The sequence below is a fragment of the Strix uralensis genome, chromosome 24 (genome assembly GCF_047716275.1).
Source record: "Strix uralensis isolate ZFMK-TIS-50842 chromosome 24, bStrUra1, whole genome shotgun sequence".
NCBI classification, from domain to species: domain Eukaryota; kingdom Metazoa; phylum Chordata; class Aves; order Strigiformes; family Strigidae; genus Strix; species Strix uralensis.
In genome coordinates, this window is record NC_133995.1 from 5,921,892 (window position 1) to 6,060,716 (window position 138,825).

Consider the following 138,825-nt stretch of genomic DNA (forward strand, 5'->3'; position numbering starts at 1 on the left):
CCCCTCTCACCTCCAGTGCTCCCCATGGGGCTCCCGGGTTTTTTTTTCCAGAGTCCACCTTAAAACCCCGTCTCGGCGGTGGCTGTGCCTCCCTTGGCTTAGCCTGGCTTCGGGAGAGGAGCCCGGCCCAGGCTAAAATTGTGCTATTGACTCACCCGCTGGCAGCGGGCTGCGAGGCCGACACACCACTTCAAGGCAGTTAAAAGAGCATTTGGGGTCTCACCACCACGGAGGAAGGACCACGCTGGTTTAACCCTGAGAGGGCAGAGCCCTGCTGCCCTGGGGGTGAAGCCCTCTCCTTGGGTGTGCTTTGGGCAAAGGGGGATAAATAAGGGAGCAGCATGGATGTAATGAGAGGCACCAAAATGGGTTGGTTTAACCCATTTATTGGTATAAATATGTTGGTTTAACCCATTTATTGATATAAATGGGGGGAGTTAGGACAGGACAAAACAAGGATGTTCACCACCCAAACACGGGGTTTTCCACCTTGGAGCACAGTCTGAATGTCAGCACCTACATTACTTAGGACTAGAACTGCAGTGACTTTATCAGCCCTTATCACTCTGCCAGTGCAAGGGGAAGGGCGAACCCTCTGGCTCCGGTGCCGGGGCTGTTGTGACTGTAAACATCTGGGAAGGGATGAGGAAACATCCCTACGGCAGTGCCGTGAGGATGGCCAGCACGGAAACCTGCTGTGGCTCTTGGATACTGCCCCGGGTTGAGGCACAGAGCCTGGGTACCCCCTTCCCGGGACGGCCGGACTGTCCCGGCATCACTGCTGGCACCGGCTGGCCATGCCCCAGGCTGTGATGGGACAAATCCCCCCAGCACGGCCCCATGTCCTCTGCGTTTTTTTTTTTTTCCAGGGTGATGTTAAACAAAAAAAAAGGTGAGAATTTCAGCAGATAAAAATGCAAAGCGGCAGCCGTTCGCAGCAGTAAACACCTTGGAAAGTCGCTCTCAATTTTTCTCCCCACCACCACCTCCCTGCCTCCCTTCCTCTCCCTCTCCTTCCCTCTCTCTCTCTCTTAAGGTAGCAGCGTGGGAGCTTTGCCAAAACATTGCGGTCCCGTGGGGAAGCTTTCCTCTCAGTGAAAGAGCCCTTGCGCCTGCCAGCCCAATTAAAACAACGTGAAAGGAAAGCAGCATCTGGAATTGCGCTGCCTCTCACAGCCAAGTCACAATTGTTTAGTCTGAAAGTCGTTTCAGGGAGAGCGGGGCTGGCTGGCTGTGCAGTGGCCCCCACATCTGGATTTGCGGCTAGACAGCCTCTTTGGCTGCAGTCCTGTGTGCATGTGCATTTTTAACTTTAGGATATGCTGACAAGTTAAGAAGTCAGAAAGTCAGTCACAGTAACAGCCTCCGCGGCCCCTTCCTCCCTCCGCCCCTTTCTAACACACACACGCAGTTGACTAAATACAATTTTCTGACATCCTTTCATCTGGAGAGAGTTTCTTCCCTTTCCAGCCTGCAGCTCGGGTCCCCGATGAGTTATTTGAGCTGAGCCAACACATGTGAACAAAAAGTCTTCTCTTCGGTTTATGCTCGAGGGCCCGTCTGTGCTACCCACATTTCGCCGGCAGCGGGGCTCTGTCGCGCTCTCGCCGTGGCTGCCCCGCGCGGGGACCTCTGCGGCCACCTCACCGCTACCCTCGTAGCCAGCTGTGAACCGCGGGCGGTGGCGTGAGAGGGGCCGGGATGTGTTTGGGGTTGAGCTGCCCATCGGGGCGTGCAGCCCAACGGGGAGGGCAAGGGCATGCAAAAAAATGAGCTACCGATCCCAAGCGGCACTGCGGGAGCGCTTCCAAGTCAGCCTCGCCATGTTTTGGCCAAAGTTTTGCCTGCATTTATTTTTTAACTCCGAAGCCCTGGCTGTGGCTGAGATGTCGGGGTGTTGGCCATTCATTCAGCAGACAGGATCCCCCAAATAAAGGGATTGGGAGGGCAAATCTGAGCTTTTATAGACACAGCTCAGGAAAGGCCGTTGACCACACTGCCATCACTACGTTGCATTTGTTCACACAGCGCCCAGAAACACCCTGAGCCCCACCAGTGTGGTTTTGCCATCCCAGGAGCGAGGGCAAACAGCAAACAGAGCAGGGCTGGCCCAGGAGCCGGTGCCTGGGTGGCACCGAGGCAGCCGCTGTGCCAGCACGGTCCAGCCGCCACGGTGAACCCTGCTTGCCAAAACGCTGCCGGGCGAACCCATCGGGGTGGGTGCACGTCCCATGGGTGCATGTCCCATCCTCCTGCAGGACTGATTCAGCAGTGAGAGGCTTCAGAAGCCCTTTTTATCATGAACGACTTCCCTCCAAGCTACCAGAGACATCAGCACAACTGCGGCAGCAGCATCTTGCCTGGCTCCTGCTCCTGTCCCTCCCGTTGCCCAGCTGTGCTCTGCGGTGTTCATCTGCACGCTGCATAAAACGGTGATAAAATAAGGGAAATTTTCCATTTGAAGGGAGGTGGTTGTGACGGGCTGGGGGCCCCCGCTGCCACCTGGACCCATTCTCAGACCCACGCCGGCCACACCAAGGCTGCTCCATGTTACGGCCACGAGTTTTCAAAAGTGGCTACTGATTTGGGGGGAGAGCGCAGTCGGGGTTTGGTGCAGAGATCCTGAGCACCCCAGGCTCATGGATTCCCATGGAGAAACACCTACCCGCCCCATTAAAGCAAATGCCCTAAGTCCAAGGTCTGAAAAGCCTGAGAGAAGCGCTCCAAGGTTCCCACTCTGGGAAAGCAGCCTCTTGCCTTTTTCCCTTGGTTTCCACCTAGATCTAAGCTTATCCTGCCCCTCACCCCTGTGTCAGGCCACGCTGCTTGGCCTTTGCTCAGCCCACGTTAGCCAGCACCCAAAACCAGGATTGGGGGGATCCCCTGGGGTGAGTCGCTGTACTCTGGAGCTTTTCCAGCTGCCCCTCCACACGCTCTCCCCCGTGTCCCCGGTGCTGCCCGCACCTCTGCCTGGGTATGTGCAGGAGTGTCGCTACCAAACTGGTTTAGCAGCTCTGCAGGGCGAGTTATGTTGTTTCGAAAGGCTCCCAAATACATGTTGTTCGCAAAGCTCTCCTGTATAAATAAATACCAGCATTTCTCTCCTGACCTTTGCTCTTTTGCCGGGTTTCTTCTAAATGCAGAGCATACGAAACCGCCTTTTATCCCCACAGAAGCCTGAATCACCCTGTCTCCATGTCTCTGTGTGCACGCAGGTGCAGAGAGACATCTGGGAACCGTCTTCTTCATCCTCCTCCCTCCCCACAGCCTCGGATCTTGGGCTCACGGGAGACCCAGAAGCATCTGAGCGTCTCCTGCCTTGAGCCGAGGGGCCGGAGAAGGGATGGAAAAGCAGTACCATCAATGCCAGCATTCACAAATCCCATGTGAGGCCTCCAGCTTTTTCCGAAACAGGCTGAAAACCCATGCCACGATGCTGTAATGGCTGTCCCTGATAAATTGGTTGGGGTTTTCTTTATTTCCCTTCTGCTTTCCAGGCCTGCTGGAGTAGCAAGGTCGTATCTCCAAGCGTGGCTGGGTGGCCAGAGCTTTTGCAATTGTATCAGGAGTCTCATGGCAGCCAGTGTTTACTCTGAAACCTGTCGTGTGGCGTTGTTCGCTCCGGCTTGCTAAAACACTGGGAGATCCAAGGAGCTAGAGAGCCACAGAGGAGAAAAAACATTCATATAGCAATAAAAGAAAATAAAACCTTTAGGAACCTAGACCTGATTGAAACCTTCTCCCTGCAGGGCCTGCATCAGAGGGTGCTGATTTTTGGCAGTGCAAGAGCAGACCCTTGTCCTCTGGCTGTGTGGCAGAGACCCCAAGGCTATTGGATGACGGAGCATCGCCTGTGCTGGCTCCGAGCTCTCACCCACCCTGAGGTCGTTCTTGCCGTTGGGAAGCAGTGCCTGCTATCGATAACTCCCTGATTGATGGCTGGGTAAACTCGCCTTGTTTACCAACGTGGGTGTCATACTGACAACAAACAGGTCTCTACCTGAGTGTGTCATAAGCAAGGGAGGACGGTAAATAAGAAATGACACGTAATGCTGCAAAGCCCGGGGCTGCTGGAAACGAGGGAGCAGATTCCTCCTCTGCATGGCACGTTGCAGCAGAAGGAAATCGAAGGCTCGGTCATCTCCTTGCAAAACACTGGAGAAAACGATGTAAACTACTCGAAAACAGGGAGAAAGAATATTTTACCCTGTCGCTAGATTGCAGGGTCTTTGGGGCAGGGACCATTTTTATTCAGAGTTTGCCCAGCACACAGGGACATTGTGCCAGGCAGGTCTGCTTGGGCACGATGTACCCAGCCAGACAGCACTGCCCTGGGGCAGAGCCACCTTGTGCAACCCCCCCTTGGAGCAGCCGCCGTGCCGTAGCTGCTGGCACATGGACGGTGATCTGGGACACCCAAGCTGGCTGGTCGAGGTCCCCCCTGTGCCTGGGGCTGTGGTACGAGCGGTAATTACAGCCGTGCCAGAATCTTCTAATTACACCACTGTGGGTGCCAGCAAACCCACGGCTTTGGCGAAAGGAGCCTGGCCTTCAGCAGAAAGCCCCTCAAAGTCTGTAGAAAAAGCCTCACTGAAGCAGCTATCCTGGATGTACAGGGGTACAAGTGAGGCCAAAAACTGCCCCTTCTCCTGCCGGCTGCCCCGGCTGTGGTGCCAGGAGCCAGTGTGCAGGCTGCCAGGTCTGCTTCCCCCCTTCCCCAGGTGTCTCCGAGCATGTCCCGCTGCATTCAGCTTCGCGCTGAACACCCCCAGCCCCTCCCACTGGCAGGACCCCGGGAGACAGCCCTGTGCCCCCACATGCTGCTCTTCTCCTGCACGGCGCGGGCTGTTGTGCTGCTTGCAGGAGGGGACAGGAGGACCAGGGACATGAAACCATCCCTGGGGTGATGCCAGGTCTCAGGAGGCCTCAGCTCTGCCCATTGCAGACCAGCTTGGCAAACCCTCCCAACTTGTGTTGGGATTTGGTCTGGATTTGGCTGAAACCTGGAGCACTCACTGCAAAGCCATGGGCGCGATGCAAAAGGCCCCAGTTAAAATCAAGGTGTGATTTCGCAGTACGATGGGCAAATGCTCTTCCCACTAAATGGTTCAGCTCCTCCACAAGCACTTTCAATCTGTCTTCTCCCATTTCTTCTTCTCATGTTGGAGTCAGAAGTAGCAGATCAGCCTTACTCGAAGCAGGACCATCTAGTATTTAAACCCAGGTCCAGTTCCTCCCATTTACTTTCCCAAGTGTCCTTGAGCACATCATTTCCCTCTGCCTCAGGTTCCCCACCTGTGAAATGGTGCTGAAAACACACCAAGACAATATAAAGTGCCTCAGGCTGTACAGACATCCTCGCTGCTCTGGCAGTTACTCTGATGTCTCTCATTTTTTGCCAGTGGTAACCTGCTCTGTGAACCGATCGGCATGACGGCGGCGTGCCCCGTGGAGGTGCTGAGCTGTCTGTCACAGGCACTGCTGAGACCTGCGAGAAATATATAATCTCAGGGAGCCTCACACCGATTGCTGGGATGAAAAATTTCATGGGAATAATGTACGCCATGGGATAGCAGCGTGGGATGCTGGAGCCACAGACCGGAGATGCTGTGCGTGACACTTAACAAGGACGAAACTTTTCATTCACTCCTCCCTGCCTGGTCCCCTCCACCCGTCACACACACACACACACACACACACGGAGTTTCTGGGTTTATTTTATATTTTCCCTTGTAAAGATTTGTGTCCGTGCTGCTCTCGTATCAAAGCCAGCAGTGGCCCCTAGGATAAACATGCGGTCAGAAGACAGAAAACTCCAGGCTAAAACACTATTCGTTTCACCCATAGCAGCATAAACTGAGAGGCTTTTAAGAAGGGCGAATGGTTTTCAGTAAATCTCTCATATCAGCAGAAACCTTTGAAAGAGTTTGTTTAAAGGCTGTGGAGATAAACAGCCCGGCCAAGTGTTTGTTTAAGATGTATGTACTCTGTGTCGACTGGTAGGCTGGTATTTATATCAAGGGGGGGAAAGGAGGGCTAGGATCTTTTTGACCCTTTACTAGCTACGGCTGCATGAGCTGGGGTGTTTTGAGAGCTGGAGGGGCTGAGGCTGGGCTGGGTGTCACGCAGCCCCCTGGGCTGCAGCTGGGGACAAAGCCAGGCGGGTGGGCGAGGGTGTGCGAGGGCTTTGGGTGAGTGTCAGCATTTCTCTGCTGTGCAGAGGTCCTGGCTGAGATCGCCGTGCCAGGCACTGGGTAGATAAATGTCTGCTGAGGGATTCCCCGCCTTGGACAGCCTGCAAGCTAAATAAGCCCCACGGAGGGAAGGGGGGGAAGGAAGGATGCACAACCCTGGGAAGCAGACAGGCAAAGCTCGGCCCAGATTGCCCTTGGCCTTGCGGCAGCCTGGGGCTGACACGGGAGCTCAAAGTCATCGCCTGAGCCCCGTGCGGTGCCTTCAGCTGCAGCTGGAAATGGCCTTTCGGCAGCTTAGCAAAAGGCGAGTTGAATAAAGGTGTGTTGTATTCCAAGTGGCATTGGCTGTAGGGCGATAGAGCCAGAGGCGGTGAGCAGCCCGCTGGCACGTCCCCACCACCATGACCCCAGAGACGGGACCATCCCTCGAGAACTGAGGGGACGGAGGGCTCTTGCACCACCCCAGAGGAGCAGCAGCACCAGGCTGGGGAGGTGCCTTCCCCCCTTCTTGCTCTCGGTCGTGGCTGGCCCCGTGTAGGGCCGAGAGCCAGCTTTGCCCGCGGTCCGTCCCAGCCACATCCGCACCCGAGCACAGGAGCTCAGCACCTGCGGGGTCTCGCGCCGGGGCCCCTCCTGCACACCAGCGCGGGAGAGGTTTAGGGGGGTCAGTCTGCCCTCGCCTGCCCGGCTGCGAGAGCACTCAGCAAAGAGGGGAGCAGAGACTTTCCTGGCGACAAGCCGGTTCTGTCACCTTCCGTTTCAGACCTGCCCCTGTAAATCATCTGGACAGCTTTTTCCCCCCTAAACTAAACAAAATGTGGATGCTTAGCAGCCTGTCTCTGGGAAGGAGGTGCAGTCAGACGGGACTTGCTCTAGATTTACCCTTGTGTAACAAGAAGCAGAATTTGGCCTGTTTCCTGGACTGGGAGGGTATGCAATATCCATCAGCTGAGCTGGGCACATGAATAACGCTTATAGCATCTTCCCTCATCCTGAGGGATCCCAATAGCACATACAAATCTTCCAGGTGCACTCAATGCTCCTTCTTGCCACTTCTAGGACAGATCCTGGGGTCAGGATCAGAGTGTCCTACACATCTGCTGGACGTGGGAAGCAAAGGGAAAATGCTGCAAACAGCTGACTCTGTCAGGTGGAAATTAAATGCTGAGAGCTAAGAGCTCAGCTGGTTTAAATCTTAACACTGGTGCGGGTGGAGTAGCACCAATTTACACTGGCTGATTTGGCCCAGAGTGTTTTGAAATCCAGCCAATGCTCGCAGCTTCCACCACAGGCAGCCCAGGGGCACCTGGATAAAAGGGGCTCAGTCTTAATGCTGTGTTTCCCCAGAAGGATGGAGTCTCTCTCCCTGCTGTGGTATTTACACCCTCCAGGGCAGAGTGTTGGCACTGTGGTTCATACCTTCTCATGTGATGGATGAGGTTCATGTGTGTATCGCAGGAGCGTTTGATCTCAAAGGTGAGTCTTGACTTGGGTAGCAAGTTCGATTGTATGTATGTGATGTTTTATAGCCAGAAAAGTACAGAGGCTGCTCTCCTAACCTGCTGTGTTCGGAGTATTCAAACTGTTGGAGCCCCCAGCTCTTGCAGGCATCGTATAGATTCATGATCAGTGCAAATCCCACGATTTAAAAAGAAAATCTATCCACAGATAGGAAAGAAATTTTTTTAATTAGCACAAACTACAGTTTGGAAGAAAAAACCCCAACCCTTCTGCTGACCAAGGGTTTTGTTTACAGAAAATCGGATGATCCTGTTTTGAGCTTTTAAATCTGTTGTCATATTTCTAAGTGTTAGAGGCACTAAATGTTCTCCAAACAAATTGTTCAAAGCTATCCCCCATTTCTGAACTGCATGAATGAGATGTTCTCAGCCTGCTCCTGTTTCCTTATTTCTACTCTGAAAAGATTGCTAAAGCTGACCTGCTTTTGAAGTGTTTCAATTTGGCCAAAACCAGCAATTTTTGTTGCGTTTACCCTCATTACTCACTCAACTGCCTGTTCAGATCACCTGGCTATTGAAGCACCTCAAAGTTTTTTTTATGGAAATTCTCATTTTAGTCTTACTGCAAACATTAACATTCAAGACAAGTTTGGGGTGAGCGCCCAGCACTGCTCTGCCAGAGTTTGGAGCCTGCACTTCCCCGCAAATCAGGACAGTGCTGCATCGACACCTCTCTCAAATCTCTTCTTTTAAGTCCTGTTATGAAAAAGATTGTGACCTCCCTTGGTCACATATTGCAGAAACTTGGAACAAAGTTTTCCCTATCGTAAAACTGCAAGTGAAGCCCCTTTCAGCTCCTCCCGTGCTGGGAATATGGAGAGTGGTTGATCCCTGTCCTCATCGCAGCAGCTTTCTATACTGTGAGGCTGTTATCTGCCCTCCTTAGCCTTCTCCGGCCTAGACTAAACAGACGCAGCTCCTCCAGTCCCTCCTCATGGGTCATGTTTTCCAAACCTCTTATCACTGCTTCTGTGCTTGTCTTTGAACTCCCTCCAGTTTGCCGATCTCCCTCCTGACAGGGTGCTGGGTGCCCAGCCGAGCCCCTCAGCACCCCCCAGCACCCCGCTGCAGGCTCTCTCGCTCTGTCTGCATCAGGCAATTGGTTGCTTCGTACTGAGCTCGCGATCAAATCTAAATCTCTTCTTTGCACCACTGGCTCGCCAGCCTTTTGCAAAAAAAGTTATAGTTCAGCTTTTTGCTTCTTGCTCCCTGTCCCTTTGGCCTGACTGTAACTCATTAGGTCATTCACTCGTTTTATCAAGATGGTTTTGAGCACCAGCCCTGTCCCCCCAGATGGCAGCCCCTCTCCAGGGTGCTCTCACAGGCATTGCTCATGTGCTGTCTGCGTGCAGCCTAACTTACCACCAAAAACATTAACCAGGCCTGGGCTGGGGATAATCCCTGCTGCCCCAGCCCTAAAAAAAGTCCTTTCAGTTCGATAGCAAGCTGCTGATAGCTCCTAGTGTGGTTTCCCACCCAGCTGTGCCTCTGCAGGATGATGATTTCATCTTGAGACCATGTTACCTTTATTTGCTTCTGAGAATATCGGGGAGGCTGCACTAAACCCTTCCTGCAGGCAGCCTGTGCCGCGTCTGCCACCCTCCGCACTTCAGCCGGGCCAGCTGCCTCGGCGCAGAGAGAAATTGCCTTGCTGCAGTATTTGAGACAAGCCCATCTCCTCACCATTATCCTTTAGCTCCTTACAAATTGATTGCTTAATAATCTATTTGTGTATTTTTCTGAGTATCAATTTATTCTGACTAATCCCCCCCCTTTAATCATAGATGTTATGATTGTCTTTCCAGTCCTCTGGGAATTCACCGTCTGAGTTCCTGTAGATGCAAAACCAATGGATCAGAGAGGGCTTTATCCCTCCTTATGTATGAGTGGGAACCTCAGAGGTTTCTCCAAGCCTGTCCCCACTTGGAGTGCTGACAGCATCTGATGGCGAGTTTGTGACCCTCCCAGCCGTGGGGCTCTGCAGGAAGAGCCACCAGGTCTGATAGCGGGGCAGCGGCAGCTGGGGGGGGGGCACGGGGCTTGTCATGACATTGGTGCGATGACACTGCTCCTGCAGAAGGACGATGTGCCAGCCTTGCTTGCAGCAGACCCCTTTGCAAAGCCGTCTCACTTCTCTTTGCCATGTCCATCGCCTCGCTGCATAGCAGAAAGCAAATCCTGAGAAACCACTTTCTTTGCTCAGTGGGAATTTGGAGCTTCTCGATTCTTTTTTCCAGCCCATAAAACGCCCATTCCCCTCCCTGGCTTGGTTCTCCTCCACCCCCTTCTAATTTCTGTGCAAAGGAAAGCCCTCTGCGAGATACTGATTTAAAACCCAGAAGCCAATACTTTTCTTTTCAAACCTCAGCATTTCATCTTTCCTCTAAGAAGGAAGGAAGCCCCTTTTGTTGAGTACACAGCCTGTAATTTCCCTGTCAGATCCTAGCAGCAGGTCAGTGTTGTGACTGACTGAGTGAGGATCGCTCCCTTAAGGGTAATTACACTAAATTTCCTTTTGAAGGACAGCTTTCTCTGGATATGATACAAGGAACCTGCTTTTTTCCATTCACTTAAATTCATGAATTCAGCGGCTGTCACCAAGCGTGCAGCAGTCACGGACTTACACCCCTTCCAGCTCCAAGGCGAAGCCTGAGGAGGTGGCAATGGGGACACGTGACAGAGTCCCCACCACATCACCGGTGTAGGAGCTGAACTGGGATGGACCACGCTGGGGACAGAAGCCCATCAGTGGATCCAGAGGATGGGAGAGGGCTGTGGACAGGTCTGGGATTTCTCAGCCCACCTCCACGCATCATCGTGCTCTTCTTCCCTTCCTTCCACCTGGGTGGCATCGCAAGGCTTCAGCCATTACTTTCTGGCATCTCGATTGCTCCTGTGGGCTCACCCACCATGTGTCCAGGAGTCACTCATCAACAACAAACAGTTAAAAGGAAGAAAATAGGCTGGAAATATCAATGCACTTTGGTAACAATAAACCCTGCTTTTAATTTATGCTAATATGTAGGGTTGTGGTGACAGTAAGAACAAAATTACAGAGTGGCTTTCTAGCTGGTAATTATCCCTCCATTTTCGTTGCTCGGGAAGATGGACACACAATTATGCTCTCTTGCTGTATATTAATACGGATTCTTGACATCTTCAGCAGACCTGGAGCTGTCATCGGGCTTTTTGTCTACTTTAATTGAAAATTAATGGTTACTGTGTTACCACGGAAACCGTGGCAATGGACGCCAATAGCGCTCACATATCAAACAGGCACTGGTGGCATTGTCTGTCCGTGTTGACCTTGAAAGTTAAAAGAAAAACTTAAATAAAAAAAAGAGAGGGGTAGGAAAGAAGGAAAAAAAAATCCTTGAAAACAGAGGGTTGGATACTGTGAATCAAGGGGAGGGGAGAAGGGGAGATAGGGACGTGAAGGAAAAACTTGGTGCCTTTTGTATCTTGACGGGAGAAAAAGAGGGAGCTTCAAAATGAGAGAGTCAGCGTGGCAAAGCAGAGAAGGATGTTTGAGAATATAAACCATCCAGATGTCTCGTGAGCAGCTCCGGGGCTGCGTGGGGCTCTGTATCCTTGAGTCACTGCACGAGCAAGGGGTGTGCACAGGGCTGTTGGTGTAAACCACGGAAAAAAAAATGTGAAGGAGCCCCAAGGAAGAGAGGGAGGAGGGTGGGCAGCACCGGCGAGAAAGCTAATGGTCTATGTGGAGATAAGAGGAGGAAAACAGAAGAGATAGGCAAGAAAGAGGGAGAGGAATAGGCTGAAGGGAAGAGAGTGCAGATTTGCTTTGACTGGAAATATTGCCTGGACGGTGGCTGGTTGCAGAGCCTGTGGATTAAAGCAGCCCCCACGGGTGCTCTGGAGAGTGTTTGGAGCCTGCTGCCAGCTGGGCGGTGTGGAGGGACCCTGCAGCCCCCCCTCCCCCAAAGATAAGAGCAGGAGGAGTGGGTAGGGGTGTGGGGGCACCCTGCTCCAGGGTCTGGGATCGCTCAGCTATGGGGAGGGCTGGGGGAGGTGGGGGGCTGAGACCAGCCCTGAGCCAGGCCAGGGACCCTCAGCCTGCTCCATCCGAGTCAGAAGCAGGTGGGACATTTTCTTCTTGGACACGCAGTTTTAGGTAGATTTTGCTTGCCCTAACATCACACTTCCACTGTCTCCTCTCTTCCCCAACTGGCCCAGGAGAAATGCAGCAGTGCTGGCCCTTTGGGGGCTGCTCCATGCCCTTTGGCAGGGCTGCAAGTCGGGGAGGAGGACCCCAGAGCAGCCTTTGGGAAGGTGGCCCTCCAGCCCTGCTCGCCAGGGTGCAAAGGCACAGCAGCCCCTTTCTGGGCAAACCTTAGGGGAAGCAGAGCAAAGTTGTGACATGGGGTGACAAGTAGCTGGGTCTGCTTCTTGGGGACATGGTGGAAAGCGAGCAGGGGACAGCCAGCAGCTGTGGGGAGCAGGGTGCTCCCTGCCTACACTGGGTCTTAGTTTCCTGCACCAAAACGAGCTGCACAATTGGCCTGGTGTTTCCTCCTCCTTGAGGTTCCCATGACCTGTGGTCCTGCTTGTAGCACAGGCTGGAGCATGGGGAGAGGCAGCCCCTTCGCTTTCCCATGTGCAATAAAATGCCACCTTAGAGCAAAGGGATTTGCAGCTGGTAAGGAAGTTGTCACCACCCTGGTGTGCCTGCTGCCCCATCCCGGCCGAGATGCACTTGGAGAATGGAAGTGGGGACAGTTCGCTTGGGAAGTGAAATTTCAGAAACCCCTGTGAAAAGGCAGATATTCCCCAGGCACCCCTGGCTTCTTGGTGCTGCTTAACGCATCCTCCTAAGGGACAGAGTTTGGTTGGCCCAGACTCTCCCTGCTGCCACTGGTCCATCTGCACCAGGGACAGCAGAACAAGCCCCTGCATCCTCACTCCCCTCACAAAAATCTCCGTATGCAGCACCGAGGTGAACCCTGGCCTATTCAGGAAGGCGATCGGGGGCCTTTTAAAGCCAGAAGCCCGTCCTCCTCCCAAGCAAACAACAAGACAAACACAGCGGAGGCGCGCCTGAAAGCCAGAGTCTTTTTTCATTTTCCCCGCATCCCTGATCCCAACCTTAATCCCCGCTCTGAATCCTGTCAGCCTGGCTGTTCTAGCACTGACATTGCTGCAGGCATCTTCTCCGCTGCCTTCCCTCAGATCTGCCTCCTCCTGGGACATCTAAAGAGGACTCCGAGATTTCTGTGTTACTGGATGATTCACTCTGTGCCCTCCAGCAAAGCGCCGGGCGTCCCCGGGGGAGGATGCAGGCAGAGGGGGGACAGGGGTTGTGATGCTCTGCTGGCGGATGCTCAGCCACGGCAGCCAGGGCTCGGGGCCGGTGTGTGGTGGCTGTGGGCTCCAACAGTCTCGTGGGGCTCAGCCAAAAGCAAAGGATGTGCAGGGAAGGGGTGCTGCTGCCTCTTGCTAGTACCAGCGCTCAGTGGAAGAGATGAAACCATCACCCCCAGACAGCATACACTGATTCTACTGTTAGGTTATTACAATAATGATGCGCTGGAGTATTTTGCCCAACCCGCCATCGATCGGAGGCTGTAAACGCTCAGTGATAGACACATCACTGGGCCAGGGGCTGCCCCGTGAGAGCAGCTCTCGAGGAGCCTGTTTGCCTTTCCCCTCGCCCACCCACGTGGCCGGCCTTGGCGTGAGCAAGCCCACAGCCTGGCTGGGGTGGGGGTGAACTCCAGGAGAGTGAAGGGGTTTCTCTGGGGTGGGTCTCCCAGCCCTGCAGTCAGAGGGGCAGGTGCCGTGAGCTCTCCCCTATTTGTTTGATGCTGGGAGCAGATGCTCTTGGTGATGGTACAGGGGCCTGGGCAAAACCTGTCTTGCTTTGACCCTCCAAGATGGGGGAAGGAAAGGACAAAAGTCTGTAGGCTGAAATCTTGGCTACATCCATTCACAGCAACAGCACAGGGCCCGGATTGCTGCAGGGTTTGGGGATTTCTGCCTCTGTACCTCCAGACATCAGGTGGCACCAAATCCTGGATCCAAACACCTCCTCTGCCTCTGGGTGGGTGGAAAACCAAGATTGTTCCATGACTGCGAGTCGCAGGTTTCCTCAATAAAAACCAGCCAAGCCGAACTGCAAACTCCCCAGCGGGCATTCCCCTTGGCTTTGGGAGGGATGACGATTTCCCCCACCCACCCTCAGGCTCTGCGGTCCCTTCCCTGCTCCCCATCGGCTCCTGGCAGGGGAGCGGTGGGGTAGGACCGAGACTGGCAGCCCCTGGTGATCCTGGTGTTGCAAGTCCCCCAAGATACCCCAAACTCAACCCCGTTGTGCGTTGCAGTAAGGAAAGGAGCGGTGTCTTGAGGACCTTCAAGCTGGAAAAAAGACAGAGCTCAATTATAGGGCCAGGGGTAGGGTCTGCCCCACCACTGATGCCTACGGGGAGGGTCTGTCCCCCCACTAAACCCCCCTGGGCCAGCTGGGACACCCCCAGACAGTGGCACCCTCCCTCTGTACTTTAATCGCCATTGCTGCCCGCAGCTGAGCGGGTGTCAGTGCGGCGGCATAAAGCTTTTACTGTGTTTTATGTGGGCACTTGCAATACAGGCTGTGGGTGGTTTTTTTTTTATTCTGTATGTGGGGACTTTAATAGTACATGTTTGGATTTTATTAGCCTGCGTACGTGGGTTTTATGACAGGAAAGGTGGGCATTTTAATGAACTGCTCAAGACACAGGAACAAGAATGAAAAGTCATTTTCAATGGCCCTTTAATAAATAACAAAGAAGCCATCCATTTAAATGTTGTAAGCAATAAAAAATATGTATATATTGTTGAACGTACATAGTTCCTGTGAAGTTAAAATCCATTATTAACCTAAAAAGCTCACTGTGCCCACTACCCAGACAGGAATATTTTTGCTTTTGGGGTTGCCAGTGCATGACGCGGGAGGCTCCGAGGTCCCCTGCACACCTGGGGTAGAACAGACTGGTGGGAGGGTCGGTCCCTCGCGGCTGCGCGGAGGCGGTGGAGGGGCTGCCTTTGCCAGCTGCGCCCTTTGGAGCAGCCCAGCAGCGTGGTGTGGCTGGAGAGGTTCATCTTTGAGCACCCCGTATGGCAAGTCCCGGGATGTTAAGAGGAAAGAACCGTCTATCCGGGACCGTAAAGGCCTTTTCTCCCCTGGGAAATTCCCCTTGCCGCTCCACTCCAGCCTTGCCCTCTGCTTTTCCCTTCTCCTCTTCCCTCCCTTCTCCCCGCAGGCAGGCGGTGGGCGAGGGCAGAGCACCCCGGCCGGTTTGGGCACACGGGGCAGCGCCCGGCTGCCGCGGTGCCCCGGGGATGCTCTGCGAGGTGCCCGGCTGGTGCCAAGGTGGTTGCATCGCTGAGCGAGCCCCGTGCCAAATTCAAGCGCTGTCTTTTGGCTTAAGTTCTCCTGTTTTTTGGACGCCCGCAGATGAAGGTAAAGTGGGCTACAAATCCGGCCGAATCCTGCAGTAACCCGACGCAGGGTTGGGGGGGAGGGCTGGATTCCTGCAAGAGCCTGAAAATATCTTTCTTTTTTGAAATGTTTGTATAGCATGACTTGGCCGATTTACCTCATAATATCTCACGTTGGCCTAAAGCCGAGGGCATTAGTGAAACTGTGAGCCAGATAAATGATTCTAGCGCGTTTTCTTCTCTGTATCTGCTGTTACAATAAAAAAGGGCCTTTTCCATCCAACTGCCTCCCGTTAACCCAGGCGGTGCCGGGCCGGGTGGCAGAAGCGTGGACAGCAGGGAGGTGGAGCGGGGTGTGGAGGCAAACGCAGCCGGTGGGAGCAAGGGCCGGGTGTTTGCACAGCCAGGAGCAGAAAAAAGCCATGGAGAGCCTTTACACTTCCTGGCATGGCTGCAGAGGTGGGGGCTGGAAGCCTGGAGATGTGAGATCTCTGGGTAGAAACATTACCTGGAGGGACCTGGGTTGATATTTCCATGCAGTTGCAGTAGATTCAGTTCCCAGCTGATGAGCATCTTCTCCGGAGGGTGCAGACCCCCTCCAGATGCCATCTAGGTGGTCTCAAGAGTGGCATCTGCACCGGTGTTCAACACGAGGCAAAAGGATTTGGGGCTCATCACCTCTGGCTGATGTGACCCACAGCAGGAGGTGACACTGGTAAAGAGGTGGCATGTCCCAAATCGGTCAGGAAAGTCACCTGGGGCTGCAGGAGCTGGTGGGGGAAGCATCCACATCTCCTTTGCAGATCACAAACCCCCTCTGTGCTGAGACGTGTAATAAGGAACACTGAAACCACCGATGCTGTGCAGCAAAGGTTCGGTTTACAGAGGCAAAGGGGCTTTAATATGAAATAACCCCAATTAACCTGCAACAAATTCCCAGTCCTTATTTTTTGATGCTTGCAGGGAGAGAGGAGCAGGACCTGGAGGCCTGAGGAGCAGGTTTGGGCTGCTTGTGGAAGGCTGTAAAAATTTCTGGGGCGGAAAGGGGGTCTGGGGAACCAGTGGGGTCTGTCTTCCCCCAGTCTCCAGCACCTGCCCAGCAATGAAGTGTGACCTGAGGCAAGAAGATACTGATTTTACCCAGTTAAATTGCTTTAAAAAAGGACAACTCCATCAGCGCTAAAGATGTGCAGACACTCAGTGTATGGTTCAGACTTGGAGCTGGGGTATTTTTGCTGGGACGTGGTGGCTCCAGTCTGGCTTTTCAGCATTTGAGTGAATTTGAGCACATTTTTGACAACAGTCTCGCTGGTGGGACCTCACCTCTGAGACCTGGAGGATGCTGGTGAAACCAGTGAAATGCCAGTCTCACCCCAAATCAGTCACTGCTGTGAATCACTAGAATAGATGTAGGAACCAGCGAAGCAAAGTGTTGTGCAAATGCCTGTGCAATGCGTGTGTGTGTGTTTAGGGCTGGGGGAGCAGAGGATGATCTTTTCCCTTTCAGGCATGCTGGGATTATTTCACACAAAACCTCTGGAGAAAGGGTTTTCATACGTTTTAAAAAGTGATCAGCCACATGAGGAGGTGTGTTTGCTAAATTTAATTGCGGTAATTCAAACACGGCGAAGGCTTTGGGGTGCTGGTTGTAGAGATTAGGTATCGTAGCTAAACATCGTGTACACGCCGTGATTACACACTAAGTAACAGGACCTGGACCCCGGCGAAGCAGGCGGAGCGATGGGTCAGTGGGTCTCGTTTCAGGAGGGCTGTGCGAGGGAGATACGATACTCGGTGTTATTTCAGGACAAAGGGGCACATTCAGCCCCGGCGCAGCTTCCCCCAAAGCCCACGGCAGCGCATCGGGCCGGGGTGCTGGTAATCAGTGCCACTCCGGCTCTTACACCCATCCAACCACTGCGGCATCTATGCTCGGGGACCTGATTTGGCCTCTGGGAATTGTGCCACAATTAATTGCCAGCTTCCTCGGCGATCGGATCAGGCTCTGGAAGGAGCCCAGCTGCCGGGTCGGGATGAGCCGAGCTCCTCGGCACACCCCGTTTGGACAGGGCTAGGTGTGCACCTCCCCGAACGTTGGTGACCTCATGCCGCAGACATGGATGAGGTCACTCGGATAATTGCTCTCCCAAAATGATGTATCTTGCGGGAAGAGGATGTTATGAAGCTGGAGAACTTGCTAGGGCAAAAAAATACATTGCACGCCCCTGGCTGAGAGCGCTCCGAGGGGAAACTCATCAGCTGAGCGTGCCAAGACCTCCGAACAATAGAGTGCAGGCTCCGGGGGCATGGCAGGAGAAGAGACACCGGCAGCCGAGATGCGGCGCTGGGGGAAGCCGGGGGGGTAATTGCAGGAGGAAGATGTGCGGTACCTGGCGGGAAGGGAGAGGGGCCTTGCAGGGACCTGCCCTCCCCAGGGCTCACGCGGCGGGCGGGCAGAGTGGGGTTCGCACGCCGAGCCCTCCCCGACGCCAGGCGAGGGCTTTTCCACAGGGATCTACTCCTTCTCCCCTGGATAAAACCGCTCCTGCCGCTCCGGGACAGATCAGCGCAGATCGGGGGTGCTGGGCTCTGCCGCTGCAGGTTCGCTGCCTGGCTGCAACCTCCGCAGCACCGTGCCTCAGTTTCCCTGCTTGCAAAACAGCAGGAGCGATGCTCTATTACCCTGGCAAACTCTCAGAGAGCCTCGCTTGCAAAAATGTCAGTTATCACTCATCCAACCCTCCCTTTGCTTGCCAGGGAAACCTCTGATATGTTTTATCCTCGGGTATAAAGTTGCTGCAGCCTGAGAGAGATGTGGGCTCAGCTCTTCTCGCAGACCTCACCCAGGGTGCTGTTCCTTCACCAGTCTGTTTTCAGCTGTTTCTTCTCCCCGCAGCCCCGTGACAGGTATTTGAAAAGAAGCTGAGAATAGTCCTATCAAACCTTTGCAGTTATTGGGACAAGCCAGACTTTAAGGAGATTGAATATGAGCGAGTTTCTCAGGCAAACAAACAGAAATACTTTTGTCACTGCACCAGAAAAAAAAAAAAAAAAAAGAAAGAAAAGTTGGGGAAAAAAATAGCCGCTCTATGGAAAAAATCAACTCTTTCCTGAATAAAGCAGAAAAAAATGCTGCCGTATTGAGCTGTGACATATGGTTACACAAATAGAAACCACAGAGGGGAAAATCATGTTTTCTCTTTCATTATTTATCACTCTCTAACTGTCTCCAGCTGGGTGAGTAAACAGCCTCATTGGGCTGTAATGAGAACAGCCTGCTGCCACTGTGCTCCGGGCTGCCGGAGCCCGATGGTGCGCGGCGCGTGTGCAAGGCGGTGTGCGAGCGTGCGAGCCGGCGTGCGACACGCCAGCCGCTGCCTCGCGAAGGACACCGGCCCCCCGCTCACCCCCGCTGCCCCTCGTGGCCTCGCCGCCAGCACCGGGTGCCGGTGGGATGAGGACACGTGGCCCCGGCACCCGCAGCATCCTCCCCTCGGCAAGCGCTAACTAGGTGCAGGCTTGGAGTTAAATTAAGCGGGCTGCTCCCGGTTATTGTTCGGGGGAATTATGTGCCCAATTTCCCCCCTGAGCCGCGTTGCAAATTGACTCCTAAGTGTCCCGTGAAATGGCTGCATAATTTGTACATTTGAGAAGCTGCGGCGGCAGGAACGTGTCTGAGAGCTGGGTGCTTTGCTTTGCTTCCTTCGCCACCTCACTCGCCCTTTAGCTGGTTTTATTGCCAGCTTTCACCCACCCCGCGGCTCTCACGGGGTTTAATCGCAGGGTCCGTGGGCTCTGCCGCTCTTGGAATGCATCTGCCCTCCTGTCCCATCTTGAACAGCTCCAGAAAGTGAAGTTTTGCAGCTCTCACCTCTCCCGGGACCAGACCCAAGGCCACGGTCCCTTCTCACACCCACAGCCCTGGTTTGTCCCCAGGAGCACCAGCGAGGAGCCTCTGCGGGTGCACGGCAGCTGGGCCCCGTCTCCTGAATCCCACTGCATTTCCCATTTGCTTTACCGGGGGAGAGATCAATCCTTAAGATTCAGATCCCTCCGATTAGGGCAGACTTTGGATTAGGCTCTGAATTAGGTCAGGGTACAGGATGTTTCAGCCTCCCAGTTGCTTTTGTCTTTCCCTCCTGCATCTTTCCTGGGGCACGGCTGAACTTGAGCCGCCCTGGCCAACACACAGCTCGTGCCCATGAACCAAAGGGCGAGTTACACACACGCCGTGGGTGCAGCCACCACAGCCCAGCTTCGAGCAGCCCCTGTTCTCCCCCTGGTCCTTGCACCCAGCGCAGGACCCTCGGGAAGGTGCAGCCGTCAAGGGCAGCGCATCCATCTGAGCCTTTCGGGGGAAGAAAGGTCTTAGCTAAGAGCCAGAAAGTCCTTGAGCATCAACAGCACTGACGAGTGATTTCCCATGAAGATTAACCCATTTCTCAAGTCAGGAACGGCAGCCATCCCCTCTGTGCCCAGTGGTGCTTTGAGCCGAGCCGAGTCCTTCCAACAAATGAAAAACTATTAGTAAACGGAAGCATTTTTAATGAAAACTGACCCAATTTGAATGCCACTTCTCCTCCCACCTCAGGAATAGTCTGTGCCAGAGTTTGAGTGAAATTAGGTCATTGTTGAACAAAGGTCATGAAAGAACATGAAAAGCTTTTCAATGGGAAACCCCAGTTTTTATGACCTTTTTGTGGAAAACCCCTCCCAAATAAAGTTATAAATAGGGTGACAAAAAAGTGGATGGGGCAGATCATCCCTGTATTTACCTGTTATGCCCAGCTGGGTAGTGTTAAAAAATCCAGCTTGAACCAACGGCAGATTTCACCCCTTCTGAGCTTGCAATGAGTTTTGGGAAGAAAAAGAAAAGAACTTGGTGAGATCTTGACTTTTTTTCCTACTAAACCTTCAAACCTGGCTATTGCTGCCCTCCTGCAGGGTGGGGGTTTGGGTGTATGTCCCGAGAGCCCTGGGAGCTCAGGGCTGTGGGCAGGGAGGGCTCGGCTGCGCCTCTGATTCAGCCCAGCGCAGGAGCGTGTATTCCCATCCCATTGACTTAGCACTTAAACACCCGCCTTGCTGAATCAAAGCCCTCTTACAGTAAATACTCACTCAGCTTTCACAATCGCCATCTGATGATCTAATCCCTGCCCATTTCCCTGGGAAGGGAATGCAGAAGCAGCTCCTTTCTGCAGAAGGCCAGCGCGGAGGAGTGGCAGATTGGAAATCATTGGGAAACATTTACAAATAAGTAAATAAAAGTGAAAGTTTGCGGTTAGGCTCGCCCAGGAAAGTTTTCCGAAGTGCAGAGGATAGTTGAGGGGGGCTCCTGTAGGATTAGGGCCCCCCAATGCCTGCTCAAGCACACATGCATCCCATCACCAGGTGTGTGGGGATGGAGCAGCAGCCTGAGAAACTTCTGTCTTTGGTTTTGGGAATGAGCTGGGGGACGAGGAGGCCTGATCCAGAGCTGAAACCCATTGTTTGACTGGATCTTTAAAGGCTCCTGCGCCTGTGTGCGTACGCACACATATATATGTTGCTGCAAGCGCAAATCTCGGTGTGTATTTTCCCCTCACTCTTTAACAAAAGTTTAGTCTCGATTGCATCTGGTTTGGGCGGTTGCTCAAGGTGCTGGTGGTGACTTCCCCGGCTGGTCTTGCAGGACCAGCTCACTCCTGCCCACCCCTGGGCCCGCCGGTGCTGAATTCAAAGCCGTGCTGCCATCCCATCCCCACCCGTGGCACCTCTGCAGGGGCTGGGGAGCCGGCCCGAGGGCACAGCGAGCCCAGGCATGGACTGCACGAGGACTCGTGGCACGTGTCCCTCTTGTCCCCAAGCTCATGAGAGCCAGGATCCTGGGCTGGTGTTGGACCCAGGGATGCTGCAGCAGCGTTAAACCGGAGTGAGGCGGTGGAGGAGCCCTCGGTGGGGGAAGCGGCACAAGAAGCTGAACTCCAGCCCCAAACAAAGCGCTTTTGTGCTCCTGCTGGGGCATGAGTGGGGATGGCTTCCTGCCGCCCCGCTTTTGGGGGCTGCTTCCCGCTTCTTCTGTGTCCTGTCCTTCTGCTGGAGCATTAATCAGGCCAGATCCTGACCTCCAGACCCTTCCTCCAAACCCACGTTTCCATCTGAGTGCATCTTAACCCCAGCACCGGCTGCTTCACCACCTCTCCCTCTCCTCCTCCTCCTGGCCGCTCCGTTAGCATCCTTCCCATGTAAATTTTAATGAATTGTCATCAGACTAAAGTAATCACCAGTCAGCAAAACTTAATTTTACAAAAAGACAAAAAGAGGCTTCGCTCTAATTGATGGAAAATTGGTCGCTTCTTGTCAGGTTATTGTTCATTTCCTGCCCGCTAATGACTCTTCTCCCGCCAGCCGTGCCCGGCCCAGGAGCCCGGCGAGCATCACGGCCGCCCTGCGGAGCTGTTATGGAACCTCAGCTAAAGAGGAATATTTTCACCAACAAACTTTCAAAGGGCAATGCAATGGAAACTTCAAAAAGAAGCGAGGAAGATGAGCCATTGTCCTGCCCGGCAGCCCCGGCGGAAGCGGCAGGGAGCGATGGGGAGCACTCGGCTGTTTTCATCAGGGCACACAAGCAAGCAAACACTGTCGATAAGAGAGAGCCGATTACATTTTTGGATGCCTTTCTGTTTTAATCACCCAAGAAGAGAGCCAGGTAAACGGGGCTGCAGCCCTGGTGCAAATCTGGCAGAGCTTTGCTGAGTTTGTGGACTCAGACATCAGAACTGGCTTTTAATGAACAAGACGCTGTCCCTTTGTCACAATATACTTGGGATGGGAAAAAAAAAGACGGCTAGTTTTCTTTCCCTTCAAATATTGGCAGCCCAAAGGAAAACAGACCTGCCTCACACCATCCCAACCACTGTTATTTACGGATCATATTGCAGTAGTGCCCAGGGACCCTGGTCTGGTCCCATCTTGTTCGGTATCGTCTAAACACACCCATGGAGTACGTGGAGTCACGTCCCTGGTGCGAGGCAGCCCCCGGCCTCCCCGTGCTGCTCCATGGGCTTGGTCTACACAGGCTATTACGGTAATTTGATAAGCCAGTTCTTCGTGATATGAATCTTCGCCTTCGTTAAAGGGAGGAAAAAAAAAAAAAAAACACACACATTGCATTTTGATGGCTCACAGGGACAGTTCATTAAGCAATCAACTCTTTTAATGAAATATTTCTTTGTTAAAATATTCATTGATCTGCCGCGGTTTTGCATGGAGAAAGGGAAGGACCGTGTCCCAAATGCTTTTCTGTTGAGTCTTCCCAAGCACGCGCCTAAAACAGGGGGTTGTGCCCCGGCCTTGCAAACACGGTAATTCACACATCAGCCCTCGGCAGGCGCCTTTCGGGGAGCCCGGCCGAGAGCCTGGGCTGAAACAAGGATTTAGGGTGTTCTGGGGGCTATTTCTTCCCCCTCTTCATCACATTATTATGCTTAATGATGGCTGAGGTTTTACACATCATGTTTGGGTCTTATTTGGAGTAAGCAAATGGGGGGATGTTGTGGTCGGCTCTGGGCAGAGCGGATTGTGTCACAGTGGCTGGGTGCCACGTCGTGGCAGAGACGGGGGGAAAGTTGGGCCAAGAATGAGCGGAAATGGGCAACGGCTGAGCAGGCAGAGCTGGCGGCGGTGGGAAGAGGGGGGTGCCAAAGGGAGGGACTGGTTCTCCTGACCGGGTGTGAGGGGACAGGGGAACCCCTTTGCACCCATGGGGCAACGCAGCAAAGGCCTTTTTACACTCCACAGGGATTCAGCCAGATGCTCCTTTCCCAGTGTAAGAGCAAGGAGGAGGGAGCTCAGACAGCCAGGATGGAGAGCACTGGCAGACGAAGAAAGAGAGGAGGGAAAAAAATATATCAAAGAGTGAGAAATGAACAACTGCAGACAAAGCGCCAAATCTGGCCTCCCCCCTCCTTTCTCAAACCTTACACCATGAGTAATCCCCGCCGCTCCGCACTGTGAGCACTCAGACAAGTAGTCACAACGTGCGGGTAAGCATCTCCCCGAAGGAAACAATGCAGACAAACACGGTGAGTGGTGAATGCAGACGTCCTGCTCTGGATGAGTAACGTTATTTGAAAAGCAGATAAATGAAAAAAAAAGAGAAGAGGGGAAAGGAAAAATAACAAAACCAAACCACAGCACATGCCAGTGGGGAGAGAGAAGCCAGGTGTCCTGTGTCCCTGTGTCTCGGTGTGCTGGTGGCACGGCACGGCACGGCACGGCACGGCACGGCACGGCACGCAGGCTCTGAGCGGGGGTACAGCTCCATCAGGGGTGCCACGGCGCCCTGCAGCAGCACCATCTGCAGCCCCTCTGCTCGCAGGCTCCTTCTTCTCCTGCGCTGAGGCTTTGCAGGCACGGAGGAAAACTGGTCGCTGTCTGGAGACCCCCCACGCCACATCCTTTTCTCCGTGTGTGGGAGCAGCACACCCAGGCGCTGGTGTTTTCACCTCTCCGCTGTCTCTCCTTTAAGCGTCAGCTTCAGCTCACTAAAGCCCAGCTGAGCCTGGCCTGTCTGACCCTCCTCTGTCTGTGCAATAGGGGAAACTGAGGCACGGCACAGCTGCAAGCCAGAGGGGTGCAAAGCCCCCGTCTGGGCTCTGAGGCTGTGCCTGGGTTGCTGCACCCCCCCTCCAACATTTCCCCTCTGTGCACAGCTCCGAAGCGGGGCTGCCAGCCCCCACGGGGTCAGGATCCCCCCTCCCCGGGAGGCTTCTCGCCTGGGCAAACACCGTGGGGCTTTCTGGCCAAGGGCAACGGGGTCATGCTGGCCGGGGCAGGGGGGAGCGATGCCGGACCCCGGGCAGACAGCAGCCTGTCGCTTTAAAAGGGAGCCAGGAGCCTCTCATCACTTACAGTAACTCGGTGCATCATTTCTTTGCCTTACGCAAGAGGCGAGCGGGGTCCAAGATCCCAGCGTCGGCCACGGCCCCGCCAGCACGTCCGGGCAAAGCCAGATTCCCCCGGGCGCTCGTCGGCCTGTGAGCGTGGGCTGAGCGGGGCGGGCAGCCACGGCGGCATCCTCCGTGGGGGCTCTGGGGGGCTCCTTGGGACCCCCGGCTTGGTCAGCCCTGTGCTGGCTGCGGATGCAGCACCCGAGCTGTGGCCTTGTCCTGGGGACGACTGATCCTGACCCCTTCTCCTCTTGCCCTCCTCTTGTCGCTGCCTCCTGCGGTGATGCCCGGAGGGGGGTGCAGCTGGGTGCAAACACCACCAAAATGAACCCCAGGGTGGTTCAGCCCCAGACTCCGGGGGAGGTGAGGGAAAGGGTGGAGGGCTGAGCTCCGGGCGCTGCTGGGCGCCACAACTTCACAGGGTGCTACAAGAGCTGCACAAAAAGGCTGGTGTATTTTAGATGGAAAATCAGCTTTTCTGCTCATCTGTTGAAATTTCCACCTTGGGAGGGTTGGGAATTTGGAGCTTAGCTGTGTCAACACACAGCTCCCTCCCCAAAACATGATCTGGAAGGGAAAAATGAACTTTCTTCCCTTGTTCTCCCTATTTTCTCATTCCCAATTTTCTTCTTTCTCTCCTTTCCATATGTTTTTTTCTTTATTTTGCCTTGAAAGAAGGAGGGAGAGAATCCAAGACAAGGCAAGAAGCAGAGGAGTCCAGGGGACTTGTTCACATCGTCAAATACAGATTTTTCAAACGAGCATCTTTAGAAAAGTCAGGATTTTTTTTTTGAAGTTACTCTTCCCATAGAAGAAAAAATAGAAAACAAACCCATGTTTGTTCTCCACCACCCATTTGCCAGAAACGGCCAATCCATAACCTGTGACAAACAGGCTTTGGAGACAGCTCGGAGAGGACTTTCCTGGAAGGACGAGGATGCTGCCCGCTTTGGAGCTGCCTTGCCCTGAGTGGGATTTAGGACAAACCCAAACTGACCTTTTCCATGGAAGATTTCAGCTTTCTGTCAACCTTATGGCAAACTGAGAATGCTTCCATTCCAGACAAGCACAGGATCGAAAACCTTTGGTTGAAAATTTTCACTTTTTAAAGATTTTCAATATTGTATTTAGAAGAGAAGACACTTTCTGGAGGAGAAAAAACCCCACTTTGCCAGGAAAAACAATTTCCCACAGATAAGTTTGGGGATCAATCACAGAGGCATAAGAGAGCGAGGATGAGCATCATGCTTGGAAGAGCTGGAATGTGTAATTTTCCCAGGAGGACACTACGTTTGGGACCCACCACTTACCCCGCACTAACTCCTGGTCCTCCAGCCGCGTGTCTCAGTGCTTTACAACCAGACATGATGCAAAATGTTTAATCCAAGATCTATAAATGCTGCTGCCTCTGTTACACCCTTTTGGAGGTGATACATGCCCAAAGCTTTGCCTGTTGCAGTTTTTCGCTTCCATTTTTCCCTCTCTCTCTCTCTCTTTTGGCAGTCTAGCACCGTAGCACGAGCACCCGTGGTCTCTCTTGCTCTCGCCCTCCTGGGAATCTCCCGGCCACCCCTGCAGCGTCCCTGATGATGATCCCATCAGCTTCCAGCTCTGGCAGGAGCGAGATGGTCCCTCAGAGACCAAACCCCACTGAGCAAGGTGCCGTACAAAACCCTGGCTGAAGCCTAGTCGGGCCATGTTTCCTCACCCAGATTCCTGCTCACCACTATTTTTTTTCCTGACTGACACACATGAACAAAGAGGGATCTTTGGGCCGTGCTCAATTCACAAGCTCCCCTTGGTGGATGGCTGCCCATGTCTTTTTGTGCAAATCCTTCCCGCTCAGATGCTATTTGATGTCTTCAAAGGGGCTATTCTTAAGTTGAGAAAAGAGGGCAAGGGCAGGTTTGACGAGGCTCGTCACTCAAAGCTGTTTTTCACTCAGAAAAGTGCCAGTTTGGGATTTAAAAAATATATTCTGTTTTTCATAGGCTGATACTTGGGTGTATAACACATTGAAGTCAGAACCCTGGGTATTAGAGTAGAAATTTGGGGAGGCGAATGGAAAAACAGTTTTTATGTATCTGGGAGGGAAATAAAACTCCTTGAACCCACAAAAATGCCTGAAGAGAATCATCCCGGCCGAGCCAGGGACAGGCAGTGACTTGCGGTGCCTTCGTTTGGCTACTGTGGGTCAAGGCCACCCCTGAGAATGATGGTGGGGCTGGGGAGGGCAGCAAATCTCTGCGGGGCTGCCCCTCTGCGTGTGGGGAGCAAACTCATCACACCGGTCTCAGAGCTACCGACGCTTCATGGGTCTGCAGTGTGCCAGGAGGGATCTGGTCTGAGCTGGGGGGGAATCGAAGCCGCTCCGCTTCCCATGTGGTATCCAGCCCTGAAAGGGGTTGGGGTGTCCCGTACCTCCGAATCCTGAGCACAGAAGGGGCTCTGAACGTTCAGCATCGTGCTGAGCACCGGGTCGGACCCTTGCTGGAAATCCCCTGCCTGCGATGGAGAAAATACCATCAAGGCCAGGGAGCACAGAGAGGGCTGGCTAGAGTCTTTTTTCATCTGATTTTTCATCACAAGGAAGAGGGGAAAGCTGTCCCTCTCCGAAGGAAAGCGCGGTGGCAGGAAGCGGAGCCCTCCCCTGCCCGCAGCGCCGGGCACCACGCTTCTGAGAAATGGGTCCTGGGGGGCCTCTTCCAAGAAAATTGGGCTCCTGATTCTGCAGAAGTGGGTGTGCAGCAAACGCTCATCCGATGGGAGCCCCAGAGCCGCCTGAAAACAAGCTGAGCCCTCTGGAAAATCCCAGGCCTCCATAAGGGTTGGGTTAAGACTTGGGTTTAAGGCTAGGCGCAGCCTAGGAGCCAGTCCGGCCCTCGCAGCTGGCCCTGCCCTCACCCTCAGCGTGTTCGTCCCCTTGAGAGATTCTGGGGGGGGCAAAGCTGGTGGGTCTGCTGGGATCTGTGCTGGGGTCACCAGAGCTTGTCCTGGGGGAAGCAGCTTTTCCATGGCACAGAAATTCCCAGATACAGGCTTTTCATTCAAGAACAAGATTATTTTTTTAAAAACAGTTTTCCTGTAAAAAAACTAAATTATAGGGGAAAAAAATCCAGGTGGGCTGAAATACTTTTCATTCCAATTTCACATTTTAAAACTATTTTATCTGTCCATAAAACGGAAATTTCAAAAAAGCTACTTTTGAAGTAAAAAAAGGAGACTGTGGAGTGGCCTACTGAACCACACTGGCTTCAACGCGCCTCGAAAAACTTTATTTCACTCCTTCCACGTGAGATTCCATCCATCTGTCCCCAACCCGCCCAGGTGGGAGCATCAGCTCCCAAACGGCAACGCCGAGATGGTTTTAGCGGCCGGGCCGGAGCGCCCAGCGGCCAGCAGCATCTCCCCGACCCGCTCAGAGGCGGCCCCAGTGCTCGGGTGATGCTTTGGGTCCAGAATCCTTGTGGAGGTTTGGAGTCCAGTATCCGGGTGATGGTTTGGGTCCCTCTCCCCCCCCTCCAGGGGTGCTGGGGACCCTCTGCCTGCTGGCAGGATGGGATGTCGGGGTGTGACAGAGCCAGGCTGGGGGCTGCTGGGGTCACCAGCTCCGCGCCTTGCTGTTCCCATCTGTGAAATGGGGTCAGTGACTCTGCCCCGTGCGCGGTGCAGGTGGAGGCATGTCCCCGCCCCCAGCCGCCCTCTCCCCCCTGCCTCAGTTTCCCTCCCGCGAACCCCCACCCCGCTCCAGGGCATGGTAGAAACCAATTAGCGCAGACATTAATGAGCAAAACGCAGGGTGAAGCGTGGGGCTGCGAGGGGGAATAAACTGGAGTGGGGGTGCAGGGGGTGGCAACCAAAAAAAAAAAAAAAAAATAGGGCGGGGAGGGGGTGTGCACCCCTCTCCCCACCGCCGGGGGGGGGAGGAAGAAGAATGGGGGGGACGGGCGGGGAAAGCGGCTGCACCTGTTTTAGAGGAACTATGGTAGGGCGGCCGGTGCCCGCCCCGCGCCGCCGCGCCCGCGCTGCCGCCGCCGCCGCCGCGCCGAGCCGGACCTGAGCGGGCGCGCAACGGCCCCGGCCCGGCCCCGGGGCTGCCCACGGCCCGGCGCCGCCCCGCACCCGCCGCAGGGCGCCGGTGCCCCCCCCCCCCCCCCCCCCCCCCCCCGCCGCCATGTCCCGCCGCTCCTAACCCCGCAAGTCTCCACCACCGCGGCCGCCCCGTCGGAAGTTTGTTTTTTTGGGGTTTTTTTGGTTTTTTTTGTTGTTTGTTTTTTTTTTTTTTCGGGGGGGTGGAGGGGGGGGGGACCAAGGCGGCGCGGCCGCATGCCCGCCGCGGAGCTCGGCGTGACCAGGTGGGTGAGAGCGGAGCGGGAGGGTCCGGGTGGGGCCCCACGGGGGGTGCGCGCTGCCCCCGCCGTACCGGGAGGGATTTCGGGGCGCCCCCCCCCCACTCCACCCCGGGGGGGGGTGCTGGCCGTGTCGCGTGTGTCTGTGTGTCCGTCCCCCCCCCCCCCCCTTCTCCACCCCGGAGCGTGGCGGGTCCGTCCCCCCGCGCTCGGAAGTTTGTTGCGGCGCCCGGACAAAGGGAACGGGGCCGGGGGTGGGGGGGGGGCGTGGGGTCCCCCCCCCGGGGGGTTGGGGCTCGCTGCGCACCGAGGAAGGGGGGGGTCGCGGTGCATGCGGGGTCCTCGGTGCGCCCGGGGCAGCCCCGGCGGCGGGCGCGGGGGTCTCCGCCGCCCCCTTCACCCCCCGAGGCGTTTCGGCGGCCGGCGGAGGGGAGGGGGGGGGGCAGCCCCCCTCGGGGAGGGGTGTTTGGGGCGGGGGGGGGGTTAGTCGGGCACCGGGAAACTTGCGCTGCCGCCGGGAGAACCGCGCTGCCGGTGCCGGCTCCAGACTTGCCTCTGCTCCGGCGCCTGGGGGTCCCGCAGCCCCGGGAGGGGGGTGTGGGGGGGGCTCAGCTCCGGGGGGGGGGGCACGGCAGCCCCTGCCCTGCCAGCCGCCCCTGAGCTCCCTTTGTTGGTGCTTCCCATTTTTCCCCCCATCTTCCTTTTCTCTCCGGCAGTTTTGTTCTAATTCCGGCTGCTTGGGGGGGCTTGGGTGGGTTTTTTTCCCTTTTCCACCCCCCCACTGCATTTTAACTCGGCCCCAGCCCCGCTGCTCCGTGCCGAGGAGCGGCCCAGCGGGTGCGATTCCCTCCTTCGAGATAAATAATAAGTCAACCCCAAGTTTTGAAATTCCTGGGAGAAGCAGCCGCCACCGTCCCCGTCAACCTGCAGCCAGACCGGCCGTCGCTCCGGCAGCGCCCTGGGAAATCCTCCGCGGTGTCTTAAAAAAAAAAAAAAAAAAAAAAATAATAATAACCCAAACTGCAAGGTGAGGGGAGAGGAGGAACAAATGCACGGCTTCGGATGGAGCAGGAGAATATTCCCGAGAAATTCCTGCAGGTTTGGATTCCGGACGGGGGGTTACGGCAGCCGGCTGCCCCGCGTTTCGCCCCTGCCCGCGTTTCACCCGGTTGCGAAGTTTTGAGAGGTTTTGGTGTGTCTTTGTTTGAAAGGGGAGAGCGAGCTTGGGGTGGGTTTTTTCAGGGGTTTGGGGGGGTCTTTATAACCTCGCCACGATGCCCGCTGCCTGCGGGAGGTCTCGGCGGGCTGGCTGGGACCCTGCCGGCAGCGGCTACTAATAATATCAGCAATAATAACGTGTTTGGAAAGAGTTTTTATTATGGAGCTGTCGTCTTCTGGGAGTTCAGAAATTCCCGGGCAAATATCGATTAACGAAGCTGGCGGCGGGTCGCTGGGAGCCCCGGATCAGCCTCTTTCATCCCGTTCCCACCCCGGTGTCCGCCTTCGTTGCGAGATGCTCTCCCGGCCCCGGCGCTGGCAAAGTTCAGATATTTCTATTCTTCCCTGATCCATCTCCCTCGTCTGTGTGATAAACAAACGCGCCTCTGTCTCTTCTCCCCTCTCCCCCTCTCTCCCGCTAAAAAAGAAAAGCACTTCAGAAAGTGCTGCGTTAGCAGCAGATTGCTCTGAATATTTCTTTTGGTGGTAGGAAATCTGTTTTGAGTTGGCAGGCGCGTTTCGAAGGTGTGTATAAGAGAGAACAAGTGGAGTGTAATTGGTTTTTCTTTTTCCATTTGGGAGTGATTCTGCTTTTTTTTTTTTTCCTTTCCTCTTTTAAAAAAAAAAATAAGCGAAGGGCTGTCTGTCTCACTCTCTCCCCTCCTGTGCACTTTTTAATACAAATGAAAAATGTGCGTAGGGGAGAGCGGGAATAATTCGCAGGCATCTGCAAACTCCACTTTGCTCGGAGTAGTGGTCGGGAAGCGCCCGCTTTGAAAACTTGCGCTGGGATTTTTTTTTTTTTTTTTTTTTGCTCTTCTTAATATAGTCCTAGAGGAATTTGTGTCCAGATTCCTCCCCGGGATTGCTCGTCGGCTTCAGGCAGCTCTTCCATCCCCATCGATCTTGCTGGGAGACCGCGATACCCAGAGATTTGCCTTTTACCACGCTCAGAACCAACTTAGCATCGGATTAAGACCTCACTTTTCCGCAAGCATTGTAAAGCTGTGGGGCATACAATAAAAATGTTATTAGTTTCTGTATTAAAAGGTTGGGTTGTTTTTAACCCGAACCAGAAGTAGGATTTACTTTTACAAATTTCTTCTTGTGTGTTAAAAATTTACACGAGAAATGTGTTACGCTGGAGAACAGGCATTTGATGTTAAATCAACCCAACATGTGTCTTGCCCAGGCGGTGTGACCCTGGTCCTTGTGTGTTTGCGTGGACGTGTTCCCTTTCATGCCTCCCCGTATTCTGAGTTAAATGAAGCAAAGTCTCAGGCTCTTGTGAAATCTAACTCTTAATTTATAATTTTCATTTCCACCCCACCTTAAAGTCCATCCAAAAAATCCAACAACCCCCCAGGGGTGGGTGGATGGAGAAGATAATCAGATTTGGAAAAATTACCCCATCGTTCCCCCCTTTTTTCTATTTTTTTTTGTTCTCCCCCCCCCCCCCCCCCTTCAGGTCGCTGAAATCAAACTGAGGAGGGGGGATACGTGGGGGAGAAGGGACAAAATTTCCTGTGCCGAGCCAGGGAGCTTTTGTGAGGGCTGCGAAGCCCTCGCTGGCTCCGGCTCCTGCCTTTCTTCTGCCCTTTGTGGGGGCGAGGCGGGGAAGAGCCTTCCCGAGCCCTCCCGCTCCCTCTGCTTCAAATAATGGTGAAGAGCCCCTGTTTTGAGATGCTACCTGTTTGGTTTTTTTAATTTTAATTTATTAGTTCTTGTGGTTTTTTCCCCCCCCACCATCCCAAGCTCCTTTTGCGGGGGTGTTCGGTGTGGGCATGGGGATGCCGCCGCTCCGAGCCCGGGTCGAGCATCGTTCCTGTGATAAAAACCAAATCGCTGCGAGAAACTGGCCCCGTCACGCAGCGCGAAGTTGGACTCGGTGGGGGGGGAAAAGTGCGGGAGAACGGGATCAGCGTGGAAAATCCCCCCCCCCACTTTTAGCTGTGCACCCCGGGGATGCGTCGCCCAGCGGGATCCGGGGGAGCGTCGGGTGCCCCCCACTCGCTGCTTTGGGGAAGGAGGAGGCGAGGGGAGGGCTGGGACTTTGCGTGCTGGGGGGGGGGGGGCAGAAGGCTGAGCAAACAGAGCGAAATGAAATAAAATGGATTAAAGTTGCTGCTGGGGGGAGACAGGGAGGGGGCTGATACTCAGACCTGAGAAAAAATAATATAAAAAATATCTGTAAGCGCCACGTCCAGCCCTGGTCACCTTCCTGAGAGACGGGTGACCACAGGTTTTACGTCCCCCTTTGGGAAGGGAAGAGCAGGGCGCGTTTTAAAAAAAAATAATCTGTGCAATGTATAAAATCAAGTGACACTAAAATATCTAGTCCGGGCCCTCGCCCTTTCTCTCCTCATAACCCGGCAGGAATGCGAGTGCACTCAGTTGTGAAGTTGCTGCCCGGAGAGCCCGGGAGCTTTTCTTTTCTGCTGCTGGAGAGGGGGATGCTTTGAGTCTGCTGATGTTTGTGTCTCGCTGTGGGGCTGGGGGAAAGGGGGGCAGCAAGGCTCTGGCTTTCAGGTTTTTCTCTCCTTTTATTTTATTTTTTTTTTTCTCCCCCCCTCTTACTCTTTTCTTGATGGTCCGGCGGGGAGGGTGGAAGGGGGGAGCGAGGCCGGAGGAGGAGAGGTGCAGTGCTGGGTTTGCCTTTGTAGCAGCAAGGTGGGGGGCGAGCTGTGCCCCCAGCCGGGGACGGGGCTCATTCTTCCATCCGGAGAAAGGCGGGAGAGCCCAGAGGTCCCCGGCTTTTCTTTTGCTCGTTTAAAAGTAAATACACATTTATGGCTCTTTGCGTCGCGTTTCCCACTGCAGAGTGGGGTTTGGTAGCCTGAAGTATTTAGGGAAATTCTCTTATTTGTGGAAAGGAGAGCTGGGGTGGTTTTCCCCCTTCATCCCCCGTGGTGGGATGGTGGTTTTGAAGCGCGGGAGAGCCCCCGGGTTGTGGCTGGCAGGTGGTTTGTGGAGGTTCGTGGGGATGCTCCCCGCTGCTCGCACCCCAGCGTCTCCCCGGGTGCATCGGGGGGGTCCCACCTCCTCCTCGGGGGCCATTCTGGGTTTATCTGCTGCTCTGCACCGGGGCTCCCGAAATGACCCTGCCGCCACCTCGGTGTCACCTGCCACTTCTGGAAGTGGAAACTTGAAATTTCCTGTCCCGTCTTTCTTTGATTTCCAGCTCCTCCGGCGGGGCCGCGGGGGTTATGTGGGGCAGGGGGGTGGCTCGGTCCTACCCCGGGAGGGATGCGCCGTGGGCATCTTCCCCACGGAGGGATGAGCACTGTGTCAGCGTAGTTAGAGGGAAGGAAAAAGAGGGGAAATAAAACTGCAAATGCACTTGGAGCTTGGAAACCCATGTGTTTGCCTCGGAAGATGTAAAAATCCTCCGTGTGTCGCTTCTGGAGAGCCCCGCTGCACCTGAGAGAAATGCAGGGGTAGCTACTCACTTGAAAATAAAACCAGGGGCCGTGACATCAGTTTGGCAGCGAGTTGCCCTTTCGGGCTGGCCCTGCTCGTCCCTCCGAGCAGCCGCAGGGGCTTCGGCCGGTAAAGCGTCGCTCCTCTGCCAGCTGATGGGAGAGCGGCATGGGGAAGGGCTCGCACCCATTTTATCATCTTGCAAAACCTTCCCCCTCCCCCTGCTCGCTGTGCTGCACCTTTTAAAGTCAAATAGAACTTGTAGATCAAGATGGGGCTGGGCGCAGCTTGAAAAACTTCCTAATTTTTTTTTTTTTCCCCCGCCGCAAGTGTTTGTTGTATAAAATACAGCGGAGACGCTGCTTGAGGGGTTTTTTTCTAACTTTTCCTGATTTAAACCCCTTTTGGCAATCGCATAGGCAAGTCTCTGATAAAACATGTTGCTGGTAATCAGACTGCCCGTGACAAAAACGTGTTTGCAAGTGGAACGGCGTCAGGGAAAGGGAAGAATTGAGAGGCAGAAGCAGCAGAGGAGGAGAGCTGCTCCCTTCAGAGGTCGGCAATGTGATGCTGCGGAGGAAAATACAACCCATCCATCCGCCACGTTTTATTTTATAAAGATCTTGCTGGAGGAGAGATTAGATCTGGGGATGGAGCTGGAGGGAAGTCATTAAGGGATTACGATGCCTTGCGCTGGCAGCACGGATGTGGGCACGGGGCTGGCTGTGACGGTACCTGGATACCCGGGCAAGCGAGCCCTGCGTGTGCGAAGCGCTTGCACAGGGAGTCGGGATCCTCTCTTTTGGTTTTTTTTTAAGGGGGGAAAAAAAAAAAAAAGCCTGTGTTTGCAATGTGCTCTGCCGAGCTCGGGTAAGGCGAGCTGGTGTCGGTGTTCGCCGGCCCCAGGCGACACTTGCCGCCTGGCTCTGGTGCCCTGGCAAGTTGGCGAAAAGTCTTTTGCGGCGTGTTCCGGCGGAAACCCTCGTCCTGCGCCGCCGTCGCCGGGTCCGGATTAGCAGCCAAAACGTGCTTATTTTTTAGCAAAAATAGGGAGCGGAGGGTGGTTGTGGGAGGAAATTTCTCCAACTCTGCTGGGGGCTCCTGGGCGCGTTTATCGGAGGCGAAAGGTGCGTTAGTAAAACTTCTTTTTGGAAGATTACTTTCAAAACCATGGAAAGGTGCAAAAAAAAAAAAAAATTTATTTTGAAAGTACTAGAGGAGGAAAAAAATCCCGTTGGGGGCCCTGATTTGGAGGTGATTTGGAAGCTGTTTATTCTGCCTCATTGGCAAACCTCCACGTGACCGGCTTCGGTGGGGAGCTGGCACCACCCAGCCGGGAAACCGCGACCGGGGCTGGGGAGCGCTGGGCTGGGCCGAGGGGCTGGCGGGGAGCTACAGACCCCCAGGGAGGAGGAGGAAGAGGAGGAAGACCCCCCCCGTGTGATGGGTACGTGCTCCGTGTGTGCTGTGCGGGCTGTTTGGCAGCTCCCGAGGCTCGGGGAGATGCTGTCCCCAGGGTTGTTTTTGCTCAGGCACCGATGCTCCCGTTTAAACAAACAAGAGCTGCGGCCAGGATCGGCCGGGATGAGCCGCTCGCCCGGAGCGGGCGGTGTTGAAACAACTTATTTCAACACACCTTTGCCAGGTCGCTGGCGGAGCTGGGTTTATCTAGTGGGGTTTAACTGCACCGAGGCTAATAAAGACATAAAACACCAACGGTGCCGTCCGGGGCAGCGAGCGCTTCCCCTGTGCTTGGGCAGGGCCAGCCGAGCATCGCACTGCGGAGTCACCTCGGGGGCCGGGAGCTGTCGAAGCCCTGACCCCGAATGCTCTGGCCGTTCACTTGCTTCCTCCGAGTCTTGGTTTATTCCACAAACGGTAGATTTTAGGTGAGTGATTTTCTTTTTGCCTGCTTATTGTGAATCTCTGAGCTGGGGACTGTCCTTTATTTGTTTGCCTGTAGCGAGATGTGGACGGGGACCAGCTAGGAGAAGCTGTCGTGGGCTTGGTAAGAGCTGTCTTCAGGCTTAGGAAAGAGGGACAGCGGAGGAAGGCTCGAGGTAGGTTGCTTAATGCAAAATGTAAGGCCAGAACTTGTGCTTGTGAGCGAAGGGTGTGCCAGGATCCCATCTGCCCAGGAGCATCTCCTTCTCCTGGTGGCCCCTCGGCGTTCGTTCTCTGCTTGCCAGTTGTCCGCTGCTGCCCGTTAGCAGGAATATGTTTGCCCGGTGACTTTGTGCCGGTGCTTCTCGGTGCAGGGGGTGGCTCGCTCGTGTGCTGGAGCTTGTGCTGGGCTCACGGCTCGGTTGGGTGCCACCCATCACGTGCCAGGATCATGGCACGTCGGTTGGGTCGGCCACTGCGGGATGGGGTTTCCGGCACGGGTGATCCCGCTTTGGCCACACGGTCCTGGGTGCTGCTGGGACGATGCTCCCTGGCTGCAGGACTGTCCCCAAACCCCACTGGGACATGAGGCTTCAAGGGTGCCTCAGCTCCCGGCTTGTCTGATGGCTTCACCCCCAGCTCCCGGGGGAAGGAAGCGCCTGGCTGGGGTGGCAAAGGATGGCAGGAGACGTCTCGCTGCCTCCTAAGGTGGGGGAAGATGCTCCACTGTAGCGTTGGCAAAGGGCCTTGGGACTCTTTGGGGCTCAGGGTGGTCACGAGGTTGTTGGAGGAGCCATCCCTGGGCTGAGGGGACAACTTATGGCAAGAAATACCTGGCAGAGATGATTGAGCATCGGGAGTTTTCGTCTGAACTGGCCTGGGGTTTGGGCAGGGCTAGTGGGCAGAGACCTTGCGTTTGGGAGGGAAAAAGCCTCTCCCACGGCCTGGGGCTTCCCGTATGGTGTCCTGTCCCCTCTGGGTGCCACTTGCCAGGCTGTGTCCTGGCAGCCACCTTGCCACGGAGCCCTGTGCAAGGGCTGCGCTGGCTTTTGGGCGGCTCTGGCTGTTCCCAAGCACAGTGTGGAAGCAGCGCAGGACCCTGGTGCCTTGAACAAAACCAAAACGCCCTTTAACAACCTGTGATTTTTGTTCTTGGACATCTCCCCCTTCTCCCACAGGAGCTCCATGCACCCGGCAAGGGGCCAGCGCAGCTGAGCATCCCGTGGCCCCACATCACTGTCCTGGCTCCCAGCTGGGAGGGACAGGAGGAGGTGGTGAGATGCTTTGTGTCACTGAGAGGGTTTCCCGGCAGGTGGCTGTCACCCAGTGAGCTGGGTCCTTCCTCCAGAGTCCAAAGTCCCTCAGCCAATCCCTCCTGGATGCAGCCAGACCTGACGGCAGGAGGGATCTGGAATACAAATACGGCATCATTGGGCGTATTAAAAAACGGAAGGAGAGAAAATAAAGGTGGGGTGAGGGAGAAAGTGTCCCATGACTTTTGTGGCAGGAAATGTGGATTTTTAAAATGCGCTGTGCCAGGTGTAGCTTCAAAAAAAACTTACTTTGCTGAGATGGATTTGAGTAGGGGCAAAGCCACAGCTTTTGTAAAGTGCCATCTCCTGCTTTGCCCTTCTCTGAGGTTGTTTCCAAAGTATTTACACTTTCTGCTTTTACTCCCCAACCTGCTTTCCCCACAGTGAAGTTGCTTCCCGACCGGAGCGGTGCCACTTTTACTCTGCATTTCTGCAGCGGGGTCCTGGCGGGATGTGGTTTGTTTTATGGGTAGGGGAGAGTCTCCCCCTCCCCATCTCCTGCTCGTGTTGCAGTGCCTGGTGCTTGCCTTCAGCTCAGCCGGGAGCGGGGTTTGGGGAGCCAGGCTGCGACCGCTCTGCCTGGCACAGATGTTCACCGTTAATAAATTAAAACCTCAAAATCAACATGATTTCTCATTTGGAAAACAAAAGGGGCATTTGTCCCCTGCTGTGGGGGTAAATCTGGGGCTGGAGGGAGGAGGAGCAGGATGAGGATGCGCTCCCGTTGCTCCCAGTTTGTCTCAGTCTCGTGCCTTGCTCCTGCGCTCCCAGCAGGTCCCGGTCCCATCCGTCCGACCCCCCCGGCACTGGGGGTGCTGGGTTTGTAGGGTGCTGCTTGCAGGGGTGTCGGGGTTTGAGAGCGGAACTGTGGCTCCTGTGTGCAGGTGTGAGGTGAGAAGCAGGTGAAGGCGAGGACGGGGCAGGCTGGGGTGTGTGGGGCCAGATCCTGCTCCCGTGCAAACCCGACTGGGGTCAGAACTATCCTGGATCCTGCGTTTCCCCCGTGGATGGGGGTGAACCCACCGAGAGCATGTTGAGCAAAGTGCTCTGGGAAAGGCTCAGAAGCTGCCTGCATCGGGGGGTGCTGGCCCTTTGGGCGTGGGGTCCCCTCTGCCCTCAGAGCTGGGCTTGGTCACCTCCTGGGAGGGGGTCAGGGTCAGGCGCTCCCTTCTCGAGCACCTGCAAAGCTCCGGCAGGTCCCGTGTTGCATCAGCGGGGGGTTCAGGACGTGGTTTTGCTGATGGAGTCCTGAGGGGTTGCTCAGGAGGGTTGAGGGGCACGCAGGGAGGGAGGGAAAAGGTCCCTGATGTGCCCCGGGTGGGTTTCCTCACTTTCTGGCCTCGCTGAGAAGCGTTTCTGGCTGGGGCAGGGACGTGGGGGCTGCTGAGCGTGGGGCATCGCTGGTGTGTACGGGGTGGGTGAGTGAGTGCCAGTACCCAGGTGCCCCTCAGGGGCTTGTCCAGCCTGCAGAGGCATCTGTGCAGTCTCAGGGAAAATCTCCCCAAACTTGGGGTTTGTTGTGTACGTTGGGGAGGGGAGATGCCCAGTCAATGCGCTCCCAAGAGAAATAGGTAAAGGAAAATGTCCTAAAATCCACCCTGGTGAGAGGTGGGGGTGTGAGCATGCCAGAGAAGCCCTGGTGAGGAATTTCTGGCCGAGCTCCGCTCTCGTGGTGCGACACGAGGTTCGTTTCATCCCTCTTTCGCCGTAGTGACAGGCGGAAGATTTGTGCTGAAATTTGGGTTTGAGTTTCCTCGGCTCCTCTGCTCGCCCTGGCAGAGGCACCTGGTGCTGCGGGGACCAGCCCAGCTCCTCTCAGCGGGTCTCTGCCTGCCCTGAAAGATGCTCGGGGCTCTCCGAATGCAGCAGGCAGGTCGGGGTCATTCCCTGCTCAGCCTGGCTCTATTCAGGTTACTCATGCTTCCCCTTTTAAACCAGGTTTTTATTTATACCTTGCATAGCAGAGTGTGCTTTTAGGGCCTGTTTCAGAATCCCTTGAAGTCTTTCCCGTGATGCTGGCGGGCTCAAGCCCTGAACAAATGTCCTTTTCCCTGGAAGTGGAGCTGTGGCTCTGAATCTGGGTCAAACTTTGGGGCTGTCGGAGCAGCCCCATCCGCAGATCAAACGCCTTGTTCCTGCACCACGCAGGTATCACACCGGTGCTGACACCGGCATCGCCGGCCAGAGCCATTTCCCCCTGGGTTATAGAGCTGGTGGTTTTAAAATACACCGTGTTGAAAAGGCCAGTCCGTTTAGAAACGCAGTGAGAGGAAGTTTAACAGGCGAGGGGGCTCGTTTGGGGATTGATGCTGGCTTTGGGGAAGGTCGGTGCCATCTGGACACTTGTGTCCCCGCTGTACTGGAGCAGTGGATGCTGCAGTGGGGAGCGTCGGTGCTGCTGGATTTCCAGCTGTAGATTTGGGCTGCTGCGGGAGGAGACAACGGCCAGTGCCCGTCTGTCTGGGAGAGGGACAGACCCCTGTCCCCTGCCCTCAGAGGGGATGTGCATCTCCCTTCATTGCGGACATCTCTGCTGGTCCTCGCTGTTGCAAATACATCATCCTGGGGCTGGGAGAGAGCAGCCCCAATGGTTTTAGCCAGAGGTTTAAAATAATAATAAGTGTTTTAAAATTCCTGGAAGTGAGCAGGAGCTGTGGTCTGCATTGGGGCTGGCCGGGGGCACAGGGCCGGGGCTGCCGGTGCAGGCAGGTACGGAACTCATGGACAGGGCAGGGAGGTGGATCATGTTCCTCGGGGAGCTGGTGACCCAGACTACGTCTGCTTCGTGTCTGGCCTGATGCTGTATCCTGATGGTGTTACCATGAGGTGATGATTTTTGGTCTGGGGAGGAAGGAGGGGGAATGTCCCCAGGGTTGGTGCCCTGCCTGGGGTGGCCGGTGATGGACCCTGTCTCACCTCTGGCTTCCCACCCCAGGGGGATGCGCTTTGGGGGGGTGTGGGAGAGGGTTGTCTGTGGCCCTGTCTCAGCGGGAGATGCGGAAAGATGATGTGACCTGATTGCGGAGGAGCGGTGCCGGCCGGGAGCCCGGAGCCGTGGTGTGGCTGTGGTGGGGCTCTCACCAAAGCTTCCCGTGTGGGCACCAGCCCGAGGTGGGCACCCTCGCCCGCTCCCCCGAGCAGGAGCCTGTGTGTATCCCGGGATGGGGGTTTCTGGGTTCCCCACTAAAGCGAGCAGCTTGCGATGCCTGAGCTGCTGCTGGGGTGCCTTGCTGCGGTTCTCGTTAGCCGGTGGTGAGTCCTCCCTGGCCAGGGGGCCACGTCGGGAGCTGGCTGGGCACTGGGTACCTCAAACCTGTTTCTGCCCCAGCACCCATGGGTGCTCGCAGGGCCCCTGGGCCTTGGCAGCCCAGAGCCGCGGGCCTGAGCGGTGTGCGGGGTGTTAGAGCTTGCGATTGGTGAATCATAAACTAATATTTTAAAGAATGAGGATTATTTTGAAGAGGGGTGGAGGGAGGGCAAAACACACAATTTCTCAAGTGTGCTGTGTAGTGAGGGTGTATCTAACACCACGTTAATGGTAATAATCCCCTGGATTTGCACGGTGCTGTCTGGCCCACTCCAGCGGGAAGGCTCCTGTGGCTTCCTTGGCCACTGCAGCACAGCCACTTCTGGCCTGGAGTATCAGTAGCCACCTGCGTGCTGCTCTTGGGTGTCACTGCACCCCAAAACCAGGCTTGTTTGGGGGCCTCACTGTTCTCAGGAGGAAGCATCGCCCACTGCATGGGATGAGCAGGGATTCGGGAGGTGCAGATCACCTCAATTCACTTTGTCCTTCCATAGCTCTGTCCCAACCCATAAAGCCCGAATTCGGGAAGAGGCTGCGCCCCGATGTGCCGTCTGGTAAGGGCTGAGCTCTGGGGATGCACGGGGGCTCGGGAGCCGGGATGGATCCCTATGACCTGGGAATGCTGTGGGTGACACCAAAGCGATGCTGTGGGACCAGATCGCCTTTCCTGTGTTGCTGGCCTGGCAGCGATCCGGAGGGATGCTGAAACGGCGGAGGTGTGCTGCCATCCCGCCGGGAACGGAGGGGAGAAGCTCTCGCTGCATCCGCAGCTGCGGGTGCGCCGGGAGAAGCGTCGCCCACCCGGACTCCCCGGCGGAGGGTGCGGGAGGGGGATGCTCTCCCCGGGAAGAGGACGTGGCGGCTGGATGTGGCTCATCCCAGTCACACGGGGAAGGAGCACGGGGGACTCTCCTGGCTTCGGCACAGGGTCAGCGTGGGGAAACACTTCCCCCGGTTGGAGGGATGCTCCGTGCCTCTCCGCTGAGCCTTGTCCTCCTCCCAAGCGCCTGAAATATTAAATACACCTTCCTGATCCCCTCCGTGGGCGGTGTGGCCATTCCTGGTGCCAGACCCCGCGACAGCGCAGCCTCTTTGAACACGCCGCTTCCCAGCTCTTAAGAAAGCGCTGGAGAAATTGCTCGTGTTATTCCAGTCACCGCTCTAAGGGGAGATGTTGGGGCCGTCGGGTGCCGTGTTTGTCTTCGGGCTGCGGTTTGCTCCGCGCGGGTGCTGAGGCTGCCGTGGGGGTGCTGGGTGCCTGGGCGGCCCAGGAGATGTTGAGTCCGTGCGAGATGGAGCCGAGCTGTGCCAAAATAAAATCAGGAAGGTTGTTTGAAAGTGCCGAGACCGGCTCTGACAGTGGCTGCGAGACAGAGCCGGCCTTGGGTCACGCTTGCCTCTTGATTTGGATGCAAAAAAATGGACTTCAGACCAGGAGTTTGAAAATGCCCAAGGATAGTTCTCCCCCCCACCGCCTTTTTTCTTCTCCCTCCTCGTGAGCAGCATAATTTCTGGATGGAAACCAGGCCTCTTCCCGCATAGAAATGGGATTTGCAGTGGAAAGCATCAATGTGCAGCAGGGAGCGCATTAAATAGAGCGTTTTCTGGATGAATTTTTGCACAAACATGACGGAGTCTGGGAAAACTTGCGGCATCTGAGTTCTTCCCTCCTGTTCAATAGGCATCGTGACTTTTTTTTCCTCCCCTCTGGATTATTTAAAGGCCGGAAGAGACTTTTAGCAACCTCCAGTCTGACTTCACGTAAACTCAGCTGGAAAATTTCACTCGGGGTCTGACAGGAGCTTGTGTCCCAGTGCCGGGTCCCTCACGCCGATGGCCCCGCCATCGCTCTTCATCCTGGTCCGGTTTGTCCCTCACCTGCTCCAGGTCATTTTTTTCCTCCCCAGCTCTGCCGTTGCCTTTTGCAGCCTCCCCTGAAGGGACGGGGTGGGGGGAGCTCCTGCAGCTTGATTTTCATTTTTATTTAAGAGCTTCCCCCATACACAGAGCCTTGCTGGGAGCCTTCCTCCACCCCAGCGCTGCCTTTGCCATTCCTGTGGGCAGTGGGCACCTTTCTCCCGGCCGAGTCGGGACGCTTCCCCGCAGCCCTCCTCTTCCTCAGCTCACACGGGCGATGCCCTTCGTGGCTCTGCAGTGAGGAAGAGCCCTCCTCTTCCTCAGGTGCCCAAGGCTCTGGTAGGCAGGTGCCTCGAGGGGGACACCCGCGAGCATGGGACTGTGTTCGGGCTGTCTGCATGCCAAAGGGATGGAGGTGATATTGCATGCGCGGGGCGTGTTGCGTGTGCAAGGCATGTGCAGGGCGTGTTGCGTGTCCCGGGTGGGTATCAGGGCTCTGCCATGGGTGGGATGCTGCAGTGGAAAGGCTGGGCGAGACGCACGCCATGGGTGCGTATCCCTGCTGCCTGCGCTGCTGATGGGGTAAAAAAGAATTGCGTGAGCGCGGGCTTAAACCCGAGTCAGGATTTACAGGGAGATGCCAGAGGAGCGTTTGCGAAATGCTGGTGCGATGCCGGCCGCGTGCCGGGGGCTGCGGGTGCGACGGGCAGCGGCGTGTGAGCGCACAGGTGAGCACACGCGTGTGAGTGCACACTCGTGCACCAGCCCACGTGCAGCCGCTGCCTTGGGGCTCGGGCCCTGCTTTGGCTGCAGGTGCACCCAAAGGCACAGTAGCGGCGGGAGATGGTTTTAATTATTTTCCTAGAATTTTTGGGGGGGGGGGGGGGTGCTGAAAATGCCCCAGGTCTTAAAAACTCCGTCCCATGTGGAAGTGCAGAGCGGCTCTTGACAGCGAGTTGTGTGTGTTGGGAAATGACACATTCTTCCTCCTGGTTTGTTGGTTTTTTTTTTTCCCCTGTGAGTTTGGAGGTTTTTTTTTTTTTTGTTCCCTATGAATTTTTTTCCCCACCCTATTCATTATCATTTTTGTTAATTAGATTGTGATGGGGAATGGTCTCTATTCAAAAGAAAAACCTCTGAGATATGTTTTTACAAGTGCGTGTGCGTTTTGGGGCGGGGGGGAGAGCAAAGATGCTTGAAAGAAATAAATTTTAAAATAATTTCTTCATAAAGCTCTTTAAAAAGAGAAACCCAGGTCCCCTTCCCCCACCACGGCCACCTCCCCTCGGCCCCCCCTAATTAAACGATTTGAATTTTCACGTTAACCGCTTGGTGCTTCCTCGGCGCCTCAGATGATTAGAAAGGGATATTCATTTATGCCTTTTAAACGCCGCCCCGATTAAAATCAGAGAGATTTTTTCCTTCATCAAAATCTAACATCCTTGAAAAATTAATTTGATGCCTCTTGTTATCAATTAATTGAATCTCGTTGGGAGAGAGGCTTGTACGGCGGGTGGTTGGAGCTGGCCCTTCTGTTCTTAGTTGCTTTCCCCCCTCTCTTCTCCCTTCTGCTGCTGCTTCCAAACACTGTGACATTATAAAACTCTGCCTTTTTTTTATATTATTTTTACTCATCTCATAAAATAAAATAAATGAATAAAACTTGGTCTCTCTTCCCACCCTCCTCCCCATTCCCTCGAGTTCCTCTCGTATGAAAGACCCTTTTTTTTTTTTTCTTCCTTTCTCTCATCCCTCTTTCCTATAACTTCCGAGGCAGGGGGAGAGAAAGAAAGTTGGGGCTGTAGCAATTTCTTGGCGTAGCAAAGCGGCCAGGGTCCGTCTTTCTTCCTTTCTTTAATGGGGGATATTGGATATTTCATTTGAATCTCCCTCTTTTCAATTAAAAAGTGCACAGCTCCTTCTCTTAAAGCCGCTCTATTCTCCTCCTCTGTCTCGGCAGCCGGAGAAGCGATTTTCCTTTCTTTAATATTTCAACTCTTCCCCCGAGACGGGCTGCCTGCGTTTTTTTTTTAATAGACTTTTTCTCCCTCTATTAAACTTTTCCAATCTTCCTCCCTTTATTTTTTTTCCTTCCCACCTCTTTAAACAAAACAAAAAAAAAAAAAAGAGAGAGAGGAAAAGTTATAAAACTTAAAGAACTGGGTCATTCAGGAAGTTATTGAAATAACTTAAAAATTAGGTGTTTGCTTCATTTTTACTCTCCTTGGAGCAAATCTACCTGGTTACTTTTAGATCCAGACTCCTCGCTGGTGCCTCTGTTATTTATGTCCCATCGTGAATTTGGGGCTGGAGGTTTTGGAGGAGTTTGGCCATAACTCAAGTGAGCGCCGAGTGTGTCCCCGTTTGGGGCTGAGGAGGTGGTTTTGCTGTGTCCGAAGAACGGATCTGTGCCAGACACTCCTCGATGCCCACGGGGTGCTGGGATGGGGGATGTGGGTGGGGGTGTTTTCTCCGTGGGCTCCCCATGGCTGGTTGGGTGCCCTGGGTGAGGGGTGATTTGGTGCCATCTGTCCCGTGCCCTCCCAGCGAGGGGGTTTTGTGCCAAGCTGGGTTTGGGGTCCTGGAGGTGAGAGACGCAGTTGCCTGTTTCCAGCCCTGCCTGTCCTCACTTGGGTGCCTCTTCTGCTCCCATGTGGGTTGCTGAGGATTTTGGGGGTGCTGTGTGGGGGGCGGGAGAAGGGGGAGACCCTGCCCCCGTGGGTGCGAGGGGCTGTGGGTCTGTGTCTGCGCTTCAGGGTGTTTTTTCCTTTGAATTCCCATTTGGAACACATCGAGCAGAAGGAAAGCAGGTTTTTTGGGGGGATGTGAAATTGGGGTCTGCTTTAACCTCCCTCCCTACTGCCAGGGCCGGATCCTGGCACTGTGGCGGCAGGTGTAGCTCCACGGGGGCTTCCCGGAGCTCGGGCTTTGCCCCCCAGCCTTGCTCACTGCAGCGTGCATCGCTCGGGGCGCGGATACGGGACCTGCACCCCGACTCGCCGGGACGCTCCGGCACGGCAGCGGTGAACCGTGGCTGGGTCAGACCACCAGCACCCACCCGGCTGGCACCCACCGAGGGTGCTGCCCCACTTGGGGTCCCCCTGGGCCCACACATGCGGCTCCTGAGCAGCGAGGCAGGAGCCCCCGTGCACCACGTCACTATTTAATTAGACGTCCCTGATTAACAAAACTTGGCGTTCGGCTTCCTCCTGCCCTCATCTTTCCTGGCTCCGAATCAATGGCTTTGATATGCTAATTAGGGAGTAATTTAATTTCAAAAGGCCGCAATTAACAAGGGTGTTGTGGACATGCTGTAGTTAAGCGGCGTAATCTAATTTGCATTAGTAACAAGCAGGGACTAATTAGAAGCTTAATTAGACACTTAGACGGCTCTTGTGTTTACTTTCTTAATGAGATGGAGTGGGGCTCTTTTTTTTTAATCTTTTCAAGAGCGCAGCGAGGGAAGCGCAGGATGGAGCAGCAGCCCTGGCACCCGGCACGTGCCCGGCACTGGCCCAGCCCGCGTCCCGCCAGCCCCACGTCCATGCCGGAGGGGATTTTATTTGCCTTGAAGCTTGGCAGGGAACGGGAGACGTGCCAAACCAGCCATCGGTGTCTCCGGGGATGCCCCGTGTCCCTGTGCGGGATGGCTCGCTGGGGTGGGCGCCGGGCGGAGGATCTCCCGTGGGGTTGACTTTGGTCGGGGCGTCCTCGCCGCTGCGTGGGTGCGAGCTCCGGAGAGCAGAGGATGCTCCGAGGGAGACGTGTGTTGGAGAGGCAGGTGGGCTCGCCAGCACCCGAGCAGGAGTAGTGCACGGCACGGTCCTGGGGCTTCCTCCGTTGGTGGTGCTCACGCTTCCACATGTGCTCCTGGCTCTTCGAGTGAGATGATCCCACCTTTTTTTGGGGAGAAAAACCTCGCTGTGGTCGTTGTGGCTTGATTTCTGTGGAGCAGCAAATGCTGTCCGCTGCCTGACGGTCGCCGGTGCCCGCGGGGATGGCCGGGGTGGTGATGACATCGTGCCGGGCAGGTGAGGAGAGCTGCAGGGCGGGAAGGTCTGCCCGCCAGCAAGGGCGAGTGCCCGGAGGTTGGTTCTTCCCAAAGAAGTTGCTGGAAGCGAGATGAAAGTGGGAGATGAAAGTGCCCAGAGGTGAGATCCCATTAAAGTGGTGCCCAGGCTTAGCCAGTCCTTGGTTCCTTAAATCTCTTCTAATTTACAGTAATGCTCTAGATTCGTTTCAGCTCCCCCAGACTTTTATTTTAATCCCCTTTCCACATTTCCATGTGTTTATGTGTTAATTAAAGGGTAAAAAGCCACTCTCCGAGCAATCTGGGCTGCTGCTTCTCTTCAAGCCAAAGCCTTTTAAGATTAGCGAGCCGCTTCCTAAAGCCTCGGAGTGCCGGATCCAGACGGGCAGGTTGCTCGACTTTCCGTAGCTCAGAGCAGATCCGGTGCCTGGGATGGAGTCCTCGTCTCCTCTCAGACGAGCAGAGGAGCATCCCGCAGGACTTCTGACGGCTTTGGGGGGGAATTTGCTCAGTCCGTGCTCCTCCATCATCTGCCGGTACCCGCCGAAGAGGCTGCCAGCACGCCTGGCTCCTGCTGTCGGAGGCAGAGCTGTGGGGCAGCCCCCTGCTCCCCTCTGGGACCTGGAGAGGCCGGAGCTGGGAGGAAGGGTCTGCAAAACAGCTTTGGGGCCGGGATGTGGTGGGAAAGGTGGAAAAAGCCTCCGGAGCATCACGGTATTGGGCCACTTGTACATGTCACCTGTCACTTGTCACATGTCACAAGTGTCACATGTCACTTGTACGTGTCACCTCTGCTGTCCCTTGCAAAATGCGGTTCGGCGCCGGGGACTTGCTCTGCTCACGGAGACGTGGCGGGGAGCGTTTTCCCACTGGTGTTCCCCACTGTTCATCCCTCCCGGGTGGTGGTTTTGAGCTGGGGACGCTTTTTGGGTTTGAATCTGGGGAAAGCGAGGCTGGCAGCGTGGCGATGGGGATGGGCGCTCGGGGACAGGGACCCGCTGGCAGCGGGGAGGAGGTGCCCGTGATGCCGGGTCCATGTGCGGCCCTGGTCCTGCCGGCAGCCCACGAAGGGCGGCCCAAAGTTACAGAGCCCCTGAGGATCGTGGTATTGAGGATATTTAAAAATAGAAGAAGCGGCTAAAATAGGTGTTCAGGCTTCTTAGGAGCTCGTGGTCTTGGCTGTACCTGTTTCTGCAGGTCCCGAGGGCTGAGAAGTGCTATTTAATTTTCACGTCCGTGGAGCTGAATTAGGTGGAGAAGCAACGTCGCTTCGGGTGGGTCTGGATGCCCCAAAATTTGTTAGGAGCTTCTGGGGAGAAATCGCTCTGTAAACGCTTCGCCTGCTATGCCTTTTCCTAAAGACACCACGTCCTTTGGTGCAAATCTTTGCTTTGAGTCTGCCGGCTTGCTCGCTTCCACGTTCATCCTCCCCTTTCTGCTGAGATTTAGAAAGGCTCCGTGGCGATGCCGGGCTCCGTGTCACGGCACACACGTGGTGCTCCCGTGGGACCCCGGGGAGCGTGGCACACGCGTGTCGGGCACACGTGCGCACGATGGGAGCCGTGTCCAACAGCCTGGGCAGCTGATCTGCACCCTCCCTCGCAGGGAAGCTCTGGGCATCCATCAGTCTGTTAATTGTGCTAATTAGAGAGTGTGGAGGTGTTAATTGGAAAACCCTGGTATCGTGCCTGTTTGGAGGGGGGGGATGTCAATAAAAATGAATTGATGACTTGGCATGGCGCGTGCACTTTACAGGTTAGCGGCGAGTCAGGGGATGTCAAGGAAATGTTACTGCTCAGATGAAGCAATTGTTAATTAAAAAGCAACGGTAATTAATATACTCTCATTGCCATATGGTACTGCTAAAGGCAGGGGGATTCTTTACTCCATATGTAGTTCTCTGTTTCCTTTTCTTTGTCCTGCGCAAGGTGTGCGTTTAAGTAAAAGGGAAAAAAAAAAGGCTGAGTGCTTATTCGGTGAAGTGATTTTGAGTCTGAAATGGTAATTAGCAATCCATTTGCGCAGCTTCTGTTGCTCGTTGCCATTAGAGGGGTCTCCTCCCCTCCCCTTTTAAGTGAAACCATCCTTTTCTACTTTATCTGGGTGTTGTATCTTCTGCCATGACTGTCTGGACAGGGTCCCTGCCTTTATGCCTGGGGGAAGGGCTGATCCCGATTAGGCCTTTTGGATGCCAGTTTATGGAGAATCCCGAAAATATTGGATGTGTTTGAACTAAAAAAATAGATGAAGAGCGGGAGCTGGGATGCTGCAGAGCCGTCCGTCCATGTGCGGGAATGCACGTGTGCTTCAGCACTCGCAGCCGGTTGTGCAGCTGGGTTTTGCTCGTCCTAACTCAGCTTCAGTCGTCCCGGATCAGTCCTGGCTGGAAAAGCACTCGTTCCTAATTTAAATCGACTTTATAACATTGCAGACACTGGCTTCATTTTTTTTTTCTTTAAGGTTTTGTGAAACTTTTATATGAATGGAAATATTTTCATTATTATTATTACTTTCTTTTATTACTTCCCTTGCAGTGTTGGGAACCCAGACACACCAGCATCCCAGTAGGGTTTGCGAACGGGAAGTTGAGTTTTACTAGACTTGGAGAGAGAACCCAACTGGCCTGGTGTCCCGGGCTGCGGGAATCACCCAGCTGGACCCCAGCGCCGGTTCATCTGCTCCAGCATCCCGCCTCTGGCAGGGCCCAGGGATGACAGAGCAAGCCCATGGTTACAGCTTCTCCACCAGAAGAGATTTCCTCCTAATTCCCAATAGTTAAGCTTCAATTTATGCCCCGAAGCCAGGAAAGTTTCATATCCTTTCCAAAAACTTTTTTTTTTTTCCTTTTTTAATACTTCCTGTTGTAACTCTGGATATTCTTGTTCTCCGTATAAAAGTCAAATCCCTTTTTGAATCCTGCCGAGTTTCTGGCCGTGGTGATGCCTTGTGACTGCCGGACATGGGCAGAGCCCGGCTTTCCCCGTGGGGCCGCTTGCCTGGTCGAATTGCGGAGCAGGCGGCGGATTTCACAAGGAAAATGAGAAAAGAAACAGCAATAATTTAATATTTCTTCAGGCTCTCATTTGCCGTTAGCAGGGGGGAAGGAGCAAATGTAGTTTTCGAGGGCAAAAGGCGTTTTCTCTCTTCCAGCTTTTTTGCTCCTAACGCAACGTTCGCAGGTGAGCATCCCATCCGTTCCTGATCCTTGCTCGGGACGCTGCTCTGACCGTGCCACACTCTCACCCCGGCTCCTGTGCTTCAAATAAAACCAAAGCCCAGTAATCCCGTTAACCTTGAACTCTCCCGCAGCCCCTGGCGTGTCACCCTGCGCGGGTTTGGTAGCACCAGGACGGCGGGAGGGAGCCGGCAGCTCCACATGGGAATTAATGTCAGTCATATACCCTGCGGAAATGACTTTTGAAATGCATATAATCTCAAACATGCAAATGAGAAGCTTGCTTCACCCTGTTTAATATGAATGATCAGCTTCTGAATAGCTATTATTACACGCCACATTTCAGCAATTATGTTGTTCGCGGTTTGTCTTTCTGTCTTTTGGGGTGGGAGGGGGGGAAGACGGGGGAGAAAAGAGAAGAAAAAGGGAGAAACAGTATTTCTTCTCCCTGTCCCTCTTTCTTTATTCCCCTCCTGTTTCAAACTCACCAGCGAGTGGTGGTGGGTGAATGCTGATCCCGCTCCAGCACCCACCGGTGGGGAAGGAGCTGGATTGAATGAGATAAAACTGTCTCCTCTGCTTTTCCACAGAGCAAAGTGCGTGTTGGGGTGGAGGGCGAGACCCTCAGATTTGGTGGGGCTTCCCGTGCCCCCGATTGCTCTGTGTGTGTGTGTCAGGGCTGGGTGCAGCCCTGGGAGCTCGGTGGTTGCTGGCTGGAGCGGCGGCATTTGATGCTGGATGCGGTGGTTGTGTTTCCTCCAGTGCCTGCTCAGATCCCGGAGTTTCTCCCAAAAGAGGGGACCCTCAGGTTCACAGCCAACATGCTGCCCACTAATCAAACCCAACTGAGCAAAGACTCTTCGTCTTATCGCTTTGAAACCAAGCCTTATAACTCCTTGGGAGTCCCTCCCTGAGCCCATCTGCCTTAATTTAAATAGTATTTAAGATCAGGGAGGTAAGGGTTGCACTTAGCACCCAGCTCTCATGCAGCCAGCTGCATGTTGGGGTGCAAGGAGCTTTCCCAGCTTGCGGCTCTCCCGGTGCCCGGTGGTTTCCCCCAGCTCAGGGTGGTGGCTCAGGAGCTTGCCTTGGCCCAGCGGAGCTCCAGGTGGCCATGGGATCCGTGGGCACCCTTGCCAACGCCAGCCCTGCAGCCGGGGCTCGGGGAGCTCCAGACAGTTCTGCCCTCATGCCCCGGGTGTAACGGGGCAACGGGCAGGGAGAATTCACAGGGGTAAAACCCATCCACGGAGGCAAAGGGTTGCGCCGTTGCCTTGCGAGAGGGAAGCCTGTGATGGCGTGAAATGAAGTGCAAGAGCTGCAAAACGCGGCTGCCAGGGGCTCGTGTGGGGCTGAAAACGCGGCGCGTTGTAGCCCCTGCGCTGTGTTGAAGGGCGAAGCTCCTGGCTTGGTCCTTCGAGGGCATCCGAGGGGTTCGGCAGGAGGAGGAGGGGGTGCATGGAAGCGTCAGGGAGAAAGAGAGGATTTTCTGACTGATGTTTTCTGGAGTGCCGCCGCGCTCTCGTTTTGCCATGTCACAGCTCCGCGGTACCTTTGGGCTTCCTCGACCTGGCAGCAAGCTTTCTGCCGGGTGGCTTTTCCTGCTGGGAAGTGCTGGTTTGCTGGGAGCCGAAGCGCTTTGTGGAAACATGTCAACTTTGTTGAGATTTTCATGGTGAAATATATGGCGCAGGCTCCACACTGGTGCAGCCTCACCGAAACTTCAGCTTTGCTGTCTCCGGCGTCTCGCAGTGAAATATTTTGGGGTTCTGTGAAAAATGCCTGGATTTTGGGGTTTTATGTCTTGAATCAGGTGGGAGAAAGCTGAAAATACGACGTTTTCCGAAGGGACGTGGGCTGTGCTTGCTTTGCCCTGGTGCTGTATAGGGCTGGCAGTGTGTTCACGGTAGCTCACGCTGCTGCACATTTATTTTTTTGGAGTAAATTGAACGCAGCTAAAACTGTCTGGAGTTTGACATCCCATCCCTACATCTCCCTGCTGGACCTCATGGGGATCAGAGACGGGGCAGGCCGAGGATGGGGCATGGGACAGGCAGCGGTGGGGGTGCCAGCCAGGGATTTCAGACTCTCAGCCTCTGCTCTCCTCTTCCTCCTTAGGTCCTGCTAGCAAGTCATGATGGTTGAATCTGCCTCGGAGACGATACGGTCCACTCCCTCCAGCCAAAACGGGGTCAGCAGCCTCAGCAACCAGCCCGATGGCGGCGGGGGCGGCGCAGGCGGCGGCGGAGGGGGTGGAGGGCGCGAAGGAGCCACGAGCGGGGAGACCAACGGCGAGATGAGCCCCGTGGAGCTCCTGCACTTCCAGCAGCAGCAGGTAGGAGGGACACCCCGTTTCCTTCTCTTACACAAGGCAACATGGAACTGGGTCATTTGAGGATTTGGTTTGGGGGAAACACCCAATTTTAACCTTCCTCTCGTCCTCCGGGCTGGCCCAGGAGATGGGTTGCGGCAGACTTGGTCATCCCTCTTGAAGCTGGGGTGCAAGTGCTGCCCCAAAAAGCAGGTGCCTGTCCTTTGGGGTGCACATCCCTCTGGAGATGGAGCCCATCCATCCATGCAGCTCGTGCGTGGTGCCTGCTGCCCCAAAGTTGGCTGTTTTTGGGGGGAGGTCCTGCCTGTGCTTGTGGGGTCTGCCCGCTCAGTCCCCCATCAGTGCAGGGAAGGTGGTGCAGGAGAAGGAGAGGGCTGTGAGGGCAGAGTAAAGACCTGTTGGCTGTAAAACGAGGAGCAGGTTTTCTCTGAGTCTGTATTTGGTTATCCAAGTGCGTGACCGTCAGTGCTCCCTCATTCTCTGGGGCTCCTGGTGTCTTCAGCTGAAGAATTAACCTCACACGCGTGGCCAAAACCACGTGTGACCGTGAGGTGCATGCAGCAGCTCTGTCCTTGAGCTCACGTCTGTGCCCCTCGGGGAACCCGTGCCCAGGAGCTGCGTGGCACACGTCTCCCCTTGCACCATGCACACCCGGGCGGCCGTGGGGAGGGGGGATGTGTGTGCGTGCCTGCAGGTTACCTTTCAAAACAAACTTTGGCAAAAACATAAATTTTCCTCCTCGGATACTAAATAAGGCAATGATCCCTGCCTCGTATGGAGATCGCCTCCCTGAGCCATAAATTCCAGCGTGAAAGCTGTAAAAAATTGCTGTGTCTGATACTTTAGTAGTGAGTGCTGTAAATCCATTACCTGAATAACAGCCGTTTCTCACGCAGTTAAGCCCCTGTTCCCCTGATCTGAAGGGTAATCATGCGTGTAATGCTGCTGCGAGTCACCCCTGCCAAAGGAGCCGCGGCTCGCTCCCCTCCCCACACCGAGGGCGGCCCCGAATTTCACTGAGCAGCAGCCGGAGCCGGGGGTGAATAGGAGATGCTTGTTCCTGCATGGTCAAAACGGTGCAAGTCAGAGGGTGGGCAAGCGTGGTTGTGAAACGGGGTTATCTCCTCCGGAAAATAAGGAATAAAGGGGCTTTTTGCAACGCAGAGTGCTGCTGCTGTTGGCTCATCCCTGTGGATGCTGCTCCCTGAGCTCACCCGGTAACTCCTGCCCTGCCCAAAGCACAGTTTAATTTCACCCTTTTGCATCTTTTTCTTTCGGATTCCTGGTGTAATTACCCTGGGAAACTCGCCGGCACGTGGAATTATTAAGGCAGAGGGTTTGGTAAACTTCCAAAAACAAATGACATCTGCAATGACAGCACCTTGGGGGGAAGAAAAGGAACCATCCCAAGGACTATCAATCTTCATGCTTCAGGGAACAGGCTGAGCACCAGCTGGGGTCAGGAATAAATGTCCCCATATAGAGAGTTTTGCACAATTAGGTGCTTTATGAAGGCTTTACACCATCCTCGGGAGCATCCAGCATTCGCCCCTTGTTGCAGGCAGGCTCTCAGACCACTGGGCTGTTCCCGTCTGACAGCTCCTCCGTCCCGGCTCCACTGCAGCTCCTGAAATGTCGGCACTCAATCCTTATTCTTAATTAGCTCTGTGAAATTCCCAAGAAACGTTAGGAAGCCTGGAGGGGTGGAAATCCACCCCTCAACCACCCAACTTGGGCTCCAAGGGCCACTGGTGGCTTAAAACTCCGTGTCCTTAGGGGTTTGCTTGGTTGATGCAGCTCCCCAGGGGCACGTGCTCTGACCTTGTTTTTCTCTGGTTTTGCACCTTTTGGTGAAAGGTTTTGACTTCCTTCCGTGCCTGCAGTCTCTCTGCTTTCACCCTTTTGAAAGGGTGAACCCAGACAGCCCTGGGGCTTGTTTGCAGGGACTTCTTGAGTTAAAACTCCTCTCTGAGGATGCTGCCCGGAGGGGAGTGCCCTGGGTGAGAGCTTGAGGGGAGGTGTGTGTATTGTAGGGTGCTCAGGGATCCCCCCGAGGCTCTTTTGTGGCCTCTGAGGAATCCCCAGAGCAAGAGGATGCTGGTGTCCAGCTGCACCAGCCTGGCTTTGCCCAGACAGGGGTTGCCAGCTACAGCGCTGGCTCTGCTTCACCGCAGAGCACGGCTTTCTGTCGCCATCCTCAGCTGCGCCTGGTCGGTCTGTCCACCCTGACCTACACGACTTCAGAGCATCCCGTGGTCCGGAGAGTCTGGCGGGAGAGCGGGAGCCCGGTGGGATGGGGTGGGGAAAGGACATCCCCCTCCCCGGTGGGGCTGGAGCATCCTCCTCCCTTCCCTCCCTCCCTTCCCTCCCTCTCCCCCCAGCCCAGGGGATGGCGTTTGGGTTAAATCCCTGGATTTCAATGGTGGGATTCGGTTGAAAAGCTTGAATAGCGCGCGCCCGCATTGTGCCGGGGTTGGCGGAGGGGAGAGGTCGGCCGGGGGCATGGGAGGGCTGCCCGCCGGCCGGGGTCTCCCACCGCCGTTGCTGTGGGAACGTGGCGAGACCTCCAGCGCGCTGACATCCTCTAACCGGGCTCCAAAGGGCCCCGCTGCCTTTGCGCATTAATGAGTTTTTAACGTGGGGGCCGGCCCCTCGCCCCCCGCCACGCTGGGGCCTCCCCCCCCCCCCCGTAATCCTCGGTGGAGGAAGGCTGGGCAGGAAACGGGGGCAGCGGGGTGATGGGGGTGTCACATCCCTGCGATGGGAGAAGGATGGGGTATGCTCCAGCTTGGGTATTGGGGTGCAGGGCTGCGTGCCGAACGGGTGCTGCTCCCCGATGATTTGGGTCTCTCCAGAGTTCCCTTGAATTCCTGCAAAAAATCCCAGGTCTCCAATTCTTATCTCCAATTCTTATCTTTAAACAGGGTTTAAAGCCGTGGGGGTGCGGAGGGGCTGGGTTTTGGGGGTCGTTACAGCTGTGGGGTGCAGGGGGTGGCGGGGTGAAAGCTCAGAGGTGCTCAGAGTAGGGATGTGCTGGGGGAAAGTCCCCGAGCCCGGCAGCCACACGGTAGCTCTTTCCAACTTACAATCCCATGGAAAAGGAGCCATCTGGAAAATCCAGCTGCTATAGTGTTGTTCGGGTTTTTTTATTATGCAAAAGAAAAAATATTGCCGTTTATGGCAGACACATGTCAAAGAAATGTTAAGTTATTAAACAAAAATAAGACTTTTTTTTTAAAAAAAGAAGCAAATCGGACTTTTTTGGTAGTTAAAGAAGGGTGGGGATGGGGGAGAGAGGCACTTCTCTGCCACAGGAAAGATACCGTTCCATAAAACATGTGATCACATCTCAAATATATTGTGTAATCCGCTATTATTAGGGTATTTAAGATAAAAATGAGACCAGAGCACTTAAGTGAAACTCATCTCTCTATTAGGTTCCTTGATTTATATTTCATATTTTACTGAGTACAAATGCAGGAGGGGTTTTCTCCTTTTTTTTTTTTTCTTTTTTTTTTTTTTTTTTTCCATGGGGTGGGATTGTCAGGAGCTTGTTCCTTGTGTTCTTCATTAGTGGAAATGGGTTTAACCCCTCGCCTGCGAGGATTGAAGAGTCAAGAGTGGAGGAATAAAGTCCAGAAGCATTAGTGTGTGCAGCAAAGGGGTGAACAGCTGGGGCCGAGAGAGGCACAGAGCCGGTTGTAAAAAGGACTTTTTCTTTTTTTTTTTTTTTTTTTTTTTTCCCCCTGTGAAGAATTGTGTCATTTTTGTTAATTTTGATCTCTTTGAGCCATTTGGTTCTGGTTAAGCAAGACCAGGGCTGGGCTGGGTGGAAGTGCTTCTCAATATGGCATCATTTACCGTTAATATCCATCTAAAAATATCCGTGTGTGTGTTGTTTTAATAGCTCTAATTCTGGAATGTGACGATGTCATTTTTATGAGGTTAGTGTAAAAAATCTTTTTTTTTTTTTTAAACATATTTTCATCCCTTCCCAACCTCTTTCTACCCTCCAAAAGGAACGGAGGGAAAAGGGAAGATACACATTCTCTTTGTAGACCCTCTTTCTGCCCCCTTCCTTGCAAAACTCTTGGTTTAGTATCATTTTTAGGGTGGCTTTTCATTCGTTGGAGGTTAAAACCCCATGCAAAGCTTTGATCCCGTCCAGGTGGAAAATCCCTCGGCTATTTTTGGGCAGCGGTTCCCATGGCGGGCCGGGTGAACCCGCTCCCCCCTGCGCGGCAGGCAGCCGCCACGCTGCTTTTGGCTCCAGCAGCTGGAGCGTCCGGGCACCGCTGGGCGTAATTAAAAAGTACACCCTCGTAAAATGAAATACCTGGTAGAATAAGGTAGTTTTAAAATACCCCGGGCAAGATTTTTCCATTGCCCTTTTTGATTTTTTGGGAGGCTGGGGCTTGTGCTTTTAGAAGGACCCACACTCCATCCTTGCCAAACTTTTTTGAACCTCTTGACCTATTTCTTCCCAATTCGACCCGGCAGTGGGAGGCCTCGCAGAGACACAGCTCGGGCAGGTTTTGAGGAGGAAAAGGCAGTTGCCAGACATGGGTGAGGGCTTAACGTAGGGGCTGAAGTGGGATGGGAGCCGCTGTCGCCTCTCCCCAGGCTCCTCCATCGCTGGGGCCTGACGGGACCCGGTGTTCCCCGTGGGAGAAAGGGAAGTTTGTGGCGTTTGCCGTGGGGCAGGCAGCCAAAAGCCGGCCCTCCCGCCGTCCTGGAACACCGCCACCACGTACAGGAGTGGAGCTGTGGAACCCCACAGGCCTTTGGGGAGAAGAATTAGTGATAATCCCCAGGTACGGTGGGCGGAAGCCAGGATAACGGGCTGCTTCCCCGCTGGAGGATGAGAAGTCAGGGCGGGGGAGGATCCAGCCTCGGTTTATCCAGCAAACTGGAGGGATTTGGTGTCTCCAGGGAGAGATGAGTATCCCCACAGGCTGGGTACCCCAGGAGCCCCCTTCCATGGCAGGGAAACCTCTGCTGCCACGGGAGCAGCTCGGAGCTGGTCCTGGCAGCGTGTGCTGCCTGGACAGAGCCTTCGCCACGCCTGGGATTAATCCCAGCAGGGTTTATTTATTGACCCCGGCCCAGCACACGCCTTCCAGCATCTCTCCCTGCAAAAACCTGCTGTGTTATGTGTCCCCACGCAGCCTCGGGTAGTTGTGGGCCACCCCCAGCTAAATCTGGGTCACCATCCTCTTCCTCAGCTCTGAAGCATGTTGCTGCCGCTGCTCTTGGGGAGGGCAAAGCCAAACAGCATCAGCTCTTGACGTAAGTGTCTGAGACATTACAAACTTTTTTATGGGATAATTTGCTGATCAAAGGGAGCCATCCAGGAGCATGATGAATTTGACACAACCCATTCGTTCCTAATTATGAATAACGTGCTAATGACTCTTGAATAATGCCATGCAGCAGGATACAATTTTTTTTTTTAAAAAAATCATTTTTTCTGCAGTTCGCAGAGCCAGGAGGTAAAAGCCCACTCCCGTGGGGGGAGACTTTCTCCCTTCCGCTTTCGCATCTCCTCAGCCCTAAGGAGAGGTGGTGGGTGACGCCTCCCTCGTTCATCCCTGCGGAAAAGCTTTATCCCCCCAGCGCTGGGCTGGTCCTCCTGCCCTCTGGGGTGGGGGTGACAAACGCACAGGGCTCTGTGTCCAGAAATTCAGTTCTGGGAGCTCCACCTGCCTTGTGCAGCCGTGCAACAGGTTTGCAGGCCCGGGTGCTGCCAGCCAAGTCGTCCTTCGTTTGCAGGCTGAGCTGAACTTAGGCTTAAGTGGAAATCACTGCTGGGTGGTGGGGAGAAAGGGAGGGGGCAGCTCCGGGGCGCTGGCAGAGAGGCCCCTGTGAGCAATTGTAAGGCCATGTCATTTTTTTTTTTCCTGTAAATCTTGTAATTTCGTGCTTCAGAGCACAACAAAGTGAGAGAGCCAGCAGGGAGTGAATTAAATTCCCCCCTGAGAGGCAGCACGGGGTGGGCGGCCAGCGGTGGGGCTGGGCCAGCCGGGCGCTGGGGATTCAGTGGCACCCACAGGCCAGCCAGGGTTTGGGTTTAGAAAGAGAGATTCTGGGAGAGGTCCTGCCTAGCGCTTTGCCTGGGTGCTGGCATTATGTCTCTTCTGTTTTTCCCCTCTTGGCTGTATTTTCCGTACCTGCTGCGGTGATTTTTGCTGGGCTGGGGCAGGGACCTGCCTCGCTGGATCACGTCTGTGAGATGGTCCTTACAAACACCGGAGGAATTTCACGTGGTGCAGCTGGCCAAACCAAATCCCTGCAAACCTCTGTCAAACACGTGGAAAATTAGATAAGGCTCAGGCAGCCTGTGTGCACACACGGGATGCAGCCAATGGTCCAGCACCCATCCTCGGGTGGGTGCTGTGGACCTGCCGGCTCTGCTGCACGCGAGTGCTGAGCAGCCGTCGATTGGATTCCTCCACCCTTGGCTTTTAACTGGAATTACTGTTTTCATTTCAAAAAGTAATTAAAATATCAGACCTTGAGCTGTCATAACTGTCACATGGTTTTTGTGTTCACATTACCGATGCACATCTATTACTGTTAATAACAGGGAAATAACATGCACACAGAGAAGCGTGCCTTGCGCTGGGGCTGCGTCGGCTCTGGGGCTTGGACCACAGGTTCATACCATCAGCGATTCCCAGCAGCAAGTTGCCACGTTTGTCCTCAAGGATTTTATTTTTCAATCGTTTGGATAAAGCGAGTTTGCAAGCTGGGGGTCACGCAATTTTTGAGCATCCCCAGCAGCTGGGATGCTCGGGGAGAGGCAGTGGGACAGGGCAGCTCTGGGCACGCCGGGCTCCAGCCGCTCCTGGGTGCAGCCCCAGCGATTCAACATAGGAGCATGATGTTAGGATCCCGTCTGCTTTTGAAATTCCTGGGCTTTTGACTTTCTTGGGGCTGTTTTCACGCACGTGGTGACAAACACAGCCGGGCAAGGCAGAGGGTGCCCTGCGCTGCATCTGGGGCACAGCTGTTGGGTTTGCATCCCTTGCTAGGAAATGATAATGGGTTTTTTAATAAAAAAAGTAAGGCTGCGTCTGCTAAACCATCTGCTCACAGGCTCCAGATTCTGCAGCAACTTTACAATTACCTCTTATTTTGCAAGTGCACTTCTAATACCTGTCCACATGCGAGGAGTGGGTCAGATTTATCCACAAAAAAAAAAAAAAAAGTGACGCGGCTCGGACATCCTTTGCTTTAGATCTGTTACATACACCCTTCCCGAGCAACCCCCTGTGCATGCAGTGGCACCGTTTGATTAAACGCAGGTGATGAGCCTCTGTGGGTGCTCTGTCGAGCAACTCTTTAAGGGTGCTGTGGGTGCTCCTTGGTTCGCAGAGGTTAAATAAATAGCGAGTGGGCTGGAGTGGTGCGTTAAGGCGCACCCACACCATGGGCGATGCCGCTCCGGTTTGCAAGCAGATTTGGCAGGGAGAGATGGAGAGGCGGCGTGCGGGCTGGGGGCTTTCTTCTTTATAGCTGGAAATGCGGAGAATTAACAAGCGGCCCTTTCTTGGGGCGTGCGGCCGCCTCCTGGAAGCCGGGGCGGTGATTTACGGCCGGGGTGATGACAGCCGGGGGAACCCGCGTGCCGCTGGCGGCACCGCCGAGCCGGGCCCTGACCCCGCGCCGGGCCCTAATGCAAACCTGTCCTGCAGGCAGGGCTACAATGACTTGGTTGTTCAGAAATGTACCCAAAAAAAAAAAAAAAAAAAAGAAAAAAATTCTTTAAAAGCAAAAATAAGGAGTGTACGAGGAAGCAGGTCTGGGAGCAGCAGCCGGGTACCGCAGGGTTGTTTTCCTTAGAGCTTTCTTCCCTCTCCTGGCTCTCTGCTCCTGAATGAAGCTCCTTTTCTCCCCTTGCGTGCACACCAGTGCTCGCCCTCGGCCACGCTCGCCTGTGACCAGCCAGCTCTTCTGCTGGCTCGCACTTGCTCCTCTCTCCTCCTTGTCTCTTTGCAGGATTTTCCTTAATTTCACCTGCTTGCTTTGGCTGCCGGCACTGCTGTGCACAGCTCACTCACGGCTGCTTGTGCCTGCGTGTGTTTCCACAAGTGTTTTTTATCAATTTACGTTGGTTTCTCCCTCTTTTGCCTGTTATGTGACATCCCAGCGAGACTCCTTCATCCCTGCAAACCCTGCAAAAAAAAAGTTAAGGGAACCCATAACTCTTTCTAGGCAAACACCCATAAAAACAAGCAGGTTTCATCTTGGTGGCTTGTGCAAGTTGCTAAACTCCTCCTGCATCACCATAAACTCTGTGCGGACGTGTCCATGGATTATTAATTCAGGGTGTCATCCTGCACTTGGCCTGACCCGAATCTGGGCGGTGACTGGGACTTTTTGGTGCTCTGGCGTGACAATCAGATGTAAAATTAAATATACACAGTAGCTTTAGACACAACGGATGTCAGCTGCAGCAGAAACGTAGCAGTGGCTCTGTGCAAGGGTGGAATAAATCAGCCGGGAGCCGGCCCCTCTGCTGGACCTTCGGTCGGGTGCTGGTTGTGCCCGGCTGGGGGGACGCCTGTGCCGGGACTGGGGGAGGCTGGGGGTGACCCCTGTGAAAACTTGCCAGAGGCACAAAGGTGCTGGAGCTGGTGACTTGCTGAAGGTGGGGTGGGGGTTTGTGGAGGAGGATAGGATTGCCCCCAGGTCCCCGTGGTCTTCCAGGTGTTAGGGAGAGCAGTGGTCTGTAACGGGGTGGGGTACTGGTCATACTGGTGTGGTTGGAGGGAGTGTCGGGGAGCGCTGCCCTCACCCCGTGAATCAAGCCCGCAGAGAACCAGTCCGGCCAGCCCCGCATCTGGGTGCTGCTCTGGGGAGCTGGAGGGGCAGCGGTGCCCTGAGGAGGGAGGAGGAGGAAGAGGGCAGCCTTCCTCCTGCCCACCCTGCTGTGTCTCTTTTGCAGGCTCTCCAGGTGGCACGCCAGTTCCTGCTGCAGCAGGCCACGGGGCTGAGCTCCCCCAGCAGCAATGAGGGCAAGCAGCCGGCGGTGCAGGTGAGCCCCGAGGATGTGTGTGTCCCCCCTGTCACCCCCTTTTTGGCAAGGGCTCGGCTGCAAACTGATGCTGTGGGAAAGTGCACGTGCAAACACACGTCACCTCCATCTCCGGGATGGCGAAAGCACACCAGGAGCCCATAAAGAGTTAAATCCCCTGTAAACCTCCAGAAATTTCTTGGGGTTTTTTGGGGTGTGGGGGGGTGTGGTCCCCATTGTGTGCTGGTGTGGTGGGAAAGGGAAGGGCTGGCTCCAGGTGGGGTAAGGGCCAGGGAGGGAAGGTCACCGTGTGCCACCGTACCTTGGGAAGGCATTTTGGGTAGGGAGCTGCTGTTTCCCAGGGTCGGGGCACCTCAGGATTGATGCCGGGTGCTGTGAGCGGGGTGCAGGGGCTGGATAAGGGACAGTCCTTTGGGGCTGGAGCCGGAGCAGGTCCTCCAGCATGGGACAACTGCTGGGACAGGATAAAGGCCCATCTGGGATGGGGGGTTTTGTGGCACGGGCAGGAAAACAGGGCTTTGGGTGGGCACAGCACCCTGCTCCTGTAGGGGAGGGGGGAACCTCCCCTTTGCTCCTCTGCTCTGCCAAAGGGAAGGGGCAGAAAATGGGAAGGAAAGGTGCAGAAAATAAGAAGGAAAGGGGCAGAAGAGGGCTGTGAACCTGGGGAGAGACGGAAGCAGAAAGAAGCAAAGCCCAAGCGATGGAAAGTGACAATTTAAATAGCTGTGCGGAGGGGCTCTCCCTTCAGGCTAATTAAATTTATCGGAGAACAGCAGGTTACCTTATTAGAGCCACGTGGGTTTAATTAACAAAGGAAAGTAATTAGCACAAGCGCTCTCAGAGCTGGAGGTCCTGCCTATGCCAGGCTGAGCCGGCGTGGCAGCATGAGGGTGGCGAGAGCTGGGACTGGGACGGGCAATCGGCGGCTCCTCTCCCGGCTTGGCGAGCCGCGTGGCCGGGGCACGGCTGAGCCTCGGCCGGCAGCAAGTGCCATCCCGGTGCTGCCGGTACCGGGGTGGGCCGGGGGGGAGCCCAGAGCCCCCCTGGGCTGCAGCAGCCGGGTACGAGCAGTGGGAATTAGTCAGGGCTTCTGCGGCACAAACAGGCGGCTTTTTCCAGTGGTGCTCGCAGGAAGGAAATGCAGTCACTGCATGGAAAATGTCTGCGAAGGACAAAGGCAGCGAGGGTGAAGTCAGATTCCGGTAACCGGCGCCTCGTTCCCCTCCATGGGTGTGTGTCCCTGCCTGTGCTTCTCCTGCCTGCACTTCTCCTGCCTGCACTTCTTCTCCTGCCTGCACGTCTCCTGCCTACCCCTTACTGCTTCCCTGGCTGCGATGCACGCGCGCTTCGCTCGCTCGCCGCTCGCTTAACATCCCGTTCCCCCCTTCTCTGCTTTCTCTCGCCTCCCCTCCCTGCCCATCTGGCCGGCGGCTTTGCCGGAGTGAACTGGATCTGCCTTCCTCTCCCCTCCTCCCTTTCTGTGTTGCAAAAGGACTTGTGAAAGTTGTAGACGTGAGTCAGAAATAGCTCATAACTCAGCAGCGACCGGCCTCTTCCTCCCCCCTGGCCCCGCCGGCCGGCCGGCAGCTGGAGCGGGATCTGACCGAGGGGAGATAGAGGATTAAGCAGACTCCTTTGAAAGGAAGTTTATCTAACGGCAGAGTGGTGTGGATGAGACTGGCCAGGCCGGCTGGAGGAGGAGGAGGAGGAGGAGAAAGGCTGGGTCCCAGTGCAGCAGCCGCTGGCTGGGGAGGGAGGGGGGAGTGCAGCAGGACTGGGGGGTTCATGGCAGTGCTTTGGAACTGGGGTGCCCTCGCTGTGCCAGCCTGGACCCCCACCAGCTTTGCCTGTGGATGTGCAGCTGCACCGCAGCCCCCCCACGGCTGGGGGCTGGATTTCCACATCCCTCAGCACCGAAAACATGGGGTGCTGCCTTTCCAAACACGCTCCCCCCGCCCTCTCATTTTGGGGGGGAGAAGCCGTTTCAGTGGCCTCCTCTCGGCTCCCTGCCAGCCAGCTCCTGACCCCCAGTCCCAGATGAAGGAGCAGGAGGGTCCCAGCATTGGCAGAGAGAGCAGGACCCCCAGCACCCAACACCCAGGAGCGCTGCAAATTCCCCGGCCTTGCCAACACCACCCACTCGCGTGTGCAGCGAGCAGCTCCCTGCCACCTTGCAGATGGGGATGGGACGTTTGTGGGCCACCAAGCCAGCAGGAATATTAACAACAGTGGGCGACGGCACGCTCTTAAAAACAAACAAGGAGCTGCTGGGCTTGGTAGGGATCTTGTGGGGTTGGTTTTTGTTTTTTTGGAGTATGAACCCTCTCCCCCCAGATGCCTGGAGGTGCGTGTGGAGAGCCTCACAGCTGACACTCAAATTACAGCTGCATCTAAAAAAAACCACCAAAAAACCCCACCCTGAAGCATTTCAGAATGATTTTATTTCTTTGCATCTTTAAAACTATTAGAAACTTGCTGAAAAAGTGTTGCATTTGAGGCCTTTTGCCGCAGATGGTCTGCAGGGTGCTTCTCTCCGCGAGGCTGGTCGGGAGCAGTGGATCCCCCCCAGGATCCTGCCAGCGCGGGGACATGCTGCTGGTGTCTGCCACGGTACGAGGTGCTGGAGCGTGTTTGGAAAGGCAACGCCCCGTGTTTTCAGTGCTGGGGCATTTCTGGCTTGGAGGCGCAGCTGAATCGTGGGGTGGCCTCTTTGGGGTCCCTTCCCCAGCTCGGCCCCCAGAGCCGGAGGTTTCCCAGCCTCTGGCGGGAGCAACTTGCTGAGGTTAAAAAGTCTCTGAAATGGGAGAGGGGCTGAAGGGCGCTGAGGGAAGGGGAGAGGAGTTTGGAGCAAACTGCGGGAAATTGCTTTTCTTTTGTCTGCTGCGGCGGGGAGGGCAGCGGAGCAGAAAAGTGTATTTTGTTGATTTGAAACTTGAGTGAAATGGGTAATGAAGACAGATCAATACCAGCCCTTCTGCGTTCCCTCTCCAGGAAAAAACACAGCAGCCTGTCCGTCTCGGCTCGCGCGGTGCTAGATTTTTCCATTTGAACTTGCAGCACTGCTGTCCGTCCCCCGTCCCCTCCTGCTGCTCCCCCTCCTCCTCCCAGAGCCCCCAACTCTGCCAGCCCATAGCCACCGCCACCGTCCCCGCGACGGCAGCAACGGCGTTTCGGATTAACGGGGGAGCAAAGGATTCGCCTCAGCGTGAAAAAGTCACTTCAATCCCTGCAGATTTCATCGGCGTGATGAGCCGTGCCAGCACCCCGTGCCTGTGGAGGAGACGTGCCCCCCTGGGGGGCCTGCCCAGGCGATGCTGGGGGGCAGCGGCTCACCTCTACCACGAGCATCCCCCCAGCCAGCTCCCTTTCAACTTTTAGCGACTGGCAGCCCAATTACGCACGATTAGTGCCTCCCCAGCGGGGTGCCCTGCGCTAACGAGGAGGCACCTTGGGTTGAACACGCAGGGGATTGATTCCTCCTTTTCTCTGCGTGCAGCTGAACATCAGAGGCTGGTTGTCCTCCACGCAGCTACGCTGGTGCCCCCTCGCCTGCTCGCCGCGTGCTGCTGCCCTCCTCCCGACACCACCACCCAGGGCAATTAATCCTTTGGTGTTAAGGCTGTTCAAATTATTAATAAAATAACCCCACAGCCTCAAAACCCAGCCTGGCACATGGAGCGGGAGCTCCTTTGCAGAGCTGGGTTTGGTTTCTCCTCTGACCCTGGGTAGGTTTTGGTCTGTTGTCTCCGTCGCGTGTTGGTAAGGTCCAGACGTGGGGTGGGGTGAGTGGGGAGTAGAGCCTGGGCAGTGTTTGGGTGGCCCTGGGCCACCCATCAAGGCACATGTAACCCTGGCTGGGGCTACACTGGTGTCAGTGGCATCGCTGCCTGGCCCCGGGCGTTGGAAGCTCTTGCAGACGCTCTGAGCCAGCTGAATCTCAGAGCTCGCTGGGGGATGCTGAGCACAGGAAGGGACACGTGGATGTGCCTGTGTGCTTTGGCTGGACTCAAAGTGAAAGGTTTGCTCTGCTCCAGCTGTGGCAGCGAGAAGCGGGTGCTTGGTAGGGGGATTTGCTCATCCCCTGCCCCTAAAAACAGCAGACCTGAAGCTGCTCTTGGTGGTGGCTGTTTCCCCACTTCTGTTCTCAGCTCCTGGCCTCCCTCGCCAACCTCGGTTTGTTTCTGTTGGTTTTGGATTTGAAAAAGGTGTTTAAAAAAAAAAAAAAAAAGAAAAACAGCACAAACATGTTTGCTGTTGTTTCTAATCAGGAGTTAAAACCCGAGATTAGATCAGAGACAAGGATGCACAGCGCCTCGGGCTCTGTGGGAAGCATCGAACACCCCAGGAGCTGGCGGGCACCCACCACAGGGAGAGGTTTGCTCATCCCAGAGCCCCCCCGAGTCAGTGGGGATGGGGAGGGACGAGGTGTGGGCTGCGCCTGCCCTCACGCAGGAGCCTGGCCGTGTGGTTTTAGGTGGGGACATGGAGATCCTCCTTCCCGTAGCGGCCGTGGCGTGCTGCCCCCAGCTCCCCGGGGACACGGCGGCTCCTGCGGCAACCTCCCAGCGTGGGTGACGGCACGGCTGGGAGGTGAAGGTCGGTGCAGGGATGCTTTGAGGCTGAGCAAACCACAGGCTTGCTCACACGCCCTGGGCTGATGGGGGATGTCCCGGCTCCCACGCTGTGCCAAGCCAGCTGTCTCGGGGGTCAGGAGGGCGGCCGTCCCTCTGATGGCAGCCCGGCAGCCCTGAGAGCCAAGAGGGGGCCGTCAGGCCGTGGCTTTCCCCGCTCTGCCTCGTGGCTGGGAGTTGCAATGTGCTTCCCGTAAAAAAAAAAAAAAAAAAAAACCTAAGAAAAATTTAAATAAAAGCATCGCTCCCCCATCCTGCTGCGTTACGCCTGGCCAAATCCTGTTTCGCTCAGCCGGCTTTGGCAGGGTTGCTCCACGCTTACGCTGAGCGCCGAGTTTCCCCTGTAATACCCGTCTCGTTTTCCACCCGCTGCCTGATGATCCGCATCCGCCCCATCCTCTGGCACGGAGGGATTACAACCGGGACCGCCTGGAAAATCACCCCCTCGAGATCCCGCTCGCCGGTCGGAGCCGCAGCGCCGGGGCTTTCTGGGAGGCAGCCGGAGCTGTTAGTAAGCAGTTTTGCGGAGTGGCAGCCGGCCAAGGAGTGAGTCAAACCCTTCCTGACTCGGTGTCTGGCAGATGCCAGCTCGTGACGCGTCGGCCAGGGACCAGCCGCTGCTGCGGGGCCGGCTGCCGGGACCTGCTTCGCCAGGGGTTTGCTGCCTGCGCTGCGGGGACGGTCCCTGGTGGCGCTGGCACCTGGGGAGGGACTTTGCTGCGGGGTGGACGGGATGGAGAGGAGGCAGCAAACCCCTCGTAGCCTCCCTGGGCTGCTTCGCTCTCGCCTGGGGTGTTGACCGCTGTGACCGCCTGGATCTGAGCTTTTGAGGTGACTGTTGCCCCCCTGTTATCGGGGGATGCCCCGTTACCAGGGCAGCGCTGCAGCCTCCCCAGCACCGGTGCGGGATGAATGGCCACGGCGGGAGAAAAACTTGCTCTAAATGGGCATTTCTCCTTTTCCTAAAGAAAGTTCCTGCCCTCCCTGGAAACCTTAGCTGAGAGCGGGATGTTTTCCATGCTGGGGGGAAATTCTCTGTGCGACTTTGGCGTCCGTCAAGGCTCGGGGAGGTGGCAAAGCCCAGATACCCCTCGCAAGGGCCGGCACCGGTTCGCCCTGTTCACACCTCATCCCCTCGCAAAGCCGCCGCCATTTCCCCATGTCAGCTCCGCATCCGAGCACGGAAGAAAAAGCCATTTAATGCAGACAAAGGTTGTATGAAAATATAATTCTGCTTTTGTTAGCAGCCATCAAACTCTAAAAAGCGTCGCTTTTGTTTTCTTGTAACATTGTGAAAACCTCGTGTCGGATCGAGAGCTGGGGCCCTCTCGACTAATCGCCTCTCCTTTGTGTTTTTAGATTATAGGGGCAATTAGTGTTGTCAAAACCTCTGGCAATTCTCTTTGCTCTTGACAGGGTGTCAGTCCGCTGGGCGAGAAATGGAAGGTGTTATAACTCTCCGGTAATTAGGATGCCTCCGATTTGAAAATGCCAGCAAACGTGTACGAGAGGCCGCACGGCGGCAGTGGGGGCGGGGAGGCCGCCCGGATGGGGGATGCGGATGAGCAATTAATTAGGGGCTCTCATTCCGAGCACGTTGCCAGCTGATGAATTGGCAAAGGGAAATTAGCAGGATGCTTAGCTCCCAGCAAGCGGGCGCGCACCCCGCTCGCTCTCGTCTTGCCATCTTCGTGAGCTTCCCTCCTTCCCAGATGTTCGCCGAGGGCTTTGCACAGCTGGTTGCGAGCACCTGAGCGCTGAAACAGCAGCTCTTCACCGGTGCTGGGGCTGCGGGGGGGGGCTTGGGGTTCTCCGGGCTCTCTGGGCAGGCGTCGGCGGGTCCCGGAGCCCTCGCGGGGCTTTGCAGCTCTTTGCTGGGGATGCTCCCGCAGCCTCCCGGGCCCTCCATGGCCAGCCAAGCCGGTGCAGTCGAAGGCGCCCCAGCAGCAGCCCTTGGGTGTGAACACGCAGCAATTAATCAATAACTCTGACACGAAGGCAGCCGAGGGGGGATCGCCAGCGATAAATGAAACTCAGGCCGCTTGCGACGCCTCCCTCGAGCAAAATGCCTGAGTAAACAGATAAGCCGTTGCAATCTCCCTTGAAGGTCAGCGTGCTCCAGCCCGGCCGGACGCCCACCACGGATGGGAGGGACTGTGTGGGGCCACCCCCGGGGTCCTGTCACCGCTCTGTGTCCCACTGGGGGTGGCTGGAGGGGGGGAGACAGCCCTCAGGGTGGGCAGCAGATCCAGACTGGGGAGTCTGGGCATCGCTGGGGGTCCTGGGCAGGAGGGGCTGGAGGGTTCCATGCTCTCATTTGGACTTTGCTGGGTGCTCTGAAGCCGGTTGCTTTGTTTCTCTATCCCTTGGTCTCTGAGGTCTCGAGACCCTGGAGTGCGGGGATGAGAAGTCAACTGCTCTGGATCAAAATATGGTCCTTGGCTTGCACCAGGAGCCTGGCCTGGGCTTTGCCACGTCCCACACACCAAGGAGTTGCGTCGTCCTTGGGGTCCCCTCGAAGAGCCTGAGGGTGCCAGGCAGGGGCCAGCAGGAGGCTGCTGGTGGCCCACTGGCTCTCCTGCCCCCCAACCAGCAGCAGTAGGATAAGGGAACATCTGGGAAGGGTTATTTAATTACAGCAGAGGCATAACCCTGCCCAGAGCCTGGGGAAGGGTTTTGGGCTGGTGGGATGGGCGGAAGGCTGGGACAGGGCAGCACTTGATGGCCGTGCTTGGGAAGGCGGCACTGCTCCAGCTGGGCAGGACCAGGGCTGGGATCCATCACTGACACCTTCCCCGGCTCTCCGGCGCTGTGCCGTGGGGGTGTGGACCCGTGTTATGATAACCAAAGGCAGGGGTTGGCAGGTTTTCTCAGCCCTCCCTCCACTTGGCATGGTAATTACGTGAGTTACTGGTGTCAACTGGAGGTAAAGCTTTGATGTGTCTATGGAAAACCTGGTAACCTCTTCCTCCGTGATCTGCTTTGCAAAGTTATTTGGGTGATCAGTATCTTCCCGGCTTCCCTTGGTGTTTCCCTCCTCCCTGCATCCTCCGGGACCCCGAGGGAAGGAGGGGTGCTCGGCACCTTTCCCGTGCTCGCAGGAGGGGAGGGAGCTGTGGTTTGGAGCTGACTGCCCATGTGCCGCTGGCTCCTCTCGATGCCTAATTCCCCCAGCTAAGCAGCATTTAAAGAAGACCCCACGGGCAGAGATCATCCTGCTCGCAGGGTTGGGGAGCTCGTGCTTTTAGAAAGCTTCACCCCAGTGCCAGCAGCATTGGAGGGCACCTCCCTGCCATCGCCGTGTCCCCAGTGGTGGCCTCAGCATGCCAGGACAGACCAGTGGGCAAGGGCTTCCCCCAAAGGTGACAAAGAGATGGAGGGCACGGGGGATACCCCGGGAAAGCCTGGGGGTGGGAGGCACTTGGAGGCTGTCGGTATTTGTAGAAGGGTTCTCCAGGGTTGGAACTGGGAGTGGTGACGTGTCCCTCCTCTCCACAGGTCCCCGTGTCCGTGGCCATGATGTCCCCGCAGATGATCACGCCGCAGCAGATGCAGCAGATCCTCTCGCCGCCCCAGCTCCAGGCCCTCCTGCAGCAGCAGCAGGCGATAATGCTGCAACAGGTAACGCTGGATCCGGCCGAGCTCGATCCTTTCCCACTGGAGCATGTTGTGGGCAGGCAGATGTGTCCTTTCCTCCCTGAGCTCCTGGCTTCCCCCGACATTTATTTCCTTGGGGATTCCCAGCATGTCCACACTGAGAGATGAAAAGAGCTGCGGGTGCTAACAGTGCCGGCAAAGCCAGATGCTGCTGCCCTGAGTCAGGGTCTCAAAGCCCAGAAGGCTCCTGCCTAAGGGCTGGTTTGGGGCTGCCCAGCTTTTGGGGAGAGCTGGGGTCAGGGGTGGATGCTCTTGGCTCGGCGGCTCGCGGCCGCTGCCTGGGCTTTGGGGCAGGTGCCTGGGTCTGGCTCCAGACCTGAGCGCATGGGTTTGTTTCTCACGGCCCTGCTCAGCTTTTCCGGAGCACTCTGTCAAATGTAAAACGAACAGGGAGGGAAGAAAAAGGAGGAGAAGAAAAAAAACAAACCTCAACTCCGAAACAAAACAGGTCTGCTTGGGTAAACACCTCCCGCCGGCGGGAGGGAGAGAAGGAGAAATCCCACAAGCATCCTCCACACCCTTCCTCCTGCCCCCAGTACCTGTTTACTCCAAACAGGCTGATAAGGATTCAAGGTTGGCCCCAGGGAAAGAACAAAGGGTAAACACTACCCTGGGTGGGTCCTTCTCCAAGCCTCTTTGGAGCCGGATAAAGAAACACGTTTGACTGCAAATTAAACAACCCAGGCCGGAATAGCTCGCATTCTCCACCAGAAGAAAACCAAACATCACACCTCTCACCCCTGACCCAATGTTCCCGCAGCCCCGCTCGACCATGTTGCAGAGACCTGGCTTTGATTGGCTTTCGGGTAAACACCCAGGCTTTCCAAACCTGTTCGCCGACAGAAAAAGCAAAGTTGCTGCTGTCAGCGCTGTCAGCCCCGAGCTGATAAAGGCTTCCCGGCATCCAAAGGGGCATTCCTGAGCCGCCGCCGTCGCCCCTGCACAGGGGTATGGGCCGGGTGGGAGGGGGCTGCTGGGTCTCGCTGACCTCCCCGTGCCTCTGCCCCCCCTTGCGTGCAGCAAATCCATCACCAACAGTTTATTTAGGGGCTGGAGCGAGAGCTGGCGTCAACGCCGGCAGGTCTCGGCGCTGCCTTCTGCAGACTGGGACCCTCTCTGGTGGCTCGTCGCGGGCCTGGGGTGTTTTTCTCTGTTTTACTGACCCAGCAGACCCCTCTGTTTTGGCTGGGGTGCTGTGAGGGGCCAGGTTGCCTGCGCTTTCCCGTGGTGCCCGTGAAGGGGGACGCCAATCTGAGCCCCCGGTGATCGTGGTGTTGCACCGGCCAGACCAGGGGCCGTGGCTGCTCCTGGCCCTTTCCCAGCTGGGAGCCCCCCGGCTCTCACAACACTTGTCAGGAGTGTTTTGGGGTCCCACCATACCAAAAATGGGGTTTCTCCACTGCTGAAATGCTGCGTAAAGTGCCAGAGCGCCTGGGCCTGCTTCTCTCAAGGGGCTCACCCACCTCCTGGTGTTTCATATCCCCCTGTCAAACAAAACCTCTGCCAGTACAGCTGCAAAATCCCCGGGATACACAGGAATTACTGAGCCGGGGGGTTGTGACCCTCCTCCCTGGGGCTGGGCAAGGCGGAAGGTCCTGGACCGGCCAGTGGTAGAAAGCCAGGGCAGCCAGTCGACGTGAAAACGAACGGCAGGTTTGGCATTGGTGGTGTTTGGGGATTTTACTTGCTGTGGGGATCCAGGGCCCTTCGGAGTGTGTGCCCAAGGTTTCTTCTACAGCTGTGACACCTTCAGCGGGTGTTTTTCCTCTTAACCTGCAGCCAAGAGCCTGCCCTGATGGCATGGTGCCAGGAGCTGGCATGGCTGTGGCAAAGCCTGGTGCTGGGCACGGGGTAGTGCTGGGCAGGGAGATGCGAACAGGGTGTTTCTGCTGCTAATCCGGCTGCTCTCTCCCCTCCTGTCCCTCCCTCCCTCCCTCCCAGTTGCAGGAATACTACAAGAAGCAACAGGAGCAGCTTCACCTGCAGCTATTGACACAGCAGCAAGCCGGAAAGCAGCAACCCAAAGAGGTGAGCTCACGCAGATGGGTTCTGGGCCATCAGATCTGGCAGCAAATAAAAGGGGGACCAGCACAAAACAAGGTGTGTGTGAATCCCAGCACCCAGGGCAGCCGGCTGGGAGCCAGCAGGGATGGGACATGGGGGCATCCTGCTCCTGGGGGGTGCCAGGGCGGCCGGTCGGGGCGCTGGGAGTTGTTGTTCCTCCTCCCTATCTGCGATCTGGCACATGCACCGAGCTGCATCGTTCTCAGCGCCGCGTCCTTGTCGGCGCATCTAGAAACTATGGGGCGGGTGTGGGGAGCGGTGAGGTTGGTGGGTGTGGGCTGGCAGCGCCGCCGGACCCTCCCCAGTGGGAGGGGCAGGTCTCTGGCTCCCCTGGCACAGAGCGAGGGCTCCCCAAATCCTCCTCGCAGGGGGGGCTTGGCTCAGCCCTCACTTGACTCGCTGGCCCTGCCAGGCTCTTGGCATAGCTCAGGTCGGGCAGCCCAGTCCTGACTGAGCTGACACGGCAGCACCCTGGCAAGGAGGCAGGCAGGGCTGGTCAGGTAGAAACCCAAACCAGGGCTTTTCCTGCCTGGAAAGGTGGTTCTGCAAAACCCAAACGCTGCGTGAAATAGCAGCGATGCAGGCAAAGGAGTTTTCCAATGGGAGCCGCTCGGGCAGGGGATGCTGTCAGCCCCCCGCGACCGGGTCAGCAGTGGTGGGTCCTTTGCTGGGGAGGTGGCTGCATGGCGAAGTGTTTATGCCGGTGTGATTGCATCAGTCTTGTATAACTCCCTTTACCCAACAGTTTTTACTGTCCTTTCCCATAGTAACGCACTCGGAGGCGTTGCAGCTGTATCAGCAATGCTCAATTTTAGGGACGTGCCGGTCACACGGAGGCTGGGGGTCAACCCCGACCAGCAGCAGGCAGACAGCACCACTCCCTTTCATTTTTTTTAAATATATTTTTGCCCCTCTATCTTCCCAGATCGGTGCACGTGGGGGTATTTTGCATTGCACGTGCTGCTGTATGTCTGGCATCCCTGCTGTCCTTCCTCGGGCTCCCAGCACAGAGGGACGCAGAGCTGAGCCGCTCAGTCCCTGTCCCCGGCCGAGCATCAGTAGCAATGATAGAGAAATGGGGTGCTGGGGCTGTTTGTTGCAGTCACCCCTCCCGAAATCCATCACCCTGATTTACAGCAATTCTCAGCACTTAAAACTTCAGCTTTCTTTTGAACGAGAAAGCATTTAAGCCCAGACTGTGCATTTGGGTGGCTGCAGTGGGGGCTCAACGGCAAAGCGCACGCTGGCGCTGGGGGAACAGGGCAGCTGGAGCGGCTCGGGGTCAGGCCGGCACCCACTCGAGCCTTCAATAGACTTTGACCCGGGCTTTCATTGCAGGATGTTGGCGTATTTACGCAGCGTGTGCAGGGTCAGGCTTTATCGGAGCCATCTCCAGGAGCTGGAGTAGCTGCTCGTGCTCCAGGAACGGGGGAGGCATAAATCTGAGCTTCCTCAAGGACTTTCCTCTTGGCCGTGGCAATGTTATATTGCGACAACGAATGGGGATATAATTAAGCTTTAACAAAGGGCTTGCTTAGCAGGCTCCTGGTTTAAAAAGCGCATGTTAACTTTTAATTAAATGGTGCAGAGGAGATGAGAAATTTATCCACTAAGAAAGTCTTGAGTGGCCAGCGGGGGGGGAAGGGGCGTTAGATGCTGCTGCAGGGTCCGCGTCCAGCTCCCGACAGCATCACCAACCCATGGCCGGGAAAACCAGCGACAGGGTCCCTGCGAGGGGATGCCACAGTGTTTTCCCCTCCCCAAAACCCCCCGGCCGGGCTTTGTGGGGTTGGTCACCCCATGAATTTGGGCGGCTGCTATTAATAAAGCGTGCGTTCGGCAGCGGCGCTTGCCTGCCAGGAATGGCGATGCCGTTGCTTCCCCCGACGGCGCGGGGAATAGCTGGCGTGTCTGGGATGCCGCCACAGAGCCGCTCTTGGCCGGCGTCGGCTCCTTCATGGAAATCCACGGCGGTATTTAATTACGGCCCCGCTGCAAGGTTTGTAAACCGAGCGCCTTCTGCTTTCCCTCTGCTTGATTTCAAGGACTCGCCTCGGTGTCGTTGCAAGTCAGCGGCTCGTCTGCGAGCGCAGAGGGGGATCAGCAGGTGGGAACGGCTTTGTGCCGCCGCGGTGCCGGGAGCAGGTAGCAGCATCTCATGGAGGAGCGGCTCAGATCTCCCCAGGAGAAGCGGCGCGGCTGGAGGTCCCCCGGCGGGTGCGGGGAAGGGGAGAGCAGGAAAAAAGGAAGCGTGGAGGCTGGAAACGTGTCGGAAGGGCCTGTCGGCAGCATCCTGTCCCAGAGGATGCGGGGGGTGCTTTGTGTCCGCGGGCTGCGAGGGGCTGCGCCGTGGCGGGGAGGCACGAGGAAGGGGCCAAGCCAGGAGGCTGATCCGTGCATCCATGCATCCTGCTGGGATGGGGCTGAGCTGCAGTACAGCTCAGCCCAGAGTGTTTTCCTGCATTAGGGTGTCAGGGTGAACCCCCAGCAGCATCCTGGGCACAGGGGGAGCAAGAAGCTGCCAGCGCAGGGCTGGGATGGCTCCGGGCAGCCCCTCGCCCTCGTGGCAAGAGGCAGCGAAGCCGGTGTCTGCCGTCCCGCTCTTTCCCCAGCCGATTTGCCTCTCCAGGCCCAGCTGCTGCAAGCAGCGTCCGGGTGCGGAGACCCCAATATCCCCTGGGGGTGAGGCCAGTGGGTCCCTGTGTGCCCCCAAAGCTGCCGGGGTGGTGGTGGGGGTTGCCCTCTCCCGAGTCTGGTGGGGCAGGGGAGGGGGGTGGCACGGGGGGCGGGGGGGGGCGCTGCCTGCCTCCTAACCTCAGTGTCAGCTTAATGAACTGCTCCTGTCAGTCCCGTGTGTCACGCCGAAACTCCTCCTGATGTGCTCATAAATCAAAGTGACGGCAGCTCTTACCCCGGTAGCTGCACCCAGTCATCTGCGTCTAATGTACGCCGAGAGTAGGCGAAGCTCCGGACCCCGAGCCCCTGCGCTGGGATGGGGGGGTGTGGGGGCCAAACGCAGGATCTGGCCCTAACACAGAGCAAGCTCCTTTGGCGGGTGCTGGGAGGCCCCCTCTGGGAGGGACTCGGTCGGTGTTTGCAGGGCTGAGGCTTGCCAAGGGGAGAGGAGCTGAGCGAAGCTTGTGACACGGTGGCCGGGGAGAGAGGTTTTCAATAAGGCTGGGGCTGAAATTCAGGCTCTCGCCACCCTGCTTCCTCCAGGGCAAACTGGACTCGGAGTTCCCGGGCTGGTGGGTGCTGTTGGGTGGGTCAGCAGGTGGTTCTGAGCCCCTGTGGTTCGTTGGCTCCGCGGTGTGGAGTTTTGGCTTAGCCCACACGTTTGTGCATCCACCAGGAACCAGGGCTTGTGCTCCCAGGGCTGGTCCCTGTGTTCACGGTCTGGTGAAGCTGGAAGGATGCGCACGTAGATTTGAAGCATGTGAAGGAGCAGATTCAATGTGGACAGCGTGGTCCGTGCCAGAACCACACACGGGGCAGGGCTGCTCGGGGGGGTCTGACTCCGCCGGCCGCAGCTCCGGGGAGGCCGGGTTGGGAGAGCCCAGCTGGGCTACGAGGCGCAGGCAACGTGCCCTGGGGATCCTCATGACTTCATCCGCTCCCAATTTCCTCCTGCTCCGCAGCCTGGAAGTGCCATGAATGAGGCTGTGTTCACACAGAGCCCGGGCTCGCCCTGGGGCCCCCGGGGAGGGCGGTGGCGGAGCTGGGAAGAGGAGGAGAAGCCCGTCCCATCCCGTCCCATCCCATCCTGTCCCGTCCCAGCTGCCGTTTCTATCCGAGGCGAGGACATGCGTGTCCATCCCACGCGGTGCAGAGCTTCGCCTCGCGGAGGGGGGACAGCGCTGCCTCCGCCAAGGCCCTCGGGTGCGTGACCTGGTCCTGCCTTTTTTCCTCCGTCATGGTCCATGGTCTCCTCAGATCCCGTGGGCTGAAGCCCTCCTGGCTCAGCACCTTGCTCAGGAGCAAGGGCAAGCACAGGGATTTCTCTTCACTGAGCAGAAATCGCTTTGATCTGTGCCTTTATCTTCATGCATCAGAGGTGCAGGACTGAGGCAAAGCCAGAGGGGATCCAGACCTGACTCTGCAGGGACAGTTCTGCCATGGCTGTGAGGTGAACAGGACGGGGAGGAGTCCACACATCCCTCTGAGGCTGAGAAACCAAATTTAAACTCTCCGTGTGCCCTAGACAGAACTCGCAGTCATACCTGACGTTGCAGACCACAGGGATTTTGCTGGGCAGTGCCTGGAGCTCGTCCTCACCCTCCATTTCACAAAGCCACGGCTGAGCATCAGCAGCATCTGCAGGGGACAGTCTGTATCCCGCGAGGCCTGGGGTGTTGGGTTACAGCAGCGCTGATTCCAAACTAAGCCGTGAACTGGGTTTGCCACGGAGTCTGTCTGCTGTGCCCTGCTGAGCAGAGAGCGAGAGGCAGACTTGGGGATCATCGAGAGAGCAGGGTGGGGCCATGCCAGGTCCCTGGGATCCCCAGTGCACCAGGAGCCTGAATCCCCACGATGCTCAGACCCAGCCAGATGATAAAAAAAAGGACATTTCCTATTGCAAAGCTCTTGTGCTCATCAGTACGAACATGGACCGGAAAATACTTCTTTTGGGGCCAAGCTACAAAGTGCCCCCACTCACGAGCGCAGTGAGATCAGGGGGAAGTGCCTTAGCGTGAGCTTGGCCGCTGTGCTCCGCCGAGGCGGGGGCTTGCTCTGCCCAGAGGGGCCCCGGCACTTTTCTTGCTCACGATAACGGAGCTGCCGTGGAGGGGCCGGGCTGCTGCCGGGGTTGGTCAGCGTGGCACAGCCGGCTCATGCTGCCTGCCAGCCCGGCTCCTCGCAACCCACAAACAATGTCTGCACAAACAGAGGGGTTCAAGGGGTTACAGAGATGCCTGCCCTGCTAATGAGGCTGGGCAGGCCCGGGGCAGCTCCCCTCTCGTGGCCAGCTCGGATTAGCAGCTGCTTGTCCCCATCTCTAATTGAATTCTCTCCCCTTCAGTTAATTCTCATGGATTTCTTGGTGCCTCCCCAGGGACTCGTCCTGCCTAACTAGTTTAGGGCCGGCAATGCCGGTCAGAGCGTGGCCAGCTCCTGGGGTCAGGTGGGAGAGTCGCCTACCTGGGGGATGCTCATGGTCAGGGTGGGGGCACCTGTACTGACGCTGGGCACCTGCTCCCCTGTGGACAGTTGTTTTCTGCCCCCCACCAAGAAGGGGCTCGTAATGGTAATTTTTGGCAAATAGGGACCATTTCCCTGCTTAAAGGAGGGTCTTGTGCATCCAGGATGCCGTTCGGGTGCCGGGAGCCCCCTTTTTTGGGTGATGCTCAGTGCCTGTGGGAACTCGCCCTGCAGCTGAGCCTCCCCGCGTGGGACCCCGCGGCTCGGGTTTGTGGGTTCACCCACCTCGCAGGCAGAGCTGGGTCTCTGCTGTGAGCAAGCCCCCAGCTCCGCTCACTCCCTCTCTTTTTCAGTGCTTTATTTTTCCCTTCCCCTTTCCTTCCCCTCCTCTTCCGACAGATCAAAGCCTCCGTCCGGCTCAGCCGCGAGCTGAGCAGGCCCAGCAGCAGGACGGAGGCACCCACGGCCGTGGGCCCACTGCCGCGGGCATCCCCCACCGCCGCCCGGCCCCTGCCTCCCCTGCGAAAGGTTTTTCTGCTGCGAGGCTGGAAATAACGCGCTTTGATTTCTCCCTTTTGTCTCCCGGCAGCCGTTGGGGAACAAGCAGCTGGCCTTCCAGCAGCAGCTCTTGCAGATGCAGCAGCTCCAGCAGCAGCACCTGTTAAACCTGCAGCGCCAGGGCCTGGTGAGCCTCCCACCAGGGCAGGGCACCGTGCCCCTCCAGACCCTGCCCCAAGGTAAGGACCCCTCCCAAGGGTGGGGAGAGCATTGGGGGGCCCCCACGCTGCAGCTTCTCCTTGCTCCGAGCGAGGGAGGGCAGGGGAGGGGGCTGGGGCCTTGCTTTTCCTAATGCGCCCATCTAAAGTTTGGGGCCTGATGGTGTTAACAGCCAGAGCAGCCTGGGAGAGTTTGAGCTGGGTTGAAGCGCAGGATTGGGCCCCCGGCTTCCTCTTGCAGAGGGGTGCGAGGAGCTGGGGTCTCCTCCCCTCTGGGGACAGCTCTGAGGGGCTCCCTGGGTGCTGCGGGTGCCTTGTTTTGGGCTTCCCGATGGGGCCGGGCAGCCTGTCCTCCCCGGGTGTTGTCACAGATGGCTCTGCCCAGCTTGGGGTGATGATTTCCTGAGTTTGGGGGAGCTGAACTGTGCCCACCAGGCAGGGAGGGAGCCCCTGGGGTCCCGCACCAGCCTGGTGCATGGGTGCCAGTGGGTGCTGCTCCTTCTCCCTGCTGACAGTGGGTGCTTTCTCCCCGTGCCATAGCTGTGTGCCCCTCGGACCTCCAGCAGCTTTGGAAGGAGGTCACGGCCGCCCAGCCCGTCGAGGACAGCATTAAGCAAGAAGGTCTCGACCTCACCACCAACACCTCCAACTCTACCTCGTTTTCGGCCGCCAAGGTCTCGCCTCCCATTTCCCATCACCCTCTGCCCAATGGACAGAGCACCATGCACACGCCGAGAAGGGACAGGTAGAGCCGGGTTGGGCCCTGGCACTTTGTGTTTTTACCCCCAGAGAGGTGGAAGGGGCCGGGATCTGTCACCCGTGGGGCTGGCAACAGGGTTGGGAAGGTTGGGGGGGTTTCTGCCCACCCTATAAACAAGTCCTGTTGCTGTTTTGCTGCACCCATGTGCCCACGGAGGAGAGGGAGTTATCGCTGTGGGGTGTCCCATGGGTCCCCGAGCTGGCCCCGTGCATGGGAATGCTGGAGCATCACGGCTGCCCCGTCTGACAATCCCTTTCCCTCTTCTGCAGCTCTTCCCATGAAGAGACCCCCGGCTCCCACCCGCTCTACGGCCACGGAGAGTGCAAGTGGCCCGGCTGCGAAACCCTCTGTGAGGACTTGGGACAGTTTGTCAAGTAAGTGCCCCGTTTTTGGGGGAGGTTTTCCTGGAGGAGGGGAGAGCCTGTGTTCTCGGGTTGGCACAGCGTGGGACTGGCAGAGGGGAGACCCTGGAAATGGGTCTGGACACTCCAAAATCTGTCTGCTCAGAGCCAGGGGGGCTCCATGCAAAAGGAGGAAACACCAGAGATTCCTGCTAGAGGAGAAGAGACCCAGTGCAGTGGGCAGGAGCGGGCAGGCGCAGGCAGCAGGCGAGGGGAGTTTGCAGCTCCCCTCCTGGGGGGTGAGAGGAGGGGAGGAAGCAGATGGCGGCGCGGCAGCCTGCTGACACTGCTTGTGGGCTCCGGCGCTGACTGATTAACTCCGCTGTCGAAGAGCCCTCTGCTAGCGTCAGGGTCAAACAAATTGTTTTCACGCTTCGTCAGAGGTTTACTTAATTAGTTCATTTGCAATTAGATCTCTTTGTAGCCAGGATTTTTAGCAAAGACATCAGAAGGAACTGACGGGCTTGCTTGCTCTTTCCCCCCCGCCTCTCCGGCTGTCTGCTCGGCGCAGCGGCCGAGACGCGCCGGCGCGCGCTTTGCTCTGCACTGATGAGATTTTGGGTTTTTTACAAACCGATCCCATCCGCTGCCACGCACTCAGAGCTGGCTCCAGTGGGAACATCACTCAGACTGCCCCAGCCTCCTCATTCCCAGGGAAGGAGCTGGGCAGAGGCCTTGCTCGGGAGGATGAGGAGGTGCGAAGGCAGCCTGGGGAGGCTGGGGGAGTGTTGCCAGGTGGCGATGGAGTGAGTGACTGAGTCAGGCTCCTGCGTCCTCCTTCCTCTGCCTCTGACTCATGGGGTGAACCTCGATAAGGCATCTCCTCCCACCTCTCCAGGCATGGGGCAGATGAGCAAGCTCCGCTTTGGAAGCTGGAGCTGGGCTTAGCAGGGGATGGCCAGGGTTGGGTTGCGGTGCTGGGACAGTCTTGCTGCACCGACCGGGGCTGTAGGGTCCCTGTGTCCCCCCGGCCTGCCCCCCTAAGCACACCTAGTGCTGACAGGAGCAAACTTCCCGAGGGGCAGCCTCCCCGACAGCACTAGTGAAGTGTTTCTGTCCCCTCTCTGCCAATGTGAGCGTGTGTCGGGGTGTGGGACAGACAGACAGAAAACTTCCAGCTCCTAAAGGCCAAGCCCAGCTGCAGCGTGGACCTTGCTTTGAGTCCAGGCACCAGCTTCGAGCGTCCTCCAAGCATCACCTCCATGGAGTAGCTCAGAAAGCCTCAGCGTTGGGGTGGGAAGGGGCAGCGCGTCCTTCGAGCAGAGGTTTATAAAAGCCTGTGAGGGTCGGTGGGAGACGTCTGTCCCTGCTCAGCACAGCCTGGGCTCTCGATAAGCTTTTTCCCTGGAGAAACAGCCGTGCCCTCGGTCTCCCGTGCAGGGAGAGGAGCGGGCAGCTCGGTCCAGCTGCAGCCCTGCAGAGCGGGGCTGAGACACCGTCAGGGTTTGCTCACATTCGGGCTTGGCAGCCGGTCCCAGTTACCTAACTTGTTTTTGCAAGTTGGGGCTGGAAGTCTCTCACAAACAGCCGGGTGAGACTCCCGCTGTCTTCCCCATCCAGACCGAAGGTAGATACTCCTGAGGCACCTTCTCCTGGGATGTCTCAGTAGAAATATCTCAGTCTTGGCCCTGGAGAGCACTGGCCCATGGCCCTGGGATGCTTGTGTGTTTCCCAGTGTCAGATGCCACTTTTTGGGGGGTTCCCAGGGTGACCGACCCTGGTACAGTTTGCCCCGCTGCCCAGCATCCCCGCTCTGACCTGTGCCACTCTTCCAGTGAGGACCACCTGGGTTTGCACCCACCCCAGCAAGGACGTGGCCTGGCCATGCGACATCTTCAGGCCTAGGTGCGTCCCCAGGCTGCTGCTTTGCTGGATCTGGGGGGTGAGGACCCCCAAAAAGCAATGCTGGGATGTCCCCAGCTCTGCAGCAAGTGGTGTCCCTGTCACTGGCCACTTGCCTCTGCCGGGAGCCCTTCCCCTCCCCGAAAAGGAGGGAGAGTGGCGAGGACCAAAGGTCCTTGTGCTTTATAAACATAAACATAAGGCACGAAAGCAGTAGAATGAGGAGCACCCTGGAAATGTCACCTCTGCCTTCAGGGGTTTCCTTAGAGGGTGTAAGTCAACCTCCATAATGCCGCCTTTGTCCTGGAAACCTGCTCCTCAGGTCCTCCTGGGTGCCTCCTGCCAGCAGCCTTTGCAAGGACTTTCCATCAACCCCGGGCTGCTCCTCAACACCACGGGGCTGCCCCGGGCAGGGCTGGGTGTCCACAGCCACCCTCCAGCCTGGGTTTGGGGAGGAGGCCCAGCCCAGTTCATTTGACCACCTTCGTGCCTCAGTTTCCCTTCTGCTCGTCGTGCTTTGGGCAGTGCTGGAGCATCCCCGGCGCGGGCAGCGCCTCGCGGGTGTCCCCGGGCGTTGCTGCGGTACAGAGCGATTTGCAGGTCGGGACTGATCCCAGGTGTGGTCCCGGCAGAGGGGCCGCATTTTGGGCACGTCCAGGCATAAACCCTGGTGTTCTCCTCCCCAGACACCTCAATACAGAACATGCACTTGATGACCGAAGCACCGCCCAGTGTCGAGTCCAGATGCAAGTGGTACAGCAGCTGGAAATACAGGTGGGTATCGCCCCAGCCTCGAAAGACACGGGGTTAAAAAGCCAACTCCTTTCCAACTCTGCTTGCTGTGTCTTGGCTGCTCTCTGCAGGAGGGTGTTAGCGAGGTTGGGGACTGTAGTGACATAACCAGCCTCCCCAAGGGCTCATTTTAAGCCTCCTTCCCAAATAGTGCTGGTCCTGAGCTGTGTCCTGGTGGAGATCAAGACCTGGGAGACCCTCAAACTGGTTCCCCCTCCAATACCAGCATCCCTGACTGGTTATGATGGGGCTGGAGGAAGGGATGAACCATCCTTCCTGCCCAAAGTGTCCCCGTGGGTACAAAGAGATGCTGCAGACCTGGAAGGCATGTGCTGCCTGGGGGGGTGGTGAGCCCTTGAGCCCAGCCATGCCACCGCAGCAAGAGCCACAGGGCCACTGGGCTCTTTGGAAATCAGGCCACTTATTTTGGTGGCTGAACGTGGTCTTTGGAGCCCAACTTCGGGGTGCTATTTTTGGAAAGGCAGTTCTTTAAATAGTGCCTTTCTCAGCATCTCCAACTCCCCAGCGTGTTGTGCGTAATTCAGTTAATAGAGAAGGGAGTCGGGGGGGGGGGGGGGGAAATGGGAGGAAATGGAGGGTTTTCATCTTGGGACTTGAAAGTGGTTGAGGGGGGAAGTGGGATGGGGCAGGGGTCTCTGTCAGAGACCTGGGGGCCCGGCTGTTTGACCAGGGGCTGGCTGGAGCTCCACACGGTTTGTGCCCATCACGGTGCCTGGCGGTGGGTGTCATCACGGGGGACGCCAGCCCCCGGGGAGCTTTGGGAGCCTCTGCCCAGAGTTAGAATAATGGGGACTGTGGGGTGAGGGGGACACAACAAAACCTTCCCAGCTGGGGAGGCTGCAGAGCCGGCTGGGCGAAGCTGTGCGATCACATCCTGCTCCCCAGCCCTCGCTAAAGAGAGAGGTTGAAAGCAATTACTGGGGCTTAAAGAGGGGAGGGAAAGGAAGGGGGAAAAAAAAAAAAAAAAGCTGAAGGGCGAGCAGAAAGCTGCGTGTGCAGAGAGGAGAACCTGCCACCGGAGCTACCAATTATAAAGTTTTCAGCGCGGAGCTCCCGCTGTGCCGGTGGAGAGCGTCTGCATCACGAGGGGAGACCTGTCAGCTCTAATGAGCACCACGACAGCGCAAAAGCATCTGAGCTGCTCCAAACTTGCAGCAAACTCTGCTCTGGCTCCTGCCTTTAACTCCTTCCTCGCCTGACTCCTGGCTCTGGGCGCCTGCCCGGGGAGGGGGCTCGGCTGGTGGGGAGCAGGCAGCACATCGGGATGTGGCCGAGCCCCGAGATTGAGGGGTCGTGGTGGAAAGGGAAGGTGACGGGAAGAGAGCGGGTGTCACATCCCATCGCCTCCGCCGGGCTCAAAATCTCTCCTGGTGCCACAGTGAATATTTCACCCTTCTCTGCACTCCGGGGAGTAAACAGGCGGGAGTGGGCAATTAAAGCGATGTTGTGCGTCCAGGTGGATGGGTGGACGGACGGAGGGATGGGTGGATGGACAGGGAGCTGCTGGTGAGCAGGAGGCAGCAGGGGCTGGAGGAGGGCGAAGGGGACGGGGACGGCGGGCACAGGGACAGGAGCACCCGGGAAGGAGAGAGAGGCTGCGGTGGGTGGTCGGGCCGGGGCCGTGCTGGTGGCTGGCAGCCTGAAGGCGTGGGAAATGACTCCGTTTCACCATAGATTTTTCATCTGACTGCACACACGGAGCCGGAGCAGCGGCAGCCCCTGTGCCCCCCACGATGGGTGTCGCAGCCCCCCACAGAGCCACGGCCCCACTGGGGGTCCTGGGAGGGCTCAGCGTCAGGCTGGAGGTGGCTCCTGCGGGGACGCTGGAGGATGCTGCCAGCCTAGAGCCAGGGCTGAGGGCTCAGTGGGCAGCTCCTCCGGGCCATGAGCACCTCTGCAGTGACTGCCAGCACGGCCTGACCATCTCCCTTCTGCTTCTTGCCTCCCGCAGCTGGCAAAGGAGAGCGAGCGTCTCCAAGCAATGATGGCCCATCTTCACATGAGACCTTCAGAGCCAAAGCCTTTCAGCCAACCTGTAAGCGTGCATCCCCCTCCTGCCCTTGTATGTCCCCTCAGCCGCCCCCTCTCCTCCCCTGTCCCCTCACTGCTGGCTGCCGTCCCCTCCCTGCCCTACAGACGGTCACCACGGCCCCGTGTGGCCCGGCTGGCTGGGCTCCCCGGGATGGGCACGCCCTGACCACACTCCAGCACACACAGCCTGGTCCCTCGTGCGTCAGGCGGGAGCAAAACACAGCTGGATCAGCACATCGTGCTGCTCCGCCAGCTCGGACAGGGAGCGGGTACATCCCATCCCGTGGCTGCAGCCCGTTCTGCGGTTGCATCCTCTCCTGCGGTTACATCCCATCCCGTGGCTGCAGCCCGTTCTGTGGTTGCATCCTCTCCTGCAGTTACATCCCATCCCGTGGTTGCATCCCATCCCTGCCAAGCCCAGTGACACAATCTGGTGCAGCCCTGCCGAGCTGCCGGTGTGCCGGGGGCTCTCCTAGCTCCAACCTTCCCCACACCAGTGCCGAACCTCCCGTCCTCCCTCCCGCCTCTCTGTGCAGCTGAACCTGGTCTCCAGTGCCACCCTCTCCAAGAGCACTTCCGACACGTTCCCCGACGGCTTACCTCATCCCCCCACCTCCGCCACGGCGCCCATCACCCCCCTGCGGCAGGGCCCCTCCGTCATCAGCTCTTCCACTTTACACAACGTGGGGCCCATCCGCAGGAGAAACTCGGAGAAGTTCTGCACCCCAATATCTTCAGGTGAGCTCTGGGATGGGGCTCATCACCCTTCATCGTGCAGTCTCCGGGTCCCAAAGTCGGTCTCTTCACCCCCCACCCCCCCTCTATTTCTTGTCTCTCCTTCAGAACTTGCACAGAATCACGAGTTTTATAAAAACGCGGACGTCCGGCCGCCCTTCACATACGCCTCGCTCATCCGGCAGGTGAGTGACTCCCTGCGCTGTGGGGTTCAGCTCTGCACCCTGAGACCTGCCTGTGGGGTACCTCGGGCAAAACCACGCTCTCCCCCACTTTCTTGGTCCTGGGGGAGCCCCTGCACCCACTGAACCCCCATTTCTTCCCCTCCTGCCTTGCATTGAACCCCGCCGGGGCATCGCGAGTGATGCTCTTGTCGCCTCTCTGGTTTCTCAGGCCATCCTGGAGACCCCCGACAGGCAGCTAACGTTGAACGAAATCTATAACTGGTTCACGCGGATGTTTGCCTACTTCCGGAGGAACACGGCCACCTGGAAGGTGAGAGCAGCCCTGCTCAGCGCCGCGGGGCTCACCCCAGCCCACCTGGGGCTACATGCTGCGGGAGATGCTCCAGTTTATATGGGCAGCTATGGTAAAGAACCAGTTCATTGCACAGCTCTGAGATGGCGCAGGAAATGACTTTGTGGATAAATCCCACATTTTTCCCCCCAAAAATGCATCCATGGTCTCTGGGGATACATCGTTCATGCCATAGGGTGTGGCAAAGGGCTGTGCTGTAGAAACCTGGGGCTTTCTGCGGAGCTGGGGCTGGAGCAGCGCCGAGAGAAGGGCAGAGAAAAGAGTGAGACACTGCAAATAGCAAATAAGGTTAATGATAACCCGGGGCTGGGTGCCACGCTGCGAGCAGGGGGGGCTGCAGCCACGGCGGCCGGGTCTCAGTGGTGGCCAGGGATGGTCCGTGGGGACGGTGTGGCTGGGGGCACCCTCGGCCAGCAGCAGCACCCGTGGCTCCTGCGGGTGTCTGTGCCCCGCGGCTCCCCCTACCCGCTGCACGGTGCTGTACGGGCAGGTATTGAAAATTTTTGGCACCCCAGAGCGGTTTGTCACTGGTCTGGGCTGATGGGTGTGAATTTTGGGGCAGCACGCGGGTGCCGGGGCTGCTCCCCTCGTGGTTATTTAGAAATTGAAAACTGAGGAAACGCGTCTCAGAGGCTGTGAGAAGCAGCAGGTATTGCCCCGACCGGGGAAGATTTATTTGTTGTTTCCTGCTGCGTGTATTTACTGAGACAGAGCTTCCTCCTGCTCAGGGCAGCAAGAAGTGGCGTGACAGAGGGAAGCTAACACTTAAAAAAAAAAAAATCAGAATAAGCGAATTGTAAGCGAGATGGTGCATTTTGAAAGAGTTAAGGAGGAATCGGTTACTCTGGAGCCCAGGGCCCCCGTGTGTTGCTGCTGCAGATCAGAGCTGACCGCAGCAGGGTTTTGCTTCTCCGCTGCAAACTTTGGGTGAATAAGGGGCGTTTTGGTTCCAAAGCTTTCTGGGTGGCCCCTGGCTTCGGCACGGCCCATCCCGAGCATCCCCGCACGCCGAGCGGGAGGGTGGCAGCGGGAAGGAGCAGGACAAGAGCGGTCGGAGGTGTCTGGGCCATTTTTGGTGCTGGCGGTGGCCCAGCGTCGGTCTGGAGTCCCCCTCACGGCACGCGAGCAGCACTGCAAGCCAGCACCACGTCGCTGGGAGCATCACTGGTCCCCGCCGCAGCCACAGCCAGGCCCACGGGGACACCCCACGTTTGGGGAGTGATGGGGAGCGCTGGGGCAGAGCCCGGTGCGGCCATTGCTGCTCCCAGGACGGCTGGTCCCAGAGCAGGGGCTGTCTGGGGCAGCATTTTACCTGCTCCATGCCTCAGTTTCCCCATCTGAGGAATGAGATAATGACAGGTGAAAATGCCTTTTTGCTTCCCTTTTACTAGCTGGCAGGAATAAATGTTTTGAAGTTTTTTCTTCGCGACTCCCCCACACCCCGTGTTACCCAAGGGCAGGGTTGATGTCTCAGAGGGGCATCCCCCAGCCCTTCTGGTTCTCTTTTTGCTGCTCTTTATTTTCTCCTGTTCCACCAGCAGAAGGGATGGCAGGGGATTAAAAAAAGCCAGGGGGGGATTATTCCCTTCATAACTTTCAGTGTCCAAGGCCAGGCTTCTTTTGAAGAAGGGGGGATACACAGGAAAAAATTATGTATTTCTGCTTTTTGAAAAACGACTGTTTCTGCTGTGGCTTCTCCCTCGTCTCCTGCTGTAGCTCCCCCCTAGGATGGGGCGGGGGTGCTGGGGGCCAAGGTGGGTACCCCGTCCCCACGGTGGGGCAGAGCCATGGTGCAGTGTGGGGGTCCACGGGGAGACCCCCCAGCACAGGGAGTGGGGCTGGGGGCGTAAAGCAAACATCATTAGAATAGACAAAGATGAGAAGCAAACAGAGCAGCCAGGTCTGGCACTGAACAAATACTCTGTTGAAATACAAAAGCCACGTTAGGATGAGGCAGGGGACCCACCCCCAGTTCCAGATGGGAGGATTCCCATGGTGGGGTCCCCCGTGTCCTGGGACCAGCACCCTGCCCGACACCCAGCACCAGGGATGGGGCATCCCAGGCTCTGGTGATGCTGAATCGCATCCTGCCTGGTGCCAGGATTTATTTTATCTCCACTTTTGCCTTTGCAAACACATACCCACTGGTGCCTTGAAGGAGGGGGGTGCCACCGGCGGGGAGAGGGGGGATGTGGGCACTGCTGGGCCGGGGCTGCGGCTCTGCGTGCAGGAAAGGTTTCGGCTTTGCCACGCTTCTTGCCTTTAATCAGGGCTTTGTTTGGACGAGGAGTCCCCTGTGCCCACAGGAAGGAGGAAGGGGAGTGCGGGGCAGGATCCGGCCCCAGCCAGGGGAGGAAGTCCTGTGTTTGCTCGCCAAGGGACAGGGGTTCAAGGACAGTGGCAGGACCCAGCCCCGGCCAGACTTCGGGCAGGGAGACGGGTATTTGCAGAGAGGGTGCAAGGACAGAGCGGGGGCCGGGGGCTCCTCCTGCTCTGTTGCTGGCCCGGGAGCACGGCGGTGTCTGGAGTCCCCCTTGGACATCTCTCTGTGTGGTGCTGAGCACAGCTGGACCCTCCGCTCTGGGTGGTGCCAGCACGGGGTTTGAGGACAAGGGGTGCCTCGGCCCCTCGGGCAGGGCATGTCCCAAACGGAGTGTATCCCTTTGGGTGACAGCGGCGATGGCACCGGGCTGGCACCCAGGGACCTGGCTCTGCACCGAGCATCACCCAAGGAGCCGGGCCGACTGCTGACCAGCAGGTTCCTGGTGCAACCCAGGGGTTCCCGCTTCCCCCCAAAAAATTGCATCAAACAGCACCAACTGTGCCCAAATCTCCAGGAACCGGCTCCTGGGAGCCGCTTGCAAAGTTTCCCCTTCAGGCTGGCTCTGCCAAACGGCGAGAGGAGCAGGAGCCTGCCCGTCCCCACTGCCTGCCACCGTGCAACGCGGCTCTCACCAGGGCCATCGTGGCAGCACCAGGCACGATGGCCCAGCCCGGGACACCGGGGCGGCAGCGGGCACACGGCAGCGGCTGGAGGATGGATGGAGGGAGGGATGGATGGATGGATGGATGGATGGATGGATGGATGGATGGATGGATGGATGGAGGATGAGGGAAGGAGCCCAGCGTTGTTTGGTTTTGTCCTTAAATTAAAAAGCAAAAAGGGGGACAGTGCGATTTGATGAGTTTCAAGGAACTCGAACACTTTCCAGCGTGGGGGGGTTCAGTCCTTGTGTCTCCTTTTGCCTTGTTGTGTTGGCCAGCTCCTTTGTTTATACAGCCCCCGTTCGACCTTTTAAATTGCTGTTAATGTTTTAGCGTAACGAATTAGTCTCTCATCACGAATCAGGACTCGAAATAAAAAAAAAAAATATATAAAAAAAAAACCCTCCGAGGCCAACTTCCTGAAATTGGGGTCATTCTCATTTGCAAGGCAGAGAATCTGAGAACCTTAATGCAAGGAAATTTATTCAAAGGCAGAGCCCCGGCGTGATTAGGCCCTTTGTAATTATAGCTCGGAGAGATTCCACTCCAGCCTCCTGCCTCCCTCATGGATTAGCAAGTGAGTCGGAAAAATACACAGGATTTAATTAGAGGCAAATTAAAATTGGTAATGAAATAGGGGCAGTAGCAAATGGCAGGGAGTTGGAAGGGGAAAAGGGAGCTGGTATCTCTCGGGGCTGCGCTGTCTGCCTACGTGTGTGTCTCTTTATTTTACATTTAGAAATGTAAAGATGGTCGATGTAAAGAAAAAAGGGAGGGAAAGGACCAAAAAGGGAGGGTGGGGGGAAAGAAAAAGAAAGGAAAAGATTAGCTGGCTTGCTGAGCATCGCTGAGTGAGCTGCAGCGGCGAGGGTGGCTCTGCTCCTGGGTCCTTGCTGGTGTGACTTGTCCCTTGTCCCCATCTTCCTCGGCATCTGGCCAAGGCCCACGAAATGGGGTCGTGTCCCACGTGCGGCTCGGGGGCTCAGCTCCTAAACCCTCTCGGTGCTGATGGGGTGAGTGAGCATTTGCAGCATCCCTGGGCGGATGTAGACAAGCCGAGTGTGGCAGGGACAGCCCAGAGCCATGGGGACCTGCAGGGGCTGGGCGAGGAGGAGGATGAAGAGGAAGAGGAGGGGTCCAGGCAGCAGGGCGAGGGCCGTGCCGCTGAGCTCTCCTGCCCGCTCTGCCCACAGAACGCCGTCCGCCACAACCTGAGCCTGCACAAGTGCTTCGTGCGTGTGGAGAACGTCAAGGGAGCCGTCTGGACCGTCGACGAGCACGAGTACCAAAAGCGAAGGCCACCAAAGATGACAGGGTGGGTCCTCCCTTCCCGTGGGACCCGCCTCTGCTGCCAGACCCCCCCGTCCCCGGACTGGGAGTGCTCAGCCCTGCATCATTCTGCTTTCTCTCTTTCTGCAGGAGTCCGACTTTAGTCAAAAACATGATTTCAGGTCTCGGTTATGGAGCACTTAACGCAAGTTACCAGGTAAGGACCCAGTCCCATCCCCGACAGGGCTGTGGGGGCACTAAATCTTGCACTCCCGTTTTCCATCGCGGTCTCGCGTCCTCCGTGCCTCAAGCCGCTCTCTGTTGCAGGCTGCGCTGGCGGAGAGCAGCTTCCCGCTGCTGAACAGCCCCACCATGATCAACACCAGCTCCGCCAGCGGGATGCTGCACGTGGGCCACGACGACGTGAGCAGCACCGTGGAGCAGGTCAACAGCAACGGCAGCAACAGCCCACGCCTGTCCCCGCAGCAGTACAGGTCAGCCTGGCCAGGGGTGAGGGGACAAGGGACGATGCTGGTGGGTGTTACTGGGCTGCTGGAGGGTTTGGGGCTAAGGGACGGCGGCACATGGGGCACTGGGAGCTGCTCGTTGCCTCCCGTGGAGAGGGGCCGTGCAGGGATGGAGGGGGTTTGGACCTAGAGCTTCCTGGGGTTGCATCCAGCGGGCCCAGCTCCCCGAGGCTGAAGGCTTCCCTCCCCGCAGCCATCCAGTGCACGTGAAGGAGGAACCAGCCGAAGCGGAGGACGACAGCAGACCTGTCTCGCTGATGGCCACCACCAACCAGAATGTGACGATTCCCGATGACAGGGACCTGGAGGAGGAGCTGCCGGTGGAAGACTTGTCCTAAGGACCCCTTCCTCCTCCCCACCGAGGGGCAAACCCTTCCCACCCTCCCGGCCGGAGACCAAGCGATGGGCTCCCACCTCCCCAAGGTGACCTTCGGCGTTAACCTGTTTCTTAAAGGCACTTCCACAAAGCAAAAGGGTTTCCTTGGTGCAACAACTTGTTGCTGACGGCGCGTCCCTCACGCTCCCCACTGCCCCGCGCTGCAGCCCCGGTGACTGACCGACCTCTGCCGTGGGGAACATCCCGCGACACGAGAAGCAAAAACCCAAGAGCTGGACTTTTTTCTCCCCTCCTCCCTTGGTTAGTGACTGGTGAACGAGGATGGTAGGTTGTTTCTGTCCGAAATGGTCCCTCCTTCCTTCCCCGTGCACGGTGGGCACAGGGAAGGCACCTCCATCCCCTCTTCCCCTGCGGTGTTCTGCCGCCCAGCGATGCTCGAGCCTCCGCCAGCGACCGCCCCGGGGAGGGGAGGCGATGGCAGGAACCCACTGTCATCTCTCCGTCCCCCAGCGGGTTTTGCACTAGGAGGGACTGTGAACCCTGCGCACGTGCTGCCTTCACTCAGCTTTGGGGGAAGAAACAGCAGAAACGGGGGCAAATCCTCTGCTGTGATCTGGATGTCGGGTTTACACCGTTGTCCCGCAGCTGGGGAAGGACGAGGACCGGCGCGTTGGTGGGACTGTGTCCCCTTCGCCTTGTCACCTCAGGCGAGTGCTAAACTGCCCGGCGAGCAGAGCAGCTGCCCTCCCCGAGCCCCCCAGTCCCTGCTGGAGGGGGGGCTGGTGGCACCCAGCGGTGATGACCATCCCCAGCCGACCACCAGCGCCGGGCAGCGAGGACATAGCTCCCCGCTTCCTTCTCGACGTCGGCTGCGGTGGGTGACACCTCTCCCAGCCCACGCGGGGATGGCTGGTGGCCCGACTTCAACTTCAGGAAAAGGCTCCCGGCCCCCTGCGCACCCCGGTTCCTCCTCCAAAACCGGGGCAGGGTCTCCAAGGACAGGCAGTGGTGCGGGGAGGCAGCATCCAGCACCACCGAGCCTCCTCCTGGGGGGCACCTGCAGTGACCCACTGCTCGGCCGTCCTGCTGGTAGCAAAGCCGACCCCGGTGAAACCCCGTGGTAGCCAAACCCAGCCGTGGCTGGCGAGCCGAGCCTGCTGCCACCATGGCTCCCGCTTTCCTCTTTTCTTTTTGTTATCCTTTTGTGTGCGTGTGCGTCCAGATGGGAAGATACCAAAAGATTTCTAGAGACAGAAGGTCCGTAGTTCAGGTGAACAGATGGTATTAATGCCAAAAAAAAAAAAAAAAGAAATATTAATAATAACGAGAACAACACAACCAAACACCCCTCTTCTCCCTGCTCTTTCTTTCTGTGGTGGTGATGTGGGTACCCAGCGCAGCCTCCCCGGTGCCCCGTGCTGGCTTCGGGGACCAGCCACCTTCCTTGGGGACCAGCACCTTCCCCGGCACAGCCGGACTGGCACTGGCTGTCCTGGCACACAGCAGGGTCTTGGGGGACTTGCTGTGGTGGACGTGGAGCTGCTCTCATTTTTGAGCCCAGCTCCGGGCTCTCCCGAAGCGACCCTGAGTGCTGCTCCATCCCTCCCTGTCCCCTGTACCCCGGGTTGAGTCGTTGTCGGTGGGGGCTGTGTCACTGCCCCAGCACATGGCCCCCAGCCCCATGCCGGGGTCCTGGTGCCAGCACCCCGGGAGCTGCATTTTGGGTTGAAAATGCAACACACAACTGTGGGGCGGGGCAGGGGGGGGCTTTTTTGTCCCTGTGCATCACCTCTGTGCATCCTCAAGGGGCTCTTGGCCCTGTGGCATTGTCCCCAGGGCAAGCCCGTACCTCGGCTAATCCATTTTGCTGCCTGTTGCATCCTCAATACCCAAGTGTCTGCAGGGATGGGGGGTCCCTGGCTCCCCCCTGCAGCCATCGGTGCAGCTGAGTGAACCCCCCCCGACCCGGGCCCTGTTTTCCTGGGCCACCCCAGCACCGTCCAGGGGATGCCAAGACCCTCGGGGAGCATCAGCCACCCGGGATGGGGGATGCACAGCCCGGTGGGGCTATTAACGGGGGTCACCAGCATCCCCCCCTGGCTGGCATTGCAGAGGGGCCCTTTCCCCTCCCTAAAACCCCAGAAAACGCTGCCAAAGCCGCCCTCCCCAGCCCCACGGGTGCTCGCCGTGCCGTGCCGTGCCGGCCTTCGCTAGGTGTCTCCACTCGACCCGTGTTTCTCCCCGCGCCGCCGCCTCGCTCGCTCCCTCGCTGCTGCCGAAGCAGCAGAACGAGGAGCTTTGCCAGGCCGCCGCTTCCCCTCGCCCTCCGGCCTCTCCTGGCTCGTCCCCGCTGCCGCCGGCTCCCACCGGGCTCTGCCGGACACCAAAGACCCTGCCCAGGCTGGGGGGGCACGAACCGAACCCCATCTCTTGCAGTGTGGGTGCAGCCCCGTCCCCACTCCGTACCTCCAAGGGAGCTGCGAGGCCAGAGGCACCACGTATTTTCCCCATCTGCTTTCTTTTTTTTTTTCATTTTTATTTTTTCTTTCTTATTTTTTATTTTTTCTTTTTCCTTTTTTTTCCTTTTTTTTTTTCCTTTTTTTCTTTTTTATTTTTCATTCTTTCAATTTTAAGTTATTGTTTTAAACAAGTTTACAGCTGCTGCGGGCGGGTGTTGCTGGAGGGCGGCCGGCGTCGCGCGTTGCTGCTTTTCTTGTACAGGAGGGGTGGGGTGGATGTTGGGGTGCAGCCCCTGGCCCCCCTCCACTGCTGCTCGGCCACGGTTCACCCTCGGCAGGGAATCGCCTCCCTCCATCCAGGCTTTTGGGTTTTTGGTTTGTATCTCCCTGGGGTGTGGGGGGGGGGTAATTGTGCCTCTTAGAGCAGCACCAGCACCCGGTGTCACCCCTCAGTGCTGCTCCAGCGTATCCAGGACACCCCAGTGTCCCTGGGGAGGGAGCACCTTGTACTGGGAACAACCTGGCCTTGTACTGGGAACAACCTGGCCTCGTATTGGTGTAGTTTGTCCTTTGCACGGAGGGGGAGGTTTCGCAGCCCAACACAGGTGGGCACGGCTGCTGCCGCGGACACACGGGGGCTCTCCGGGGTGCGGGGGGCTGCGAGCCGCTGTGCCGGCGGGTGGTGGGTGCTGCGGGCCCCGGCACCCCCCCGCTGCTGGGGCTGATCTGCTGGCGGGTCCTGCCCTGCATCCACGGGGCTGAGCGCCCTGCGCGGGTTCAGACCCCCTCACTGCTTCAGGGGGGGGTCTTTCAGCAGCTGCTCCCCCTTCCTTTGCTCTTCCTGGGGCCTTTCCCCTCACCTTCCTTGTGCTCTTCAAATTTTATTTTTCAGCAGCTCTGCAACCCCCTGGTTTCAGCAAAATCCAAGGCGGTCCAGGCACGAAGCGCGCCCAGCTTTGGCGAGGCCTCCAGTGCCCGCTGCGGTTCCTGTTCGGGGTGTGATTTTTTTCTTTTTTTTTTTTTTTTAAGCTTTTCCAGAGGTACAGACATCCCCGAAATGCCTCCCAGGGCCAGGGCGAGCCGCGTGCCTCCAGATCCCCAGGGGTCCAACCCAAATCCCCGTATGCCATCACCCCCAGACCCCACGAGGACAACCTGGCGCCTTCCCCTCCGCGCCGTATATTCCTATAGGTCTTTAGCTGCCATCCTGGCTCCGAAGAGCACTATATATATATATATTATATATATAAAAATAAATATATAAATATAAAGGAGTTTTTTTCTTTAAACACATGCACAGGTTTGGAAAGTCCTGTGGCTCCAGGTGATGCCTCTTCCCCGGCCGTTGCTGAAGCGGGAATCACGGTGGGTGATTTCACGGGAAACGTGCCCGGTTTGATACTCAGGGGTAAATTTAATTCATTCTCTTACCCCCCGCCCAGCCCGGCCGCTTCTGTAGGGTCCCATCCAAACCCAGGTACCGTGTCCCCTCCCAGCCTCGCCTGCGCCCACCCCTCTCACGCCTCTGGTTTATCTTTTGCTGGTTTGAATTTTACAAAATTCTGCGTGTCTTACCTCAAACACACACCAGAGGTGGGGAGGGGGGAGAAAGAAGGATAAAGGACCAAACGCAATGTGTGGCAGAACTGTATGTCTGTATATATTGAGATATATATATACTGGGTTTAAACCTACCAACATGAATTGCTCTTTTGGTTTTTTTCTGGATTTTTTTTTTTTGTTTTATTTTCTGTTTCTTTGCTCCCCGGGGCAGTTCTGCAAGGGGAAGGTGTGGGCACCTCTCTGTAAGTAAAGGCATTTTTCTGGTATCTCTCACTGAAGGAATTACTCAGTTTTCCATGTTTTCCTTTTTTTTTGGTCAAAGATTTCCCCCCCCCTCAAAACAGCTAGCGTGGGTGGAGCCGGCGGGGTCGGAAACTGGTGCTTGAAGGGAAGGGGTGCTGGTAGCACTGGGGGGCTGCTGGGGAAGCCAGCGGAGGCGAAGGGAAAGCAGCAGCTGAACCTGCGTTAAGCCAAAGGGTTTCTTTGCTTTGTTTACACGCCTGGCCAGCCTCAGCGCCCGAGAGGATCTCCCTGGATCTAGGTTTTTGTCCTGGAAGCGTTGGGGAAGGTAGGGACAGGCCAGAGCCAGGGGCTCGGGGACTCTCCACTCCCCAGAGCTGCCCGCGATGGCCCTGGGGGAACCCAGGTGGGTGCCCGGGGTGGGGACATCCCCATCCCCTGCCCTGCCACAATCTTTTCCTTTTCACCCCTTTATTTTTTTTTTTTTTCCATCCTCTTTGGCATTGGGTGGGAAGGGGATGCTGGGGAAGTGAGACGAGGTCCGAGGGGGCCGGAGGGTGGAGGGGAGGGAGGATGTGTATAAAGTGACCCTTTCTCTCCCGCCGCCGCCTTCGCTGCCGCATCCCTCGTGCTGTATAAAGGAAATAGCATTGCTGTGTATTTGTACTCTGAACTTCCGTGTGTCTGCTTTGGCAGACGGTAAACCCTTGTACAGTAGATCTAGCTGCATGTAATCTGTATGGACAATGGCATTATAAAATGCAATAAAATAAATTACCTATCATGCTGCTGTGCTGGCTGCTTTGTTATGATTATTGATTTTTTTAAAAAAATCTGCATTTTTAATCCTTGTAGGCTCTTCAGCAGCGAGGGAGCGATGGTCAGCCTGGGTGTCAGAGGGGAGAGAAGTGACTTGCTCTGCTCTGTCAGTGTTGGGGTAGCTGGGGGGGCTACAGCAGCCCTGGAAATTTAGGTCCCTATATCTACCCCTCACCAGCTCGTGCCTTCCGGCACCACCACGTGAACTCGGGGGACTGGCTGAAATTCCTCTTTCGGGTGGGTTTGCTGAGCTGGCCAGCCTTGGGGGTCACATCCTGCCCACGGGGTGTTTGCTGATGCTGCTGGTGGTGTCCCAGCAGCGGAGCCCCGCGTCTGCGGGTGCTGGACGCTGTACGGTCGTCATAAGCTGCCAAACCCAGGGGTTTTGTTGCCAGCACCAGCAGATGCTGTAGAGCTGCATTGGCTGATGGGGAGCTGGGAGTTGCTCATTTTTTTCTGCGAGTTCAATCCCCTCCAAGCCCCAGAGGGGCAGAGGCACAGAGAGAGGACCCGATGCACCCACCCAGTGCCCAAAACCTCGCCGGGTGCTGACACGCTGCTCCCTGCATCCCAGAAACCTGGGAAGTGCCTGAATTTCTCCCGGATGTGCTGGTTGCAGGTCAGAGCCCTGCCAGCCCTCCGCAGCACCCGGCTCATGCTGGTGGACTCCTGCAGCTGCGATGGGGTGGGATGGGATGGGATGGGATGGGATGGGATGGGATGGGATGGGATGGGATGGGATGGGATGGGGTAGGGTGGGATGGGATGGGATGGGATGGGATGGGATGGGATGGGATGGGATGGGATGGGATGAGGTGGCAGTGACCCCTGGAAAAGTGCAACAGCAGCTCAGACAGGACTGTCCCTCTTCTTCCTCACCAAACAGCCCCTGCTGCATCCTGCTGGGATGGGTTTTCCTAAAAGCTGGGGTGAAGGTGAGCTGCTGGCTGTTCGCTGGAGTTACCGCAGTAGGAGATCTGCTTGAACAAAAGAAAGTTAATTATTAAGAAGTTAATAATTAGTATGTAAGAGAATTTTTGCCACTGCTCTTAGGGAATTTTTCTTCTTTATATATATATATATTTTTATTTTTTAAGACCAGTTCTGCAGGGAAGCCCCTCCACGGCACATTTAACACCTCCATGTCCTTGTTCTTCTGAGGCCTCTTAATCCAGCAGCAACAGCCTGGACGCAGCCTCGTGCCTTGGGGCCCACGGGCAGCCGGACACCCGGCACCATCGAGCCCACGGCTCGGCCCCGGTGAAACCCCGGCTCTCCCGGCACAGCGGTGAGCCAGGAGGCAGCTTCCCGGCGGCTCAGCACCCGCAGCCAGAGCACTGGAGGTTTTAGTCAGAAGCGCTCGGTGCTCATCGAGGCTCCGAAAGCAGGGCCAGGTTTGCAGCTTTGATATCTGTTCTTTAAAAACAAAAAAGCGAGGTTTTGGCACTCCCCTCTGAGAATCGACTTCCCAGGGCATCGGGGCTTTGCCATCAGGGACTTTTGGCCATTGCATTATTTTTTTTCCTGAATATCCTCACTCTGAGTCCCGGCCAGAGCTGCAGCAGCAAAGGGGACAGGGATGAGGACGGGAGAGGGCAGAGAGCAGATTTCGGCCACCGCTGCGGCCCCCAGCCGCCTCGCAGCCCCGCGGTTCGCAGCCCAGCGAAATGGCTGGCTCCCATCTGTGTCTAGACCCTGCCAATATTAATAGACTGTTATATCCCCTTTCCCTCTGCTGCTCTGTCTCGGCCAAACTTGCTTAATCTTTTTTCCAGTGGCCCTTTTCCAGGGCTCTTTGAACCACAGCCAGCTCGCCAGTGGCTTCCTGGGGAGCACTGAACGTGCCTCCAGCAGCCCCTCACCATCCACCCGGGGGGCCCAAGCCAGCACCCATGGGTGCATGAGCCGTGCAGAGTGGCCAGTGTCCCTGTTCTCCCGGCCCCCCAGCTCCCACGGGGAGGGCGCGGGGGCTCGCGGCTGGGCGCAGGCTGTCGATCACTCGGGGGAGCATGTGGCTTTGATTGATTTAACACTTGGAGAAAGAGCTTTTAACTTTTAAACTAGAAACCTTTTTTTCTTTTTCTTTTTTTTTTTTTTTTTTGTGCTATGGACATGAAAGCTTTCTTGGTTTGATTGCTAAACCAGTATGTGGATGGGGGAACAGACTGGGACCAGCCACCCCCTTCCCTCAGCTCCGGGGTGCGGAGCAGCTCCATGAACCCAGAAAACGGCGGCAGGAGGCACCGGCCCCTCTCCTCCTCTTCCCTCCTGGGTGCTCTGGAGCCTGCAGCCATGAGGATACCACCCTCCTCTCTGGCTAGCTCAATGTTGTGCCCCAAATTGGTGGGAGTTTCGCACAGCCCTGAAGCATGATGTGGGGTTTGCTGCTGGGAGCAGAGCCCCTGACCGGGGGCAAGTCGCTGCCTCGGACGCACACAGCCAGCGTGACTTTCAAATAGTTAAAAAGAAAAAAAAAAAAAAAAAAAAGGAGGGAGTGCTTTTGGTTGTTTTGGATTTTTTTTTTTAAATGAGCATTAAGGAATTGCAGCAACTGGGGCCAGGAAGGGATGTGGCCAAAGCGTTCTTGCTCCGAGATCTGTTCCCCTCCCTGAGCCGCTGGTGTCTCAGGGGGTCTCTGGCCCATGTGGCTGTATCCCCCCCCTCCAGGACCAGGGCTGAGAAGGGGTCCCAAAACAGCACGTGCGGGCAGAGGGCACCCACAGAGCCCTCAGCTCTGCAATAGCCACCCACCCACGGGCCCGCTGTGGGTTTGCTCCCTGCTTTAGTCTCCCTTCTTGCACTCGCTTTGCTTCTCCAGTTTGTTCGTGGGGCTGGAGGCTGCTGCAGGAGGGGCAGCGCTCGGGGGTCCCGGCCCACCCTCGCCCCGGATGGAGATGAATTCCTGTAAGAACAGCCCTTGAATATACTTTGACTGCGTGCAGCTGATTTATTTTTCTCTTGCCACTCAGACAGCGATGCATTCCCTGCGGAGAGACCGCGGCTGATTTAATACCAGCGTCGCATTGTGTCCGGAGCACGGCACAAGCTGTGACGTGCTGGGGCCTGGGGCTCTGAGCCCCCTGCACCGGGGGTCTCAAAAAACGGTGGGAAGAATAACTGCGGCTTTAGCAGCAGGAAGGAAAAGACCAGGAATGGGGGGAGTGGGCGCTGGCTGGGTGTAAGCACCCGCTTTTGCCACCCCAGCCTCTCCAAAAGCCTCGATTTTGTACCCATCTGTGCAGAAATCTGGAACATCAACCCCAGGCCTGCAGGTCCCCCCGGCACAGGACGGGGAGGGAGGACAAAGGGGACTTTGTTGGCAGCGTGAGCGCACGGCATCGCTGCCCGTGGTGGGATCCGGCTGCCTGCAGGGCCCCGGGGGTGGCGGGGAGCCCCGGCACGGCTCCAGCCAGGGCAGCCGAAGCAGGCGGTCACCCCAAATCCAAATCTGCTTTGCTGCCCCTGCCCAGAAACGTGCTCAGTGTGAGCCCCAGAGAAATGCCGACCCCGGCCCCGTGCATGGACGGTGCTGCCGAGTGTCACCATCCCTGGGTGCACCCATATCCCCCTCAGCCTCAGTTTCCTTCCTTGCAAAAGGCCGTGGTGATGCTCAGTCCCCTGCGTGGCTGGGACGTGGCTCGCTCACCCCCCAGCTCTGGGGGGGGCTGGCGAGCCCCCCAGGCCGCGGTCCCCAGCTGTCCCACAGGAGCAGCCGTGGTGGGTGGCAGCAGTGGGGCTGCTCCGACGTGCACAGCACGATGCTCCCGCCGCTGCTCATGTGCCTCTGCCCCCCCCCCCCAATAACAGCACTTGCACACAACCCCCCGGGGACAGAGCGTGGCGCGGAGGGGAGGGGGGAAGTCTTTAATTTTTCCATCTTCAAAAAGATGAATGTTCATGGGGGCCCCCTTTTTTTTTTTTTTTTAAATGTCCATTTCCTTCTTTTTTTTTTTTTTTTTTATTATTTACAGAAATAGCTCGTGACTCATCAAAATCTTTTAGCAGAAAATCTAAAACAGTGGGGTCATTCACTGCAAACCCAGCGAGCCAGCGCCTCTCCTCCCCCCCGCCCGCTTCGCACAGAAGGGTTTGAGAAGGTTATTTTGTTTAGAGATTTTGTGTGCGCCCAGCGACTGGTAATTATACTAGACAGATCAGGGGGTTATGGCTCGGACCCTAAGCAAACACGGCTCAGTCTGCACAGCCCAGCTCTGTGCTGAGACACAGCCGAAATCTACAGTCCCATTCATGGCAGGGTAACCGCATGCTGCGGCTCGGGGTTGTTTTTTTTTTTTTTTGTTTTCGGATTGCATGCATTTTCTCTTATTTATTTATTTTTCTTTCAAAACGGCAAAGGGCTTGCCGAGGGATAGATGCCGGGAATGTTGCAAAACACTCTTTGAACTGCAAAGTCGAGGCTTTAGTGCTAAATTCTCGCCGGAGTCGGAAAGGTCAGGGAGGTTTTAATCTCTGCCCCCCTTTTCCGCGCCGCGCCCAGCCCAGGCGATGGGGAGCTATGGGGTACAGGGGGAGCAGCAGACCCGGGGGGAGATGGGGTGCAGACCCTGCTCCCCCCAAGGAGCCTGAGACCAGCCAGGAGCTGGGAGGACTCGGGTGGATTTACTTTGGCGGCGGAGGAGCTCGGAGCGGTGGCTGATGCCAGGGTTTGTGAATGTGGGTCAGTGCAGTCACACACCTACAGAAATGGCCTTGTTTTCCAAAATACAGCCGGCTCCCACAGTGTTCCTCGGGGTGCAGCAGTCCCGCGTCTATCGCAGGATTAATCCGGGTGTAATCACTGCAGGATTAATTTGTCAACTGCAGGGTGTGCCCAGCCCCTCTCCTGCCCACCCCAGCACCCTGCTAAAACTGCTTGGGGGGAGTTTTCTTTAGCAGGGACAACGCTTTGGGGAAAATACTTGTTTTTGTGGAAAACACTCTCATCAGCATGCTGGGTACTCGGCATTGCTGAGCAAATTGTAACCCCCCTGAGAGACCTCGCTGGACTTGTTCTCACCTCCCTGCTCGCCTCCATCCCTGGAGATTTCCAGTACAGGGATGGGGCTGGAGACCCCGTGGGACCCCCATGCCCAGCAGCCCCACAGCGAAGGAGGGCGTTGGAGGTTGGTTCATCACGGTGGGGCAACAGCGATGCAAAGCACCGGCCCATTTTTTTCCAGAGACTTCCATGGGAGAGCGATGGTGGGGTCGGCTGAGCCGCTCACCCCGCCGGATGCTGCCAGTGACGTGCTCGAACCGTCCCTGCGACGCAGCGCACTAAGGAGAGGTCAGGGAAGGCTGGGTTTGCACTTGCCAAACTTCACCTCCTGCTTCTGAATGAACGTGGGACACGGCAGGAGCGAAACCCCAACGGGAGGAGGCAGCGAGGTGGCAGGGGGACAGCGGAGGAGGGCTAAGAGGGGTTTGGCAGCAGAAAGCAGGCTCGCTGTCAGCCGTCACCATGCTGTGCCCAGAGGGGATGTATCCTGCCCAGGCTCGCAGGGAGGGGGCAGAACCCCGGGACACCAGGAGCAGGGACAGGGGCAGCGTTTTGCCTTACAGCGAAGGGACATGGGTGGTGAAATAAAGGAGGGCGCAGACCCATTTTGCAAGGTTGGATCCTGCCTTTGGCTTCGGTGTAATCCCTTTCAGGTGGAGGGGGAGCGGTGCTGTGCCCCTGAGGCCGGGCTGTCCCCGCTCGGGGCGCAGGAGGCTCGGCAGGGATGGCCCATGGACAGGCAGTACCACGGCCCTGGCGTTGCTGTGGGTAGAGCCCTGCTGCTCTCCAGCCCCAAAAAACCTGCAAAGCACTTTCCTGCGTGGCACCCTGCCTGGGTGCCTGACAGCCCGGTGCCCTGGGGAGCCCCTTTTCCCCCTCCAAAGCCAAGGGAGCACAGGGGGAGATCCTGGGCCACCAAAGTTGTGCCTCAGCTTCCCAAGTAGTCTTTAATTTTTTTTTTTTTTTTGGAGGGTTATCAAGCCAAGCTGTCAGCATAGAGGAAAAGTGCAGCTAATCCCCATCTGGCTGTGAAGCCTCATGGCCTGAGCTGAGCACGTGGCGCCCGGATTCTCGGCTCCGTCCTCCCCAAGGCTGAGCATCACCCGCCCGGGCAGCCGCCCTCCTCCTTCCCCAGGTTCAAGGCAATCCCAGGGCTGTTGGGTCCTTCTTGCATCAAGCACCTTTGTCCAGTGGGGCCACGGCCCTCAGGGCTGCCCGGGAGAAGCGAGGGTGCCTCTGCCTCTGCAGGGCCGGGCTCACGGGTGTCTAAGCAGGTAAACAGGGAGGAATGTGCGGCGGCAGCGCGTGGGGCTGGCGTGTTCCCGACGTGACTCACAGACACTGCCTCAGAGGCCGGCGATGCCGGCACACCCCACGGCCCCGCTCGCCGTCACCGGCACGGCCAGCTCTGCGCTTGGACGCTGCTTTTAATGAACCCTTGTGGAAAGCTGGCTGGGTCCTGCTGGGGCTGCGGGCAGCGGAGAGCTGTCAGGTGAAGGAAATGATCCAGCCGCCGGCTCCTGGTGGGGTGACCTGCGCCGGGGTGACCCCACTGGGGACGAGGTGCCGCGGTGTCAATCGATGCTTCACCCTCAGTAACAACGATGCACAGAGAAAGGCTCTCTGTGGCCGGGAAGGAGGGTGCCTGGCCCCACGCTGCTCTCCCCACACACCCACCACTGCCCGGGCAGGGAGCGCTCAGGGCTCTGTCCGCGTCAGGGTCCCTGTTTTCCGTGATGTGAGGGTGGGCAGGGTGGTGCTGGCTGGCTCTCGGGAGGATGCAGCTCCAGCAGCAGGATTTTAGGGCCGCTGCCGTTTGCAGGCACAAATCCTCCTCCTGGAAGGATTATTTAAAAGGCACAAACCGTAGCGACAAGCTGGTTTTAAAACAGACCGATTCTTCAGGTCTTGCACGATCCTCTCCATCTCCCTGGCTTCAGGCTGGAGCTTTCAGAAGGATCCTGAGCACGTCGGGTCCCTCCAGTCCCGCTCCGTGCCCCAGGCTGCCTCATTTCCCCCTCCCAACCTGTTTCCTTTACATGTGGCCGCAGCGGTGACGTCTCAGTGCCTTCCCCTCATCCCTCACCACACTAAATGCTGCACCGCAGCGTAGGAGACAGCCCCGATGGCAGCAGGGTTACGGCATCACCGGGCAGGAAAGAAGGGAGCCGTGGGGAGTCACCCGGGGCTGTCCCGTGGGTTCAGCCCTGCTCTGGGAACCTGGGGCCGTAGCTCTGGATGGCAAAATTGAGCTGTTGCCCAGACCCCTGGTGTGTCCGGGAAGCGGTGACCGAGGGAAGGGGCAGCTTGCGGTGACCCCCCCGGCCCTGCGCTGCAGGTGAGGGCAGCTGGGTCAGCTCCAGGCTCAGGCTGGCGGCAGCGTGGCTCCAGCCCAGCTCCGGAGTGATCTCAGTCTCTTTTTTGTAGGCTTTGCGATGCTGGGCTTTTTAAATGCAGGAAAACAGAGCGGTGTTATTAAAAAAAACAACTTTGAAAATGTCCCGCCGGGTCCTACATGACGTTATGCACGAGGCTGAATCCTCGTGGGGACCCTGCAGGGACACAAACACAGCAAACCCCGGGCTGGCCCACTCGGGAAGTGCTGCTGCCGCCGGGAATCTCGGTTTCACGCCATCCCTCTCGGGGCTGATGGCACCAGTGACACTGCCACCTCTGATCCCAGCACCTCCCGGCATCGCCCCAAGGAGCCGAACCTCATTTACCAGTTGGGGAAACTGAGGCAGGGAGGGGTGGGGGAGGCAGAGGTTTCCCCCAGGACGCACCAGCAGAGCCGGGAACAAAAGCACCCGCTTCGCTTCCTCGCTGGGTGCCGAGGGGACAGGCTGGGGCACCCACCCGAGGGTCCTGAGCGCGGTGCGGGGGGGTTTCCCAGACTCACTAATCCCCACTACTTCCCCCCAAAAAGTTCTTTTTGGGGGGGCGGGAAACAAACACTGAGCAAAGCTGAGATAATCCCGGTTCCGCGGCTGGCCCTGGGAGCCAAGCAACCTCTGCCTGCCCTGCGCCTCTCCCCTCCCCGGCTCTGCTCCAGCCCCCAAAAGAAACTTTTCCTCCCCCTCCTGCTGCGCGCAGCGCTGCGGACGCGGGTGGTTGTTTGTTTGTTCTCGCAGCCTTTTTTTTTTTTTTTTTAATTATTATTTTTTTAAGGAATTTGGGGAAAAAAGAAAACAAGAAAAAAAAAACCCAAAACACCCCAACTCCGCGCCCCCGACCGGCTCCTTCCCGGCGGCCGGAGCGGCGGGCGCGGGGGGCGGCGGGGCGGGCGCGGGGCCGGGGATGCGCGGCGGGGGCGGGGGCGGGCGCGGGGCCGGGCCGGGGCGCGGCGGCCCGCGGGGCCCCAGGTGAGCGCGGCCCCGGGGCGGCGGGGCGGCCGCCCGCACTCAGCCTCTGTCCCCGCCGCGCCCCGCTGCCACCCATGGCCCAGGCCAGCACCCACCGGCCGAGCCGTCCGGAGCCGCGCCGGGCCGAGCCGGGGCCGCCGACAGGTACCGGGGGGGGCTGCGCGGCGGGGGGGGCACCGCTGGGCCGGGGGTGCGCGCCTGGGGGACGTGTACAACTATAGATGTGTGTGTGTGTGTGTGTGTGTGTGTGTGTGTGTGTGTGTGCAAGGCTGGGGCATGTATATAACTATATATGTATGTGTACTGGGCTGGGGGGGCACGGCTGGGGAGGGGGTACACGGCTGGGGGGGGCACCGCTGGGCCGGGGGTGCGCGCCTGGGGGACGTGTACAACTATAGATGTGTATGTGTGTGTGTGTGTGTGTGTGTGTGTGTGTGTGTGTGTGTGTGTGTGTGTACAGGGCTGAGGGATGTATATAACTATATATGTGTGTGTGTGTGTGTGTATAAGGCTGGGGGTGCACAGCTGGGGAGGGGGTACACGGCTGGGGGGGGGCACCGCTGGGCTGGGGGTGCGCACCTGGGGGACGTGTATAACTATGTATGTGTGTACAGGGCTGGGGGTGCACGGCTGGGGAGGGGGTACACGGCTGGGGGGGGGCACCGCTGGGCCGGGGGTTTGCGGCTGGGGAATGTGTATAACTGTGTATATATATATATGTATGTGTGTGTGCACGGCCATGGGGGGTGTATAGATATACATATATGTGTGTGTGTGTACAGGGCTGGGGGGGCACGCCTGGGGAGGGTGTACACGGCTGGGGGGGGCACCGCTGGGTCGGGGGTGCATGGCTGGGGGACGTGTATAACTATGTGTGTGTGTGTGTGTGTGTGTGTGTGTGTACAGGGCTGGGGGTGCGTGGTGGCGGTGCACGGCTGGGGGATGTATATAACTACATATATATGTGTGTGTGTGTACGGAGCTGGGGGTGCAGGGCTGGGGGGTGTATATGTGTCTATATATACGTGTGAGGGTGTGCACAGTGCGGGGGTGCACAGCTGGGGGATGTATATAACTGTATATATCAGTGTGTGTGTACAGGGTTGGGGGGTGCATGGCTGGGGGATGTATGTATATATGTGTGTGTGTGTGTACAGGATGTATATATGTGGGGGGGATATGTGGGGATGTGTGTGTACAGCTGGGGGGGTGGACAGCTGGGGGGGCTGTAAGAGGGGGTGCGCTTTTGGGGGATGTATATATCTATATGTGTGTACGGGGCTGGGGGATGTGTGTGTGTGCACAGTGGGGGGGTGGATGGCTTGGGGGGGGGTGGGGAGGGGTGCACAGCTGGGGGATGTATATATATATCTATATGTCTGTGTGTGCAGGGCTGGGGGGGTGGATTGTGCACAGCTGTGGGGGGTGTGGGTGCCCACCTGGGGGGTGTGTTGATGGAGACCGTGCGTGTGCGTGTGGGGGGGCAGTGGGTGGCAAGCAGGGGGTGGTGTGGCTGGAGGGGGTGCGTGTAAGCACGGCACGGGGGGGGATGTATGGTGTGTGTGCGTGGCTGGGGGGTGCAGGGGTGGGGGGGTGTTTGGCTGCGTGTCCAGGAAGGCCGGAGCGGGCGTGTGTGTGGTTGTGGACGGCGCAGCGTGTGCTTGTGCCCCCGAGTGGGTGCGTGTCCCCGCGCCCAGCGCGCTGCGAGCACAGCCGATGCGGCCCAGCCCGCCGGGACGTCGCAGCACAAACTTTGCAGCAGTTTCTGTCGCTCGGCCAAGCGCTCAGAGCCACCGGGGCGTGGGGCCAGCGTGAGCTGAAGGGGTTAAAAACACCCCCCCAGGGACCGGGGCAAGGGGCTTGGGGGCTGGGGGGGGCCCTTCCCCACCCCACAGCGACTCCTGGGGTTCTCGGGTGGGATGCAGGGGGGCAGGATCAGGCTGCGGAGAAGTGGATGGAAAAGTTTTGGGAATCCTCACTTTTTCCACGGGGCAAAGCTGAGCCCCTGGGTTGTCCGGGCGGTGGGGTGGATCTGCCTGGGGCGTCAGGACCTCTGCTGGTGTCCCGTGGTGGTCGGTCCCACCAAGGTTCACACGTGGAAACTGCGTTAAAAGTCCCGATGCGAGAGAAAAAAAACGCCGGCGCGGGAAGCTGATGGCGAGAGGTGAAACACCCCGTCGTGTGTGCTGTCAGCCCAGACACAAAAGGGGCCAAATCCACCCCAGGACCAGCTCCCCGCGTGCTCCGAAAGCAGCTGCTGGGCAGCGGGCAGGAGCTGTGCCGCGGGAGCCTGGGGCATGGGGATGCACAGAAACCGAGCTTAGCACAGCTGGATCTCTCCCCTTGTTGGCTTTGGCCCGGAGCGTGGCTGGGCCCAAGTTTCGGAGAATACATCCTCTTGTTCTCTTCTCTCTGCTTTTCCAGCTGGATGCTGCCGGCTCCGCTTCCCGGCTCAACTCTTACGCTGCTTTGTGCTGCAGCTGCGTCCCGGGGCCGAGGCAGCTGCAGGGGCTGTGCGGGGTGTATTTCTCTGGATTTCCCTCCATTCGCTTCCTTCTCCTGGTGGGAAACGGCGAACTTCTAATGCCTGGACCTAGTGCAAAAAAGTTTGCACGGGAGCTTGCCACCAGCCTGGGTTAGCAGGAGCGCTGTGCCCTGGCTACTCTAAGATGGGTTATTTTAAAAAGTAGTTTAGAAATCTGTTAAATGCATCAGAAAAAAAGCCTTGCCGCTTTTCCCAGCCGCTGGGCGCACGGCAGCGGTGTGTAGGTAGAGCCGTGGTCCAGCCTCCCAGTTGTACTGGTGTCCTGAGCAGGAGCGATGGGACGTGGCTGAGGTGTGCAGGGTCTGGGAGCAGCCGCGAGTGCCCCATGCGCTGTGACCGTGGCAGAGGGGTGTCACCTCCATCCCAAACCAGCCCCTAACCCACCCTCCTCTTCCCCAGCTCCTCCCGGAGGGGAGCGTGGATCCAGGGTGGGTGAACCCGAGCAGAGCTGGACCAAATGTGCCACCTTTAGACCCTCATTTCACAGCGTGAAGAGCTGGGGAGGCCAAGGGGGTCTCCAGGACACCCTCGATTTCCATCTGCCCAGGCTCCAGGGGCCAAATCTCATGCCAAGAGAACATCCCTGTCCTGTCTCAGAGAGCAGCTTTCCGGTTGCATGTTTTGAGCTTTGAATTCTTGTTCACATCACTTCTTTCTTTCTTTCTTTTTGTTTTTTTGATGAGCAATGAATGGACAGGGTCCGGTTTGTCTTTCGTGCTCGTTTGGCCTCGTGACGTTTCGGTGCAGAGCCATTATTGCTTGGGCAGCGTCCAGGCGCTCTGTCACGCACCACGGAGCCTGGGAATTTTTGCTTGAGTCCCTTTTCCGATGCTTTGCAAATTAGACCAGCTCATTTGGTAACGCCGAGCCGGTGAAATAAATGGGGAAACTGAGGTGCCGGAGTGGTTTGGCCCAAGTTCGTGCGTCGTGGGCAGGGTTGGGTTGGCACTGCCATGCTTGGTCCTATTTCCCAGCCTGAGATGAAGCCCGTTTCCCGGAGTTTGTTCCTTGGCATCTCTGGAGATGGGCCCAGTGCCATCGCAGCCTCCTCCTGCCCAGGAGGGACGGGCACGTTGCAAACCAAACCCTTGAAATAGCCACAGGTAGTTTGCAGAGGAGCCTCGGAGAGAAGAGGCAATTGTCTGCCTGTGTGGAGTATGTGGGATATAATTATTTTTTTTAGGAATTAACAGAAAACAGGAGAAAAACAGCCTTTGGGCTGATGAGATTATTTTTGTCTTCCCTTTGCAGGGAGGAAGAGGAGGGGGAACAGGGACAGCAGGAGAGGGGCTTCCCGTATGGGAAGCAAACCCCTATAAAGATGCTTGAGGCAAATCCATCTCCAGAAGAAAAACCTTTCCCTCGGGTTTGATCCCTTCTTTCCCTTCCCAGCAGAACATCTGCTGCGTGGGGCCACCACCACATCCCCCCTCCACGTCCCCCCCTCGTGCCTGTGTCCCAGCTCGGCCGCAGGCGCCGGCAGCTCCGCGGCTCTTTGCTGGGAGCCGGGCAGGGATGGGACGCTCACACGCAGTTTTTTGCCTTTAATTCTTTCTGCCTGTTGCCGAGGAGTTTGCCCCGAGGTGTAACAGGAGGTGGAAAGCTGTTGTATGCTGCAACCCCAACAAGCCAGCCTTCAAAATACAGGGATCCAGCTGCCTGCACGAGCGTGCTGCCACCCTGCTCGGGGTCCTGAGCTCCCATGGGTGCCCCGAGCACTGTGGGACTGAGGGCAGGGGAGGCTGGGCAGGAGTTGGTGCCACCATCACTCGTGGGTACCCATTACCGGGACTCTGTCCTGCTCTGGGAGGAGGCAGAAACAAAGGCAACCCCCTCCAAGGTCAAAATAAAAGGGTCTTTGCTTGTCTTAGCACTGATTTAAATGCAACTGGTTGCAGATTTGCATGCAGACATCCTGTAAGTGCAAAGCAGACAAAACCAAAAAGCTTTGAAACAAAATTAATTTTTTTTTTACCCCAGATAAAGTCTTTTTGCACCAAAAGATTCATTTCTGGTTTTCTTTCAAAGTTTCTCATCTGCTCATGAAAATGCTTCATTTTTTTTCTTGTCTTTGAACAACAACAAAAAAAAATAAAAAAAAAACCCAAAAAGGCAGATTTCTGGCTTTTTTCAAATGTTTCTGGTTTTGAACAAAACAAAGCAAGCCCTTCGGGGCTGTGCCGCTTGCCGCCCCGGCGCCCCGGTCCCACTCCAGCTTCTTATTGAATTTCCTTGGAAAGCGCCTGCTTGAGTCTATTAGTTGCGGAAACCTAAGCTGTCCTCTGGGCGTTTTCTGTAGTTTTTCTGATTTTTCCCAGAGCTCCACCTTGCTCGGGCCGTGCCCTGCGCTGGCTCCTGTGGGACGGGCACCCGCAGCCCCCTGGGACTGTGGGGTTTGGGGTGGGATGGAGTCATGTCGGTCACTGCTGGAGCTGGTGGCCCCTTCCCGTGTCCCCCCCAGGGACCCGCGCTCGCGTTGTACAGATGGCAACGAGCTATTGCACAGCAGCAGGGATGGGGTAGTTGGGATTTTTTTGCCCTAAATCCCAATCTTCAGGCTTTGCTCACTGCAACAACATGCATGAACGCTTTCACCCATCTCTGTTTGATCTTAAGCTGGGCTTTAGCAGCCTTGTTGGACGTGATGTTTGACTTGGGGGGAGGTTCCCCCCTCGCTCCGGTGCCGTCCTGCTGTCTTGCCACTGGTGCATCTGAAATGGGGCGGATCAGGGAGCGGGCAGTAGCTTCGGGAAGCACTTTCACCCCAGTCCCATCCTCTTTTGGGGTGCTCCCTGGGGGTGCGCAGGAGGCTCCCAACGCCGGCTCCTTCCCCTGGTGCGGGCGGCCATGCCCAGGGCAGGACAGTGCTCACCCGGTTCAGCCGCTTTCGGTGCCAGGGCTGGGCTGCGGCTGCGCCTTCGCATCGCGAGGAAGAAGCGGGTCCTGGCTGGCTCCAGGAGCAATTACTCGCTCCACCCGAATGGCTTCATCGTTGGCCGGCCTCGCCGCCTTCCTTCAGCGAGCAGGCGTGCTGCTGCCCCGCGAGCCGTGCCCTGACCTTTGCAGAAGAGCTCGCTTTCACCTCGCCCCAGTTCAGGCCACGCTGCAGCTCCTCCGAAGCTGCTTTGGGGTCTGTGCTTAGAAGAAACCCCAACCTAGCGAGCGTGCACGCCAGCGGGAAGTTGAGCACCAGGACTGCAAAGTTTTGGGCTCCATCGCTGTAGGATGTTGCGTTGGGCCTTCTACGTGCCTCAGTTTCCCCACGGGGCCGAGCAGTGAGAAGGTTCCATTTCACAGCAGCTTAGAACTGCAGCTGTGCTAATGTAAAATACATGGAGATCGGGTAATGCGTGATGGGCACTGGCTTAAAACTACCCTGGGTAGATCTCGGGATGAAAGGTGCTGCATAAGTGCAAATTATTATTCTTGTTAATAATGATGTCCACCAGCTCACATTGCTCTGCTCTTCAATTAACTTTTTTTAAGGACTCTTAGCAGGTTAGAAAGACACAAATTTTCCCTGGCAGAACCTGTGCTGGTTTGACCCCGTAAGGTTACGCAATTATTGTACTGGCATGGTCCTTAATTAGACTCTCCATAATTTTCCCCAGCACAGCGGTGTGGCTCCTTGCTCTGTAATTCCCAGAATCTCCTTGGATCTGATAGGCATCACATAGTCGCTTTCCAGGCTTCAGGGATAATTGCTTGTCCTTAAGGACACCCGGGATGTCGCAGGATCTCCTCCTGCATCCTTCCTCCGTGCCAGGCTCCCATGGCTTGGGGGTTTTACACCCTTCTGGCCAGCATGGGGGGTTGGCCTGCGCTGGGGAGCACCGAGCCAGCACGGTGCTTCTCAAAGTCAAGAAAATTTGCCTCAACCCCAGGCTGGGTCTTTGACACTTTGTTTTTCCCCATCATTTTTCTCCGCTCCTTGGCCCCGCAGTGTGTTTGGGATGTTACACGTTGCTCTTTGGTTTAGGCAGAGCCCAGGCCTGATGCGGGGAGATGGGCTGGCCTGGCAGCTGAAGGCAGAAACCTGCTGCTGCTGGGTCTGGTTTGTGTCCTGGGGTAAGTTGAGTTGTCCCTGGTCTCCAGTTTAGCCTTAGAGATTGTTTATTCCCTTGCACCTGCAGCTGCAGTCCCAAATGCTGCCTTAATATATATATGTATGTGTTAAGTATATTCTTGCTGCAGTGACAGAGGTGCAGTGATTTTTATTTCTTCTCTTCCCTGAAACCCCTTCTCGAGGGTTATCCCCACCACCCCGGTGTCCTTGCTCTCAGGTAGGAGCAATTCTTCCATGAGGGTTGGTTTGTGCCTCCTTTGCAGGAGCTGGTTGGGTCAATGAGGATCTTTGGGTGATGGGATTTGTAGGGACGCCTTGGCACAGGGTCTGCACCCCAACCCTGGAGCTGGGGTTTTGTCTCCAGAGGAGCTCTCAGCCGAGGTCGAATGCTGTACACGGATGGACTGGGTAGACGCTGGTCCTGGCCTGTCTGGCCGGCCCAAAATTCCTCTCTTCCTACCCACCCAATGGCTATAAATAACAAATAATAACAACTCCCAGGCTGGCAAGCTATTTGGGGTTTTGTGGGTTTTTTGCTTTGTTTTGCTTTTTTGCATTTAGGAAGTAACTTTTCATAGAAACCAATATTTTTTTGACCGGATTCCTCATTGTCCCAGAACTGAACTGTTTATCCAAAGCATCTCCCAGGTGAGCAGAGAGACACTGGGGCAAACGCTTTCCGGGAGGGAAGCAAAGCTGTGCTGGATCTGTCCCCAGCGTGCTCAGGAGCTCTGGGCTTTTCTCCTCCTTCCCCTTCCACCCTCCTTGTCCTTTCCCTGAATATCATAGAATCTGAAAATGCTTTAGTGCATTAATTTCAGACTGAATGTAAATAAGCCATTTGGATTTTTCCCAGTTGAGCAAACTTTCAAACCAGAATTTTGCTTTCCTCTCCTCCAGGCTGGCTCGTGGGATTGGAAGCATTTGCTTCAGTGCCGCCTCTTCTGCACTCGAAACCACTTAATCAAGCTCTAAAATATCCCTTGAATAGGTCAGACAGGCACCTGATTGGGCCAGGCAGCGTGTACGGGAAAACCAAGAGAGATTACACGCTCATTTTATCTGCATAAAACAGATTAGAAAGCTCCCAAACTAAATATTACTGCAAGGTAGCGTGTTGTTAATGGCAAATGCCTCACTAGACTGTCTCTGTTTGTGTCTCCATCCAACATTATCTCGTCCCTGACGGACTAAAGGGAGAGAGAAGGGGGGAACGGGAGAGTCTGCTGAGCATCTCCACATCGGCAGGAGTCGTGACCCACAGTGTTAGATTTGGATGCTCTTCAGGTCCAGGAGAGCTCACATGTGGATCCAGACATGTCGAGACCATTCTCCCTCCCTTTTCCAACAGGTTGACACCACCTAATCCTGCTAAAGAGACAGGATTTGCTTCTGAGCTCACCAGTCCAAGCCTGTCTTTAGCTCCTGTGTGTTGGAGGCGTTTTCTGTCCCGTGCAGCCACGTGTGGGGCAGCGGTGGTGGGTACGTGCCACGCTGGTGAGGTGTCCAGCCGTCTCCCGTCCCCAGATTTCTTCTCTGGAGCCAAAGGCACTTGGACAGGAGAGGGGCAGATAAATCAGAGATCCCAAGCAGCCAGACAGAGCATCTGTTGCATTAAGCTAAAGCTCAGGAAAGCTGCACAGGAGCCATGGGACAACCTGGGTGGGTTTGACCCAAAAGTGTGGCTCCAGCTTTGCATTATCCCACATCCTCTGTGCCTTCCCAGCTGGGGGTCTGGGCACCACAAGCGGCTGCAGAGAAGGAAACCCAGAGCCGTAAGATGCTGCGGCCGTGCTGCCTGCGGTGTGGCTCTGGTTTGTGCTGCCGGAGCAGCTCTGCCCTCTCCGAGCTCTCTCACCAGCTGCTGACACGCTGCAGTTTCCTTTTGTTTGTCCAGCGCTTTGGGGATGGGTTAGCTCAGTCCTGCAAGCTCATCGGGAATGAAGCATGCCTCCCACCCAAATACTTTTTGCCCTAATCAGAACAACTGGTGGTTGCCCCAGAAGCTCCTGCAGACACTGACCGAGCAAAGCGGGTCCTTCCTGCAGCCAGTGATCCCAGAGGGACATTTTCTACGTTTGACTTTGCAGGAGTATACTCAGCGAAAGCCAATGAAACCTTACGGCTTCTTTACATCTTTCCTCTCCTCCCTTCTTTTTTTTCCACTCCTGCAATGCTTGGTGGACTTCGGAGCTCACTGATGTCTTGGGGCTTTTACGACGGGTGGATTTGGACTTTGTAAATGGGGAGAATAGGCAGAAAACCTGACCTGTGTGCATCTCCTGGGCTTGGCAACCAGGAGGCAGAGAAAGTAGTTCCACGTCTACCGGCTTTCCTAATCTTTTGTACCTTACGGCAGCGCTGTGATTTATTGAAGCCTGACTTATTATTTTTAAATGCCTTATTATCTCTGTTCTCATTAAAAAAACATGTGATTCGCCCTCCCTGTGCCACGTTACCTTCATTTCTCCCTTGTGTTTTACGAAAGGTGGTGCAGAATGGGGGAGTGGAGACCTGGACTTTCATCCCAGGCTGTTTCTCTGCATTGAGATGAACGTTTGCCCCGGCCAGGAAGGGCCTGGGGGTGCAGCTGTTATGGGGGTGCAGGCAGGGAAGGGGGTGGATGTCCCATCCTGAGGGCTGGCTCTCCTTAGGGCTTGGTCTTTTTGCCCGGGCTTGTGGTTGGTTTTAAACCCAACAGATTTAAGTCAAGCCTGGTCTTGTTCTGGTGGCAGCAAGGTAATAGCAGGGGAGGGAAGAAGGCTGAATAGCAGGGAGAGGGGACCCCAGGGATGCCTCATCTTGCTGGGGGACCCCCTGCCAGACCCCAGTGATGGAGCTGCTCCTCCCCACACCTCTCCCCTCTCACCCTCCCTGCTCAGCTTAGTGTGGTTTGGGGAGCAGAACCCCTCTCTGGGGGATTTTGTGCCCCAAAACCCGTGTTTAGAGGAACAAAGAGGGCACACAACCGAGGGGGCAGGGGATTATCTGCACGGGACCCCTGTGGAGCTGCATGACATGTGCATGTGCCCGTCCGGGTCTGTAAGAGGTGCCAAGCAGAGCAGCGTCATTTAAAGGGGATTTAAAGGAGGAGGGGGAGCCGGGCAGCTGCGGGACAAGCCTGTGCCGGTGCTGGGGTCTGTCCATCTCTCCCGGTGCCATCAGGGGTGATGCCTCTTCCTTGGGTGCATTTTGCCAGGCTTGTTTGAGAGCTGCTCTGTGCATTCCCACTGCATTTCCCTGTGGGTCGGAAGGTGCCTGGGAAGTGCCCAGTCCCAGCAAACCAGCAGTGCAGGCAGGGAGCTGGGGGGCAGGAGCCTGCAGGGTTTGTGCTGAGCCCACACGTGTCCGGCCATCCCCAGCCCTGCCCCGGGGTCGAGCAGTGACCGGGAGGGCAGACACGGCCCTTCTCCCTCTCACTCCCAGGGGATGCCATGCACTTGGGGGTCAGCACCATCCGTACGCTCCCCAAGACGTGCAGCAACAGGGAAGCGGGGCCGCACAAGGCAGGGAAGGAACCAGCTTACCCGCATTTCTTTCCTGTCTATTTTTGTGTCTCTTCTGGCCACCTTGTTCCAGTGGGAGTTAATTTAATTGCCATCTTCCTCCCTGCATCGCTGTGGTTGTGTGTGAGACCTCTTGTTGTGCAGGGTAATTATACGTGTGAAGTGGACATGGCAAAAACGAGCCTTGTCTCAGTAGTCGGCGGACCAGCACGCTTGCCATCCATATGGCCTAGTGCTGCTGCTTTCTCACAGAGCTCGGGGTCTAAACAGACCGTCCTTGTCCTCAGCCCCTCGGGAACGGGCACGGAGCAGGCAAGGGATGTGATGGAGGCAGCGCAGGGCGGCCGTGGTGGAGGCAGGGATCAGCTGGAGCTCTCGCCGTGCACAGAGCAGTTGCCAGCCCTTCTCCTGCTGCAGCACCTGATTTTCCAGCTCTTTTTGCCAGGGTAAATCTCTCGCTGCGGAGGGGAGCGCTGACCTTCAGGGTGAGAGCAGGGCAGGGGATCTGGCAGTGATGGGGCTGCTCTGGGCAACCCCAAAGTCTTGGCTGGTGGTTTTTAAGTCCTGAGCACGCTCCGGGCATCTCATAGCAGAAACCAGAGCAGCTACGCCGATGCCCAGCGGCTCAGATCCCTTCCCAGGGACCACGCGGGAGCTGCACCCGCCGTGCTCTGCATCGGGCATCTCTGACTCAGGGCTTCGTCCAGAGCTCCTCAGCCGTCGGGGTTTTCATGTCTGGCTTTATCAGGCGCTGACTAAAACGCCGCAGGTCTGACTCAGGCCGGTCCAGGTTGGGACATGACAGAGGACGTAGAGGCAGCAACATGTAGTTATTATTCACCTATACACCACGCCTATGTGCAAACACCTATAGGTAGATGACAGCCTGCTCTCTTCTCTCTGTTTTGCCCTGGGCTTTCCAGGGGCATGGGAATGAGTTTTCTCTTTTCTGGGACTCGCATACTCCCACTCCGCTTGGGATTCGGAGCCAACATTTCTGTGCAAAATTCAGCTGGAGCTGCTGACTTCCCCTTGGTTGAGCCCCAGAAATTGCCTTGCCTGCAAGAGCTGTGAAGCTGTATCAGGACGAGCTTTCCCTCCCAGCAAACCCCCCGTCACAGGTACCCCAGGCTGGATCAGCATCCTTGGAAAGGTGGAGAGGATGGCCCCAGGGGGAAACTGAGGCAGGTGGATGAGCACGTGGGGTGTAGAGGAGCTGGGAGCTGAGCGAGCATCGCTCCAGGCTGGTCACAGCATGTCCTGCTCCTACCGACCCCGGGGTGCCGGCTGGGGGCCTCCCCCTCCCTTGTAGGGCCTCTTGTTATAGTCCCTATAATTATACGTGTGGGGTCTGCCTGCCTTCCTCCCCGGCTCCTGCTTGTAGGACCTCTTGTTATATTGAGTATAATGAAGTGTCCGAGGTCTCTCTTCCCCCCACCCGCCCTTGCCTGCCTGCATGTAGAACCTCTTGTTATAGCCAGGGAAATTATGGGTCTTCGGTCTCCCTCCCTTCGACCAAGCTATAATTTAGTTTTATATAAAGTGCGGTCCAGCCCCTGTTGTGCAAGCGGTTGCTATTCCGGGTGCTGGGGAGAGGGATGGGGCGGCGAGGAGGGGGCTCGCAGTGGGTGGGGGAGCACAGCATCGCACTGAGCACCCCACAGCCCCCCTGGGAACTCCACAGCCCCCCTGCCATGGGGGGCAGCCAGCCCCCAGCGCTGGCTCTGCAGGAGGTGGTTATGGCTTCTCCTCGTGTCGTTTCTGCAAGGGAGCGTGTGGCATTGGGGTTTATCCCCCACGGGGAATAACACATCTCTTGTTTGGGGTTTTGCTTGCCCCATCGAGGGGGTCCCGCAGGGGCTGCTGCTGTCCCAGAGCAAGCGGGAACACGAGGGGAGGTGGCAGCCGCTTCCCGCAGGGAAGACAGTGACTCTTTCATGGGAAGAGGGGGATGAAAAATCCAGTTTGAACCGCTGAGTGTAACCAGATCCCCTGGCTTTTTAGCGAAGGAATGTGGGACCTAGGGAGGGTTTTTGGGAGGGTGCTGCCGAACCGCTGGCATTGCAGCGGGGTGAGCGGCCGCAGAGTGATGCAGCCCCCGATGCCCTTCCCGAGCAGCCCCAAAATCCCACGCAGTGCTCCAGCTCTTCCCCCCACTCTGTACTCTGAGCTGCAGAAGCAACAGGGGCAGCTGGATTTGGCTCATGCCCGAAATCAAGAGTCCCAAAGCACCGACCGGTGCCGTTCGCAGCGGCTGGGGATGTGCTGCGGGTTGCTGTGGGTTTGGGTGACTGGGGGGGCTCTGCCCACAGCTCGGTGCATCCCGGGGTGCTCAGCTCCAACCCCGTTTCTCTTGCAGAGGCGGGTGAGACCTCGCGCCCTTCGCCGAGGCAGACGCCAGCAGCACCGTCGGCAGAGCCCCGGTCGCCTGCCCGCCCTGCTGCCAGCCCCGTGGCACAGAAGAAGGAGAAACCCCTGGAAGATGATGAGTCCCGAAAAGTTGTGACGAAGGGCCCCCGGGCCGAGCTCGCAGGCGCTCCCGAAGCTGTGACATGTGAGTGTTTCCCTCTGCCGCAGCATGTGCAGCTCCAGACACCTCCGGGTGCCCATGCTTTGGGCTGCTGCTGTCTAATCAGTAACAGGGCTCATTAAAAAGGCGGGCAGCTGTGGTGGGAAGCCATCTCCTCCTTGCTCTGCTCTTCCCCACATCAAAGCAAAAGGCTTTAACTGAGCGTGAGTCACCAGGAGCTGGGGAAAGTGAAGGGCGGCATCCAGCAGCGTCCTTGGGAGCGGCAGGAGGCAGAAGGGGAGGAGGATGGGCAGCTGGAGGAGCTCTCGGTCGTGTTGGGGTCCTGCTGGGATGCCGTGGTGGGAAGAGGGACCAGCCACTGTGGGAAGGAGGTGGCTGCTGTATGGAGCATCCCCCAAATGGAGGGAGGAGGGCAGAGCCCCCGGCAGAATGGGCTCCGTGGCCACAGCCATGGGAGGGGGGTGCAGCAGCCGTTTGCTGGAGCAAAGGGAGATGCTGCCCATTGGGACAGCTCTTGCCTTGGCGTATCCAGGGCAAGGGTGAGGCTGGTGCAAAGCCAGGCTGGGGACGGGATGGGCTGTCTGCACTGAGGAGCTGGTTTTGCTGGAGGCAGTGGTGAAGCCAAGCAGCACCTCCTCCTTTCTGCTGCTGCAGACCTGCTGGTCCCCACACCGTGAGAAATACCGGGGTGGAGTAGGAGCAGAGGTGGGGGTCAGGGTGCCCTTGCTCCATTTCCCATTGCAGGGGCGGGAGAGCGGAGCTGGCAGATGTGGGAGACCAGGGGCCAGGCTCTCCTGGAGTCCCGCCGTCCATCCTTTCCCGGCCCCCAGCCTGGATCTGAGGGTTTTGCTCCCAGGCTGCCCCTTCGGCACACAGCCATTCCTCTTTTGTTGGATGCGAGCGTGCAGCTTTCCCTTCCAAGGGGTGTAAAGTGAATGGATGCTTCCCAACGGGGAGAAGGGAGGGTGGGAACGAGGTTGCAAACTTCGAAGAGCGGGCAGGCGGGGTGGGAAGGGGAGGGGACGGCAAAATCCGGGCGCTCCTGCTGGCGTACGTGGAGCGAGGAGAGCGCACGTTTCCTCAACCAGAGCTTGAGCCCTTGCAAAGCATCTGGGAGCTGGGCTGGCTGCCCACAGACATTCTGCACCTCTGAGTCACGCTGCAGCCTGCTGCACCCTGCATGGTGCGGCCCCGCGCAGCCCCCTCCCCAGCCCACCCCTCCCTGGGGCAGCCACCCCACGGGCCCCGAGGCTGGGAGGAAGGTGACCGTCAGTGTCCAGGCTTGCCTGGGTGCTGGGTGCAGGGAACCCCCCCTCCTTCCCCTCTCCTTCCTGGGAAATGAGGTTCAGCTCCATGCGGAGCATCACCTCCCGCATCCCTTGTTTTGCAGCCTGCTCCTCACTGTGCATCCCGCTGCTGCTGTTATGGGGGGGTCACTATTGCTTGTGGGGGGGTGAATTCCCTCCTTTGACAGTACCTGGGGAGCACATTTGGGCTCCCCCATGGGAAGGTGAAGGGATGGTGGTATTTTCATGCCACTCTAGCACATGCAAGGTCAGGGGGGGCCCAGGCAGCAAGGGGCTGTCGGATGTAGAGGCACATTCTTCACCAGCGGTGGCCAGGATCACAGAATTACAGAATCACAGAATAATCTAGGTTGGAAAAGACCTTGAAGATCATCTAGTCCAACCCCCCCAGGGCTCAGCGCTGCTGGTCGAAGCCTCCCACGGTTCTTAAATGAGTCTTGTGGCAGTTTGGGAGCAACCAAAATGGGGATTGCAGGTTTGGGGCTCTGGGTGTTGAGTTTCAGGCGAGAGCAGCAGGCTCCACTCAGGCGGCCACAACGTGCCGGTTTGTCCAAGCCCTGTTAGGCTCAGGAAGGTGATGTTTGGCAAAGCTGATGGCCGGGGTGGGGCGGGGGCGTGGGTCACAGAGGGCCAAGGACCGCTGCACTCTGGGCATCTGTCCACCGAGCCCTGGTGATGCTGCCACGGGGGAACCTGAGCTGAGCCGGCACCGCGACCGTGCCGGGAGCATCATCTCGGGTGTGGGACACGAGGTGAATGTCCAGGAGGTTTTTGGTCATGGAAGAGCCGAAGGCAGGTGCTTTCCCCCAAAGCTCTGGTTTCCCACCCTGGTGCTGGTGGGTGGACGCGGTGGAGGCCGTTGGATGGGCTGGTCCCATGCGCTCCTGCCCCGACACCCGTGTTGTTAGGAGGTGTTATACACTGCTCCACCTAAGCCTCGGGTTGAAGGTGTCTCTTTTAGAAGAGCTTTGGGGTCCTGTGAGTTGAGGGCTCTTGTAAAAAATAGAAGCTATTTTTCCTAACTTAGAGGGGGGGATTACTGGCTGCCTTCCGCTGCCACTCGCTGGAGCCAGAGTGTGATTTTGATTTACAAACAGTTTAATCTGAGGAATGCAGCACAATGGAGCACGCCAAAGCCAGCGCATTGCACGCTGCTGTAAACCCCCAGAGAAACCCAGCGCTCGAAGCTGCAGAGTATTTGCTGCCGTGGGGCACTGCCAAGGCCGAGCTGCTGTGGGGTCCCTGCGGGCTCAGCCCCTGCCCACCGCAACTGCGGGCAGCCCCGGGGCACCACGGTCACACTCCGGCTTGGTGCTGCTCGGTGCACGCACTCAGGCACGGGCAGTCAGGGGCGGTGCAGAAGGGCGCATGGGAAGCCAACACCCCCCCAGGAGTTTGTTGGTTTTGGGGGGGACACATCCCATTTTGTCCAAGACCTGTTTTCCATTTCTCCTTTCTGTCCTTCTCCCACCCCTCCAGCCCGCCCTTCCCGCTCAGCTCCGGTTATTTTAAGTTCCCTTCCCAGCGTGTGTCAAAGACGCAGCCTTTCACCCAAGCACCCGGTTAAACTTCCTCCGCGGTCTGAGCCCAGCTTAGTCTGGCAGAGCCAGGCGCTAGGTCCATGCACTTGTGTTTTTTTAACCTCCATCTATTTTATTTTCGCCGGCGAGGGCGGGTGCAGGACAGAGACCGTCTGTGCCCCCTCCTCCCTGTCGGTCTCCCCATGTCCCATGGCCGCCCCACGCAGAAAGCAGCTCCTGTTCCCCGGCAGCCGGAGGTGCCTTTGCCCTCGAGCCTCTCGCCTGAATCATCCCTTGTTTACTGCCGCGGGAGAGGAAAATCAAAGTTTGGCCAAAGCACCATCAGGCAGGATTTTATTTGTGGCTTCACTTGATGTTGCTGCGGGCGGGGGGATGGATGGATGCTTGAACCCCCCTCCCTTGTGCTGGGCTCCCAGTCCTCTCCCCCACCTCAGGACGGCAGCGCGGTGGGAGTGAAGGGCTGAGCCGTGCCGCTGGCTCCGGCAGCATCCCGGCGGGGCGCGGGGCTGCCGGCATCTCTCCTGCTGCAGCGAGGGCTGGAGGGAGGCGCAGACAGAGCAGATAGTTATTTTCCTCCTCCTGCAGAGAAGTTCAGCCAGAGGCTGGGGAGACCTTTAATTAAGTGGCCGATTCACACAGTCCTGAGGAGATGAGCAACCCAGCTCTCCGGCGGCATTTCACCTTCTCTGGCTTTGCGGAGGGCGATGGGGATGGCCAGGAGCTCTGGCCGGCAGCGCTGTGCCCAGGGCTCATGGGACGGTGGCTTGGCCAAGGGGTAGCTCTGGGCTGGAAGCAGCCACAGGCTCTTCTCTTCCCCACTTGGCACAAGGTGAATTTGCCTCGCTGTGCCTCTGCACCCACTCCGGTTGGCCATGGTGGCTTCATCCCTCCTGCCTGTGCCGGCAGCGCTGCGACCCTGCCAGACCTCCTCCTCCAGGTCCTCTGCTGCCCTTCCAGCGCAGCCTTCATGACAAGTCTTTATTTTGTGCTCTTTTTTCATGCCTTCCTCTCTCTCGAGCCTCTGTCTCCTTCCCTCCAGCCATCTCTTCTTCTGCATCTCCTTTTCCATCCTCCATCTCTTGGCCCATGCGTCTGTAAGCATCACTTCTTCCCAGCCACGAGGCCACCCCGTGTCTGCCTGGTGACCGGGTTCCTGGGTGGTGGCAGAGGACTGGGGACGTGTTTCTCCCGCAGCAAAGCACTGCAGGGAGGGCTCAGGGTGGGGTAACATTGTTCTCCCCCCAACCAGGCCAGCCCCAGGTGCGACCAGCCCCGCAGCCCCCCAGCCCCTGCACCCATCTGCTGCAAAACGGCGCCGGGCGGGGGCCGGACCCAGGCGGTGCCAACGGGGAGGCGGGGAACGGGGTCTTCCGCCCCCTCCCCAGCACCCAGAAGCCTCACCGAAAGCTGCAGTCGCACCACTCCATCAACAGCCAGAGCAGCAAGAAGAGCAAGGGCAGCTCCAAGTCGGCCTCTTCCCACATCCCTATTGAGGCGCAAGAAGGTACCGGCTCTCCCCGGGGGGGTGGTCCCTTTCCAGCCATTCTCCTCCAGCCCTGCATCCCTTGGGGTCTCTCGGGTAGCATCTGTCCAGCCCACCGGGACCCCCAGGCCTGGGCACCAGCCGAGCTCCCCTCCTGGCAGCCTTCTGGTGCTGAGTGGGCTCATCTCATGTCCTCCAAAACTGGTCTCTCTTGGGGTCTGGGCATGTCCCAGGCAGCTGGGCATGTCCCTGGGTGTTGAGGGAGGCCCCTGGAGCAGTGCCTGGCTCCCAGCCCCTCTTCCTACCCCTTCCATTCATTCCCGAGGGAGGATTTCCACCCGTACGGGGCTGAGCATCCATCTGCTGGGTGCTGCCTCACCCAGCCGGGCCCGTCCCCCCTTGCCCACTCTCTGGCCATTCTCCGCAGACTGCTGCGTCCACTGCATCCTCTCCTGCCTCTTCTGCGAGTTCCTGACCCTCTGCAACATCGTGCTGGACTGTGCCACCTGCGGCTCCTGCACCTCCGAGGACTCCTGCATCTGCTGCTGCTGCTGCAACTCGGGCGAGTGCGCGGACTGCGACCTGCCCTGCGACATGGACTGCGGCATCATCGACGCTTGCTGCGAGTCGGCCGACTGCCTGGAGATCTGCATGGAGTGCTGCGGGCTCTGCTTCTCCTCCTGAGGGGCCTCACTCGCTGGGGGGGGGACCCGCTCCTGGCCCCCCCGCAGCAGCCGAGGGTCCAGCCGGTCCCTGAGCCGGTGTGAAACACCAGAAGATGGAGCCTGGCGAAGGAGGAGAGCGATATCCCCCCACTGCAAACCTCATCCTTGGAGCTGGTGAGCTGGGCTCGGATCCTGCCTGGGGAAGGGTGAATCCGTAGGGCCGTGGGGACTCCGGGGACGGCCGGCATCCCGTCACGCTCTACCTCTTCCCCGCACCGGGCCGGTTCGCCGAGGATCGCGGGAGCCTCCTGCCACCTGAGCCGAGAGCAGGAGTGCCCGCCCCGTGCACCACAGAGCCCGTGGGTGCCACCCCGGCGTCCCTGCGTTGGGGACAGCCACTGCCACCGCCCGGGGCTGCCCCAGGACAGTGCTCTGGTCTACACAGGGGTGACACAGAACATCTTTCCCCCTCCCCGGGACACCTCCAGGGCTGGGCACAGTACAGAGCCTTGCTCTCCACCAGGCACTGGGAGATGCCGAAGCCTTTAGCTGGGCTGTGGGACACATCCTGCCAGCCCCCACCCCTCCTCGGTGCTGAGATCGGCAGCCAAGTGCAATACACACAGTCTGCTCCCCTCCCTGTTTCACCAGCTGGGAAGAAGCTTTTCCTTCTCCAGTCCCTGCAGCGGGGTTGCAGCCGGGGGCCAGGGCAGCTGGGGAGAACCCGGAGCCGTACCAAGCTGCTCCCGACCCCCGTGTGTCCCCGGGGGCGGTGGGGCAGGGTGGCTTGGTTGGTGCCAAATGACCCCCAGCAGTTTTGGCCCCATCCCACCAGCCCGGGGACAGGGCTCGTGCCTGGGTGGGGATGGAAAACATCCTGTTGAAGGGCTGGGGAGACAGGGAGGGAAGTGTCATGGTATTTTTATTTTTTTGTCCCTTTCGTTTGTTACTGTAAATAAAGGTCTGTCTTCATTTCTGACCAACGGCTGCCCCATTGCGTGCTCTGCAGGGCACAGCAGCTCACAGCCTCGCCGTGTCCCCCATCCTGCTCCCAGCTGCAGGGGCGCAGGGGCTGGTGGGGAGGCTGCAGGGCTCCTTTGGCCTTGGGGACATGGGACAGCTTGGTGACAGCCCCAGGGTGCTCCTGTTTTAGTCCTTGGGAGGGGAAATGCGAGAGGACTCCCTGTCCTTCGCTTAGGGAACAGGTCAAGGTCCTGGTGTGCCGCAGCCTGGCGCTGGCTCCCTGCCCTGCTCCTGCAGCCATGGGCCAAACCCTGACCCTGCTGCAGCACCGTCCCCTGCTCCTCCCAGGGCTCTGCCCTGCAGCGCGGCCCACGAGCTGCTTCATCTGCCCCAGGGACACGACTTCCCCGAAGGAGAAAATAAATGACGCAAATTCCCGTCTGCGGGGCTGGGGTGGGCACCGGCTGCCCAGGGTTGGTGGGAGGCTGTGGGAGCTGGCAGCCCGCCGAATTTGGGTGGTTTGGGTGTTCCTGCTGCCACCCGCCACCTCCCAGCCCTGCCATGGGACCACCAACCGTGCCGTGCCGTGCAGCTGAGGGACCAAAGGCCCCCACGCCAGAGTCTTGCTGCCCCTCGGGGGGCTCAGGGGGCTCGGCCATCCCGGCGAGGCTGCTGCCTGAGCTGAAGTTGAACAAGGAGGGAAAAATACTTAAAAATCGAGGCCAAATGGGTCAGTTGGTCACGGCGACACAGGCTGGTTTGGGATCTGGGCTGCCTGCCCTCCGGCGCTGCCGCTCAGCCATGAAACCTATTTTTAGTGGTGAGCTAAAGGCAGTCGGAGCCCAGCGCAGTGCAAGTGCATGGAGGGGAAGAGGATGGTGCAGGCAGCCTTCCTCCACCCCATGCACGGCGGGGAGGACTCGGGGTGATGGATTGGGGCTTTTAGCCTTTGCTCTGGCATGGGTGCTTGGGCTGAGCCCTGGAGTGCGGGGTCAGGGGGGTGGGATACACATCAGTGCCCACCCCAGGATGGGACCGGGGCCCCATCCGGCATTCGCAGGGTTGGTGGGAGCTTTTCCACGGGCTCTGGCTGAGGCTCTGCTCCAAACCATTTGCATCCTTGGCAAGGAGGGACGGAGGAGCTGGCCTTCCCCAGCCTGGCCTCACTTGTGGTGCTAATTAGGGAGGTTGGAGCTGGCAGGGCTGCTCTCCCCACCAGCCGAGGTAACGGTAACGAGCGCTGCCGGAGTCTTTTAATGGGGAACAGATTCCCCCAGTGCGGGAGGGCGCTGCGGGCTGGCCATGCTGTGCGTGCTTGTGTCCCAGCGTGGGAAGGGGGTGACATGCACCCCAAGCACCCCAAGCACCCAGCTGTCCCCCGACCTGCTCCCCCCACTTCACTCCAACATAAAAAGCCCTTTTAATGCTGCTCCCAAGGGACCAAGTGCCCCCACAGCAGCTCTGTCCCCCCAGTGCAGCTTGAAACTCATGGGCAAGGCCGAGCAGGGAGGTGGGGAGCAGAGCTGGGCTCTTCATGGAGCATGAGGTAGTGCTGAATGTATGTGATGTTCACGCCTACGAATGTACTTTAGTGATGGCTGCCTTCGAAAAAATGCAAATAAAATAGCAGCTGCCGGTGCAGGGCTACCCAAAAGCACAGCTCAGCCTTGCAGAGCGATGCTCTGCAAATCCAGGCTCAGAGAGGTCCCACCTTCTCCACCAGCTGTTCAGGGCTGGACACTGGAAGGGACAAAGACAGATTTTTTCCAGCCCGTACCCCAAACCTGGGGCACATTCACTGCCCTGAGCAGTACTGGCTGCTTTGCTCATGTCTTGGGTGCTCCTGAAAATCACAGGGACTGTTCTGGGCTGTGGGAATGATGGACCAGAGCAGGGAATGATGGACCAGAGTAGGGAATGATGGACCAGAGCAACTCAAGTCCCCGGAAAAGGCTTGAAAAGCAAAGTTCAAGCCTTCCTCTGGATGCAAGCTGATGCTGGCCATCCACCTTGTAAACCACCAGGGAAGGCAAGAGTTAAACCCTCCTGCCTGGGAATTAATTAACAACAGATGTGCTCGGTTTTAACTAATTACTCTCCTGCCAGCACTTGGTTTTTACGGTTCCCTCAGAAGCCTCTTAGAGCCAGGAGCCATCACACCGTACCTGCATGGATGCTGGCCCCGCAGGCTGGGCTGTGCTGGGCACCCTGGGTTGGCTCACCCTCCTTCCCTGGCCCCTCACCTGGCGTCTCAAGTGAAACAATTCAATGAAAAGGGCTAAAATTCATTAAATGGTCCAGTCACCTAAACTAGCTTTGCTCTGTTGTTCCTGGTTTTAAATCAGCTGAGTGGTGGGGTCCCCCCAGGAGTAACACGCGTCTGCATCCCCAGGATGGGCAGTGCATGATCCCAGCTGGGCATCGGTGCTGCTTGGCCGATATTCTCTGCTGGTGATTTATTATGGATGGGACATTGGGTATATTAATGATGGGAGCTGATTGTCTAATTGCTAATAGACTGCCAGGGCTGTTCCCGGGGCTGCGTCTGTGCTGCCAGGCTCCCATGCCGAGGATGTCTAGAGATGCAGCCAGCATATAGCAAGATGTGCAACACTTGGAAACTATGCAGAAGCCGTGGCAGGCAGGTGAGAAACCCTTTTGCTTCAGGGCTGGCTCACCCCATTGCCATGAGGTTTCTGGGCACCCTCTTTTTCCACGTGCTGCAGGCGGCTGGAGGATTCTGTACGGATGAGTCCTGCATTCGAGCAGCTTGGATGCACCTCGGCTCCTTCGGTGGGGACTGCTTTCAACAGCCCGAGCTATTTCTGTCCACAATCACAATCAATAAAGCAAGAGAGGATTTTTATTTTCCACTCCAAATACTTTCTTCATCCTGTTTCCTCCCAGTTCACACGGCGGACTGGGGCACGCTCCAGCAAGGAGGCCCACGAAGCCATGTCCTCCTCCTCCTCCTCCTCCTCCTCCTCCTCCTCACTGCTGATCCAGTCCCCCGCTCCTACTCCCGCTCCTGCCCCAGCCCCAGCCCCGTGCAACCCCAATGGTCCCTTCTAATGCACCACAATCCAAGGGGCAGGTTTTGCTGGGGGCGGGGTGGGAGAAAGGCATTGCACATGTGCGTGCCTGCACACACCCACAGTCACACACACACACACAAGAAAACACTTTCAGAGCCAAAGGGAAAAAAACAAAACTAGGTCTTTGGAAGACACAGCGGCTCATGTAATCCCAGGTTCTGCTGGGCTGCCTCTGCACAGCGCGGCGATGGGGGGACGGGCCGAGGGGAGACGACTGCAGTCTATTAAACTTCCTTTGAGAACCTGCCAGACTGACAACAGCTGGAAGGAATTAACATTTCAGGTCCACCAGCTCCTCTCCTCGCTTTCACCCTTCCCCAAAAACCAGCTTGAGGCCACAGGCCCAGCAGCATCACTTTTTCCCACTCCTTGGCGTCCAGCGGTATCTGGTCCGAGCTGATTTCTTTGATTCTGAACCTGCCAGAAACGTGAGCATCTGCTGAACGAAAAACCCCGGTGCCTGCGCCGGCACAAGCACCAAGTTGGCGTCCCTTGTGTCCTAGAGGGTTGGGACCGAGGTGGGGTGTCACAACAGCACTGCAAGTTGGCTTCAAGCCATCTCACACCTCTCAGCCTGTTGTACAAGGGACAGCACTGTCAAGGAAGGAAAAAATACACAGACTGCCAACTGCTGCCACTCAGGGCAGCACGGACACCCTGCACGCGTGCAAGAGGCAGGGAAGGGTTTGTTGGCCGGTGAGACCCCACCAGCTGCCAGAGAGCCTGTGTTTGCTGTCATTTTGGGGTGTCCTCATGCTGTGCATGCATGCATGCCAGGGGGAGCCTCAGAGCTGCCTGACCCCTGATTTTGAGGACCCACACCCCGGCGAGGGGGTGCTGCCAGCCCAGCAGCCTGGCCCCTTCGCTCTGGGAGGTGGGAGCTTGGCAGGAGCCAGGTGGGGGGGAGTGGGGTGGGACAGCTCTGTGCTGCTGTTGCCAGCAGATATTACACAGAAAGTTATCGTGTCTCGAGGGAAGGGGGGTGCAGAAGCTGTCTGAGCTCTGCGATAGCTGAAGCAGCACAGAATTGGCAAATGCCGGAGGGTTTTGCTGCCAAACGGCAATCTGCCTGAATGCGCCGGCTCCTCCAGCCAGCCTTGGAGGCTGGGACACAAGCGGAGACCATATATCCCCATGTTCTGCCTTGCTACCAAGTTGGAGAAGGAAAATGCAGAAACGCTCGTGTTAACCCTCTCCTGGGTGCCTGGGGAGGAGCGGAGAGAAGCCGAGCAGTCGGGTGAGCCCCTCACCCTTATGCACTGCCAGAGACCTGGGCAAAGAGGGCAGGAGAGGGCTCTGCCCCCACACAAACCCCGAGACCCCAAGGGACACAAGGGACAAAGCCAGGATGCACAGGACAGATGGACCTGTGGCCCCTGGGGTCATACACATGTATATACTCACAGGCACATATATCCAGGGAGCACTGCTCGATTTAATGCACCCCCTTCCACCTCCTGCCCAAAGGCAGAGAAATATGGTTGAAGCCCAGCTGTCGGGGAGCTGGACAGACACACGGACCCCGTCTTGCCCCAGTGGGTATTTTCTCTTGCCCAAGAGCATCCTGGAGCTCAGCATCACCACAGACTCCAGCCGAAGGGGGATCTGCTTCCCGGGCAGCGCCGGGGCTCAGGGCAGAGCTGGTGGCTGGAAGGAGCGGGTCGATCGGGGAGCAGATGACTTTTCCAGCATCGGAGAGGTCAGGAAGACAAGAGGGAGAAACAACTACTTCAGAGGGGTTGGTGGTGGGCTCGGTGTGTGGTCCAGTCCTCCTGCTGTGACCACCTGGGGAAGGCACAGCAGCCCTGGGCTCGGGCACGCCTGGGCTGGGGCACAGCGAGGCCGGATCCTGGCCCCAAAGCACCACGCTTTCCTGCATGACCATTACCAGGGCTGATTACATCCACTGGGCTCCTACATACAAACCCCACGCTGGGTGCTGGGTCCTCTGTATGTGCAGAGCAGCGGCCTGAGCCGGGAAACATCACTAATAAAACTGAGTGACTTTATTTTTGTTTTAACAACATTTCTTACGCCTTCAACACCTTAACGTGCACCTTATTTCATCTGCGGAGCTGATATAAACCCCATCAGCTGAAGCATCTCCTTTTTTCCTGCTAGCAAAAGCTCCAGCCATTGCATGAGTGGCTTTCGAGTGTCACCTTGTCCCTCTTGGCTATGCGATGTCGAGGGTTGGTGCATGATGCCAAGGGCTGGTGTGCAATGCCGAGGCACCGAGCTGCCCGGCTGGCACGGGGATATCTGCAGAACATGCAGAGCTTTTCCTCGCGGCTCGTCAGGAAGAGGTGCCTCATAAACCCAAATAGTGATTTCCTGCTGCAGTCGGTGGGAGTTGTTTTCTTTAAAAATGCAGCTGAAACTGGAGAGGAGATGGAGTTAGCTTAAATATCTGGGAGCTGGGGAGTTTGCTGTGTGTGAGACAGCGCCAGCAGCCAACACACACACACATGCGCATGCACCCGCCAGGGATGCCAACATTTGAAAGCCATTAACGGGAATATTTTGGGAGGAAAATTCAGCCCTACCTTTAACCCCACACAGAAACGCGCTGAACAGCCCCAGTGAGTTATAGAGTGAAAAAAGTGGCACCATTTTTCTTTTAAGACCAAAGCACTCATCCCTGCTAAGCAGGGAAAGTTGGCACACGTTGCACACACATGCGTGACAGAGCAAACAGACACTCACCTCCCACGCATTAATTCACTCCTATTTACATGCTGGGCCTCATATGGGCTCCTGCTCACACCCACCCTGCTTCCCCCATGTGCACAGATGTGGTGGTGGCATGTGGAGGTGACCAGCGCACTCCTAGTTCCTCTCTGTATATATATATATGTATGTGTGTGTGTGTGTGAGAGACCCTACTCCGTGCTATATAGTCTGTCTGACTGTATATATGTATATACACACACACACGTATGCCTGCATATGTATAGACCCACATACCTACATAAATATATACATATTTTTGTGCATTCATTCGCTTGTATCGATATTTCTCTACACCAGCCCCAGTGGTGCTATCTACATTATCTTGTTGTTGCAGGCTTCATCCCAAGAGCGGCCTCTGGGTTTCATTTGCCTGTGGGTGGGTTTCCCCTCGGCACTGGGATGCCCTGTGCTGGGGCTGGGTTTCCCGTGGAAAGCTGAACCTCCCACCCGCTTGCCAGGGCTCAGCAGCCCCCCTCAGCAATCCAGGAGCCATCCCCTGCGCTGCCATTTGGTGTTAATTATTTGCTGGCACTGCCGATGCTGGAGGGATGCTGGTGGCTGCCAGCAGGTCCAAGCTCCATTTCCACCCAAGCCCCATTGATTCCCAAGCTCGTTAGTGCTTGAGCGATGGGCAACGGAGGATTTTTTTTTTTATTTATTTAAGGCGTTGAGTTTTAAAATGTACTGAGTCCTCAGCATTGCTGGGTGTCTGCGCCTTAGTGTCTCTGCCTGCTCCAGTACCCCCTCTGCGAAGGGGAGATACACATCTAACGTGTCTGCCTTGCTTATTTTGCTCAGGATTTTGGCAGCACGGAGGGAGCTCTGGTAACATACACCACACTGAGCACACAGCCCCTCGGCTCGGCCGGACCTGGAGGCTCAGATGCGCTGGCTTTACCCGTGTGTGCTGCCTCCAGCCACCTTTTATCTCCTTGCAATAAAGCAAACCCCGGGGGCTACCCCTGTGCTGCCATTCTGGTTGTGCTCAGCCTCCTCCTGGGCCTCCCGCCCGAGCCGGGGAGCTGCTCTCCTCTCGCCGCACGTCAGCCAGGCAGCGAAGCCGCTCAGAAATGGCTTCCAGATGTTGCAAGCAATCGGCTCCCTCCTGCAGCCCAGAGTTGCTGGGGACACACAAGCCCTGGGCACATTTCCCCGAGCCTCTTCCGAGCTCGAAAGCGGAGGCTGCCCCTTGCATCCAGCTCGGCCTCTCTCAGCAAAGGCAGTTTGGCTTTTGGGGCAGCCCGGCAGCTGCCGGAGCGCAGCCCTTTCCCGTACACACCGGCGCCTTTCGACGCCAGATTGCCCAAGGTGTGAAGTTCTTTGGATGTTCCCACCTGGCTGATTCAAAATTGCAGAGATTTAAGGCAATTTTATTGGCATGATGCTGCCCTCTAGTGAAGGGATGACCATCCATCCCAGTCTCCCTGCCATGCTCTCACTGGGCCCAGTTGCCCGACAGACAGCGCTCAGCCCTCGTGCGTCTGGTTTGTTCATTGAGTGGAAAATCAAGACACAAGTATCCCATTTTTATTGCAGAAGTGCTCAGCACCTGCCCCTCTCAGTGACATCCAAAGACACCCACTGCATTAGCAAAGATTTTACACAACTTGAGCGGAAGCACTTTCTAGTCTAAAAGCACCGAGCCAAAAAAAAGAAATCATTGTAAGAGAAATTAAAAGAGATGTCGGAAGCTGCGCTGGCAGCTGAGTGCTGGTCGGCTCTGACCACCCCGTGGAGAGCTGCCCTGTCTCAGCTGTGGCAGTGACACCCCACCAAACAAGGGGTCCTCTGGGCTGCTTTGCTATGAGGTGGGGTTTGCTGCAGAGCCTGGGGGCTGGGGACCAGGTGGGTGCTTGGTATTAGCAGGGTGATGGAGAGAGAAGAAGAAATCTCCCAGCAGCAAATGACCTGGCAAGGGGCGGTGATGGGGAACCACCTGCACAGGGGCTGGGGTATAAAAGGCTCTTGGCAGGGTGGGGTTACCTTTGCTGGTGCTCTGTTTGCTGGGATCGGTGGGATGGGCTCTGTGGGGAGCAGCCAAGGTAAGGACATGCTCTGTTTTAACTGGTGAAAGCAGGGGAAGGTAGTTGGGTTAACACCAGGCTGGTGATGGGAAGGTGAGGAAGCTGATTTCCTCCCTGCACCAGATCCCCCTCCCCTTGTGTGGGGCTGTGCTGAAGAGGCAGGTGGCCTCTGTGATTTTTGGGGTTGAATCCTTCTGTTTCCGCCTATAGCTCTCTGTCCTGAGGTCCTGATGCTTTCTTTTTGTACTGAGCAGCTTTCCCTTCCCAGCTAGGTTTTGCTCTTCTCCAAGTCCTAGGGCTCCCCTATAGCATTTCAGATAAAATTCTTTTGGAATTTTAAATTTTAAATGCTTTCTGGAGGTTGTGTTGGGGTTTGGTGACAGCCAGGTTCCTATGGTGGCCACTATCTGAGCTCTTCCCTGAAAACCTGTGGCCTCAGGAAAGGCCAGAGGGTCCCCAAGTGCCTCTCACAGCCCTGCCCATGGGCTGTTTTGCCCAGATAGCTTGATCCCAGGGTTGCTTCCAAGGCAATAGATATTTGGGGCTCCACTCATTGGGCTGGTGTGAAGGACCACGCCAGGTCCCCACAAAACCCCAGCTCAGCATTCTCCACCCCCTTGTCTCATACTGAAGGGCTGAGCAGTCCCACAATGACCGTGCTGCTGCCTGTAGAGGTGACTGCATTTCAGAGGATTCACTTTTACATGGCATTCCACAATCCTTCAGTCAGGATAGCTCAGTGCATGTTACAGCCACAGTTATTCCCATTTCCTGGGGTGCAGAGCAAGGCTGGTCTTGTGGGTACAGCACCTAAGGGTAGAGGAGAGGGTTAGCTCTTGTTTCACATTGCTCAGCTAAGTAGGAATGAAAATCCTGCTCCCCTTTCCAGCCTGTTTGGATTGCAAATACCAGTGCTGGCAGACCAGCCCCACAGAGTGCCTGGCACAGCACCCCTCTGAGACCCCAGTGACCAGGCTCCTGGCTCTGCTGGGAGGAGACCCCTCTCTGCATCCCCATCCCGCAGCCCATCTGTGGGACCAGCCTTTGCTTTCTCACAGCAGCGTCCTCCTTGAGAGCAAACCCTTGCCCATGGTGGAGAGGAAGCAAACGAGGGTGGTGAGAGTTTAAATCTCAGGCAGTATTTCTTGGTTGTAAAGGGGAGCTGTTGTGGCCACAGCACTTAAATAGCCCCTTGATTATTTTTCTGCTTAAAGAGTTTCAAGCAGTCTTGCAGCACCCCAGGCTGCCTGGAGGGGCACATCCTGGCTCACAGCCACACATCTGGGGTCAGTGCACCTCTGTATGGACCAGAAGCCCCTCTGGCCTCATCCTCCTGCCATGAGTATTGATACTCTTCCCTAACACAGGACCACAACCACCCCTCGGTCCCCATCATGGCACTGACACATCCTACAACTGCTCTAATCCCAGCTGATGCCCTACAGACATAGCTGTGGCCTCGGTAGGGACTTGCTGGGCACGAAGCAGAGCGTGGTGCAAGGTGTGATGGTCCCTGCCTGGTGCCCCTGCGTCCCGTTGGGTCGCTCTGCTCTGTGTTTGCTGAGCGTGCGTAACACATCCACACAGTAATGTCCCATAAAGTTTGCACTGTTCCAGGTTGTGCTTTATGTCCTCTTGGTTTTATGTTTACATTGAGTTATTTTCAATAAGGGTTTTTTTATTGTCTGAACTATTTCATGTTCAATAAAGTTGTTATTGATGATGGTTCAATATAGCATCATAAAAATTGCACATGGCAGAAATGTAATGAAATGCCCTTTCACGTTAGTGTTGCACAAAGTACAAAAAACCCCCATGATAAATTCTCACTTAATAAAACCCCTTGCACAGATGGAGGAAACGCTCACAGAGCACTTAATATTTCACCACTTTTTCTCCTAGGAGTGGGGTATCCTGTGCCTGTGGCATCTGGCTGGGTGCAGACAGAGCATCCTTGGGGACCTCCTCCCAGCTGGACACAGGTGACAGAAAAGCCAGATTGGGAGTGTTCTACTTTTTGCCCCATCTAGACAGTTTTGCTGAAACACAGCCCAGGTTCTCTAACTTCCCTCCTGTGTGGCTTTTAGACAGCATGAGGCAGCCTCCTCCAATGGCCACCACTAACCCATGCAAAATGGAAAAAGGCTGCAGAGAGCTGCTCTGAAAAGTGCCAAAGCTCCTCTCTGAGCCTTTCTGCTCCCTTTTCTCGGGGGCTGTTGTATTCACCAGTACCTGCATGCAACGCCAAGGGATGCCCAGCAGCAGCAGTTTCATCCCCCTGTATTTGACTCGCAGCAGCTAATGGTGAGGCTTCAGGAAGGAAAAGGGTGTCTGCAGCCTCCCTGACTGGTGAGGGATGTGGTGGAATGGGTGTGGGAGTGAGGACGTGGTCCATGCTGGAGGTAAGGGCAAGCCCTGTGGGGTCAGCACTTGCTCTCTCTTGCTCCTGCCCTGGGTGGAGCAGACTGAGGTGCCTCCAGCAGCTTAGTGAGGGCAGAGGATTGGCCCCTGAAACTGGAAAAGAAATGGAAACCTGTCACGGTGGTGCACAGGGTGGTAGTCCAGCTCGGTGGCACCAGGTGTCACAGAGGGCGAAGGCCTGGCAGTGGCCACAAGAGCATCCGGAAGGGAGGTGGGAGCTGCCAGCCCTGGTTGGCATCTCCTGCTCCTGGATCCTCAGCTGCGTTTATCTGCTTCAGAGGGAGATACCACAGCAGAGGCAACTGGGCTCAGCTGCTTCCCATCCCCCTGACCCTGACCTGTGCGAGCCTAGAGCACAAAGTTACTCACCCTTCCCAAATCTTTCCCTTTTCCCTACCAGATCTAGGGATATCCCCATTTGCACAGACACAAAATAAATATGCTGATGGGACTTAAACCTGTGTGCGCCTGGGGTTAAAGAGGGACTTCTGCAATTTAGCTATTCTGTCACTGTCCCACCTGGAAATGTTTTTTTAAGTTATCTGGACTTCTAGGGCCAGCCTTGCTGGGGGACAGGATGGAGGACATGGCTGACTGACCTTCTGGTGACATGTAGATAAGTGTCCCACCATGCCCAGGTGGGCAGGGAACCGAAAAACTCTTCAGCAATCCCAGAAACCATATAATTTTGAAGCCGTGACAGCCAAATAAGCCATCATTGCACTTGCCCTGCTCTTTGGCAAATCCCTTCTGCTTTTAGCCCAAACGAGCTAAAAGGTGCTCAGGCTAAGGCGGACTGGGGGTGGCAGGTTTGTGGAGCTGGGCTGCACCTTCTGTCTGCACACACATTCCAGAAGTCCTGAGGCTCAAGGGAAAGGGGAGGAATAAATAAAAAAGTTGGCTGTTCGTTGGTACCAGCCTCGAGGACTTCTCCCTGCGGAAGAGTGGGGAGGTGTAGAGTAATGAATAAAAGTAGTAAGATGGGGGAAAAAAAAAAAAAAAATCTATCAGGTTCTTCTTTTGCCGGTATCCCCAAGTATAAAAGAAAAAACCCTGTCCCTTTGTCCCCTCACTTGCCCTCTACAGATGCACATGCAAAATCTAATTAAAATTTAGCAGAAGAGGAAAAAAAAAAATGACACAGGGTTTTTAGCTTTAAAAAAAGAGAGAGAAAGAAAGAAGATCCTTAACAAAGGCCATAATATTAACAGGGCTGATTCGTCAGCCGCTACCTGATAATATAGAGTTGAGCGAGCTTTATTAACGTTGGAAGCCTTGGCTCTTTGTTAATTACGGGCTTTGCTAATGATTTGGAATATTGGCCGGTTCTGGGGGATGTTGATGAATAGAGACCTCGCCAAGATTTATTCCTAATTATCTCATTTGTCTCCCTCCATTACTTTTTATGGCTGAAATTTATGGAGCTATTACCAGGGACCTCGCCACGGCTCTGAGATGATTTGGGAGAAGAGAGATGTTTAATAATAATAACAATACTAATAATAATAAAAAGCTAGATTAATAGGAAACCGATTACACAGCGGTGGGCGGTGGGGGCTGTTCCTGGGTGACCCCCGGTCCCGGAGGCGCCGGGGCCCCGCTGCTCCCCTTGAGCCCCCGTGTCCCCAGGAGGGAGTGGTGTCCTTGCCCAGCAGTCAAGGGACGTCTGGAGATGCTGAAAGAGCCGTCGGGAAATTCCTCCTGGCACCTGTAAGAGTTGGGAAACTCCTTTCGGAGGAGGCGGCAGAAATCCGGCAGGTTTTTTGTGTGTGGTTTCTCCTCGCAGCCGTCCCCATCCGGGTGTCCCTCCCCTCTGGATGATGCTCCTGAGCCGCTGCGGCTGCACTGTGGTGCTCTGGCTCCTGGTGCAACCCAAGAGCTGAAGTTAGTGACGATGCTGAAACCCCAAAAGCACTCCAGGGACATTCATCTACCCCCCGGGGTTTCCATTTCCCTACTCATTCCACCAAAATGATTCAATGCTTTCCTACCTGATACCTCCGGCCGTTCCTAAGGCGGTTTTGCCGTGTCCCCATGAGGAGTGGTGGCCGTGGCAATAACAAGCCACATCTGCCACCCCACCACGGGCCAAGGGGCTTCCCAGCAAACCACCCCTTTCCTCCCACCCCATCCTGGGGCTGGGGCTGATGCCGAGCCCACCACCCTTTAATTATCATGCAAAGCAATTATTTTTTTCTCAGCTGCGCTGGGCACTAATTCTCTCCCAAAGTCTCCCAGTAAACATTTTCCCAGTACTATCAAATTTGCCACACAAAGGAGAGCCGGGGCTGCAGCTTATCTCCGCAGAGTATTATTCCCCTATCTTCCAGCGTGTAAACCTACTCTCGTCCCGATAAGAGGCCTCACACAAAAGATCAAAGGCAGCAAGACTCTTACGGAAAGGAGGGTTTTCTTCTTTTTTTTTTTTTTTCTTTTTTTAGTGTTATTATAAATTTGCAGATCCAGAAGAAGCTGCATTCCCGCCCAGTAACGCAGATTAAAATAATTACCCACAGCTGGTTTCATTAGCCAAGAGGAAAAAAATTTAGCACTAACAATTTGGGGAACCCCAAATTACAGCATCCTTCATGGGGACTTTTCTGCATGGATGGGGCTGCAGCAGGGACAGGAGTGTCCCAGCAGCCCGTCCCAGGCATGGGACAAGCACGAGCACAGCCACCACACACCTGGATTTTGGGAGAAGAGGGAGAATTTCCCATTGAGAGATTTGCTGGATTTCTTTGGGATTGTGGGCTGCTCATGGGGTCCCTGGGGGCTCCAGGCATGTGTCCCTGTCACAGGCATCGATCGCTGCAGGGGCATCACTGGGTTGCTCGCAGTACCAGCACAGCCAGACCCCCTGGGCCTCCCGGCCACTAACCCCCACAGAGTGAGGGGTGCTCCTGCTGCACCTCTAGCCATTTGTCACCCCGAGTCACATCAAACAGCTTCTGCAAAAAATATAACAGGGAAAAAGAGGAAAAAAACATTGCAATTATTGAAACAAAATACATCAGTGCTTTAATTTTATTTTTTTTTGGTTAAATAGTGTGGTTTTCCTCCATGCATTGAAAGGGGAAGGGGCTGTAAACTCACTCTGCTTTTTGGCAGCCAACGTAACTGCCACAAAATGCTTCAGCTGGGGTTAAGCAAAGCATTCTGGTGGACCCACAGCGCTCTCCCCAAAGCCCAGGTTTTGTTTTCTCCCTCCCTCCTACTTTTGGCTGCCAAACCAAAACCAGACGTGCCAGCACATGGTCAGCTCTGCCCCACGGCACGTCCCTGCCAGCCTCATCCCCTTAGCGTCCCCTACAACTCACAGATGCCCTGAGCCCCTTCACGCTTCCTGGGTGCTGCAAAAGGGTCTTTACACCCCTCTTTTTCCCCTTCTTTTGCACACAGATGAGGGTTGCTGCAAATGAAAACCAGGGCTGCCTGGAAGCTAAGGGAGCTCTTTCCTCCTCGGGGTTGGCGAGCGATTGCCATGGCCGTTTCTGGTTAGAACATGGGCACGATGCTCGGAGAGGAGAGTGGTGGCAGTGGATGGGACAGGGATGGTCCTCAGGACATCCAGCCCTCCTGTCCCAGCACAATCCCAGGGATTTTCACTTAAACTCACACTCTCAGCAGCCCGGGGACCCTGATGATGCTCAGACCTCCCCTGTCCCCGTTTTGTCCTCCAGAGCCGGGCTCTGCCCGCGGCGATGCTGGCTGGCACCAGCTGAGGATCGGGCTCCAAGCACAGGAGCGAGAGCACGCCCTTCCCACCCGAGCTGCAGCCTGTCAACACAGATGGCAAAATCTAAATGTTATGATAAGGTATTTCTCCCAAATTTCCATCTTAATAGAATTACGAGCCTGTAATTACCCTACAAGCCTGAAAACCTGCCGGAATCCCAATTAGGAATCTGAGGACATAATTGGCCCCTAATTAGAAAGATTTGTCAAATGCGAACAATTTTCTCACCTCTTCATTTTTTTTCTTTTCTTTTCTTTTCCTCCTCTTTTCCCCCTGGTGAAAATATGGATATTTTCTTTTCCCCTCCACCTCTTTCCCCATAAACAGGGGGCTGCAATCTCCCAGCTGCATCGCGCTCTGCATCCCGCTCCTTCAGGCTCTTGGGAAAGACGAATTCCGCAGCAGCTGTTAGGCCATTTTTTTTTTTTATTTCCTGGAAAACTTATTAAAAAATAAAATAAATAAAAAAGAGGGAGGGATAGGCCTGCAAAACTCCAGCCTTGGGGTTTTGACTTTTCTCGCGCTGCAATGGGCACCGGTGGGCTGGGCAGGGTGGTGAGGCTGCTGCTGGAGCAGGTTTTGGGACTGGGAGATGTGGAGAAGGAGGGGGATGCTGGGCACAACATGCCATGGTACAGGGCATCGCTCCATGGCCATGACCCCCTGTGAGATTAGAGGGTTCTGGGGAGCACAGCAGGGTGCAGAGGCCGGGATGTAGCAGCCCTGGTCCCACATGGCAGTGGCACAACCAGATCCAGAGTTGTTCCTCTACCAAAACCAGGCACTGAGCTTACACGGGGTGCCACGCTGACCTGTCCCTACCACAACTGCAAGCTCTGAGCCCTGCGATGCCCAGTGCACGCAGACAGCCGAGGTGCAAAAATCCGTCCCGGGAGTGAAGCTACGGTTGGACTAGATGATCTTTTGCAATGTAGATGATTCTGTGACTCTGTGATTCTGTTCCCACCAGCACCCAGCCAGGTAAGTGTGTGCAGCAACCCCAGCGTGACTGTTTCGGGGAGGGTTGGCCCTCAGCCCTACAAAATAAGCGAAACCCCGAGGGGGTTTTGGGCTGAGAAGGACCCATTTAAGGGAAGGCTTTGCTGCCCCAGCCATGAGATGCTCCCATTGCCTGCTGTCTGGCTGGAGAGATGGAGCAAGGCAGGAAAAGCAGAAAAACCAAAGGAATAAAAGGCACAAGTGGACAGACTCGCCAGAAGGGGAAAAAATTCTCTTTGGGGAATGTTAAGCACATGGGCACAGGATCACGCAACCCAGCACAGGACAAAGGGTCTGCATCACCCATCCTGTGGGACCCCACGGAGGGCCTGGGGCCATGGAGGGGATGATTCACGGAGCTGGCAGAGAGGGCTGCCACAGTCTGTTAGCACAGGGGATCAGCACCCTTCGGCAGCTGATTTCCACCCCAGTACCCATATCGGCTGCCCAGTGCCACAGCGGCTTGTCCTGGCTGGAGTTGCAGGAAAGGGGCCAGTGTGGGGCTTCATGGGGACATCTCCAGGTGGGGGGTTGTGCTGCATCACCAACACGTTATCGCTAACAACCCCCAACGAGCGCTCCCCACTCACACCCACAGCACCTCTCACCCCCACAGGTATGTCTGTGCCCCCATCCCTGTCCCCCTGCCCAAACCCCCAGCTGGAGCCACACACCGTCCCAGTGCCATGTGCTGGGAACGCAACCACCCACCCTGGGCCCGGTTTCACAGCGCCCCCCCCCCGTCGTCGTCGTCATCGTCTTCTTCTTCTTCTTCCTCCTCCTCCTCCTCCCACCAGAGGCTCTTTAGTTAAAAACGACAACAGGAGGGGAGGGATGGGGGGGGATAGGGGGAAGCCTGGTTTTCCTAATTAACAATTAGCACAGAGTGTGCTGCTAATTATGTGGTTCCATGTAATTAAGAAGCTAATTAGTGCAGTGTCAATTAAGATTTAATTAGTACCCTTGTCAAAAATACTTGAAAGCGCAGTTTATATGCAAGTACTTCAATATTTCAATGGTCATGATCTCCCCGACGCGGGGAGCGCCTGCTTGCCAGCCCTCGTCGGAGCCTGCTAACAGCTCTCCCGAGTTTATTGATATTGTCCTTTAAAACGCTGGCGCGTGTATCTCTGTAACAGACGCTTGTATTGATTCTGCAGGCGCTGGTGCCGTGGCAGAGCTTTGCTTCCCACCGGGACGGGGCTCGCGTCGGCTGCCAGCATCCCCGGGGCTGCGCTGGGCAGGTGTCCCTTGCCCGGGCCACGAAACCAGCAACGACCCACAGGACTCCAGTGCCGGAGCAACGGGGCTGTCAGGGCTTTCTTCAGCATCAACCACCACTGAGCAGCTCCGGACAACCCTGCAGTGCCCCAGCCCACGTGCAAGCATCTTCCTCACCTCTGAGGAGCAATCAGGCTCTTCTAAAAGCAAGCATGCAACACCCACTGCAGTAATATTTTGTGCACCCAAACGATTTTATCCTCATCATCATCCCTGCTATCTCCAAAGATGACAACTTGCCTGTGGACAGTGCCCTGGGCTAAATCTATGTCCTTCCAGTCTGGAAAATAGTAGAGCAGCTGGACCACACCACACATCCCCAAAGAGCCACCTCAGACCAGTGCTGGCCATGCTGCTTAATGGGGCTGTGCCCAAAGCGAGCTCCAGACCCTCCTGCCACAAAGATGGGACAGCAAAGGGTCCCAAAAATCCCCAGGGACCAAAAGCGGTGGCTGGTGATGGCAGAGCAAGGAGGATACATGAAGGAAGGATGGGCAGAGCCAGGGTGAATCATTTCCACCCCAGCACCCGTATCAGCAGCATCTCTACAACGCAGAGAAAAGCCTCTTTTGGTCTGGGCTTGGCCCTGGCAAGGGGTCCCGCAGCCGCCCGCGGTGCTCGGGATCACCCGGGAATTTCTCATGTTGGGAAGGGGGTGGGCTGAGGCAGGAGGAGGAAAGGAAGAAATATGTCGAGGGCTCTCAAGGCTTCAAAAGACACATAAACAAAAACCCACCTACACAAGCAAACCAAGGAAACTCTCCGCAGTTTGTAAATCATACTCTGCAAGCAGCTCAGAGGCTCCCAAGCCCAGGGATACAAGGAAAAGAGCCAGTCGGTTGCTGTTTTTCAACTCAAAGGCATGGGGCTGCTTGCAGGGCGCGATCTCGGATGGGCCATGACAGCGGCTGGGAGGGGAAACGGCTTCCCAAGCTCACAGCCGGCTTCCCCGCGCCCCTGGGAGCCCTTCCACGCCATGCCAGCCACCTCGGCCGGGCACAGGAGCTGCTGTTTTTCAAGTTCTCCTCCAGCAAACCCCTGTTCTCACCCCGGGCACTTTCCCATGTGCAAATCCACCCCCAAGCACACACACACCTCGGGGTTTGCAAACTCCTCCAAAGCCAGCGCCAGCAAATTAAAGCCTGGCTCGCTCGAGAAGCTGGTTGTTGCATGTTTTGGGTCTTACCTATTCATTTTACGTGCTGTGGCAACGCATGTTTGGCTTGGTCAGGGACCAGGTCATTGCACCAAGCACTAATCAGTCCCAGACAGCATCCGAGCACACTCAATGGCCCCATCAGCCACACGGACATCTGGGGCTTTGGCATTTTCACCCACCATCCCACCCCTTGCTGGACTAATATTGCCAAGAAATTAATAACTCAAGCATGGATTGGAAGGTTTTATGGTCTCGAGGCAGTTTGGGAGTGAGGTGGTCCACTGAATAATCTCCTTGGGTGAACAAAACCCTTCATAAAGCACGTTTGTGCTTTTTGAAGTGATGGTCGGTTCTCTTGAATGCGCTGCAGTCAAGCAAAACCTCTCTTGGGACATGGCACTGACTCCCAAACGTACGTGCACAGAGCTCTGCTGCAACATGACTCCCTGAAACAGCAGCTCCCAAGCAGCTCGTCCTGCCAGGACGGGAAAGCCTTGTCCCCCTCGGCCTGATCCCCAGGCGTGGTTTCTTGGAGGCAGCATCTCTGGGCCAGGCTGAGGGACCAGGCTGGAGCCCAGCGGAGCTGGCGTGGGGCATCACTAGGAGATGGACCATTTCCCCACCTCAGCGGAGGGCTCAGCTCCTGCCCAGGTGACAGCAGTTGGTTTTACACCCCAGGGGAGGAACAGGGGCACATTTCTTGCCTCTACACTAATTGTCTCTCCACAGGAAGCTTTCGGCACCATGTTGAATAGCAGAAAACAGTCCGAGGGACTGAAATAACGACAGGACAATCCCCCAGAGTAACCCCACAGAAGAAATCAGCCAGGAAAGAAGCAGAGACCAGGACAGCATCAGAGTTGAACAGCTGGG

At 56.7% G+C, this 138,825-nt stretch overlaps 2 protein-coding genes across 2 annotated transcripts; both read left to right on the forward strand.

Moving 5' to 3' along the window:
- The first annotated feature begins 28,314 nt into the window (after positions 1-28,314).
- FOXP4 (forkhead box P4) lies at positions 28,315-89,796 on the forward strand. Its single transcript, XM_074893397.1, has 17 exons — positions 28,315-28,439; positions 50,756-50,972; positions 59,920-60,009; positions 68,139-68,261; positions 70,239-70,325; positions 76,090-76,237; positions 76,757-76,961; positions 77,246-77,350; positions 79,906-79,993; positions 81,984-82,067; positions 82,600-82,801; positions 82,907-82,983; positions 83,192-83,293; positions 87,514-87,635; positions 87,740-87,806; positions 87,917-88,083; positions 88,310-89,796. Exons 2-17 carry the CDS (start codon positions 50,772-50,774, stop codon positions 88,452-88,454), a joined length of 2,013 nt encoding a protein of 670 aa, XP_074749498.1. The 5' UTR covers positions 28,315-28,439; positions 50,756-50,771; the 3' UTR covers positions 88,455-89,796.
- Positions 89,797-101,922: 12,126 nt separating this feature from the next.
- MDFI (MyoD family inhibitor) lies at positions 101,923-120,517 on the forward strand. Its single transcript, XM_074893748.1, has 4 exons — positions 101,923-102,039; positions 114,372-114,566; positions 118,640-118,894; positions 119,301-120,517. Exons 1-4 carry the CDS (start codon positions 101,970-101,972, stop codon positions 119,555-119,557), a joined length of 777 nt encoding a protein of 258 aa, XP_074749849.1. The 5' UTR covers positions 101,923-101,969; the 3' UTR covers positions 119,558-120,517.
- Positions 120,518-138,825: the final 18,308 nt, after the last annotated feature.

Bases quoted from the DNA above. Each gene is read 5' to 3' on its own strand.
- FOXP4 (XM_074893397.1), top strand. From the start codon at position 50,772: ATGATGGTTGAATCTGCCTCGGAGACGATACGGTCCACTCCCTCCAGC. The intron at 50,973-59,919 runs GTAGGAGGGACA...TCTCTTTTGCAG, and splicing joins TGCACTTCCAGCAGCAGCAG to GCTCTCCAGGTGGCACGCCA. The intron at 83,294-87,513 runs GTGAGAGCAGCC...CTCTGCCCACAG, and splicing joins GGAACACGGCCACCTGGAAG to AACGCCGTCCGCCACAACCT.
- MDFI (XM_074893748.1), top strand. From the start codon at position 101,970: ATGGCCCAGGCCAGCACCCACCGGCCGAGCCGTCCGGAGCCGCGCCGG. The intron at 114,567-118,639 runs GTGAGTGTTTCC...CCCCCCAACCAG, and splicing joins CGCTCCCGAAGCTGTGACAT to GCCAGCCCCAGGTGCGACCA. The intron at 118,895-119,300 runs GTACCGGCTCTC...CATTCTCCGCAG, and splicing joins CCCTATTGAGGCGCAAGAAG to ACTGCTGCGTCCACTGCATC.